General features: G+C 58.3%; 12 protein-coding genes across 15 annotated transcripts in view; 6 read left to right on the forward strand and 6 right to left on the reverse strand.

Moving 5' to 3' along the window:
• Positions 1-532: 532 nt before the first annotated feature.
• HINT2 (histidine triad nucleotide binding protein 2) lies at positions 533-1,911 on the reverse strand. Of its 2 annotated transcripts, none has more exons than XM_086479576.1 (5): positions 1,870-1,911; positions 1,103-1,291; positions 907-1,011; positions 739-811; positions 533-624 (listed from the first exon to the last, which is right to left on the reverse strand). In XM_086479576.1, the coding sequence occupies exons 1-5, from the start codon at positions 1,909-1,911 to the stop codon at positions 533-535; spliced, it is 501 nt and encodes a 166-aa protein (XP_086335702.1). The 2 variants fall into 2 exon arrangements, with proteins under 2 accessions (XP_086335702.1, XP_086335703.1); XM_086479577.1 differs by having other exon boundaries at positions 1,103-1,255; positions 1,843-1,911.
• Positions 1,912-2,018: 107 nt separating this feature from the next.
• TAF1C (TATA-box binding protein associated factor, RNA polymerase I subunit C) lies at positions 2,019-7,995 on the reverse strand. The gene is made up of 18 exons (XM_086480173.1): positions 7,941-7,995; positions 7,210-7,300; positions 6,778-6,950; positions 6,541-6,667; positions 6,437-6,500; positions 6,240-6,333; positions 5,863-5,969; positions 5,676-5,771; positions 5,515-5,585; positions 5,180-5,427; positions 4,990-5,100; positions 4,753-4,876; positions 4,566-4,637; positions 4,308-4,443; positions 4,084-4,212; positions 3,755-3,929; positions 3,483-3,620; positions 2,019-3,190 (listed from the first exon to the last, which is right to left on the reverse strand). Exons 1-18 carry the CDS (start codon positions 7,993-7,995, stop codon positions 2,019-2,021), a joined length of 3,183 nt encoding a protein of 1,060 aa, XP_086336299.1.
• Positions 7,996-8,524: 529 nt separating this feature from the next.
• On the forward strand, positions 8,525-17,260 carry TMEM8B (transmembrane protein 8B). 3 transcript variants are annotated; one of them, XM_086479788.1, is made up of 14 exons: positions 8,525-8,698; positions 11,143-11,145; positions 11,516-11,705; positions 12,192-12,399; positions 12,554-12,687; positions 12,819-13,078; positions 13,341-13,696; positions 14,018-14,114; positions 14,264-14,432; positions 15,790-15,932; positions 16,105-16,283; positions 16,373-16,519; positions 16,594-16,710; positions 16,925-17,260. In XM_086479788.1, exons 1-14 carry the CDS (start codon positions 8,527-8,529, stop codon positions 17,258-17,260), a joined length of 2,511 nt encoding a protein of 836 aa, XP_086335914.1. In that variant the 5' UTR covers positions 8,525-8,526. The 3 variants fall into 3 exon arrangements, with proteins under 3 accessions (XP_086335914.1, XP_086335912.1, XP_086335913.1); XM_086479787.1 differs by having other exon boundaries at positions 8,593-8,698; positions 14,309-14,432; XM_086479786.1 differs by lacking the exon at positions 11,143-11,145 and having other exon boundaries at positions 8,527-8,698; positions 14,309-14,432.
• Positions 17,261-32,806: 15,546 nt separating this feature from the next.
• On the forward strand, positions 32,807-35,829 carry LOC104346443 (killer cell lectin-like receptor subfamily G member 1). Its single transcript, XM_009951192.2, has 6 exons — positions 32,807-32,855; positions 33,305-33,415; positions 33,853-33,933; positions 34,601-34,749; positions 35,014-35,117; positions 35,634-35,829. Exons 1-6 carry the CDS (start codon positions 32,807-32,809, stop codon positions 35,827-35,829), a joined length of 690 nt encoding a protein of 229 aa, XP_009949494.2.
• A 1,018-nt stretch (positions 35,830-36,847) lies between these two features.
• Positions 36,848-39,099, forward strand: LOC147413352 (B-cell differentiation antigen CD72-like). The gene is made up of 6 exons (XM_086480174.1): positions 36,848-36,992; positions 37,103-37,204; positions 37,743-38,057; positions 38,188-38,336; positions 38,582-38,649; positions 38,973-39,099. Exons 1-6 carry the CDS (start codon positions 36,848-36,850, stop codon positions 39,097-39,099), a joined length of 906 nt encoding a protein of 301 aa, XP_086336300.1.
• A 658-nt stretch (positions 39,100-39,757) lies between these two features.
• On the reverse strand, positions 39,758-43,665 carry LOC147413353 (uncharacterized). The gene is made up of 8 exons (XM_086480175.1): positions 43,521-43,665; positions 43,309-43,410; positions 42,435-42,749; positions 42,156-42,304; positions 41,822-41,910; positions 41,350-41,490; positions 40,330-40,394; positions 39,758-39,990 (listed from the first exon to the last, which is right to left on the reverse strand). The coding sequence occupies exons 1-8, from the start codon at positions 43,663-43,665 to the stop codon at positions 39,758-39,760; spliced, it is 1,239 nt and encodes a 412-aa protein (XP_086336301.1).
• A 1,691-nt stretch (positions 43,666-45,356) lies between these two features.
• Positions 45,357-49,227, forward strand: CD72 (CD72 molecule). The gene is made up of 7 exons (XM_086480176.1): positions 45,357-45,441; positions 45,528-45,623; positions 45,846-45,935; positions 46,974-47,288; positions 47,536-47,684; positions 48,023-48,174; positions 49,086-49,227. The coding sequence occupies exons 1-7, from the start codon at positions 45,357-45,359 to the stop codon at positions 49,225-49,227; spliced, it is 1,029 nt and encodes a 342-aa protein (XP_086336302.1).
• A 2,615-nt stretch (positions 49,228-51,842) lies between these two features.
• On the reverse strand, positions 51,843-62,668 carry TESK1 (testis associated actin remodelling kinase 1). Its single transcript, XM_086479849.1, has 10 exons — positions 62,450-62,668; positions 55,532-55,653; positions 55,344-55,392; positions 54,972-55,118; positions 54,714-54,796; positions 54,292-54,382; positions 53,966-54,049; positions 53,405-53,494; positions 53,124-53,274; positions 51,843-52,885 (listed from the first exon to the last, which is right to left on the reverse strand). The coding sequence occupies exons 1-10, from the start codon at positions 62,666-62,668 to the stop codon at positions 51,843-51,845; spliced, it is 2,079 nt and encodes a 692-aa protein (XP_086335975.1).
• Positions 62,669-74,936: 12,268 nt separating this feature from the next.
• LOC104349468 (uncharacterized) lies at positions 74,937-83,175 on the forward strand. Its single transcript, XM_086480177.1, has 6 exons — positions 74,937-75,048; positions 79,456-79,704; positions 81,573-81,863; positions 82,119-82,216; positions 82,461-82,653; positions 83,123-83,175. The coding sequence occupies exons 1-6, from the start codon at positions 74,937-74,939 to the stop codon at positions 83,173-83,175; spliced, it is 996 nt and encodes a 331-aa protein (XP_086336303.1).
• A 4,427-nt stretch (positions 83,176-87,602) lies between these two features.
• On the forward strand, positions 87,603-94,754 carry LOC147413354 (uncharacterized). The gene is made up of 10 exons (XM_086479811.1): positions 87,603-87,744; positions 89,237-89,479; positions 90,883-91,173; positions 91,566-91,663; positions 93,016-93,208; positions 93,429-93,540; positions 93,654-93,900; positions 94,201-94,240; positions 94,525-94,630; positions 94,711-94,754. The coding sequence occupies exons 1-10, from the start codon at positions 87,633-87,635 to the stop codon at positions 94,751-94,753; spliced, it is 1,485 nt and encodes a 494-aa protein (XP_086335937.1). The 5' UTR covers positions 87,603-87,632; the 3' UTR covers position 94,754.
• A 1,963-nt stretch (positions 94,755-96,717) lies between these two features.
• Positions 96,718-120,518, reverse strand: LOC104341566 (receptor-type tyrosine-protein phosphatase T). Its single transcript, XM_086479498.1, has 30 exons — positions 120,387-120,518; positions 119,804-119,830; positions 113,370-113,513; positions 112,556-112,783; positions 111,880-112,122; positions 110,807-111,049; positions 109,959-110,249; positions 109,469-109,566; positions 108,734-108,926; positions 108,402-108,513; positions 108,042-108,288; positions 107,702-107,741; positions 107,052-107,157; positions 106,803-106,870; positions 106,392-106,531; positions 106,164-106,251; positions 105,477-105,547; positions 105,021-105,057; positions 104,156-104,253; positions 103,850-103,966; positions 102,113-102,270; positions 101,901-102,036; positions 101,007-101,156; positions 100,726-100,825; positions 100,101-100,180; positions 99,511-99,645; positions 98,933-99,058; positions 98,206-98,363; positions 97,802-97,937; positions 96,718-97,160 (listed from the first exon to the last, which is right to left on the reverse strand). The coding sequence occupies exons 1-30, from the start codon at positions 120,487-120,489 to the stop codon at positions 97,086-97,088; spliced, it is 3,948 nt and encodes a 1,315-aa protein (XP_086335624.1). The 5' UTR covers positions 120,490-120,518; the 3' UTR covers positions 96,718-97,085.
• Positions 120,519-129,630: 9,112 nt separating this feature from the next.
• RUSC2 (RUN and SH3 domain containing 2) overlaps positions 129,631-133,363 on the reverse strand; it is a 17,083-nt gene continuing 13,350 nt past the window's right edge. The window contains exons 9-11 of the mRNA XM_009954940.2: positions 130,981-131,956; positions 130,135-130,308; positions 129,631-129,811 (exon numbers count right to left, since the gene is read on the reverse strand). Coding sequence (XP_009953242.2) covers positions 129,631-129,811; positions 130,135-130,308; positions 130,981-131,956 — 1,331 coding nt within the window. The remainder of the gene's footprint in view (positions 129,812-130,134; positions 130,309-130,980; positions 131,957-133,363) is intronic.

Below are 133,363 nucleotides of genomic sequence, written 5' to 3' on the forward strand. Positions count from 1 at the left end.
CTCAGAGATGGGAAACAACCACATCCAGCATTTTTAAGGTTCATTTGCACCCCGAAAACATTCCCCGTGTTATACTAGGTGCGTCAGGTGGGCGGTGGGCGGGTGTGGGGAAGCAACAGGGCTCTGCCACGGCCCCCACGCTGCTCCCGGGGGGCCTCCGCCACCAGCGCCACCAAGCCGGAGGCTGAACAGAGCGGCCATTCTCCCCGGCGGGCTGCGGTCCCCTGCGCGGCTGGCGGGGGCCCAGGCAGTCCCACCGGTGGTGCCAGGTGGGCCGCATGTCGTGCCAGCACCAGCTTCCCCCTCCCCCGCAGTCCCCCACCCCTCGCCACTAAATATAGCCACGGGGACCAGCTGAGGCCCGGCAGGAGCAGGAGGTGCGGGGCAGGGAGCGAGGGGCTGTGTGCGCGTAAGCCCCCCGCATGCATGCACCCCTTGCAAGGTGGACACGGCCACCCTCATACAGAGCCACCGAAGCCACCGCCAAGGAGATGCTTTATTGGGGGGTGGTGGGTATGGGAGGGGGGTGTGCTCAGCCGGGGGGCCAGCCCAGCTGCCTTCCCCCCAGCACGTGGAGGTGCAGGTGGTAGACGGACTGGGCGCCATGCTTCCCATCATTGATCACTGCCGGGAGAGGGACGAGGGGTCAGGCCACCCCCCACCACAACACCCCCCTGCTCCCCGGGACCACCAGCGAGGGTCTTGCCCCATGGTATGGGGAGGGGGACATCAACTCACCGAGGCGGTAGCCATCAGCCAGCCCTTCCGCCTGCGCCGTGCGTGCTGCCACCACCAGCAAGTGCCCCAGGAGCTGTGGGTGGGGATAGACAGGGGACAGGAGGGTCTGCATGGTGTGGGGGTGTGCCTGTCCCCGCCATGTCCCAGGGACCCCACCCCAGGACTCACCTCAGTGTCCTGGGGACCCACACGGCTGATCCGGGGGATGGGGCGCTTGGGGATCACCAGGAAATGTATGGGGGCTTGGGGGGCCACATCACGGAAGACCAGGCACTGCGGGGAGAGACAGAGAGAGTGAGCCCCGCACCCATGGGTGCTGCCCACCCCACCGCCATGGGGACACACGTCCCACCATCTCCGCTACCTTGTCGTCTTCGTAGAGGATGGTGGCCGGCACGCTGCGGGCGATGATCTTGCTGAAGATGGTGGGCTGCCCCCCCGCCTCCTCGCCGGCGGCCGCCGCCCGCCGCGCCTCGCCCACCTCCCCGTCCGGCCCGCCGGGCGCCGAGACGCACCGCTGGGGTCGGGGCACACACACACCGCGCCTCAGGGCCTGCCCCCGCCGGGACGGGGATGCCCGCGGCCAGGGGTGGGCGCGGGGGGACACACGCATGCAAGGGTGATTGGGGGTGCACAGGGAGGTGATTGTGAGTGCATATGGGGGTGAGCAGGGGGGGCGCATATGGGGGAGATTTGGGGTGCACAGGGGAGTGTCTGTATGGAAGTGACGGGGGGTGCACATGGGAGTGAGCGGGGGTGGCGTGCACATGGAGGTGGCAGTGGGGGTGACACGGGGTACATATGGAGGTGACGGGTGAGGTGTACATGGGGGGGACCGGGACGGGTGCGCGTAGGGGTGATGGTGGGGCTCCATGTCGGGGTGATTGTGAGGGTGCACGCGGGGGTGCGGGTGACGGCCCACGGGTGCTCCGAGGCCCCGCGCCGCGGATCTGGGCAATGCGGGGCTCACGCCCGCCGTGGACCTTGCCCAGGGTGGGGGTGGAGCAGCGACGAGCGCTGCGCAGGGCAAACGCCCGTCGTTCCCCCCCGACCCCCCTTCTCCGGTGTCCTCCCTCCCCCCCCCCCCGTTACCCCCGCTCCCACCTGCCCCGCGCACAGCGCGCCCCGCACCGCCCAGCCGCGGGCCAGTCCCCGCGCCAACACCGCCGCCATCGCCGTCGCGCCGGCCCCGCCCCATTGGCTCCCGCCCCTGCCAGTCCCACTCCCCCACGGCGCTCTCAAGCCAATCACGAAGCGGCAGGGCGGGGTTTATTGGGCGGTCAGAAGCCCATGCGGGGGCGCTTGCGGCGCGGCTGGGAGGCGGCGGAGAGCTGGCTCTGGGAGGAGGGGATGCACAGCTGGCTGGCCTGGCTGCCGGGGGGCTCCGGAGGCTCGGCGGGACCCTCGGCCCACACCGCCAGGTAGTCCCGCAGCGTCTTCCGCCGCTCCTTGGGGATGCCGCGGCAGCGCAGGCTTTGAGAGGAAAGCAGGACTTCGTCCGGTGCCATCGATGCCGGGGGGTTGCCGCCTGGTGGGGAGCCCTCCCCCGGGAGCACGGAGGGGCGGCCGGGGGAGAGGGGCGGCAGAGGTGGTGCTGGTCCTGGGGCTGTATCGCTCAGCTCCGACAGCTCGGACTGGTAGGTGAGGGAGGAGGTGAAGCTGGCCGAAAGGCTGCGCCGGCCCCGGGCTCGCTTCTGCCGCTGCCGCCGCTCCCGCAGTGCCCGCTGCCTCTGCGCCATGTTGAAGCTCGACCTCTCTTCCCACCACTGACCCCAGTCCCCGGACCACGCTGCTGTCAGACGGGTGCTAAGGGGGTCTGGAAACCCTGCTGGCTCCAGCAACTGCGGTGGGGGTTGAAGGGCTGGGGGGTCCCAGTGCTGGATGCAACCCCCTTGCTGCATGGCCTGGCGCAGTTGCTGGCGTGCCTGCCGGTGCAGGGCACTGGGGCCCACCGGTGCTTCCAGGTCTTTGCGGGTGAAGAGGCGTTTCTGGCTGAAGGTGGGAGGCCAGGTGTGCCGGGGGGGCTCCCCCCAGCCCTTGAAAAGAGCCTTCAGCCAGCGACGGTACCGCAGGGCAGAAGCTGGGCTGGGCCCTACTGGGGAGGGCTGGGGGCTGGCGCAGGGCTCCTGGGGGAGTTCGGCTTCCTCCAGGGCTGCTGATGTGCCCACGTCTTCCTCCTCCTCCTCATTAATAATCACCTCCAGGTTGGACAAGTAGAAGGTTTGCTCTTCCTCCTCCTCTTCTTCACTACCCAAGCTTGGCAGGATGCTGGCTGGAGTGTCAAAGAGAGGGGAAGAGCCAGGGGCTGCCGCGGTCTCATCACCCGAGGTGGGCACAGGGTCTTGCACTGCCTCATGGGTCAGCCTCTGGCAGAAGACATCCCCGGCCTCGGAGAGCTGGAAAACTAGCAGGGACTCCTGTGGCCTGTCCTCCTGCAGCGTGGCGGCCAGCCCTGCAGGGACAGGGGACACATTGCCACTGGGGTCCCAGCCCTGGGGCCCCTCCTGGGGCCTGACCAGCAGTGGGGGCTGACTCCACCCCCCCCACAGCCAGCACTGCTGGCTCCTGCCCACCACGTCCTTTTCTAGGTCACTAATCTCTTGCACAGGGTTGTTCAGAGTTTTGATTTTGCTTTTTCAACCACCACCCCCCGGCCAGGGCGCAGCAAAGGTTATACCCCCCTTTCCTCCAGACCACATTCTCCACCCAAGGACCTGCACCCCAGGGCAACGCAGGACACCCACCGGCAGCTGGGGCGCTGAGGCGCTGCTGGAGCAGGCAGTGGAGGTGCGGCAGCTGGGTGGGCAGGTGTTGCAGGCAGCCAGCGATGCTGTGCAGCTTCTGTGGAGGCCCCGCCAGCTGGCAGGCTGACCGGCTGCCCCCTGCGAAAGGACACACCAAAAATTGGCCAGTGAACACTGATGCCTGGCCAGCAGCTGGTCCCACTGTCCAAGAGGCCGGGATGTGGGCACAGAGGAGACCTGGCCTCACAGCACCTCCAAGCCCCATCTCTCACCCTGATATTGCAGCAGCAACAGCTCCTGGGTGCGGGATGTGCCAAGCAGCACCTTATGGCTCCTCCCAGGGCCCCCCGGCATCAGGTGAGCAAAGAGAGGGGGGGCCTTCATCATGTGTGCCCACTTCAGCACAGGCACCAGCGGCAACCGTTCGTCCAGCATATACATGGAGAACTGGGAAGGGAAGCATGGCTCAGGGGGGCTCACCCCAACACGCTGTGGCAGCCCCCCCTCAGCTGGGCGATCCTCCTGCACCACAGCCGCTGGGAGTCAGGGCTGTGCTGGGTTGTCCCCCTTGGCTGTCACTCCCAGCTGTGGTGGGACTCACCTGGGTGGTGACGAGGTGTTGGGAGGGATGAGCCCTGCCCAGGTACATGGGCAGCACCACACGCTCGCCCTGCTGGCAGCCGGCTTCCTCACCCACCTTGAACAAGTCGAAGTGGCATCTCTCGGGGGCCTGCAACAGCAGAGCAGGGTGCTGTCAGCACCCCAGGCTGGGGAACCCTCTCCCCCACCCGCCACCAGCCCCATGCCCACCCCTCCTGGGCTCACCCGGGCATCCAGGCACTGCAGGCCAGTGCGGTCGGCACAGCTCAGCACCCGCGGGTGGGCGGTGAAGTCGCTCCAGCGCCAGGGTGAATGGTCCCGAAAAAACATGGTCTGGGGGTCGTGGCGGAGGCGCTGCAGCCTGCGGAGAAAAGGCAGTGCCGGCACAGGGCAGAGCTGTCCCTCTCACTTCGGCCTGCTCCACGCCCCTGAGACTCAGGGGTCTGCATGAGCCCCCTCCCAGCCCCGAGTGCCTCATCTCACCCCATCTCGATGCTCCAGAGGTAGACGGCTCCGCTCTGGGTGCAGACGGCCAACTCCCCGGGGAGATGAGGGCTGTGGGATGGGTATATGGCATCACTGCAGTTGGGGAGAGCATCTGCCACAGCGGGGAGTGCTGCAGAGGCAGCAGAACTCTCTCCTCACAAAGCTCTGTTCCCCCAGTGCCTACCTGACAGTGAGGCATGAGGCAGGCACGTCAGTGCGGATGACCTGCAAGGGGGTGGGGGCCACCCCCATCCTGCCCGGCACTCTCCAAACGCCGCAGTGATAGTCCGAGCGGACGCCAATGAAATCTGACAGGGAACAAGAGGTGGTCACATGAGATTGCAGCATCCTGGGGGTTCTCTGCTGCCCCTCCACCCCAGACCCTGCCCAGGCTGAGCTACAGACCCCAGGGCTGGCTCACCTTCTGCATCCACCCGGGCGGCAGCCACTTGCCGGATGCGCCCGTTGAGCTCAAACTGTGCTGGGGAGCCCCGGGCACGGGGCAGCTCCTCCAGCACCACATCCTGGAAATCTGGGGTGCCGGCTAAGGGCAGTGCAACACAGTCCCTCCTTCCCTCCCCTCCCCAGGAACACCCCGTGTGGAAGGATACAGAGGTGGTTCATGGCCTGCCCTCCAGGGTACACCAGGCGGCCCATGCGTGCCCCCCTGTCTTCAGGAGGCAGCCAGGCCAGCGCCCCTCCCGTAGGGCTGTCATCGAAGAGCAGGCTGGTCCACTGCAGGAGCAGCTCTTCATGCACGCAGTCCGCCAGCAGCCCCAGCGGCACCTCAAAGAGCCAGTCACGACAGAGGTGGGAGAACCAGCGCAGGCGGGGGACGAGGTGCTGCCGGGGGCAGCCGCTGCAGGGGTACAGGTGGTGTCAGGCTAGGGGAGAGAACGGGAGCCCCCCCAGCCCTCTTCAGGGCACGGGACACAGGGACACTTACCGCCTGGCCTCCAGACGGTCAATCTCCTCCATCAGGGCCGTCATCCGGATGGTGCTGTCCCGGGCCTGTCTCTGTGCAAAGGAGAGGGGGCAGAGGCTGATGCTGGCAGCTGCAAGGGGAGGGGTGGGGGATGGTGTTGTCATTGCTGGACAAACCCTGACCCTCAGCTTGGAGTTGCCCAGGTAGAAGTTCTGGTGGAGCAGCTGTCCCAGGGAGCCAAATGCCTCTTCTGGGTGATCCACAAAGAAGTGGCCCAGCTGTGTGGTAAAGGCAGGGAGGAGCTGGGATGCGCAGGGATCCCATGCCACCTGCCAAGTCCTCAGCAGAACACAGCACCCCAGGCCCTACCTGCCTGGTGAAATCCAGGGTGGCTCCGGGCTTGCCTGCCCGGAGCTTCCTGCGCAAGACGCCACGGTAGAGGATGTCCTGAGGGACGAGCGAGGGGAACCAGCAGCCTGTGGGGAGAGGGCAGCGGCTGGCTGGTACTGCACAAGTACCAGAACACCTCTGCAGCACCGTGTGGCAACGGCTCGCCTGTCTGCGCTCCCTCCTGTGCGTGCACCCCTAAGGAGAGCTGCTAAAGCTCCCTGTCCCAGCGCAGCAGAGCCAACAGGGAACCCGAGCTGCAGGGCAGCTCGGCAGACAGGTGCGGAGGTGGAACGGGATGTCGTGCCCCGCCCTCTCTCCGTGCAGCGTGCCCCTCTCCCGGCCCCTGCGGCCCTCACTCGCGTTGGGAGGCAGGAAGGGCACGGCAGCGGCGTCGGCGGGTTCCCAGCTCTCGCCCGTCCCGCCGCGGCGGGGCACGAACGCCGTCTCGGCCTGCAGGGAGAGGAGGCGAGAGATGAGAGCGGCCCCTGCCGGGCTCCCCCGGCCTGGCCCGAACCCTCGGGCCCGGGCAGGGCCGGCTGTGACGCGGCCTCACCTGGCGGCAGTCGGGGCCGGCCTCCAGCACCTGCCCGTGCTCGCCCCAGCCGGCGGCCGGAGCGGGCCCCCCCTCCTCCCGGGGCGGGCCGGCGGCGAAGTAGGAGGGGAAGAGAGCGGCCGGGAACTCCATGGCCCCGGGCGGAGCGGGCCTGGGCTGGGCTGGGCTGGGCTGGGCCGGGGGGTCCCGGAGCGGTCGCCGCTCGGCGCCCCCGTGGTGCCGGCGCCGCCACTGGAAGTGGCGTCACACTGCGCCGCGGCGCTGGCGCTGAACACCAATCAGCGCTCGGGAACCGAGCGGGACCAGAGAGGCGCCGGCGGCAGAGCGACGCGGAGCACTACCGCCCCCCCTGGCGGCAGGAGGGAGCAAGCGCGCCTCCTCCTCCTCTGGGACCAGGGGGAGCCGCAGGAACCGGGACGGGAGCGGTGCGGACGAGGACGGACCAGGACCGGCACCGGGGGGCGGGTCTGCCCCACGGAGCTCTGGTGGGACCCTGGAGACTTTGGGGAGTACCCTGGGGGGGACACGACACAAAGGCTGCCCTGTCCCCTTCCCAAGGAGAGCGGGACCAGGTTGCTCTTGGAGGGACCACGGCCCTCGTCCGCCCCTGTGCCAGGGGCCACCAGCCGTGACCCGGGTGGCCCGCGTTGGGGAGCGGGGGAATCCCAGCCATGCCTGGGACAGAGGGGACTGCTTCCGCTCCCCCCCCCCCCCCCCCCCCCCCTTCTCTGCGGCCCCCTGGGGTGTTTGGGGTGGGAGCGGGGCTGGCACACGGCAGAGCAACCCCGGGAGCGGAGCCGTGCCCATGGATGGTGACCCGCCCGCCTCCGCGGTGGCCAAGGAGGACGGTGATGTCAGGGGAGCCTGGGGGTGATGTCAGGGGAGCCTGGAGGTGATGTCACGGGGAGTTTGGGGAAGTGTGGTGAGATCGTTTCCAGTCGGGATGCCCTCATCCCCGCAGGCAGTGCCCAGGCTGCCTCTCCCAGACACCTTCTCTGTAAGACAAATATTATAATTTATTATAATAAGACCGTAGCCACCGTTAGAAAACCCCCCACCCCCGTTTTGCAGCCCCCACAGGGAGCCCCCCAGCTCCAACAGGTGCCTCCACAGGTGCCCCCCCAGCCCCCCAGAGGCACCCTAGCTGCCTCCCATCCCCTCTCCACAAGAGGCCCTGTTTATCCCCGTCGTTTCACCCGCCGTGGCCACCAGCATCCCAGCTCCATGTCCCCTGTGTCCCAGCCCTGTGTCCCTGACCCCCAGCCCCATGCCCCTGTCCCCAGCCTGCATCCCTGTCCCCAGTCATAGTCCCTGTCCCCAGCCTATATCCCTGTCCCCAGCTCCAGGCCCTTGTCTCCCAGCCTCTTATCTCTGTCCCCAGCCTGTATCCTTGTCCCCAGACCCATGTCCCTGTCCCCAGCCTGTGTCCCTGTCCCACATCATTGTCCCTGCCCCCAGCCCATGCCCCTGTCCCCAGTCATTGTCCCTGTCGCCAGCATCATACCTCTGTCCCCAGCCTGTATCCTCGTCCCTAAACCCATGTCCTTGTCCCCAGTCATTATCCCTGTCCCCAGCCCTGTGTCCCTGTCCCCAGCCCTGTGTCCCTGTCGCCAGCCCCTGTCCCTGTCCCCAGCCCTTTGTCCCTGTCCCCAGTCATTGTCCCTGTCCCCAGCCTCCTGTCCCTGTCCCCAGCCCTGTGTCCCTGCCCCCAGTCATTATCCCTGTCCCCAGTCATTATCCCAGTCCCTAGCCTATGTCCCTGTCCCCAGCCCTGTCTCCCTGTCCCCAGTCATTGTCCCAGTCCCTAGCCCCCTGTCCCTGTCCCCCACCACCGTGTCCCTGTCCCCAGCCCTGTGTCCCTGTCCCCAGCCCCCTGTCCGTGTCCCCAGTCATTGTCCCTGTCCCCAGCCCCCTGTCCCCCGCCATTGTCACTGCCTCCCGGTGCCGCGAGCAGCGGCAGGGCCACCACGGGGGGAATCTGGTCGCTCGCGGAGGGGGGCGGGGGCGTTGCCACTGTGGCGAATGACGCGCGTGGGGGCCAATGGTCGAGCGGGGGCGGCCGCCCCGGCGGGGGCGGGGCAGGTGACGTCATGGACACCGGTGCGCGGCGGGGCAGCTGGCGGCGCGCGCCCCACGGCAGCCGGCGCGGCGGCGGCATGGGCCGGCGGGGCGGTGGGGGCGGCGGGCAGCGGCGGCCGCTCGCCCCCCGCCTCCGCCTCCCGCTGCTGCTCCTGCCTCTGCTCCTGCTGCCGCCGCCTGCCGGTGAGTGCCGCGGGGCCGGGGGGCTGCGTGCGGGGGGGGGGGCGGGGGGGGCAACGGGGGAGTGCGGGATGGGGCGCACGTGGACGGGGTGCGCGTGCCGTGGGGCACGGGGGTGCACGCTAAGGGGTGCCTGTGCCGCGGGAGCGAGGCGTGCGTGCGGTGGGGCGAGGGGTGCGTGTGCCGCGGGGTGGGTGTGCGCGGCGGGAGGGAGGTCTGCGTGCTGTGAGGCGCCGGGGGGGCGGGGGGCTGGGGGCGGTGCGTGCGGTGGGGCGCGGGGTGGTGGGGCAGGGCGCTGAGCTGGCGGTGGGTGCAATGGGATGTGGGTTGTGCGGGCGACGGGGCGGGGGGTGGGTGAGAGTGGGGCGCGGGATGCACGTGCAGCGGGGCACGGTGAGCCTGTGCGGCGAGGGACGGGGTACGCATGCAGCGGGGTTTGGGGCAGCCGTGCAACAGGGCACGGAGGTGTGCCCAGTCGGGTGCGGGGGGTGTGCGCCTCGGGGGCAGGAGGGGCACGTGCAGTAGGGCGATGGGGCGCGGAGATGAGTGTGCAACGGGGTGTTTGATGGACGGGACATGGGGGTGCCTGTGCAGAGGGTACCAGCTGCCTGCGCAATGGGGCGCAAGGATGTGCCTGCAGTGGGGCACGGCGATAAGCACGCTGCCGGGCATGGGGTGCCCATGCAGCGGGGCAGTAGAACAAACGTGCGGTGGGGCATGGACGTGTACGTGCCGGGAGGACGCAGGCGGTGCACATGCGGTGGAACACCCTGGGGAGCAGGGGGGTGGGCATGTGCATGGTCACCGAGCCCGCGGGGCTGCAGAAGCAGGGCAGGGGTCTGTGTGCATCCAGTGGGGCGGACAGACAGCCTTCAGAGAGGGGCATGTGCGTGCAGCGAAGCGTCGGGAGGTGCGAGGCGGGGGGAACGGACACCGAAGGGTCTGTGTGAGGCGATGAACGTGCTATGGGGCACGGGGACCTGGCTTGGTGACAGGCTTGCGGAAGGGTACGCAGGGGGAAACGCGTGGGGAGGGGGGCAGCTGGCCGGTGGGGCGGGGTCCGCCGTAGGGCAGCGGTGGGGCGGCCCTGGGAGCTGTCCGCGGTGCTGACCCCAGGTCCCGGGAGCTGTCCTCGGTGCTGACCGCCGGTTGGACGGGAGTTGTGGTCCCGGGATTGGGGGTCCCGCGGCTTTGGCCGTTGGCCTGGGGTAGAGGGGCACTTGATTTCCTCCTTTCCCCCCACTTTCCATGGAGAGGAAATCCCGCTCCGTCCTCCAGCAACTCTCTCGTGCTCTGGCCGCACCACCACGGGGTTTCAGAGCGGCCCTCTGCCTGCAGCCAGCTTCCCCCGCCTTGCTCCGGGCAAGTGGGCATGGGGGGAACCGTACTGGGACCGGGAAGCTCGAAGTACTTCCCCCCCATGTAACCTCCTAGAGTTGTGTTCAACATCTCCTCCCTGGGTCCTCTGTCAGGTTACTGTCCCCATGTGGGAAGGGAACCTGTGGAGTGACTTGGTAGTTCATGGTGGGGAAATTTGGATCGGGTGCTCTTGCATTGAGACAGGTATTTCCTGCCTGACTTGTGTTGGCTGGAAGTGAAGGGGAGGGGGAGCTGCCTTTGTTCCAGGCAAGGGAGCAGATGCATGTCACTGTACAGCCGGCTGGGGCTGCACACACGCAGCAAAAACACACGTGCATACCAGCACATGCGCGCACTCCCACCCAGGCACATGCTGTGCAAAGCAGCCCTTCTTCTCAGCTGTTCCACTCCCCACTGGACGAGTCCTCCTGGGCCCAGCCCTGCTCCCAGCCCATCCTCTGCGGGCATCCCCCTTGCTGGCAGTTTGTGCAGAGGTGCATCTCATCCTTGGTGTGTCTCTGGGGAATAATGGATGGGTCTTCCAGGTTCGCACTGGGGAAGTGTGGCAATGGTAGGGTGAAGTTACAGCTACTGTCTGGAGACCAGGTGTCCCTTGTCTCTACCATGCCAAGGAAGTGGCTGCCCCTCTGCTGCCAGGGCTCCTGGAAATCCCTGGAAATTGAACTGTCAGACAGTTGGGCAGAAGGACGTGGCCCCAGTGTGTGCCATGGGCTTGCAGGAATTGTCTCACAAACGTGAGGCTGTGCACAGCCACGCACACTCATGCATGTGGGCGTGCATGCCTCCACTTTACCATGCACGCAGACAACACCCACGTGTGCATATGTGCACACATATGTGCACCATTGCTCCTCCGCAAACCGTGGAAGAGGTGGGAGGCTGTGCAGGAAGTACACTGCTCGCTTGTTCTTCTCATAGCTCTAGGTTGGGACTCTGTGGTTTGTGATGTGCTTTGTGCTGAGCCTCCTTGGCAGGCAGAGAAGGGGGGAATCTATGTCCCTGTGGGAGCTGACCTGTTGGGACAGGGCTGGAGCCATGAAGAATTACTACAGGCAAAATGCAGGGAGCAGGTCCTCCTTGAAGTGGATGATGAGTTGAAAGAGGTGGGCTGCACCTGGGCAGAGACTGAGCAGCCAGGGCTGAGGGCTCCTCAGGCTCCAGAGGATGAGTGCCCACAGCTCAGGGAACTGGGCTTGAGGCAATGCTGACCCAGGCACGATGGAGACTGTGCCAGGGCTGAGAGACGCAGCTGGGCACAGCAGACATCAGCCCTGGAGACTCACTGAAATGGGAGAGTCCCACCCACTCCTGCCTCCAGGCTTCTGGTTTTGGGGCATGTTCAGAGCCTGTGTGGGTAGGCCTGGTCTGAGATAGGTGCTACATACCCCACCCGCCCCCCAGCCTCCATCCTGCTGAGAGCCGCTTGGGTCTCCACTGCAGATGGCCTCTTTGTGACCGACTACTTCACCCGCACACCACGCAAGCTCAGCCCCTTCCGCTCCTTTGCCAGCATCGAGCTGTTCCACTTCCACATCCCCGAGGACACAGTCATCGCCGTCTGGAACCTCATCACCTTCAAGGAGCAGGGTGGCACCTTTGGGGATCAATGCCCAGACCGTAGCATCACCGTGTGAGTAAGCAGACTGCCCTGTCTGTTTCCTTCCTGCCTGCCTCTGCCTGCCCCTGCTGCCCCAGGCCTGGCCTGGCCCTGGAGCCTGCCTGCTCTTGCCTGCTTCTTTGTTGCGTGTGCACAGATGCATGCACAGTGTACATGCATGCAGACATACAGAGGAGCTCTCCTACATGTGCATGCATATGTGGGTACACATGTGCACAGACGCATGCACGCACATGCACACATATACACACGCATGCTCATTCCCCATGATTCATATTCCCAGGACTGTTGCAGGCTCCACTCTTTCATGCATCTCATACATGAACAGTTTTGCTTGAACATCCACACAGGGAAGCTCACAGTCTCCAGCGATGTCCCAGCTTCCTGTGATATCTTTGAGCTTCCTAATAGCATGGAGGACAGAACCCCACGTGTAGAGCGTGCTGGCCCTGCCATGATGCCCAGCCTGCACCCTTCTAACTGCTGTATCTCCTGCAGGTATTTCCGCTCAGGGGCTCCCTCCGTCATTAACCCGCTGCACACGCACTTCCCCAGGGACACGGCTGTCCCTGGCTCCTTCGCACTGACCCTCACCTGGACCCTGCCCAACCGCACCACAGGGGTGTTCAATGTCACCAGCCCACTGCCTGGGGACTGGTTCCTGGCTGCCCACCTGCCCAAAGACGAGGGCAAGATCTCCGTCAAGGTGAAGGGTTTGGGGGGACCGTGGGATGTCAGGGCTTACTGCAGGGCTCTGCTGGGGTCTGCCTGTTCTGCATCAGCGGTGCCCTGGGCAGTTGTCCCAAGTGGGGACAGCGCCCCGTGCCCCCTGCCCCGTGCTGATTATCCTGCTGGTGCAGGGGCTCTACGAGGAGTGCCAGTATCTCTTCCAGCCACAGCTCATCGTGCAGCGCCTGGTGAACATTGCCGTGCTGTACCCTGGTTATGTCACCGAACAGAGCATGGCCCCCCACAACCGCTCCTACCTCTACAAGTGAGTGTGAGAGGGTATCCTAAGGAGTGGGCATCCCCAGGGAATGCTGAGGGTGCCCTATCCCTCTGGCTTGCCTCCCCAGCCCTGTTGGTCCATGCTGAGGGGAGGGACCTGACACCATTGTCCTGCAGGGTGTTTGTGCCCAGCTACACATCTCGAGTGCTGGTGGAGGTGCTGCGGTGCCACGGAGTCGAGGGCTGCCCGCTCTGGCTGCGTGTGCGGGCCAAGGCTCCCCCCCTGCACAACTCCACGGCCCTGGACTGCCGGGAGCATGCTCCCTGCCAGCTGGCACTGGACCTGCCCTTCTGGCAGCACTGGTACTATGTGCTGGTGGAGAAACATCCTGGGGTGCCAGGCACCGTCTCCTTCCAGGTCACCGTGCAGCTCACAGGTGAGGGTGCATGGGGAGATATGGGTGGGGGGCATGGTCTTGACTTCTGCTTGGGTGACTGGTGGGGGTGAGTAAAGGTTGCCCGCAAGATCTGGCCCCAGCTGGGCATGGGGTTATACCCAGCTCTGCTGGGATGGGGACACTGGGAGGTGTTGGGGCTGGGTTGCAGATGGAAGTGTGTGGCGGGCAAGAAGGGGAGATGGTAACTAAGAGGGGGCTGGAGGAGCTGTGTGGTGCCTAGGCTGATGGCTCTGCCCCTCAGACTGCTCCCGACCCAGCCTGGCCCGGCCACCTTTCCTGCCCTCCAGCGCCTCCATGAACATGCCCCACTCCTTTGGCTCTGCGGGTGGGCTGGCGCTGGGGGACAGCCCTCCGCCCACCAGCCCCAACGGCACGAAGAAGCCGGTCGCCATCCCCGTCGCCTCACCTGCTGGTGAGCAGTGCTGGCCAGTCCGTCCCACGCTGCGCAATGAGCTGGACACCTTCTCTGTCCACTTCTACATCTTCTTTGGGCCCAACGTGTCGGTGCCGCCCGACCGCCCTGCTGTCTTTGTCATCAACCTGCTACCAGTGCTGGACAGTGGTGGGGTGCTCAACCTGGAGCTGCGGCTCAATGTGGTGAGGTGGCTACGCTGCACCCCAGATGGGGCAGGACAGCCTGGGGGGATGGGCTGGGAGATGGGTGTTGTCAAGGCTGCAGCAGGGCAAGGAACGGGATTTGGGGTGCTGTTGGGTCATGGGCCACAGTTTGTAAGATCTTGGGTGATAGAGCACACATTAGGGTGCTTCGAGGGCAGGATGATGACCTGGATTTGGGGTGTTCTTGGGTAATGGGCAGTGGGTTAGGGCACTGCTAGGTGGCATACTGTGACCTGGGTGCTGTCAGAGCAGGGGACATACCCGGCACTGGTTTAGGGCCATCTCCTCCTCTGCCGTCAGAGCTCCCTGTGCGGCGAGAATGTGACAGTGTTTGGGTGTCTGAACCATGAAGTCCCGCTGACGTCTGGTGACAACGCCTCGGTCACCTGTGAGACGGGTAGGCTGGGCTGTGCATGTCCATCCTGCCATGGCTGTGGGTCTGTGTGGTGAGAGGCTGGGTGGGAAACGGCAGAGACTGTGGGGGCATCTGGCCCTGGAGCCTGGCACAGGATGCTCTGTCCCTGCCCCAGCTCTGCCCGGGGGAAGGGACTGCCCCCTGCCCTGCTCACCTGGAGATCTCCTGGCCCACAGAGTCACTGGCAGGCTTCCTGCTCTCCGTCAACGCCACAGCCAGCCTCAGCCGCCTACGGATCCCCTACCCCCAGACGGGCAGCTGGTACCTGAGCCTGCGCTCACTCTGTGCCACAGAGCACGGGTAAGAGCCCCAGCATGCCTCCTCCCTGCATGCCCAGAGGGGATATCCCCACCATGGCCCGCATCCACGTGCACTGTGGGTCTGTGGGTGTTCCTGGCCCCTGTGCTCCGTGTCACCGCTCATGTGTGCACATGTGCATTTGCGGGCTCTGTGTCACCCTGTGAGTGCGTGCGTGGGCATGGATGGCTCTGTCTTGCGCCTGCCTGACCATCTGTGGGTCCCCGTGGCTCTTCCCTCTGTCTTGCGATTAGGAAGCGCCTGTCAGCTTGCGAACGCTGTGCATCTGTTGGTGCCTGCCCATCTCCACGGCAGTGCCCATCTGTACCTGTGCCCAGAAGGGAACTGGGCTGTCACTGTGAGAACAGGGCTTGGCTGTGTGTATGAGGGGGCAGCTCTGGTCAGGCTGCTGTGCCCCTGATCTGCTCAGCATCTCCAGGGACCAGTCCTGTGTCTGCAGCTCTGCTCTTGGCCCGTGTGTCTGCCTGAAAGCCCTGTGGAGGAGTGGTGCCTGCGTCTGTACATGCAAGAGTCGATGTGGGTATCTGTGCCGTGCAGATGGTGCTGTGCGCATATTCAGTGCACGCATGCAGATAGGACTGGGTGTCCAGAGCACGCATGCGGATAGTGCTGCATGCACATTTGGTGCACACATGCGGACAGCTCTGTGTGCGTGTTTGGGTTTGTGCAAGCAGACAGGGCTGTGCGTGTTCTGTGTACGTGTGTGTGCAGATTTGACTGTGTGAGCACATGCAGGGACAGCAGACACAGATGCAGACGCATCCTGCGCATGTGTGCAGACGGCGTGTCGGGGTGCCTGCGTGTGCACAGGCAGCAGCTGGCATGTGCTGTCAGGATGTGGGCCTGTCTGTGCCCCTGTGTGCTGGAGCTGCCGAGGTGCCATGTGTGCCCAGAGCCCTGTGCATGGGTGGTGTGGGGCAGCGGGGGTGCTGTGCCTGTTCTGACTCTGCTGCGTTTCTAGATCATGCTGAGTTGCCAGTTGCATTCGGTCCTTCCCCAACACGGTCACACGCAGACATTGCAGGGCATGGTGTTTGCATAGCAAAATCTAAACAAAATAGGAGCCAGCTGAGTGAGTTGCTAAAGGCAAAGTGGGTCTAAGTGCAGCCACATTCCTCCTGCTCACCCAGCCTGGCACAGGCAATCACAGCATACAAGGTCCTTGGGGGACCAGCTCTCAGCTGCCATACATAGCACCAAAGCAGCTCATTTCTGTGCTCACCTATTCCCTGGATCTCTCATCACCTGCCAAGTCTAGGTGTGCTGGGTGCCTTCTGTGGTGGCAGGAGCTGCTCAAGGGGTGCAGGGTGAGGGCTGACCCCTTTCTCCTGCACCGCAGGTTTGAACCCTGCACCAACGTGACAGCCGAGGTGTACCTGCGCGCCTACCTCTCGCCCTGCATCAATGACTGTGGCATCTATGGCCAGTGCAAGCTGCTGCGCACCAACAACTACCTGTATGCCGCCTGCGAGTGCAAAGCTGGTAAGAGCTGCCCCAGGCACCCATGGTACCCACTGCACCCCCTCCACGGAGGTTGTGCACCCCGTTTGTCCCCCATGCCACCTCTCTGCAGGGTGCTGGAAAGGGGCTTCCCCGCTCCCTCCCCAGCCCCTGCGAGTGCTGCAGGGGTTACAGCGGCTCTCCCTGGCCACAGGCTGGAATGGCTGGGGCTGCACAGACAATGCCGAGGCTTTCTCCTACGGCTTCCAGCTCCTCTCCACACTGCTGCTGTGCCTCAGCAATGTCATGTTCGTACCTCCCGTGGCCATTGCTGTCCGCAGCCACTACCTCCTGGAAGCTGCTGTCTACATCTTCACCATGTTCTTCTCCACTGTGAGTGTGGGGTGGGGGCATCTGGTGGGGCAGGTGAAGGGCCAGGGCTGTGTGGGGCATCTCTCACATGGTTTCCCCCCCTACACCAGTTTTACCACGCCTGTGACCAGCCAGGCATCGTGGTGTTCTGCATCATGGAGTACGACGTGCTGCAGTTCTGTGACTTCCTGGGCTCCCTCATGTCCGTCTGGGTCACCGTCATTGCCATGGCCCGGCTCCAGCCCGTGGTCAAGCAGGCAAGTGCAGGGAGAAGGTGTGCGTGGTGGGCACAGAGGGGACCTATCCTGATGGGTGCCCTGCTCCCACACAGGTGCTGTACCTGCTGGGGGCCATGCTGCTCTCCATGGCTCTGCAGATGGACCGCCACGGGCTCTGGAACCTGCTGGGGCCCAGCCTCTTTGCCTTAGGGATCATGGCCATTGCCTGGGTAAGGAGATGCTGACCCTGTCCTCTTATGTCCCCATCCCAGCTGTGCTCAGCTGTCTGGCCCCACTCCCCCACCAGCATCTCCCCTCTGCTGCCTTCACCCTTCCCCATGAAACCCCACTCCCCGGCTCCTGGGGGATGAGGCACTGCGGCACAGGGGCCATGCCTGTCCCTGCCGGCGATGCCTCTTCCAGCTCCCCCTTTCCCCACTGCAGACAGCACGCACCATCCGTCGCCGGCACTGCTACCCACCGACCTGGAAGCGCTGGGCTTTCTACCTGTGCCCGGGAGCGCTGATTGCAGCGGCTGCGGTGCTGCTCTACGCCTTCGTGGAGACGGAGGAGAACTACTTCTACATCCACAGCATCTGGCACCTGCTCATCGCCGGCAGCGTCGGCTTCTTGCTGCCACCCCGTGCCAAGCCCAGCGGGCGCCTGGGGCCACTGCCCCGGCGTAAGGGCTGTGGGTACCAGCTCTGCATCAATGAACAGGAGGAGCTGGGGCTCGTTGACCCAGCTGTGGCCTCCATCAACAGCATTTGTACCAGCTGATGCTGACAGCAGCCTGGACTACTCCGGCATGGACAGCAGCCCCACGGGGCCCAGCACACTCTCTCTTTGCTGGCCACCCGTCCCTGGGAGCACCAGGACTCCTCTGAGTGGGCTCAAAGCTGCCTGTGCCACCCTGTTCTTGCAATTACAGCCTGATTGAACTTGTCTCCAAGATTTGCTGCAGCTCAGTCTGGTGCAGAGCTGGGTGGGCTGGGGCCACGTTCCTCTCTTTGCAGGGACATAGAGGTGCCCAGGGGATGTGGCCGGATGTGGAGCAGGGGAACGGGAACAGTCTCTGGCTCTCACTCAGGGCTCTGTAGCAAGAGCTGCTACTCTGTGGTGGGCTGCTCCGGGGCTGATGTAGCTCTGGCATAAAGCAAGGTGGCCAGCAAGAGGTGAGGGGCCAGGGGCTGCAGTCTTTGGCTTAATGCAGGGCAGGCTACAGAGCTCGGATGACTTTGCTGTGGCACTGTGCTCTCACAGGACGACTGTAATGCCTGACCCACAGGCAGCTGTTCTGTGCCAGGGCAGCTGGGGTCCCCCCTAAGCTGGCAGGACTGCGGGGAGCCCTTAGCCCTGGAGGTAACCACCACTGGGGAGTGGTGCCGGTGCTGCCTGCCGCAGCAATGCACGCGTCTGAGAGCACGCTGCCTGCAAGGAGCCCACAGCCCATTGGTGTCACCCCACTGCCCAGAGCAGCCCCTCTTAGTGCCCCACACATGGATGAACCCACCCAGGAGCAGTAGAGCAGTGACCTGGTGTCCCTGCAGTTGCCGCCAGCCGTGAGTAGCTGCACTGTCTCTGAGGGCACTGAGCATCAGTGGGAGGGGGCATTGCATGGACTGTACCCTCCCATCTGATTGGGACAATGCTGTCTCAGCCCTTGTTCCTCATCCTGCCCGGTGGTCAGACCTATGGGCTCAGCACCCACTGGAGCCAATGATGACCATGGTGTGGTAGCAAACACCTGGGCTCTGTGTGTGGCTCAAGAACAGGGTGTTTTCGCCCTGCTCCTGCAGCTCAGAGAGGGCAATATGGACCCGAAAGAAAAGGGGAAACTCCACTGCCCCTTGTCATCCCTCTGGGGACTGCTCCAACCCCCTGGGCTCTTCCCAAACCCACATGGGTCTTCAGGGGTGAGTCCCCAGGCAAAGCTCTGCACCCTGGTGGGTACACGCTGCCTCAGTAGAGCTCATCTGCCAGCAGCCCCCCTCCCATACCCCAAGGACAGAGGCCGACACAGGGAGATTTACTGAATGCCTAACAGGATTACCAACTGCAGGCGGGCAGGCAGAGATGTAATAGGATTGCAATCTAATTAAACCTGCTGCTTGGGAGCTGGGGCCCAGCTGGCTAGAGCAGGGTGGGCTCAGGGGGCTGTGGGGGCAGCTGGAGGGAATGGCGGGGGTGGGGAGGTGATAAGGGCCACAGTGGCTGTGGTGGGTTCAGGGCTTTGGTGCCTGAATCTCTGGGCCTTGCCGGGGGGATGGCTGTGGGGAGCCAGCCTGGGATGCACGTGTGCTGGGCAGCCTGGGGTGGCTGGACAGGAGCCCCGGTTACTGTGCAAGCGGGCTAGGGGACCCTGCACCTGCTCCCCTCCTTCCCCGAGAGCTCATCCTCCAGTCCTTTCTCTGCCACGCAAAATGCCCTGTCTGGTCCAGCCAGGCGACTGATTAAGGATTAATTTTTTAATTAAAAACATTACTCACTTCACCAAGTCCAATCGCATCCCCCTGGCAGTAGCAGCCCCCAGAGAATGAGTAGCTCAGCTTTAGCTTTCACATCAGCAGCTCACTGGAGTGTGGTGCACACAGAACACAGGGCTTGTGCCACCCTAGCATGTGTGCCAGCGCAGTGGGTAGTCCTGCACAAATGCACCCCGATTTCTTGGAGATGTCAGTGCTCCATGCAGCATCCTTACCCCTCCTTCCTCCCCTAGCTTACTGCTGTGGTGTTGAAGTGCAAACCCGCTGCTTGCCAAGTTTGTGCAGACCCTACAATAACAGAGCCTAGGGAGCGTGTGGTGGGATGCACATTCCCCTTGCAAGCAGCTGCACAGTCCCTGGCCTGCTCCATGGCAGACACCACGGGGTGGCATATGCAGGTCCAGACCTCCGAGGGGTTCTGGAAGAGGCAAGCAGTGGTTTTAGGTGGCAGAGCTGCCCAGGGAAGCCCAGAGGAGCCATGCACTGGCTCTGCTGGACTCCGCTTCTCAGTGGTGCTGGGGCAGCTCAGCGCTTCCTCTCATTTTAATTAAACGTGCAACTGCATTTTTCATCTCAAGGACAGGCCAAGCATCTGACTGCGCTGCTGGGGAAGGAGTTCAGCCAAGAAGCACTGGAGGGGATCCAGGCACTCTCTGCCAGCCCAGCTCATCCCCCAGGGCCCGTAGGCTGCCTGCTGAGAGCTGGGAAACCCCCTCCCCACTTCACCCCCCAGCAGAGCAGAAACCCATCCCCATGCCCAGGCTGTGATGTGGTATAAGTCCAGGACATGCAGTCTTGCAGGACTGGAAGGTTTTTGCTCAGTGCTCCTGGCACCAGGCGTGGTGAAGCTGCTTTCTCCTGTGGGACATGCAGCACGGGTATTCAGCACCGTGTCTCCCACCAAGCCTGACTGGGAGCATGCTGGGACACCCCAACGGAGACTCTGCATCCCCTTAGTCACCTCCGCTTCACTGCGGAGTCAGGATCACCAGCCTGTCCATCCCTATGGGGCTGGGTTAGCTTTGCCAGTGTGTTCTCCGTGGTCTCCAGCCTCGGCCCCATGGGTGTGCGCTTGAGGCGAAGGCTGGACTCTGCCTTCTCCCTCTGCTCAGAGAGTTGGGGTCTCTGTGACTCCGGCCCCCCCAAGTGCAAACAGCCTTCCTGGTGCTCCATCCCTGCCTCTGCCAGGCACAGCAACTGTATAACCATAGCAACAGTGTCCCTATAACAACCAGGTGCATCTGACATCCCCACGGCAACTGACTCCCCACACAGCCGGTGAGGACCTTCACTTCCTTGGTGCTGGGGAGGGATGGAGGAGGGCTCAAGCCCCAACAGGGCAGGTGGCTGCAGGGATGTGGGGACAGACACAGCTAGGAAAGGCTTTGGCCGGGTGCCTTGGGGCACCACAACCCTTCATGGCCTCTGTCCTGCCTGGGAGGCTGCAGGGGACACAGTTGATGCAGGAGAATGTGGTGGTCCTGAGGACAGCATCGCCCTGCTCAGCCTGCTGTGTCCCAGCCCCATCCTGCCTGCTGGGCTGTCAGTGCCATTGGGCAGGCTTTTCCTGCTCTGACACATGGGAAAGGGCACCCCAAGGGCTGGGACCATACCTGCTCCCACAACCTCCTCCCACTGAAGGGATGCTCTGTGTGCTGTCCACAGCCTGCCCTCCCTGGGGGGGGCTACCAGGCCCTCCTGCTTCTGCCTGCCCATGTCTGCCAGGCCAGACTCACCAGACAGCAGCCCTGACATAGTCTGTCATTGCAGACAGCAATTGCACGCCATGTGACTTTAATGTGTCAGGCCTGAATTATTGAGCCCTGCAGCGAGCTGTGTGTGTGTGGGCAGGACCCACCATCCCTCCTCCTCTCTCTGCCCGTGCACGCCTGAGTGGGCAGCAGCGGGTGGGGGCTGGTGAGTGGTCCCAGCCTTTGGGGTATCTCTGAGTGCAGGAGGGTGCCATGCCCCCTGCTAGCCCTGGAGGCTGCGAGATGCAGGTGGCAGACTGGCTGTTGGTGCCATCAGCTTAGTTCCGTGGGGGTTGGTGGTCTTTGTGCAATGAGATCCCAAGGACAGCATTAGCTCTGCAGGGTGCAGGGACAGCTGCGTAGGGAGGGGTGTGCAGCCCTGCTCTGTCCCTACCTCAGCATTTGCTCCCTTCATGAAACCCCATGGCTGGAGGCAGCAGATCCCCCACTACTGCTCTGGGAGGTCCTCGTTCCCCTCCTCTGCTGCCAGGTCCCAGCGAGATGAAGATTTTCCACCACAGTCAACATAAATCCTGCCGTGGGTGCAGCTCAGAGCTTGATCCTTGGCCAGACATGGCTGTCACCGTGCCACTCCGGGGATGATGAAAGGCTGGGAGAGTGACCTGGCTGCTCTCTTCTTTTGCAATTTGCCTGTCGCACCCTGCAGCCACTCGATGATTTTCTCATCGAAGTAGCAAGCCTTGACCGCCCTCCCTGCACAGACCCATCCATTACCCATGGTTAGCACCACTGCACAGATCACAGGCACTGGAGCCTGCCCTACCCTGTCCCTGACAGTCCCTCAGCCCTGCAGACAGCGGTCCCGCCACGGCCAGCGTGGAGTGAGCAGCTCTGAGCATGTAGAGGGACCCTGTTTCCCCTGGAGCAACCTGTGCAGAGCCTGCTTGCTCACCCCTCCTTCTTCTCTATCCCCTAGCCCTATGTCTCACCCTCCTGCTGCCATCCCCAGCCCTCATCTCACGTTAGGGACCCCTCAAAGCTTCAGCCCCAGTCTGCAGGGTGATAGGTGGTAGCCAGGCACCCACAAGTGGGAGATACAGCTACAGACAGAGCATGTTCCTGCACTGCTCCCGCCATCGGGCATCTCTCCAGGCCCCTCTGCTGGGGCAGCATCATGCCATGGGTACCTGTCCCATGCAACTGGGACAGAGCTGAGCATGACGAAGTCAGCCCAGAGCAAAGACAAGGGGCTCAGAGATGGACTCAGGGCATCAGGAACCAGTGTTGCCTCAGCAGTACCCTGTACCACAACACCTGGAGGTGTGAGAACACAGCAGGATGGCAGGACATGCCGGGTTTTGCATGGGGGTATGGGTGCAGGGGCCATGAAGATGAGGTACTTGGCTTAGCTTACCTGCAGGGACTGGAGCATCTCAGAGCGACTGTGTCCAGGGATAAACAGAAGCTGCCATGGTCACATGGCCAGAGGGGAGCAGTGGACAGGGAAGTGGGACATTGTGAGACAGGAGACCAGGCAAATGTGGTGGTGATGCAAAGCATCACGATTTTTAGCCGCTGGTAACTGAGTTTCATGGCGAGGCTGATGGGGGAAGCCACGGGGGGCCAGACTCAGGACTTTATCTCTGGCAATTTAGAAGAGAGCTGTTGAAGAGCTGCTCTGCCGAGTGGAAAAGCCACTTGAGTTGTGCTTAACTTCATCAAGGGAACTGCATAGAAATCAGGGAGCTTGCTAAGAGAAATTAATAGAGCAGCCAGGAGGGCAGAGCGCCTGCAGACAGCATGAGAATTGCTCAGAGCAGCATGCTGGAGACTTCCAGTAAATGAATGTGTCCTTTAATGAGATTTGTGGGGCCGGCGTGCCTAAGGAGCAGAGCGGAGTGGGCGAACGGGTGGGAAAGGTCATTCCTCAAGGAGGGGAGCTGTTTCAGAGTGAAGAGCACAGGAAAGGGGATGAAGTTACATGGAAAATTAGAGTAAAGCAAGGCCCAAAAAGGCTTTGAGGAGGATCTTGACAGTATAAAATTGCAAATAATTTTGCAATGCCAACTTTGAGGCGATGCTATAGCAATATTTGGGGGTGCCCAGGAGTGCACCAGAGTGTTGCGACATGGACCTATCTTCTTCGGAAGAAACTTGGGGTAGGACCTGAGTGTCCTGCAAGCCTTTGCCTTTTGTGTTAGGACAAGCAAGTCAAGTGTTTCTAGCCCTGGAGCAAACATCCAGGGCCCATATACTGACACAGAGGGATGCTGCTGAAGGACTAGCCTCAGGGTGTTGTGGCGGTGAGCAGGGGAAGGATCTCCCATGGGTTGCAATTGCAAAAACAAAATCTACAAGTATGAGGTGCAGCTGTGCTTGTTGTCAAGTGGTAGAAAATTAAGGCGGTTACTCTCGTGAGAAATCAGCCTTGTACCAACAGAAATCAAACTCTTACACCAAATGCAATCCTGGACAAATTTATCTTAAGAAGGAAGCCTGCAGAGGAAGATAAAACCATGTTAGCAGAGTCTGAGACAATTTTCCAGAGGGTGCAAAGCCATTGTTCCCTTTATGGCTTGCAGATTGAAGTTTTCTCATAAAAAACATTCCCCCCCCCCCCCTCAAATACCACCACTAAAATTTCCTTTGAGAGAACCAAGTGCTAAGTGATACGTTGTTATGCATGAGCAGTGCTCTCAGTGGAAGCTGTGTTGAAGAAACCACATTGAATCTTCTTGTTGGAGTGTGAGTGATGCCTACACAGAGGGGAATATTGCATTTTATTCTTACTTTATATAAAGATGCTTCACCACCTCCAGGGCTAAAACCCAGGGCTAAAACCCAGGGCTCTACATTTCAAGGAGGAGTATCCTGACTAAAATTAAATGGAACAAGTGCAATCCAGAGGCTCCCAGCTCAGCAGAAGGCGTGTGTGTGTGTGTGTGTGTGTGTGTGTGTGTGTAAGTCCCGGTGGGCTCCAGGCCCTGTGTCCTCCCGAGGAGCTTTGCCCCAGGGCTCTCGTGCAGTCAGCAAATCTCCTGCCAGCACAGCTTCAAATCCCAGATGAACCCATGAGGACTGTTGTTCTAATTAACTAATGAAGGCGTCTCCTGCGGGGAAGATGGATAATCTGAGCTGGAGGCTTCCTCCCTGTTTAAGGCGGGGACCTCGAGGAACACTCAAATCCTCTTGAGGAACCCCATAAGCATTAGTTCCTGGCACGGGGAAGTGCCTAGTGATCCCAGACACTGAGCATCTCCTTGCACCCTGCTTTCAACTGGAATTCAATCTCAGACTCCAAGTGTGCTCTGGTTCCAGACTGCCTTCAAAAACCCACCCGACCTTGTCCTCTGAAGTAGCTTGGCTGCTCTCATCCCTGAGTCTTCACTTCTGTCTTGTCCTGTCTGCTGCAAAATGGAGGGTTTTTTTCAGGCCAATCACATGAGAAAAATTAACATCTGATGAGGGTGAAGTCTGTGCAGTATGTCCCTGCGCCACAGCCAGGCACAGCACAAGGAGAATCCACCTCAAAGAGGGGAGCCACTTTATTCAAAAATAGTGAACTATTTTTTGACATCAAGATAAACATCCTCATACACTTCAAAGCAGCTTCCTCTCCTTGTCCTTAGACATCCTCTCCCACTTCACTTCTGGATTTTGGAATTATACTTCTGCCTAATCTATCTTATGCCATATCCCAGCTGGGTGGTTGTTTGTGGGGGGAGATGTTGGGTGCTGCTTTGCAGTGTGTGAGACCTTCAGGGCATGACCACGAACCAAACACTCCATCATTGCCTTCTGGCCCACCCATGAAGAGTTAAGAGTTGTTGGTGAAAGTATCTTAATTTCCACCAAAAATAAAAGTGCAAAAGAGAAGTGCCCGAGGGCTGACTGGGGTGCCTCTGTGCCTGGAGGTGTCCATCCCCCTGGGCATCTCACCAGCAGAAGCTGCAGACACATCTCTGGCAGCAGGTCAGGCATTCAGCTGCCTGGCAGAGAGCACTGAGGTGCAAATGCCCCCCCGCTCGCACAAGGAGGGGTGTGAGGAGGAGGTAGGAGCAGTGTGTGCACGGGGTGCTGGCAGGAGTCATGCTGCACACCGATTTACTCCACGGTAAACCTCTCCTTCAGCATTTGGAGTTGACGAGAAGGATTTTGCAAGGCTTGAGAGCCAGCAGGCTGTTCCTAATGCCAACACCCAGCGCTTTTGCTGTGGCTGGGGTCTTCAGCGGGGTGGCCATCAGAGCTGGGCTGCAGGGTGACCCATGGCTGGGGGGGGTCTGTGTGCCCCTCACCAGGTCACCCCAGGGCTTGGGGCACTCTTTGGGGCAGGAAAGAGGAGAGGCTGATGCAGAGGAGAAGCTGCAAGGCTGAGCTGCAGGAGCAGGCAACCACAGGACATCTGTGAGGCTGCACCTCGAGTACTGCGTGCAGTTGTGGGCACCCCAATACAAGAAAAGACATTGAGGTGCTGGAGCGTGTCCAGAGAAGGGCAACGAAGCTGGTGAAAGGCCTAGAGAATAAGCCTTGTGAGGAGCGGCTGAGGGACCTGGGGCTGTTTAGTCTTAAGAAAAGGAGGCTGAGGGAGACCTTATTGCTCTCTACAACTGCCTGAGAGGACATTGTAGAGAGGCAGGTGCTGGTCACTTCTCACAGGTAATTAATGATAGAACAAGAGGGAACAGTCTCAAGCTGCACCAGGGTAGGTTTAGGCTTGACTTGAGGAAAAATTTTTTCACTGAAAAGGTTGTCAGACATTGGAATGAGCTCTCCCTGAGCTTGCCCTGTGTTCTCCTGGCTGTCACACCAGCTCTGCAAGCGCAGGCATGTTGCCTGTGTCTGGAGCGGGTCGGATCTCACCAGCACAGGGGTTGTTTCAGATGGAGATTCCCAGGAACAGCTGATGGCTTTGCCTATCTCAGACCCTCCCCCACCTGCATCCCCTGGGTGCCAGCCCTGGCTCCCCTTGCTGAAACCACCCAGTGCCTGCGTCCCAAGGCTGGGGGCTTGCTGGAAAGTGGATGGGGTCCAGTCCTGCCCCTCTGGCATCCCCCTGTCCCAAGCTGGAGAAAAGGTTGGGGGGGGACGACAAGGAGCACCCCAAGCCGCGCTGCACAGGGTGCTTCTGGGGTGGGGCAGGGAGTAGAGGGTGTAGTGCGAGTGTCACAGCGTGCCCCTGGCAGGACACCCCCACGCCTGCCCAGCAGCCCACTCCACCCACCCCTGCACCGGGGGGTCGGGATGGTGAAGCAGACCCCAGGGTGGGGCTCACGCCCTTTGCACGAGGGGCGACCCCCGGTTCTGGGAGGGCGACCCCGGGGGCTCGGCAATGCCCCAACCCTGGGGCAGGCTGGACCTGGCCGGGTGCGAAGCCCCGCCCTCCCCCCCCCCGGCGGGAGCCCTGGGGGCTGCCCCGGGCCGCCCCGCCCCGCCCCTCCCCGCTGGGGGATACCCCTCCGGTGACGTCACGGGGGAGCACGCACACGCGCGCAAGCCCCGGCCGGTGCGCCTTCGCCCCGCCCCTCCCCGCTGCGTGATTGGCCGCGGTGACTTTGCTCCGCCGCAGCCTCTGCGATTGGGTAGAATGCCCCTCGGCCACGCCCCTGACGGTCAGGCGGGCCTCGAGCTGACCCCGCCCCTGACTCTCCTCCCTGATCTCCCGTTGGCTGCCGAGCTGTCACTCCAGCCCGGCCCTGCGCGCATGGTCGGTGCACCGCGCTGCACCCCGTGGCTTGAGCTTCCAGTGCACCCGCTGCGCCCCCCTGCCGCCCCCTGTACCCCCCCCTGCAGCCCCTCTGTACCCCCCTCTGCTGCCCCCTGTACCCCCCTGCCGCCCCCGTACGCTCCCTGCCTCCCCTGTACCCCTGCTGCTGCCCCTGTACCCCTCTGCCACTCCCTGTACCCCCCTGCAGCCCCTCTACCCCTTCTGCTGCCCTCTGTACTGCCCTGCCGCCCCCCTGTACCCCCTCTTCCGCCCTCTGTACCCCCCTGATGCCATCCTGTGCCCCCCCTGCAGACCTACTGCCACCCCGCTGCACCCCAGCGTGCTCAGACTGCAACCCCACTGCACCCCCTTGCATGCTCAGTCTAATCCTCCCAGTTCCCGGTACTGCACCATCACTGTCTCCCACTGCACCCTCAATGCCACCCCATGCACCCCCGATCTGCAACCCCCAGAGCACCCCACTGCAGGCCCTGCTGCACACACACCCTCCCCTGCAGCCAGCCCACTACTGCACCCCATCCCAGGGCACCCCTCACTGCACTTCACCTCCTGCCAGGGACCTGCCCCCTCTCTGTGCAGGGGAACAGCCTGCTCTGGCTGCTCCAGCACCCCTAGGGCTCAAGGAATGGGTGCCATTATGTCCCAGGGCTGGAGGGAGGAGGAGGATGCAGCCTCTGGTGGGGAGCATGGCAGGATGGCAGGGAGTGAGGCACAGTGGTGAGGAGCTCAGTGGGACAATGGGGAGCACAGCAGGGTAGCAGGGAGCACAGCCCAAAGGTGTCCTCCCATTGCAATCTCACCAGTTGTAAGTGGCGGGGCTCAGGAAAGGATATCCCAACTTTCTCCTACCTTTGCCCAAACTGATCGGCCCCTGAGGGGGAAAGCCAGGGCACAGCTGTTTTCAGGCAGTGGCTCCACTATTGTGAGGCTTGGGGACAGAGCTGCTGGCCAGCAGCCGGCTGCTTTCTGCACTCTGCTCAGTAGCACAGAGGATGGTTTATGTCTGGCCATGGGTGCACCATCCCCACAGTGGCTGGACCTACTCCCAGCAGCCCCCGTGAGCCCTGGCTCCCCACCCGCTGCATCACGAGGCCAGCACGCCCCCACAGCATGTCCCTTCTCTGCGACCCAGGGTGCACAGCTGGCATGGGACAAGGGACGATGCTGTCAGAGGTAACGGGCTTTCCCAGCACCGCTCACCCACGCTTCTCCCCTGCCAGATGCCGGCCGGGCTGTGACATTGCTGCTCACTAGTGCTATAGCACCTGCTCTCCCCAGCCACCTCACTGGTGGCCCCTGTTGGCCATGCCCTTGGCCCCTCACCATGGCTTGTGGTGCTCCAGCCAGCTGGAGGACATGGGATGCCCTGGCAAGCCTCCTGGCAGATGATGTTTCTGGTGGGGCAGCCATCCAAGGCAGCAGTGGGCCGGGGTGTGCAGTGGGAAGGGCAGAAGTTTGGGGACATCCTGCTGGGGAGCTACAGGGTAAGCTGCAACCTTACCCTGAAGGTCATGCACGGCATCTGAGCAGTGCTGGCCCTGCTACATCCACAAGATGGATGACTGCTTCAGCACGGACTGCTTCCCCACCTTCCTGGCTGGGGTTGACCTGGCACGGACTGGCCTCTATGTGAGTTTCCTCTTCTGTGAGAAGCGTCAGGTCATCCGCCAGCCCTCCAGCAAGCAGCATGTGGCATGGCAGGACTACTGGCCTGACGTCTATCTGCCCTGCACCAGCGGCATCTGCATCCTCTCCCTGGACATGGCCAAGAGATTCTGGAGGCAGCTGGCACATCTGCCCATTCCCATGGAGGATATGGGCATCCTGGTGGAGGTGGTGGGTGTCCAGGCAAGAGCCAGTGACTGCTTTGCCAAGCACAAAGTGCCATGGCATGTCTGTAACGACTGCTACCTGATGGTGATCCATGTCCTGAGCCCCAGGAGCAGGAGGGGCCTCACTGCAGCATACTGCAAGGCCACAGCCCCGCTAGAAGTGACCCACCAAGGACCTGGTGACCAAGGGACCATGGCTGCAGCACATGCTGCCTCCCCAGCCCCTGTGCTGCCTAGCATCGCCCACTCTGGCCCCTGCCCTTGCAGAAGGATGAAACCCCAGCAGCAGCCCTGCTCTCCTCCACAGCCTGGCAGCATGTTTCCAGGCTGGGGTCCCGCTGGCCCCAGGCCCAGTTGGAAGCCATCAGGGAGTGGGCAGAGGTTGAGAAAGTATGTCTGCCCCACAATGTGTGGCCTGGGAGTTTCTCGGAGGCTGTAAATAGCCGAGTTCCCCTTCTGCTCATCTCGAAAGTGAGAAGGGGAACATCCCCTGAGAGGGGGAAAGATTGGTCGATTGCTGTCGCTGGTACAAAAGCTATTTTTAATTTTATTATAATGTCTCTTTTCTATAAACTTCCAAAATATTTGGGGCCTCTGCTATAAAGATTTGTGTCGTGGCTGCGTAGTGAAGCTATTGTCCCTGGAACCAGGGACAGTGACACTCACGGGGGGGTGCAGCTGGCAGCAGGGGACACCTGAAGCTCCTCTTTGTGATCCAGGGAGGTGCGGGGAGTGCCGTCGGAGCAAGGCACCCCTGGGCCACCGTCAAAAAGGGGCATGTGGGGGACACAGTGGCTGAGGGGGCCAGGGTGGGCCTGCGGCCGGAGCAGGAGCTGGTGCAGGGTCTCGCCCACCTGCACCAGGCTGTGGGAGAGGAGGTGGAGGTGGGAGACAGTGTCGCTGGCCAGGCTCTCCAGCAGTGCCTGCTGCTGCCGTGATGTCTGCAGGATCTGCACCAGCAGTTGCTGGATGCTCTGGAGCAAGCCTGCCACGCTGGAGCCTGCAGTAAGAGGGGGTGGTCAGTGGCAGCAAACCCTCAGCATAGCTCCAAGAGCCCCTTGTGAGGCTGTCAGGATGCTGCAGGGAGGACCCACCGTGCAGGCTTGCGTCCGACGCCTCTTCAGCTGCTGTTGGCTGCTCACTCATGGCAGCCGTCCCAGGGGAGCCTGGGGCTGTGGTGGCCACTGGCAGCACTTGGTTTCCTTTTCCCATCCCCGGGGAGGTCTCACCAGCAAAACCTGCCACAATGGTTTGGCATGGAGGGAGCAACCAGAGTGTTGGAGCCACCATGCTCAACCTGACCTTGCCGCAGAGCCGCGGGAGAGTGCTGCCTGTGGGAGGCCCTGCCCTCTGTCCCACATGGGCAGGACAGGACAGAGTTGGCCCCTGGAGCAGGTGGACTTGCTCGAAGCTGCAGACACTTACCAGCCTTTTGCTCAGCTCTTTCCTGCTTCACGGTAGTGTGACAGTCTGTAAGGAGAGCAGACACAGCCTGTGAGCTGTGGCTACCTCCTGCCCCAGTGCTTACAAGCACGGTGGCCTGGGCATGGTACTCACCCAGGAGGGGAAGGGGAGGGAAGCAGCAACCGGTGTCTGCAATGAGAACCATATTAGACCCTGCTCGCAGGGTTGAGGGGGTTTACTAGGCAGAGTGGGGCAAGGAAAGCCTTACGTGGCATGGCAAGGGGAGCAGGTGGCACTCCAGCGATGTGGTCCCCACCAGCTGCTGGGAGAGAGCAGAGAGGAGAGATGCACTGTCTGATGGGACCTGCTGGGGGATCACCACCAGCCCAGGGTCTGCCCGGCTTGCCCCGGCCAGCCCTGCAGCCCGACATGCCCTAGCCACAGCTCCACAGCACCCTGCAGGGCCCCAAAGCATTTCACAAGCTAGATACAAAAGCAGGAGTCACTCACCCACCACTGCAATGCAGCCACCTCTGGGCTGGAAGGCAGCAGCGGCGTAGCAGCGCGCAGCAACGCTACACAACAGATTAGGACTGGAAGTGAAGGAGAATCCCACATCCACTTGAAACTGCAGGGGGAATTTAGGGAGACAGAAGGCAATTACCCAGTGTGGGATGCTGGCTGGGGCACCCATGCAAATCAGACCCAGGGACGTATCCTGCATCACCTTAGCGCCAAACCCCTGGCAGTGCACACAGTAAGGGAGGCGCAGGATCCGCCCCTGGGTGGGCTGCAGGGCAGGGGAGCTGCAGGCACCTCTGGCCCTCACACCCAGTCCTAACTCATCTGAAGCTTTATGGTGTTACTGGGGAAGGGGGCAGCCAGGACCTGCTGAAGGAATGGGAGTCACATGCCTTGCAGTGCTGCACAGCGCTGGATTGGGGCCACTGTCCCTTAGAAACCTTGAGCCCTACAACCTGCCATGTGGCAGCCAGCAGCCTTGCCAGGCCCTCAGGCTGGGTCAGAGCTGGGGAGCCCTCCGGCCCCATCTCAGTCATCCTCATCCCCTCACACTCTGGGGCTGCTTTGGAGCCAAAGCCTCTGGAGAGAGAAGTCCCAACACCCCCATCAGTGAGCATCCCTCCGAAGGCACTGGTGATGGCCCCCCCCAATTCTCTAAGCCCCCCATTTCCATCATGCTGGCATGGGCTTGGGCTGGAGCTGTGGCCATGCAGCCCGGTGCAGCGGGGCAGACCGGTACTTACGGCTCTCTGGCTCGTCCTTCGCACACTGCGGCAGCGGGGACAGCAGCATGCCTGAGGTGCCCCCAGCAACATCGTGCTCTGCAGAAGGAGGATGAGGGGGTGCAGAAAAGAGCTTCAATAACTGGGAGATGAAGGGTGCCTGCCACCCCACAGCCGGAACGAGCCCCACTCCGGCTGCCTGAGCCTACAGGTACCTGGTGGCTTTGGTGAGTACGGAGAGTGGGCGACCAGGGCTGACCTGCGCTTCCTGGGGGCCAGCTTCACCATGTCTAAAGGAAGAGAAAGAGATCATCAACAGACCCTGGGTGGCTGTGCACCACCAGCGCTCGCCCAGCATCCCACGTCCAGCCACCCTGCGAACACCACTTGCCCGCCCCCAGCACCCACCTGGCATCCTCCGCTCGCCGAAGACGGGCCGCCCGGCTGCCTTCCAGATGCTCTTCATGGCTCGGTAGTGCGGGGGCAGGCGGGGGGAGTGATGTCCTGCCCTCCGCCGTGTCTCTCGCTCCGAGTGGAAAGCCTGCTTGAGCGCCTTCCACTTGGAGCGGCACTGGGCCACGCTGCGCTCGTAGCCGGCCGCCGCCAGCCGACGGGAGATCTCCTGCCACAGAGCCTCGTTGGGTCGCGACGTGGAGGCCATGAGCAAGGCGGCCTCCCCCGAGCCCCCCACCAGCGTCAGGAGGGTGCTGACCTCCGCCTGCGTCCAGGCTCGCCCGCGGGGCATGCTGCCGGGGGGGCGAGGATGGCTGCCGGGGGGAAAAGCTCGGCCCCGGGCCGGTGGTGAAGCCGGGATGGGCAGGGCTCAGCCCCGGGGCTCAGCCGTGCGCTCCCGAGGGCGCACCGGGAGCGCCACGCCGGGAGCCGCTGGGAGCCGCACCGGGAGCCGCACCGGGATCTGCAGCGGTAGCCGCCGGGAGCTTCACCGTGGCCCGCACCAGGACCCGCGCCGGGGCCCGCCGGGAGCCGCACCGGCGGTCGCACCGGGAGCCGCACCGAGCGCCCCTGCCCTGCACAGGGTGTCGCGCCGGGAGCTGCCGGGAGTCGCCGGGAGCCGCACCGAGCATGTGCGGCCCCGGGAGGAGCCTCTGGGAAACGTAGTCCTGGCCACGCCATGTCTCCCCGTCACCCGGCAGAGCGGCGGAGGGGATAGTTGTCTGCCCCCAGGCATCCCCTCCCTTGCCCGCCCTGCCCGGCTGTAGGGGCGAGAGGGAGCCCAGGGCAGCATCACCCAGGGGGGAGCGGGGGGGGGGGGGGGGGGCAGGGGGACTGTGCTACACCCCCCCCCCCCCACCACCACGGAGAGCACGGCAGGGATGGCTATCACAGTAGCCCTCAAGGCTCGGGGAGGGGAAGGAGCACCCCAGCCCCCTGCTTTCCAGGACTGAGATGCAGCTGCAGCCCCATGCAAAATAAAGGCAGCAGAAACCACGACCGAGCAAACACCCCGCGGCCTTGCTGCTTTGAGAGTGTGCAGCCTGGGGATGCAGACAGGGCCGCCCTCCCTCCCCATATCCAGCTCCCCAGGGATGCCCAGATCCCCTACACAGTCCCTAGGATAGATCTGCTGAGGCCAGAGGAGGGAAAGCAGCCTTGACATCGCTGCCTAGCCCAGCCCTGGCCTGATGTTTGAGCTAGCAGCCATCCCCACCACTTGCTGCCCCAAAGCCAGGGGTGCGGGGTTCCCTCATGCTGGAACGCCCAGGTGCCAGCCTCGCTGGGGCTCCCCCTTGCCCCAGTTGCTGGCAGCACTGAGACCCCCCAAGGTTGTGGCCCAGGTGGTGCCTCAGGGGACCCTGTCAGGAAATGACACTTTCCATTTTGCATCAGACCCAGCTGCCAAAGGGGGCTGGGAGGGGGTTGCGGCTTCCCCCGTGGGTCGCAGAGTGAGAGACCGAGGGAGACATGGAAGAGAGGGTCACGTATGCCGATCTGCGCTTGCCCCCCACACCAGGTAATGCCACTCTGCTCCCTGCCCCTGGCACCCCAGCTCTCCTGGTGGGTCCCCTGCTCTCCTGAAGCCCTTGACCTCTGCAGGGTCGTTTTCTCAGCCCTGCTCTGTCCTCTCAGGTATACTTTCCCAAACAGCTCCTTTCCAGCCCTACTGCAGACTGCCTGCTCTCAGGGTGGAGGGCAGGAGGGGCTGAAGGGCAGGGGATGTCCACTGCACTCCAGTGCCACAGCGCACACAGGCACCCCCTGCTCTGCTCTCCCCATCCCATGCCAAGCGCTGTCTGCAGGGAGACAACTTCTAGGAGGGTCAAGGAGCTGCAAACAGGCTCTCCATTAGTTTTCCTGGGCTCCCCCCCTGCCTCCTGAGACCCTGTCCAGACTTTTCTTGGCTCAGGAGATCCCCACCACTCCCAACAAGCCCCCAGGGCCTGGGTTAACTCCCTTTCTCAGCTCCTCAGCAGCCGGTGCGGCTGCCCTGGTGCTGGGCAGCCCTCAGCCTGGCTCTCCTCTCACTGCTGCTGCTGCTGGCACAAATCATCCTCGCTGGCTTGAGCTTCTACTGTGAGTACCTGCTTGCACCCAGACCTCTCCTGCTGGGGTCTTGGGGTTGGGGTTGGCACTGGGCCCTCCTGCTTGGGCCCACGGGTGTTGTGTGTTCTGGGGCAAGCAGGAAAATTGGTGAGGCAAGACCTTGCAAGCCTGGCTAGGAGAGGAAGGTGGGGGCACAGCATGGGCTCAGGGAGGGTGCTGGGGCATCCCGCTCCGTCACATGGCAACAAAATGAAGACAGGAGGGAGAGAGGCGACACTGAAACCAAAAGACAGAATCACTTTCCCCAAAAGCCTGTTGTGTAGTGGGTTCCCAAGAGCAGCAAAAGCCACAAGGACCTTGGCTGGCAGGCCATCAGCTGTTGGCTGTCCCATGGGAGGGGGCACTGGCTGCTGCTGGGAACAGGAGCCCAGGGTTGGCGGGGACACGCCTGTGCTTTTCTTCTGTAGATTTAGGACAACAGGCAAGATGCATTGATGGTTCCTTCAGCATGGAGGAGAGCCCCAGCTACGGGCGACAGACAGTGCGAGGTAGGAGAGCCCGGCGGGCTCCTGTGACGTTTGGAGAGGGCCTGCCTTGTCCTTTCAAGAGGCAGGACCTGTCTCTACTCCAGACTGTGCTCCCCCTTCCAAGTCTTCCTTCATTCTTGCTGCCTGTTCCCTGGCTCACAGCATGCAGAGCTGCCCCAGTGCTGCTGAAGAGGCTGCACTGCTGGGACCCCTTCAGAAGAGATGACCCCAGCTCAGCATTGCCTGGGCACACCACCACCAGCACTAGGCTCATGGCTGCCATGAGCAACCATGTGCTGGATGACACCAGACTCTCTCTTTCGACCAGTCTTTGCTGAAGCTGAAATCTCGTCTGCATTCCCAGTGCTTTGCAAATGATGTTTGTATCACAACCCCAAACCAGAAGCTCCCTCCCTGACCCACCTGCCCGATGCCAGAACTTTTGTGTAACCAGCTCATCTCTCCAGGGGCTCCCGCTAGGGAGCTGGGGCTGGGGTGTGGGAGCTGGGCTCCAGAGTAAGGGCAAGGAGAGGGTCCTTTTTGCGGGGCAGCCATAGGAGTATGGTGGATTGCTTGGTACCCTGGTTGCCTCTTGTCACCTTCCTGTCCCTTGGGCTGGGTGCTGGTGGCAGCCACTGCTGGCTGCCCTGTCCCGGCTGCTCCCACAGGCTGAGTTTCTGGTGTGCAGGGCGATGCCAGTTCTGCCCGGTTGGCTGGCTCTGGCATGCAGGGCAATGCTACTACTTCTCCTCTGCCAAAAAGAGCTGGGAGCAGAGCAGAGAGGCCTGCTGCTCCAGAGGGGCTCAACTGGTCACCATCCGAGACAACACCACCCTGGTGAGTGCACCCAGCTTGGCCTGTCCAACTCCTCATGGGCATTGGGCTGTGTTGGTGACCACCTCAAGGTCCCTCAGCAGTCACCCAGCAATCATCAGCATCTTCTCAGCTCCCTGGCTCTGGCCCATGTGCACAAAGCCTAGCCAAGCCTCCAGGCAGTGAACTGGTGATGCTGTGCCCGTCCTGCACTGCCCCCATTACTAATTTCATGGCTGGGGCTGGGCGTCCCCCCAGGGAGCTCATGCTGGTCCTCTCCTGCGCTAGGCTTTCCTGATGCACACATCCAACATGGAGGTCTTCCACGTGGGGCTGAAGCGGGATGGCTCCAGGTCTGACTGGAAGTGGCTGGATGGCACCACACTGAAGGGGTGAGGCTGTCAGCTTGTCCCCAGCCAGGGCTGATGAGAGTCCAGCATCAGGGTTCAGGGAGAGGATGAGTGGGCAGGCAGCCCACCGACATGCAGGAATGTGCTCAACATTTTTTCCACCTCTTGTCTTCCCAGAGCTGCACTGGGGCATTTTAGGGAAGGGAAGATTTCAGGGGCCTGACCCTGGTGCCCACACCCTGACTGGATGAGCGGTTGGGAGGTCCCCCAAAAGCAGTTTTCCATGCTTTGCTTGGTGCAGCTGGTGCTGAGCCCTGCCAGGAGGGACCTGTGGGTGCTGTGTGCATGATGGGGCTGGGGGCTGTAGGTCACACAGGCATGATCAGAGCATGTGTCCTGATGGGAAGGAGGGTGGCAGGGGACAGTGCTCCATGGGGAGGGTGAGTTTTGGCCCCACAGCATCCCTCTGCAGCCTCTGGTCCCTGGCTGGAGGAGTTGCTGATGGAAGGACCCCAGCCCTTCCTGCCCGTCCCATCTCAGCCTGCTGTCTCCCTGCAGGGTCTTCCCAATCCAGCGCTCCACCAGCTCTTTCCTGGCCTGTGGCAGGGTGTCAGGCTTGGGGCTGTCAGGCGGTCTGTGTGGGGAAGCCCTTGGCTGGGTCTGCCAACAGAGCGCAGCCACCCTGCAGTGGCTCCGGTCCTCGCCTCCCGCCTTCCTCTGGAGAAACACCACCTACACCTGTGTGGGGCCCTGATGACCTCCAGCCTGTCCCACCACCCTGTTCCCTGCCTGATCCCATTGCATGAGCACTCCTGGGTGCTACTGCATCGTCGCTCAGACCTCTTTACCTACCTGGATCTCTGCACTTTGCCAATAAAATCTGGCACTTGGATGTTGTGGCTGGCTTTGGGGGATGAGGGTGGTGGGATAGAGGTGCATCCTCTGGTTCACTGACTCGATGTGAAATGGCAGCTGCTGTGGCACTGAAGAAAGTGGCCAGGAGCCAGCATCGACCCAAGCATCTCCATGGCCTAGTGGCAGCATGGAGCAGCTCCTGTGCAGGCTGGAGCAGATCCCCCCCCTCCAAGCTCTGGGCTTTCTGATTGTGGTGGCTGCCTCGGGTTTATGTTTCTTGGGAAAGGCAGCTAAGAGGTGACCCTTTGCCTCCCCGATTCCATGGAGGGTTTGGGCTGGGCAGCAGCTTGTCTCTTAGTGCCTGCCCAGTCTGAGGAGGTCATAGGAAATGTCCTCACTTTGCTTTGAGGCTGAGTGATGTGTGAGAGCCTAAAAGGCCTACTGAGGCTTGGCTTGGTGGAGTTTAGACCTGGTGGCTCTTATGGTTTCAATATAGACCACCTGGGATGTGCCAGCAGCATGCAGCTCTGGACATCCCTGGGAGTCCCTCCTGGCACATGCAGAGGACCAAGCCACCACAGTCACTGCATCCAGTCTCCCGAGCAGGCAATGGGATGGGGAAGGTGATGCACGAGACAGCATGGCCCTACTGTGGCCAGGGGCTCCTTGCAGCCTGGGGAGAAGATTTAGAGTGTGCTGCCTGGGATGGAGCTCGTTCATGCTCCCACCCCCCTAAGCAAGATCAGCCTCGGAAATAAAACCACTTTTAGCAAATAAAGCAACTACTTCTGCTTTTCTGCACATAAAGAAGTGCCTCCACCCCACGCAGTCTTGGCCACAGCCTGCCACCTGACCGTGGCGGAGCAGGGCAGGACCAAGTCCCCAGACTGCTACTGCTCAGGACAGCACCCATCCACATGGCCCAGAGCGTGGTCTATGCTGACCTGAAGTTTGCTGTGGCTCCCCAGCCCAATGCCCCTGCTGGCCCTGAGGAAACCGATGAGGCTGACAGCCCCTACGAGAACGTGCCACTGGGGCCAGTGCCTGCAGACCCCAGCTCAGGTGAGAGCCTGGCCATGGCCACCGCCCTGGGGATGCCCCAGCACAGGGCGGGCATCGGATAGTGGCAGTGGGGCCATGGAGTGACGCCCATGTGTGCTCATCTTTTGCAGGGCGCTGGCCCTGGCGTTGTCACGTCCCCAAGGGGCTGCTGGCAGCCAGCCTGCTGCTGCTGCTGCTGCTGCTGGTGGCCACTGTGGCCCTGGGGGCTTGCTGTGAGTCGGGGTGAGGGCTGTGAGGTGGGGGGCAGTGGCGAGGCGGGCACTGGGAGTGTGTTTGGGGCTGGGTGAGGCCGGGCTGCTGAGGGGGTTGTCAGGGCTGGGGAGGGACCTGGGGCTGGTGGCTTGGGGCTGATTTCTGCCGCTTGCACGGCCCCCCTGGGCTGCCCTCCATCTGCCTGCATTGCCTTCCCACTGCCTTCCCACTGCCTTCACTTTCCCTCCCCTTTGCTTTCCCTCCACTTGCCTCCCATTGCCTCCCACTATCTCCTATTACCTGCCTTTTTCCTTCCCATTGCCTCCTATTGCCTTTCTCTTGCCTTCCCTTCACCTTCCTATTGCCGTCCTTTGCCCTCCCTTTCCTACCCATACCCTTTCCACTGCCTTCCATTGCCTCCCCTTGACATCCTTGCGGCTGCCTTGTCCTTGTCCTGACCATCCTATGCCCCCCCCACCGCCCGAGCAGGGTCAGTCCCACGTCCCCCTGCCCAGGCGGTCCCAACCCCGTGCCCCAGCTCACCACCCCTGTCCCCAGACTGGCAGGTCACCCGCAGGCTGCAGGACACCTCCCGTGAGCATGCGGCCGAGCAGGGCCGCCTCTCACAGGAGGTGACTCTACGGGACCAGAGCCTGGAGCAGACACGGCTGGAGCTGGCGTGGGCCAGAGTGGAGCTGCAGCGAGCGTGGCGGGAGGGCAACGGCAGCCGGCTGGAGCTGGAGAGCCTGAACGCTGAGCTGGGGCGCACCAGGCAGGAGCTGGCTGTGCTGGAGAAGGAAATGCAGGAGGTGCGGGGGGAGCTCAGGGCCAGCGAGAGCACCGTGAGCAGCCTGCGTGCCTGTGTGAACACAGGTAGGGTTGTGGGGGGGTGGGGGGACGGGCAGCGATGCTGCCAGCAAGAGATGGGGGGCTGATCATGGCCAGGTCGCCCCCCCAGGCATCCGTGGGCGGGTGAGCACCTGAGCCATGTTCCTCCCCCCAGATTGCTGCCCCTCGGGCTGGGTGCTCTACAGGAGCAAGTGCCTCTTCGTCTCGGTGGATAAGATGACCTGGTGGGGCAGCCATGATGACTGCAGAAGAAAATCCGCTCAGCTGCTGGTCCAAGGCGACTGGCCATCATGGACGGTGCCGGTACAGAGGAGGGGGACTGCGGCACTCCAGGAGGGTGGGGGCAATGGTGGGGTTGGGCAGAGCCCCGTGGGGCCAGCGGCAGAAACATCAGCGGAGGTGCTGGGTTGGCACCATGAGCCCTGGGTTTCCATCCTGGCAGGCTGCAGGGAGAAGCGGGGATGGCCTTGGGGCTCTGGGGCACCAGGCAGGTGCTGGGCGTGGGGCTAGGCAGTTGACGGCTTCTCTCCCCCCAGCATTTTTTGCAGGTATCTGATGCCACATACTGGATCAGAGAGAGATCTCAAAATCGTCTGGATGAGAAGCTGTATAAAAAGTAGGTTGTTCTATTGTGGCCACCTGCTCCTCTCCCACCTTCACTAGCCATGGGCAGAGGTGCTGGGCTCTGCCTGGGCATCTGTCCCAGCATGGGCAGTGCTCTGGTCTTCCTGCCCAGTCTAAGGACCGCAGGGCTGGCAGCATGCTTGGAGCATGGGGTGGCATCTCTCATGTGCTTCTTCTAGGGACAGTTGGTTGTCCCACTGTACAGGAATGTCCAATGGGAAGATAGGCAGCTTCTACTGCTCTTACAATTTTCCATGGATCTGTGAGAAGCCCCCAAATCTGAGCAGCCCATCTGAGACCTCTTTCCTCTCCCAGCCAAGGGGTGAACTCTGAGAGTCCCTCTCCAGGGAAGGAGCTGGGGCTGCACAGCAAAGACACCATTCCCCTCCTGCGCAGCCACATCCCTGCACACTGTTGCCTCCACTGCATTGCAGAGCTCTGAGGATACAGGCTGGGAAACAAGATATCTGCATTTTAAAACAAGTCTTACAGAAAAGAGACTGTATTTCTGTGTTCCACACTCATGCCCATGCTTGCATTCCCAGCCCCTGCCCTCCAGCCCCGGCTCCTGTGACCCAGGCAGCTGACACCAGTACTGAGCCCTGCTCACCCCTCCTGCCTTCAGCTGAGGCTGGTTTGGGAGATGCCTCTTGCACCTTGTGAAACTGGATATGATGGTGCCGTTGGTGTCTTCAAACTGTCCCCCTCGGGGAGTCCTTTGGTTTTACTGGCTGCCCCTCGCCTCTGTCACTGCTGGATCCTGTCCTGCCCTTTCTCCTCCCTCCATCACCTGCCCTTGGTCACAGCCTGTCTCAGAGCCTATCTTTGTTCTCCCAGTCAGAGAAGAGCCTTGATTCCAGGAAGAAGGTGGAGCTCCTGGGCATGTGATGGTCCAGGCCCAGGGAAGACTTGCTAGTAGATGGGCAAAGCTGTGGCTGTGGATGGGGGGAGAGAAATGGGGGCCATTTATCGTGAACCTTTGAGATCTGGAACATGGTTTTCCATGGTCTCCTTGCTGGCAGAGTGGGGAGATGTGGCCAGGAGAAGGTGGATTGAAACCTGTATGATGGGAGGGCTGCAGTCGTGTGTCAGCAATACCCTCATTCAGCTGGCGACATCCCTGTGGGGTTGATCCTGGGGCTGATTCTTCTTGAAGCCTTCACTGGTGCCCTGGAGGATGGGATAGGGATAGCCTCAGCCAGCTGGGTGGCCAGACCAAACCGGGTCCAGTAATGGGTATACTGGAGGGCAGGAATAGTGTTCAGAGGGGCCTGAAGAAAGTGGGTGATGGGGGCCTGCTGATGTTGGGTGGGGGAAAGGGCGAGTCCTGCAACTGGGAAGGAAAGAGAAACACCATTTATCAAGATGGGCAGGCAAGCAGCCATGCCTATCAGGCCCAGGGAACACACAAACCAGAGGCAGGACAGGAGTCAGCAGTGTGTCCTTGTGGTGGCGGAGCCCAATGACACTGTGGGCAGCAGTGGCTGGAGCTCAGGACTCCAGGAACAGGGAGCCTGCTCCTCTGTGGATATCAGGAAGACCACATCTGGGCTCCCCAGGGCAAGTCCAAATTTCACGTGACAGCTGCAATTCCAGGGGACCTCCTGCAATCCTGTCCCAGCCTTCCAGCCTTGCCATGCTGCGAGCTGGCTCCACTAGCCTCCTTCCACACCTCCTTTCCCAGAAGCTGCCCACATCCAGTTTAGCAAAGTGGTCCCCACTTCAATCCCCTCTCTGCTGAAACATTGAGTGAGACAGAGAGGGTCAGCACTCTCTGGACTCCCCCACCCACCCCAGCTGGGTCAGGGACAGGGGTCCCTCATTGGCCCCCTGGAAGCTCAGGTCCCACCATGGTCTTAGGGACCTTTCTCCTGCAGTGGCAGGCATCTCCACTCTCTCCCATGTTCCCAAGCCTCCCCAGAGCTCCCTCCTTTTCTCCCACTGTCTTAAGTCTCCTCACTGCACCCCTGTTTCTCCCATGGCCTTGGGGCTCCCTTATTCACCTCCCATGGTCTCAGGGCTCTTCACTGCACCCCTTTTTCCCCCATGGTCCCCTGATTCCCTCATTCACCCCCCATGGTTTCAGGGGTTCCCCAGTGCTCCCCCATCTCCCACATGGTCTCAGGGGTACCCAGCAGTTTCTCATGCTGATGGCACCACTACCTGCACCCTTCCCAGGCAAGGCCCAGCCCAAGGCCCTGGGCAGGTGATGGAGGCAGGAGAAAGGGCAGGATGGGATCTGTCGATGCTGAGGGAAGGGACAGGCAGTAAGTAAATCCACACGACTCCCTGAAGAGCGCAGGTTGGGGACACCAATGGCACAGTCATGCCCCAGGTCCGAAAAGATGCAAATGGCACATCCTGTATCAGCGCACCACTGGCAGCCTTCGGGGAGCACAGCAGGCAGGAGCTGGGCACCGCACTGGAGTCCTAGGTCACCGCAAGCTGCACTGGCTAGGGCATATGAGGACATGCAGAGGGCCGGCGCAAGGTGGTGTAAGTGTATGCATGAGTGTGAGAGAGGGGAATAGGGTCTGTTTTCCATGAGCCTTGCTTTAAAATACAGACATCCTTTCCCAGCGCTTTGCAACGTGGTTGAAACAATGCGTGCACAGAGAGAGGGTCTTGGGGTGCACACCCAGCTCCTGTCCGTGAGTCCTGTGATGAAGTGGGGTGGCAGCACAGTCAGTACTTGACTGGGAGAGGAAGGAGGGTCCCGGATGCACTGCTCAGCTTTGGGGACTGCTCGCAGATCCACTGGTACTTTTTCCAGCATTTTGAACTCTCTATATTACTGTAAGCTGATAGCCCACAGTCTGCAGAATGGTCGTACCTAGGAAAGAGGGCATGTCTCAGAGTAGCAGTGACAGGAACCTCACTGTGGACACGCCTTCCCACAGGTTCTAGTGTCACTGGGGCAGGCAGGGCGCCTGGCACTAGGACCAGTCTGAAGAAGGGCCACATTCCTCTCCCCAACCTCCTGCTCCACGACTTGGAGATCTGGCAGTGTACCCCACAGCTGGGCTCTGACCAGGACCCCCTGCCTTGAGGATCTGCTCATTGGAGTATCACCCCCTTTGCCAGGGAGGTCTCACAGGAGTGACACAGCATGTCGTCGACATGGCTAAAGAGCATGTGCTTCTGCCAAGGACCACTATACTTACGAGTTGTACTGCTTGCTGTCCTGCCATATGACAGTGCTCTTTGCGTCAGAAGAAATTTGTGCTCCAATCCAGTACTTGGCACCATATGCCTGCAAAAAATGCTGGGGGGAGAGAAGCCGTCAACTGCCTAGCCCCATGCCCAGCACCTGCCTGGTGCCCCAGAGCCCCAAGGCCATCTCCGCTTCTCCCTGCAGCCTGCCAGGATGGAAACCCAGGGCTCATGGTGCCAACCCAGCACCTCCGCTGATGTTTCTGCCGCTGGCCCCACGGGGCTCTGCCCAACCCCACCATTGCCCCCACCCTCCTGGAGTGCTGCAGTCCCCCTCCTCTGTACCGGCACCGTCCATGATGGCCAGTCGCCTTGGACCAGCAGCTGAGCGGATTTTCTTCTGCAGTCATCATGGCTGCCCCACCAGGTCATCTTATCCACCGAGACGAAGAGGCACTTGCTCCTGTAGAGCACCCAGCCCGAGGGGCAGCAATCTGGGGGGAGGAACATGGCTCAGGTGCTCACCCGCCCACGGATGCCTGGGGGGGCGACCTGGCCATGATCAGCCCCCCATCTCTTGCTGGCAGCATCGCTGCCCGTCCCCCCACCCCCCCACAACCCTACCTGTGTTCACACAGGCACGCAGGCTGCTCACGGTGCTCTCGCTGGCCCTGAGCTCCCCCCGCACCTCCTGCATTTCCTTCTCCAGCACAGCCAGCTCCTGCCTGGTGCGCCCCAGCTCAGCGTTCAGGCTCTCCAGCTCCAGCCGGCTGCCGTTGCCCTCCCGCCACGCTCGCTGCAGCTCCATTCTGGCCCACGCCAGCTCCAGCCGTGTCTGCTCCAGGCTCTGGTCCCGTAGAGTCACCTCCTGTGAGAGGCGGCCCTGCTCGGCCGCATGCTCACGGGAGGTGTCCTGCAGCCTGCGGGTGACCTGCCAGTCTGGGGACAGGGGTGATGAGCTGGGGCACGGGGTTGGGACCGCCTGGGCAGGGGGACGTGGGACTGACCCTGCTCGGGCGGTGGGGGGGGCATAGGATGGTCAGGACAAGGACAAGGCAGCCGCAAGGATGTCAAGGGGAGGCAATGGAAGGCAGTGGAAAGGGTATGGGTAGGAAAGGGAGGGCAAAGGACGGCAATAGGAAGGTGAAGGGAAGGCAAGAGAAAGGCAATAGGAGGCAATGGGAAGGAAAAAGGCAGGTAATAGGAGATAGTGGGAGGCAATGGGAGGCAAGTGGAGGGAAAGCAAAGGGGAGGGAAAGTGAAGGCAGTGGGAGGCAGTGGGAAGGCAGTGGGAAGGCAGTGGGAAGGCAATGCAGGCAGATGGAGGGCAGCCCAGGGGGGCCGTGCAAGCAGCAGAAATCAGCCCCAAGCCACCAGCCCCAGGTCCCTCCCCAGCCCTGACAACCCCCTCAGCAGCCCGGCCTCACTCAGCCCCAAACACACTCCCGGTGCCCGCCTCGCCACTGCCCCCCACCTCACAGCCCTCACCCCGACTCACAGCAAGCCCCCAGGGCCACAGTGGCCACCAGCAGCAGCAGCAGCAGCAGCAGGCTGGCTGCCAGCAGCCCCTTGGGGACGTGACAACGCCAGGGCCAGCGCCCTGCAAAAGATGAGCACACATGGGCGTCACTCCATGGCCCCACTGCCACTATCCGATGCCCGCCCTGTGCTGGGGCATCCCCAGGGCGGTGGCCATGGCCAGGCTCTCACCTGAGCTGGGGTCTGCAGGCACTGGCCCCAGTGGCACGTTCTCGTAGGGGCTGTCAGCCTCATCGGTTTCCTCAGGGCCAGCAGGGGCATTGGGCTGGGGAGCCACAGCAAACTTCAGGTCAGCATAGACCACGCTCTGGGCCATGCCCTGGGCTGCCCCGATGGCCCTGACAGCTTGTGCTCCACTGCAGTCACCCCTTGTCTCAGGCTGCAAAGGAGAAGTGAGACTGATTTCTGCAGAAGCAGAAGTTTGCTGTCAGGTGCAGTAGGGAGAAAAGCACAGCCACAGGGACTGGCACCTACCATTGGCCCCAGACACCACCCCCAGTGTCCCCTTCCACGCCCTGAAATTGCTCAGTGTCCCCTGGGATGGCAGTGGGGCAATGCATCTCGGGATTTGGGCTCTGGGCAAATCTGCAGGGTCCAGCCTACCCAGAATTAACCCAAATCCTTGGGGCAGGGCAGAGCGAGGCTGGTTTCCATGTGGGAACAAGTGGCTTTTGGGCTGGCTCCATCCAGGATGGGGTTTCCCCTCTCTGTGCTCTGCTTCAGGGTTTGAGCATCGCTGCTGTGCAGAAATGTTTTCCCTAATGCCTGAAAGGGATTTCCACACTGCAGCGTGAGCTCTTGCTCTTCTACCCTTCTCCTGGCCACAGATCCCCACTCTGACAGCAAGGAGACCATGGAAAACCATGTCCCAGACTTTGAAAGGTCATAATAAATGGCCACCATTGCTCTCCCCCTGTCCACAGCCCAGTATTCCCACAGCAACAGACAGTTCAGACAGGCATCACTTGCCCTTGGTAAATCCTGCCTGGCTTTGCCCATCCACTAGCATGTCCTCCCTGGGCCTGAACCATAACATGTCCAGGAAGATGTGCTCCCTCTTCTTCCTGGGGATTGGGTGGAAGCTGCTCAACTTTAGCTTTCCAAACCTCCTTCCTGTCCTCTTTGAAGTTGGCCATGATTTTGGCCTTTCTCCAGCAGTGAAGGACTTTCCCTGCTCTTGCAGAGATGGCGAGTAGTCTTGCAATGCTGTGCTCTGCCAGCACCCCTGCATGCCTCCAGTCCTGTCCCAGGGATTGGCTGTGTCCAGATATGCCCAGCTGATCCCAAACTCAGCACCACTTCTGAAAACTGCCTTTCTCTGGATGCAGTTCAGTAGAGACCTCTGAGATGCTGGGGGGCTGGAGGTTGGGACTGAGGAGGAGATGCTGCAAGTTCTGGGGTTGTGGTCTGGGGGAGGGAAGCAGGTGTCATTGCTCTATGCAACTCTCTGGGAAGGATATTCAGTGATGTTGAAACCAGGATCTTCTAGGAGGGGACCAGGGAGAGGACAAGAGGCTGCAGCGCAAGCTACATCATGGGGAAATTCCCATTCCCAGAGGCCGGGAGGGGAAATCTGCATCCGTGAAGACCTCCAGTTTTCCACAGGGCTGTCCCTTGGACAATGTGCTCCTGGTTCTGCCCTCCCCGAGCTCTCCCCTGGCCCAGGGATTGGGGTCCATCCTTCCTCTCTCACTGGCCTGACCTCAGGCTATGCTGCCCTTGCCCTGTCATGTGCTCGGGCAGACCATGAGCACTTTCGGGGCATGGGAGGGGATGGGCCAGTGGTGCTGGGACCAATGAGAGGGTGCTGGTCCCTGCAGCCTTGCCTCACTGGTCCCATCTGCTACAGCTCAGAGCAAACTTCTGCTTCTGCAGACACTGGCTGCACTTCTCCTCTGCACCCCCGAGAGACGGTGGAATCGCTGGGGAGCAGGACCATCCCAGAAAGGCATCCCAAGGGCAGGGTGGGAGCCAGTAGGGCTCAGGGCTTGCCCAGCGCTTGCCCACATGGCCCAGAGCTTGGTTTATGCTGACCTGAGGTTTGCCAAGGTGATGGGAGGCCGGAGCATGGCCAGCCAGGCGCTGGAGGCAGGTGAGAGCCCATGGGACCCCCCCAGGCTGCCTGCGCCATGCCCAGCCCTGTGGACTCAGCCGTTCTCCCCTGCCTTCCTCCAACAGCCCTTGGCATGGATGAGGCGGAGAGCCCCTACGAGAACATGCAGGCAGCTCCGGCAGGGCAGGATGGGGACGGGGCCCAGGCCCAGCCCAGCCCAGGTGAGTGCCCAGCTGGAGCCCAGGGGACCTGGGGAAATTCTGGCGTGGGTAGTGGGTGGTGTTTTGGGGTGCTCCAGCTCCCATCCTTGAAAAGAGGAAGCGCCCACACCATGCCACCTGTGCCATTATGCTACCACTCCACTGCCTGCAGGCAGGAGGTCTGGGGGCTGCCGGGGATTCCTGGCTCGCCAGGTGATGCCTGTGGTCGGTTGTGTCTTGCAGGGCGCTGGTCCCGGCGGTCGTGCATCTCTGTGGGGCTGCTGGCAACCTGCCTGCTCCTGCTGGTGGCCACAGTGGCCCTGGGGGCCTGCTGTGAGTTGAGGGGTTGGGCACCTCTGGGGCTGGGGGCGGCTGGGCCTCACAGGGAGAGGGAGGTAGCTGGGCTGGGGCGGGTGCCCTGGATGAACAGGGGGTGGTGGTGAATAGAGGCATGCCCATGCACACTGTTTGTGGCTGGGTCCCTCTGCCCGGTCTGCCACAAGCTGGCCTGTATCCTGCACACATCATGGTTGCCTCCCTTACCTCCCATCACCCACCTTCCCCATCTCATTTTCCTTTTCTGCCCCCTTCCCTTCCCTTCCCTTCCCTTCCCTTCCCTTCCCTTCCCTTCCCTTCCCTTCCCTTCCCTTCCCTTCCCTTCCCTTCCCTTCCCTTCCCTTCCCTTCCCTTCCCTTCCCTTCCCTTCCCTTCCCTTCCCTTCCCTTCCCTTCCCTTCCCTTCCCTTCCCTTCCCTTCCCTTCCCTTCCCTTCCCTTCCCTTCCCTTCCCTTCCCTTCCCTTCCCTTCCCTTCCCTTCCCTTCCCTTCCCTTCCCTTCCCTTCCCTTCCCTTCCCTTCCCTTCCCTTCCCTTCCCTTCCCTTCCCTTCCCTTCCCTTCCCTTCCCTTCCCTTCCCTTCCCTTCCCTTCCCTTCCCTTCCCTTCCCTTCCCTTCCCTTCCCTTCCCTTCCCTTCCCTTCCCTTCCCTTCCCTTCCCTTCCCTTCCCTTCCCTTCCCTTCCCTTCCCTTCCCTTCCCTTCCCTTCCCTTCCCTTCCCTTCCCTTCCCTTCCCTTCCCTTCCCTTCCCTTCCCTTCCCTTCCCTTCCCTGCATTGCCCAGCCTTGTATTACTGCCCCCTCCCTGCCCCTGTGCCCTGATCTGTCTGCTCCTACACCCTGTCCTGCCTTCCCGTGCTCTCCCCTGCCATGTCCTGCTCAGCCCTTGACCCTACCCTGCTGTGTCTTTCCCATCCAGCACGGACACCTTCCTGCCTTGCCCTGCCCACCCTACCCCCCACCCCGAGCAGGGTCAGTCCCACGTCCCCCTGCCCAGGCGGTCTCAACCCCGTGCCCCAGCTCACCACCCCTGTCCCCAGACTGGCAGGTCACTCGCAGGCTGCAGGACACCTCCCGTGAGCATGCGGCCGAGCAGGGCCGCCTCTCACAGGAGGTGACCCTACGGGACCAGAGCCTGGAGCAGACACGGCTGGAGCTGGCGTGGGCCAGAGCGGAGCTGCAGCGAGCGTGGCGGGAGGGCAACGGCAGCCGGCTGGAGCTGGAGAGCCTGAGTGCTGAGCTGGGGAGTGTCACGGGGCTCCTGAGGAAGACGGAGAAGGACATGCAGGAGGTGCAGGGGAAGCTCAACAACAGCGAGAGCACCGTGGCCATCCTGCGCTCCTGCACGGCTATAGGTAGGGTGATGGAGGAGCAGGAACGGGGCACCCCAGGAGACTGGCACCCCTCTGCAGGTGCAGTGCCAAGGCATGAGCACTGGCGGTTTTGGCCATATCGTGCGGACAGGTTGGCCCAAAGGCTTAAGCTATGCCTGGAGCAGAGGCTGATCCTGTGATGTATGCTGGGAAGATGTGACCAGTTCCCGGTCACTCCCCAAGGGCATCTGTGGCTGAACAAACACCTGAGCTGTGCCCCTGCCCCCAGATTGCTGTCCTTCAGGCTGGCTGCTGTACAGGGGCAAGTGCCTCTTCATCTCGTCAGAGAAGAAGACGTGGGAGGACAGCAGAGAGGAGTGCGAAAAGAAATATTCTCAGCTCCTGGTCACCAAATCCTGGAATCGCTGGACTGTGCCGGTAGGGTGCTGGTGGAGCTGAGGCAGGAGCTAGTGCCTCCAGCCCTGGGCTCCCCAGTGGGCCAGTGCTGCTCTGGGGGCTCCTGGCCTGCCGAAACATCGGAGGGTTGCAAGGCTGATCTCTGGAGCACATGGCTGGTGGTGGACATGGGGCAGAGAGTCTCTGGCACCCCTGGATGCTGCCAAGCTGGAGCAGGGTACCAGGGCTGCTCAACTGTCCTGCCCCAAGCAGCTCCAGCTGCAGGGGCTCCTTGGGGAGATGGCCATCCCCTGCAAATGTCACTGCATATAGGTACCACGGAAAAGCCACTAAAAGGTCTCCTTTTTCTCCTTCCACAGACCTTCCTGAAGAATGCAGACATCCCATACTGGATTGGGCTGCAGAAAAGCAGCTTCCCCTGGTACGAATACGGCTGGCTGGAGGAAGAGGACTCGGCTGCTGAGGGGGGCTCGGATGCCTGGTTCTGGGTGGACGGCTCCCTTTATGAAAGGTACCCAGCAGCACAGCCTCTTGCTGAAAGCCCCTCTCCTCCAGAACAGCTTTAGGAAGCATTTTAAATCCCACTGGTACCCAGCTCCAGGCACAAGCACTGGGCAATGCCCCTGAGGCCGAGGGGAGGTGAGCGCAGTGGTGTGACGAGATGGTTAGAGGCTGGGCAAATGGAAAGCCAAGACTTGTGGTGGCGGGCAGGTGCAGTGCATGTGCAAGCAGGAGGCAGCGAGAAGGGACAAAAAAACCTGCAAATTTTATGTGGGGTCTAGACAAAGCATTTGAGCAGCACCTCTGTCCCCCACGTGCCTCCCTGGTTCTTCCTCGAGGGGAAATCAAGCCTTCCTGACTGCAGAGGGTCCCGGGCTCCTCCCCACCACGTGCACCCCCTCCCCAGCTCGCCACCGCTTCCTCTTGCAGTGTCTGAGAGCAGTGGGGAGGAACAGAGCCATCTGTCTGGGTGCTGGGTACCCCGCCCCTGCCCGCTGCCTGCCCCTCCATCCTCAGCCCTGCCGCAGGGGCCTGCACCCCACTGTAGCCCCACAGACCAGGGCAGCTCCTCTGGCCATCCACGTGCCCTTGGGGAAGACAGGGGTTCTCCTGGTGGCGAGAAATATCCCCCAGCAGCACAGCTAAGATTCAAGGAAGGGGGAAGCTAAGTGGAGTCACAAGCAATGCAAACCTTTTGCAGAGGAGTTTCTCAGCCTGCCAAAGGAAGGGCAGGGATGCGTTGGCTGAAGCTTCAGCCTGTGACAGCCATAGGGGAGGACTGGGGGTTCCACCCTTTGGCTGCAGCATTCAACACCTCCCATGAGAATGTACAAGAGGCAGCCGTCAGCAGCCGCGGATGCTTCGGCAGGGGGTGGTGGATAGGGCAGTGTCAGCCCCCTGATGTGTCGTTTCCTCACCCAGGCCATGGCAGTGGAAGTCGAATGGGTCCTGTGCCATCATAAGCCGTGGGAACATCAAACCTACGCAGTGTGCTGGTCCTGAAGACCTGCACCTTTGGATCTGTGAGAAGGCGGTGGGACCGAGCGACCCTTTCGGGGCATGATGGTCACTGGCCCCAGCACCTCTGTGGTGAGTGTGCCCATGCCAGGCTCTGCTGAGCCCTGGGGTGCATGGGGCCTGTGGGGTGTGCATGGAGGAAAGCGGGGAGCCTGGGCCCCTGCTTGGGGCATGTGGACCCCCTCCCTTGGAAAGGGAGAGAGATGCAGGCACCTCCTTGCACTGGATAGAGCCTGCCCCCATCCCTTCACTGCCATGGGAGCCCCTGGTCTGTGGTAGCTCAAGAGACCACCCAAGCTGCGGTGCAGCAAAGGGGCAAGATGGGGGAAACCCCTTTGCAAGCTGCCTTCCCAGCCCCGCTGCACGTGGTGGAGGCTGGTCGGCACCTCACCCTCACCCTCATCCTAACCCTCACCCTCTGCCTTCCCTTGCAGCACCTGCACCCTGCGCTGTCTCTGCTTCAGGCTTGCTGCACCCCTGCCCAGGATGTCCCATCCATACGAGTGACCCCCCTCCCTCTCACAGACCCTGCCCTTGTGCTGCCCAGGTCCTTCCCAGTGATGCCCAGTGATGCTCTGGAATCACACAGGCTGGGGGAGGTGGCGGCAGTGGCCGTTTCCCCCCAGCTGATGTGCTTCAGCAGAGCAGCACAGGCCCCACATCTCGGCCCCACACCTGCACGGGGTACGCTGGGTCTTCCTGAGCATGGGGCCTGGTGTGCGACGGGCAGCCCAGACCCAGCCCTGATGCTCAGCATGGCAGCCATGCAACAGCCCCACCGTGGAGCGAGATGCAGGGCTGGCACGCAAGGATGTGGGATGGCACAGCCCCAAACCCAGCCAGGTCCCTTCCCCACAGCAGGGACTTAGCGCCTGGCCCCATCCCAGGAGGAGCTTTCAGGCAACCCAGCAAGTAATAGCCTCAGCAAAGCCTCAATGCCCAAGGAGAGAAGCTGCACCTGAACCGGCTGGTGCCTGCGCTGGCAGTTGGGTTTTTTTTTGCTAATTAGAAAGTAGAGCAATGACCTTTAGGACTGCACAGTGTGATGGTGCCTTTCGAAAGCAAAAGGAACTCTGGCACTTGCAGTGGACTGATGCCTTGCGAGACAAGTCATCAGGACTTTAAATAGTTACTACATGCGTGCACATGTGAAGATTAAGCAAAATAGCTCTGATGTAACATTGCAACCAGGCAAGAGCAGAGGAAGTCATGTTCAACCAGGCGAAAATGCTCTCAGTTTATTATGGTGTCATGTGTGCCATATATAGTTGATCAATTGCTACGTGAATTAGCTTGCTTGAAGAGGAAAAGGTGTTAAAAGCAAGCTTTTTGGAGGTGGCACGTGTCACTCCTCTGTTTTGTCTGCTGGCTGAACCCACTTGGTAGCAATAAAGAGGCACAGCTTGTCTGCTCTTTGCTTTCTTGTGTACCACCACAGACATGGACTCAAGGGCACAAACCCAACAAACCTAAATAATACATGGCAATTTGACCAACACCATTTCAACTGAGATGGCCAGTCTGGGGGCACTGAGATCTTGGGCTGAGCCAGACTGACCTGTGGTCCCTGAGAGGCTCTGCAGAAGCCCCAGGCAAAACCATGCAACCTTTTGGGGCTAGGCTCCCCTCCACATCTGATGTGCCTCCAAGAGACAGAAGCAGCAGCCTGAGTTGCTGGGACATTCAGCTTTTATTGAACACTTTAAATAAGCTGGGTATATATTACTAGCAATTATTATTAATAGTAATAAAAAACACAAGAGTTCTGCATTCACCAGTGCATTGTGCGGGAGGGAGGAAAGCCGGCTCCCACCCTTGCTAGGGGCCGGGCAGCCTGGCTCTGCTGCCCACCGGCCCCTTATCCCCGATGACGTGATAGCATCCCGGTCCCTCTGCCAACACCTTGCTCCCAACGCTGGGTGCCGGGGGGACACAGGGTGCCGTGCCAACTCAGCACCCAGCCCTTGGCATTGTGTGGGCAACCCCAGCACTAGCAATGCTCCCCATGCAATGCCCCACGGGCATCGTTGCTCTTCTGGCCCCTGCACACCTCTCCCCATGTCAGGAAATGGCTGTGCTCCCTATACTTGTCGGGAAGCATGGGAACACCCACCAGCCCCACAGGGTCTCCCAACACACATATACGCACACTGAGTCCTCTGCCCTCAGCCCAGCCCTGCTTACCCCTCGGCCTGGGGGGCCATAGGGGGCTCCTGTTCTCCCAGGGGAGCAGGCCCATTAGCACATCCCTCTGCGAGACCCCACAGAGGGGTGAGCTCTTGGGCAAGAGGGGGTCCTGCATCCAGGATTTGAGCCCCAGAGGCCCCGCGGGGGACCAGCCCTGCCGCCTGGGGCAGCGCTGGAGTGTGCTTGGGGCAGGGGTGTTATTGCACTTCAGTCTGCGGCAGGGACCCAGCCCACCCCCACGGATCCCCACAGACCCCCAGGTCCAACCCTGGTGGTGGGATGGGTGCCCGAGCACCTGCTCAGTGCTGTGGTGGCCACGGCATGGGGCACTGCAGCCACTGGTGCCCACCAAGTGTGGAGCGAGTGAGACTGACCGCAGGGACACGCCGGGCTCCTGCACCTGCCCGGTGCTGCAGCCACAGAGGGGTCCAAGGGGCGGTCAGACACAGCTCCACACCCCAGTGGTGCCCGGCACTAGGTCTGTGCCTCGGGCAGCTTCAGGCTGGGCTCTGCCAGCACCGGCCCTGGAGCTTTCTGCTGATGGCCCCGATCATGGCAGAGCAGGCCCTTGGCCTCGCAGTTGAGGTTCTGGTAGCGAGGTGGGCTGGGTGCCGGCCGGTGGCAGACAGAGGCCAAACTGAAGCTGAAGGGACCTAGGCAGCAGCCAGGGCAGGGCAGCACCTCTTCCTGCTCCAACCCAGCAGCAGAGCCGTGCCCGGGCAGCATGGCCGCATGCTCCGTCCGCTCCAACGCCGCCACGCAGGGGATGCTCAGCTCAGAGAAGCTGTGCTCCAGCCCACTCCCCCAAGCCAGGGGTTTGCTGACCACCACGTGGTTGTTGTTGAAGAGGAGCCCATTGGGGGCTTGTGGCTCTGGCTGCCAGGGTTGGGCGCCCGAGGATGCCGTGCGGATGAAGTTGCTGTTGGGGGGTGGTGGGGGTGACTGCAGCGGCTCGGGGCTGTCAGGGCCACAGTCCATCCGCTCCTCTGCCCTGGGGCTGGAGGGGGAGGCTTGTCCCCAAGCTGGGGGAGGAAGGAGGGTGAGGGGCTGGGGGTTGTTGGTGGGATGAGGGGACTCCACGCCCAGTGCCAGGCCCCCCCGGCGGGGCAGCTCAGGGGAGGAGGGCAGTGAGCAGCACTTTCGGGGGGCAGCAGTGGGGGATGAGAAGTCACACTGCACCTCCACGGCAGGCTCGGGTGTTACAGGGGTGCTGAGCTGGAGCAGGGCAGGGGGTGGCAGCTCGAAGGTGAGCGAGATGACCGACTTGCTCGGGGTGTCGAAGAGCTTGATCTTTCCCCCCTTCAGGTCCTCACGCTGGGAGAAAGGGTTGACACGGGGGGGTGTCTCCTTGGTCCTGGCCCCACTGTAAGGCTCTGGTGGCCGCAGCAGCGTGGATGATTTGGGGGAGAACATGTCAGACTGGCTGCGGGACAGGCGCTGGTCTGGCTGCAGGTGCTGTGTCCCCAGCTCACGCAGGGGTGACTGCTCGGTGTGGCCATCTGCGCTCCCCGCTGCCCCTGGGCACAGGCACAGGAGTGTGTCACCAGCTGCTGGCAGCTGCTGGTGTGGGGTGCCACTGGGTGCCAGGCACCCAACAACCCAGGGTTGCACCCCAAGGGGGGAACAGCGACCAACTCCATCCTGCAGACATGCAACCCCTGCCTCCTTCCCCTCCAGCTGCCAGAGTAGGATGGGGCACCTCACATCCCCCCTCCTTGCACCCCTGTATGGCCTGTCCCCAGGGTGCCCACGTACCGTTGTGCGTGGCCGCTGTCCCAGGCGCAGGCAGGCTCTCCCCAAGGCCAAAAAGGGTGGCCCCGGTGCCCTCAGCACCCGGCTGGAGCTGCAGGATGCCCTCCAGGCACTGCGTGATTTCCAGGAATGAGGGGCGGGAGGTGGGATCCATCTGCGGGCAGGAGGGGTTCCCCATCAGGTCTGTGGCCCCCCAAACACCCCACAGAGCCCTGCCCAGCAAAGGCAGATCCCTGCCTCTCCCCCTGTGCAGGCAAGGCTGCCTGCAGAGATGGGATGCTCACACTGCAGCAGTGGAAAGCGAGCTGGAGGAAGGCTGCCGGGCAGTCAATTCCCACCATGGTGCGGAAAGTGGTGATGTCCAGACCAAAATCCTGTGCCAGGAAAAGGAGGAAGAGTGAGGTTGGGTCCCCTGGGGATTCATACGGTTCAGAGGACCTGGGATGGCCTGGCTGCCCCTCCCCACACTGACTCTGTGCCACCAAGGCTGTGGACCTCGCAGCACCCTGGCTGGGGCACAGAAAGGGAGGACCCTGGGGCCATCCCAAGTTGGGGCGAGGCTGGGGGATGCTGGGACACAGATCCTCTTGCTCTCTGCCTGAATCCAGCTGTCCCCTTCTCCCACCCAGGCTGACTGTGGGCTCCAAGGACAGGTTATTGGCAGAGAGCATCCCTCGCCGGGCAGCACTTGGGATATAGCACCCCTGCCCTGAGATACAGGGCAGCTCCTGCACACAGGGCTCTGCCCAGCACAGGAGGATGCTCCCCCTCATTTGGTGAAGTGGTCCCAGCCCCGGTGCTTCTGCCTGCCACCCTCCCTCCCCATCCCCGTTCCAAGGAGTCACCTCGGTGCGGGGCAGGTAGTCAGGGTCAGCAGGGACACGAGCGATGGTCTCACACAGGATGATGCCATACGCGAACACATCGGCCTGCGGATAACAGGGAGTCATGGGGGCCCCTACAGCCCCAAAGCGATGTGTCCACCATTTTGTGAACCCACAGCCCCCCTCCTCCCTGTGGAGCCACACCAGGGGCCCTGCCACCTCACCACCCAAGGGATGCCCTGTTCCTTCCCGCTGTGTGCCCAAACGCCCCCAGGGCTGCAAATCCTGCAAACCACCGGTGGTGCAAGCCTGGATAAAGCCCCGTGCACTCAGCCACAAAGCCTCACCTTCTCATTGTAGATCTCCCCTCGCAGCACCTCAGGCGCCATCCAGTACGGGGAGCCCACCACGGCCAGCGGCTCCTTCTCGCTGCCCTCACTGAGGAACATGGTGGGACATCAGGGGCTGCCCACAGTCCCCTGTCCCTGTCCGACCTCTCATCCTCCCCCTGGGGCAGCCCAAATCACCATCTCCATCTTCCTTCCTGGGCTCCTCCATGCACCCCACAAACTCATCTCTCCCCTCACCATTTCCTTCTCCATCCCATCCTAGCCCGCCCCAAATGTGTCCATCTGCCCCATCAGTCTCCACCGCTGGGGACCACCCCCACCATCGCCCATCCCTGCCCTTCCAGCTGCACCCCAAATGTCCACCCCTCCCCAGCTCCTGCCCCTCACTCCAAGGATGGGGATGGAGGCTGCCCACACACCTGTAGGTGGGGATCTTCTCCGCCAAGCCGAAGTCACCCACTACTGCCGTGTAGCCGTTGGCCTCGCAGCGCACCAGGCAGTTCTAGGGGCACAGGAGGACCCCTGTCACACCGACCGCACCAGCCCTGCCTCACCGACCACTGCTCCTGGGATGCCCTGGCACAGTGCAGTCTCCTGCTCCCCAGCTGGCCATGCCTGGGGCAGCAACATGGGAATGGGACAATGAGGGCAATGGGATGCCTTGGAGCATCCTGTACCTTGGAGGTGAGGTCGCGGTGGAAGATGCCCTTGGAGTGTAGGTAGCGCAGGCCACGGGCAATGTCGAGGGCCAGCTTGACACGCATGGACCAGGACAGGGGCACAGGGCTGTCCAGCAGCTGCTCCAGGTTCCCACCGTTGATGTACTGATGGGAAGAGCCGGGCCGTTGCATCACTGCGCTCCCCCTCCCACAATGCTGGATGCCCATCTCTCATCCCAACGCCTCCCCCAGCCACCCCACAGCACAGCTCCCCAGTAGACCTTGTCCTGCACATGTGCCACGGGCAGAGAAAGCGTACCCATAGCCATCACAGTCCCCTCCCCAGGCCTGCAGGAACCCTGAGACTCACAGCCATTACCCCACTCTCACCTCTGTCAGCGCGTGCAGCTGTCCCTGGTGCACACACACCCCCATGAACCTGTGAGATAAAGGGGACCTGAGGGTGGCCGCAGCGAAGACCAGCCCCAGGAGCTCATCCAGTGGCAGTGGCAGCTCCAAACCCACCATGCTAGGGAAAAGTGGGGCAAGGGAGACAGCAGCGGGGGAGCAGGTCCTACCTGAGGATGTTGGGGTGCGAGAGGCGGTTCATCAGCTGCACCTCCCGCAGCATGTTGCCCCGGTTGCTGGTCAGCTTGTTCATCTTCAGCACCATGATCTGCCCTGACTGGCGGTGCCGCACCTGGAGGGGGATGCAAGGGAGGCTGATGCCTGTGGAGTGCACCCAACACCCACCCCAGCCCTAGAGGTAGGAGCTGAGCACCCCATGCAACCGAGGCAGAGGACACCCAAGTGACCAGTAGAGCAAGGGGGGGCTCTTCCAGAACAACAGCACCCCAAGGATACCCAGTGCTGATGACGCACACCCTCATCTTCCCCAGGGCACCCTGCTTGTTGTGCTCCCCCCCCCATGCTACACTGCCCAGCCCTCGCAGAGAGGCAACAGCCACTTCTGCAAGCTGTGACCCCAACTCTGCTGCAAGGTCAGGCAGGTGCAGGATTGGCATGTGCCAGGGAGGAGAAACCAGGGAGGTCTTTTTTGGGTCAGCACCACCCAGCCAGACCCTACCAGCATGGAGTGGAGGACAGAGGGGGCACATTGCCCCCTGAACCAGCCCTGGGGGCGGCCAATGCTGCTCTGGTGCGTGACCCCAGCCTGGAGAGGCATGATGCTCAGATGAGGCTGTATATTTAGCTGGCCCCAGCCTGACGCTGTCATGCGAGCTGGGGGTCTGACTCCCTGCCAGGAACAGCAGCTGCGAGCACGGCCAAGCCCCCATTCTTCTGCAGCCCCCCAGCGTGTGTGGGGTGAGAGATGAGCATGGGATCCCCTGCCCCTGCTATCGTGTTGCGGGGGCTGAACTGGTGCTGAGGGTTCCCTCCTGAGCAGGCGCTAGAGGTGGGACAGGACCCGCCCTGGAGCAGCAGCTGGTCGGGGGGGGGGGGGGGGCAACTCAGCTCAGCAGATCCCAGCTGCCCCCCAGCACACACTGAGCTCTGTGCATGGAGGCACAGGCATTCCTCGGCGCTGCCGTCAGCTCCCTGTTCTTCTCCTTTTTAGTCGATGCTGGTTGAGGCTGCTGTGCTGGTGCCAGCCCCTGGCCTGCCCCACACCCCCCTCTCCCCTCAGGGATCACCTTCCTGAGCAAAACACGGGGGCCTAGCTGAAGGCAGGGTCCCCAGTGCCCCCCATCCTGCTTGCAGCTTGGCTGCTGTTCCCACCACAACAGGGGGAGGCTGGTGTGCTGGGCCTTCCAGGGCACTCTTCCCACCCCATAGCTGGCATCACTCTAGGGACCAGCTGTCTTGGGGTGCACGCTGAGATGGGGACCCAGGGGATGGACAGCAGCTCCCCTCCACCAAAGGTCCTGGGGGGAAATTAGTACTTTAAAAATGTCTTTATAAAGATGCATCACATGTCTGTGTGCACCAAGGCCCAACCAGCCCCAGGCAGAGTGGAAGTGAGAGGCAATAGCTTAGCCCAGCCCAACCCAGCCGTGCCACCACGAGCTCATTGAGTTCATGGAGAAGCTCTGAATAATTCAGCAGCTGCCTGCCCATGGGCACCCCTCCAGCCAGCTCCAGCCAGCCAGCCGGCACCCCTGGTCCACAGGCAGGGGCCACATGGCAGCAGAGATCAGGATGGACCCTGGACGAGTGATGAGGGGACACTCCAGACACCTGCCACCATGGGTCCTCATCCCAGCCCCCCACCACACTGCAGGGAGAAGGAAGGACATGTTTCCCCATGTCTCCTCCTCGCTGAGAACTGGACAAAGCTCCTGGGCTTGGGGACAGCCTGTTCCAGGGTGATGGTGCAGTCCCTGCTGTGGGGAGCACGGCTCCTCCAGCTCTGTGCACACTCAGGGCATCCCATCTAATGGCACCCCAGGTCTTCCCTGTGCCCACCACCCTGCTCACCCCACCGCATCACCGCTCTGCAGCACCTGCCACCACTGCCAGCCCCATTCGAGTGTCCTAGTACTGCCTGCCCACACCTGCTCCAGCAGGCAGGGCAAGGGGCACCCCCACCCCATCCCCACCATTGCTGCTTTCCCTCCACCCCATCCCCATGCGTGGGGCCACTGGAGGCAGCCCCAGACACAGAAACGGGGCTCCCAGCCTGGCTTTGCTGGCTGTGTGGGCTTTAAGGGGAAGACCTCCTTAGCCAAAGCAGGGTGGGCAGGGTCTCCCTTTGGCTTGCAAAGAGCTGGAGGGGCCAGAACCCAGGCGAGGCCAGTGAGACCCTCCAGCCCCACCAAGCTCCCGGCATGGGGTGCTGCCCAGTAAAGCCCAGTGCTCCCAACCCAGCTCACCCAGCAGCAGTGCTGCCTTCCCTTCCCTTCCCACGCTGCGTGGGGCTGGCAGGTCTGGCTTGGTTGGTTTGGCTGGCACAAGCAACTGCCAGGCGCCAGGACCCGGCTCGACGGCACAAGCAGGCTCAGCCCCGCCAGGATGGCTGCAGGCAGCAAGGCTCCAACACCACACACCCACGATGGGAAAGCCGGGCGACACACACTGTGCTGACACACTTGGTGGCCATGCACCGTGGCACTGGCCAGGTCCCCGTCAGCAGTGGCATCCCTGCACCATGAAGCATCCCCCGGTGGGCAATGGCTCAGCCCCACATAGCTAGGACATGCCCACGGCTTAATTCCTCATTAATAAGCCTCCTGCCATTGCAACAGGCTGGGTCATATCCGAGTGCAGCCGCACAGTGTCTAATGCCTTAATCCTGGAGGAGAGACAACCCCAGGGAGAGAAGGTCTGGTGAAAGCCCCTTCCCTGGGATTTCTGCCAGGGAACCCAGGAGCCCTGGTGTTCTGCTCCAGGACTCGGTCCCCAGGGGCAGGGAGGGCACCCAGAACAGCCCCAGCCTCATGCACACGAGGCATGACCTCCTCCAGGGTGCCCAGTATGTTGAGCTCACTTGTGAGGAGGGAGCAAGCCACGACCCCATGCAGGATACAGAGCCTTGCTAAGGGGGTTTCCTTCCCCAGTGCTGTCTGGGGAAGGCAGTGGGCAGCAGAGCCTCCCCGGGCAGGACTTTGTCCCCCCCTCGCCTCTCAGTGCTCTGGCATGGCGCCTAGGAATCCCAGTGCATTCCCCGGAGCTGAGCTCAGCCAGGCAGTCCTGCTGGGGTGCGGGGGGGAGGCCAAGCTGCTGGCCTTCACCCAGGAGCCAGGCAACCCCTTGCCGATGCCCCCCAGCACCCGACAAGGCCCCTCTGTTGGGTGCTTCATGGGGGTACCGCAGCTGAGACAGCGTGTCATGGCGTTTCAGTCCCCATCCCATCTGTTGCCAGCACGCAGGGCTGGGGGATGGGACGGGGCTGGCTGCGGCCCCAGCCTGGGCACAAGGGATCTGAGCTCTTTTAACAGCGGAAATTAGAGTCTTATTTAAAGAGCATGCTAATCAGAGCGAGCAGACGGCCTGCGCCCTCCCCACAGCCGGCACTCCCGTCTAGACACGGGGCAAAGCACCTCTGCCACCTCCCCACCCAAGAGTCTCAGCAGCCAGTTCCCCTGCACCCCAGGCTGGGGACAGGCTCACACATAGCCCCACTTAGTACACATCCCCTTGCCCCAGCCCAGCGCAGGCAAGGCATGGTCACACAGGGACATCATCCTGCACCCCTCGCCCTGGGGGAGCTCAGTGGGGAAAGACGGGAGGGCAGGTAAGGGAGCTAGCAACGCCGCCAGTAATCCCACAGCCACCCGCAATGGCTGCGCCTGAACTTGCGGGAATCCCAGTAGCGCAACAGGTCTTTTACTGGGTGGAACTGGAAAACCTGATTGTCACATGGAAAAGGCATTGGGTCAAGACAGACTTTCTCCAGGGAAGCGAAAGGAGCAGTGCATGCAGCACCCACTCCTGATGAATGCTTGAGCATCAGCAGCCCTCACCTCCTGCGCTCCCAGGAGCAGCACCGCAGGCACACCGAGAGCTGGGCAGAGCCGGCGTTGCACCTCGGTGGCAGACCATCGCCAGACCTCACCGTCAAGCCCGGAGCACGCCCCGTGACAGTGCAGGAGAGGTGTTGGCAGGTCCCTGGCTAGTCGGCACAACGTGTTTCCAGCGCCCAGGGCTCCTGAGTGGCGACAGTGGGGCCGCCAGGGCTGCTCCCGGCCTCGGACTTGCTGTGGCTGGCTGACCTCTGCAAATTCCCTTCCTCCCCACCTGCCTTAGTTTCCCCATCTGTGTCACACCACTCCACCCTGCTTTGAAAAACAAGGCAAGGTCCACTGATGAAGGTCAGCAGATAAGAGGGAGGGAGTTGTGTCATTAGTTGCACTGGTAATTGGGAGTAAACAGAAAATCTCAAAGGTTGGTGGGGAAGTGAGCAGAGACGGCAGGTGGCAGTGGCGCTGAAGCCATCTTCCAAGCTCTGTCTGTGCTGGGCTCCACTAACCCCACCTGGCATCGTGGAAAAGGGGTGCTGGGCTGAGCACACCAAAGGGCTCCGCCCTGGGAAGCAGCATCTCCAAGAGATGTCTCTAAGAGGATGTGTGACAGCAGGGTATAAGGTGCAGAGTTGGGTGAGCGAAGACCTCTGGATACAGCCCCCAGGAGAGCAAAGCCAGGGTTCTGCCTGCAGCCTCCGTGTCTGCTGCAGGCTGCACATGGGAAAGTAAGAGCGGGATTTGGGGAAGAGATGCAACAGTGGTTTAAGGGATGGAGAAAATGTCTGGCACAATCACACCTGGCTCAATCTGCTCAGTCTATTTGAGATGGAGAGGTGGCTTGCTGCAATGTCTGTGTACCCGAGAAAATGAGTGGGCCTCATGCCTCTGAAATCCCACAGGGAAAGGCAATGAGAACCAGCTGCTCCAGAGGGAAATGGCCCAGCTCTGCAGCACCGTGGGGGATCAGCTGGGAACAACCCCCGGGAAAAAGTGCAGCTTTTCATCACTGGTATCTCCTGTTTGCTCCAGACAGCATTTCTGAGAGAAGTACTTGGCTGGAACAAGATAAGGCTCAACCCAAGGGCTAGCTTGGGACACCAGGGCTCAGACACGCTGACCCCTTTGGCTTTAATGCTGGGAAGACAGTCAGATGCCTGTGCCAGTACCCCAGCACCCCGCCTAGCCCTGGCTCAGCTGCACACCAGGGCTGAGCTACCTGTGTAGGGACAGAAATGTCCAGGTCCCCTCCTTGCCCCCCACGCCCATCAAGGCTGGCATGAGGCCCAGCAGCCACACAGAGGAGGGCGCCGTGAGTGCCCACGGCCATGGAAAAGAACAGCAGGAACAAGGGAAGTGGGAGGAAAATGGGTCCTGTGCTGCCCTGCCAAGCTCCATCCTCCTTGCAAGCTCAGGCAGCCAAACCCCAGCTCAGAACCCGGGCCTGCCCCACCATCCTGCTGAGCTCTTGGACTCAACCCACCGCATGAGCACAAAGCCCCATCTGGCCCCCTCCTGCCCCTGCCTCCTCTCCGGCATGCACATATGTCTGCTCCTGCCGCCTGATCCCCCTCCCACCGCCCAACCTCTGCTGGTCCCCCAAATCCTACATGCAAGTGGCCCCAAAAGAAGATGAGCAATGGGTGGGAGAAGGAGCATTTTGTGGCTCATGCAGACCCAGGAAAACAGAAACAGCAAGGCAAGGAGAGACCGTGGCCTGGCTGAGACATGGGAGCATCCATTATTAAAGAGCTGTATCCACGCCTGACATTATTAAATGCCTCCCTCTGCTCCAGGGTGCTGCCGTGCGCTCCAAGCCAGAGATCAATAGCAGGAACCTGGCCAGCAGAGAGGCCACGGCTCCGCAGGGGCAGAAGGGAGTGGAGGAGAGGGACCCCTCTGCACGCCCGTCACAGCCCCTCATAGGACACCTGTCTTGTGGTTGCAGAGGAGCTGGGTCTTGGGGTCTCCCTGCTGAGTGGGGAATGGTGGCAGGGCTGGAAAGGGACCCCAGGGTCCTGCTAGGATGTGGATACCCAGTTGTGCTGTGCGACCATAGCAGGAGGTGGTAGGGGACCTGCCCAGCCCAAAGCTGCTCTTTGAGGGCAGTGAAGCCACTAGAAGCACAGCTTAAGGACAGCCCTTGCCCAACAGCTTGTGGCACCTTAAGGGACGCAAAGGACAAAACCAATGCGTGCACACACCTCCCCTCGGATGGGGAGAGGTGGCTGCGGCAGCAGGACAGGGCACAGCCCCTCTGCCCTGGAAGCAGCATGTGGGCCGGCAGGGTACTGTCAGCACGCACCTCTGCCACGCTGTTGGGACCCTGAGCTCCCCACCAGCACCCACGCACCCCTACCCAGGGTACGGGCCACGCACAGGCATCCTCACTCTGTCAGTACCAGAGAGGATGGAGGACAAAGGCAGCTCTGGGGTCCCGGCCAGGGCCCAGCCCCCATGCTGCTCTACAGCATCACACCCCTCTTCTGGACCCGGCCACCTTCGTGAGGCTCCCGTGGGGCACCCTGCACATCTACCTGCCCAGCGCAGGCTGGAGCAGGCCCAGCAACGCTGGAAATCACCTCGGAACGTCTGCGAACACTACCTGAAGCCCCTGCCACAGGCACACCCTGGGCCTGGCGGGGTCGGGGCTCCAAGCTTCTGACGGAGGGTCCCCGGGGCTGGACTACCCGCCGCCCCACCGGTGCCCTGACCCTCTATGTTCTCGACCCACGCCGCAGCGCTTCGGATCGCTCAGCCTTCCCGGGCTGTAAACAGAGAGCCGGCGCTCCCCTCCCCCTGCACAGAGGGATGGAGGCAAAACACCCCCGGGGTGGGGGACGACATGGCTCCCCGGCATCCCGGGTCCCCGCCGCACCGCTCTCCTCGCACCACCCCGCCCCGACCTCGCCCAGCTGCTGGGGCTGGGGGGCCAAACACCCCCCCACCCCCCGTCCCTCCCCAGCACCCCACCGAGGGCCCGGCCAGGGCTGCGTGGGAGCCGCCGATCCCAAAGGATGCCCAAACCCGTCGGGATGCCTCGGGGACCGCCATCCCCGCTCCCTCCCCGCACACCTTGAAGACCTCGGAGAAGAAGCCGGCCCCGATCTTCTCGCAGTAGAAGTCGTCGATGCGCGCCAGGGTGGAGACGGCGCTGCGCAGCGCCCGGTACGAGGAGGGCCGCAGCCGCCCGCAGCCCGGCCACGGCCCCGCCGCCTCCCCTTCGCCCTCCCCGGGACGCCGCGGCAGCTTCTCCCACTCCATGTCGGTCCCGCCGAACCACCCCAGCGCCATTCACATCCCCGGCCGGCCGGGCGGCCCCGCGGAAGGGGGCTCCGCCGCCTTCTCCCCACCCCCGCCCCCCCACCCCCGGTGTCCGGGGCGATGCTAGCGGCGGGGCAGGGAGGGCGGTGCGGCGGCGGGGCGCACGGCGCTCATGGCCCGGTAGCGCCCCGACCCCCGCCGCGGCCCGACGCTGCGCCTTCGCCGCCCCGAGCGCTGGCACCGGCTGGGCGGAGCCGGGGCGGGGACAGCCCTTAACTCCTTGGGACCCGCCGCCGCCGCCGGCGGGCCCTGCTGGAGAGCACCCCCGCCCCCACGCCGGCCGCACCCCGCACCGGCCTCGGCCCCTGCAGGGTCCGTAAGTGCCGAGCTGGCATCTCTGTACGTGCCTGAATGGGCTATGGGGACATGAGCTCCTGGCGCAGGCTTGGACAGACCCCATGGACGCAGTGCTCTGATCCTCCCCTACCCTGGGACCTGCCTGGAGGCTCCTTGTAGGCTTGGGACTCTTTCTCCTCTGGGTCTCACCTGGGTGCACATTGTAAATGGAAGACTCTCTCTCTGTGGCCCTGCCTGGATGCTCCCTGTAGCTGCGGGACTCTCTTTTTCCTCATAGAACCCAGTTCCTGAACAAATGGACCAAGGGCATGGGGATTTGATCTCTCCATATATCCAGTCCCACCCCATACAGTGTCTTGCGTCCAATTTCCCCGTACAAGCACCCGCTGCCAGGATGGGCCGCATTGGTACAGGCTCATATCTCTCCTCATGGACATCACCAGGCTAGATGGATGCTGTGGGTGTGGGGCTCTGATTCTCCCCATGCACCCATCCCTGCCCGGATGGTGTCCTGAGGTCTGTGGGATCTGTCCTCTGGAGAAGAAGGGAAGTGTAGCCTCTCAATGACAGTATGCCCATTGCCTGTTGCACCCCTTCATGTTTCTCCCTTTCCTGAGCTCTTCCACTTCTCCCCGTTTTCCTCCTGCTTCCTGTTCCCTACCAGGCCTTTTCCCTGCTCTGAGGCTGATGTGTCCCATCCTTGCTGCCCAGGGACTTGCTGCAGATGGATATGCCCTTGCTCTGTTCCACACATTTTGCTGCTGCTCTCCTTGGCATCTGGCTGCTTGTGCTGGCCCAGCCCTGCCCCAGCTGCCTCCTCGGGCACTGACAAAACCCTCCTGTGCTGCCCTGCCACTGCAGCTGCCCTGCAACTGCTTTGCTCCAGCTGTTTGCCTGTGTGGTACGTCTGGCTCCACATGCCCTGCACCGCTCTAGCTGCCTTTCCTTCTGGGAAAAGCAGACCCATGGAGTGTCTCGTGGTGTAGCATTTTTTGGCCAGTGCTTGGCTCCAGGTGCTACCAAACACAGCGTAAACACCACAGACTATGAGCCCTGGGTTTTCTTCCTTGTCTGAGGAAGGAGAATAACCCCATGGGCTGGAGCAGGTGAACTGAGCTCTTGACTTCTTTATAATGGGAGCAGCCTCCTGGCCCCGACCCCTTGAAATGCCTGGTGTTTCTTCTCTTCAAGGCCCACAAAAGGGAGTGAGTCTGTGCAGTGCAAGTTTCCTATGTGTAGCGGGCCAGAGTTTGGGGACAGGGCTCTGACAGTCCCTATCTTGTGGGGTCTGAGCCATCCCTTCCCTCACCAGCACTGCTCCAGACTAGTGCCTCCACCTTCCAGGATGGTTGATGGCCAGGGAAGCTGGCTGCAGCCATGGGGAACTGCACTGTGCAACAGGCCACATTCTCAGGCTTCCCAGGCCTCGTGTGTGTGTCCTGTTGATGACAGCCGGACAGAATGACAGGAGCAGCTTCACGGAACTCCTGTGATGGGCACGGAAAGGAGGGACCAGCATCTCCACGTGGGGATGGGAGGCTGAAGGCTCTCCCCTTCCACCACGATGGCCAGCTTCAGCAGCTTGGATGGCAGTGGGTGCCTCTCTTGCCTGCCCGGGCTCAGCCCTGGTACTCAAAGTCTGGGGCTATGCCCACAGCCCGGTGACCAGCTCCTCAGTGGTGTAGGGAGCCACTCAGAGCAGCAAAGCCAGCTCAGCTCTGGCTGGAAGGAGAGAGGACATTGCTGCTCCCTTTCCCTTGAGTGCATGTGAGCAGCAGCCCCCTTGGGGGTCAAGGCACTGCAGCAGACATGGGAAAGCCATCTTGCAGAGAGAAGCTCAGAACCACCGCCTGTTCAGGGCTCCTGCTGGTTACAACTGACTGGGTTTACATCCAATTAAGTTGTTACGGATAAATTAAAGCCCTGGAGACAGCCCTGACTGTGGAAATTGCTGTTGCAGGATTTACAGTCCCTTCTCTCATCAGCTCTGATAGCTCTACTGTACTATTTCCACCACACTTTGTTCCTGCCTGGCAGAGCAGTGTTGAGCTGAGATATGGCTAAAGGTCCCCAGTGCCCCAAAATCCCTCCTGTGGTGCAGACAGGTACCTCTGGGCAGCTGGGTGGAAAGCCAGGCAAGGCTGAGCCTGCAGCAAACCCTGAGTTAAGCTCCTCAAGCCCTGGTGAGAAAGAGCGGGAAGGAGGTCTCCCTGGGTGCACTCTGCTCATGTGGAGCTGCATGGAGATGAGGGGGGCTTTGTCCTCTTTGCAATTCTCTGTTTGGGCTTGGCACCCCCCACCTCATGGGGAGAAGGCTCAGGGATTAACAAACGTCTCCCTGCCTGCTGGGGATGGTGCATCACCCAGGCAGAGAAGGGCATGAGCCTTCAAACAGTCCAGGGGGGCTGGTGCTGGAGAGGTGCAAGGGCTGGGGGTGTCCTGTAAGGGTCAGGGCACACCTTGGCTGTGGGATGGCCAAGCTGCATGCAGGGCAGTGAGGGGTGCAGGGGGGCTTCCACACAGAAAGCCTGGTGCTCGCTACATCCGCACCTCTATTCTACACCAGCACCTGCTTCTCCTGGTTCTTGCAGCACAGCTCTGTTTGGGACTGGCCAACAGTAAACCACCCTGACTGAAGGCTTGCCCTGCTTAGAGCCCTGGAGCCAGAACTGGAGCTGTCCCCTCCTCTGCACCCATGTGTGAGAGCCCATCCATCCCTGAGGCTTCTTCTTTGCAAACACTTGGGAAAATCAGTGGCTGCTGCTGCCAGGGAGCCCAGGGACAGCTGCAGGGAGTAAGCATGTGAAGCTGTGCCAGAACAGGCACAAGGCTCCATTGCAGGAAGGTTTTCTAGCCTGGAGGGGCTGTGTAGACCCAAAGATGAGCAGGATGAGCAGCACTGACTGACTCAAATGACTCCCTTTGGTGCTTTCTCCTAGAATGTAGGTGCAGCCTCTTGGTCCCAGGTGTCCACTCTCCTCCTGTCCCCTGACGGCCTCTGCTCTTCTCCTGCATTACCGCCCATCACCCAGCAGGTCTCTGCACCTGCCCGTGTCCTGCATGTTGCCTAGCTCCCTGCTTATGAGAAGGCTGGACCCTGACAAGCATCCCTCTCTTCTGCCCCGTAGGAAACAGGAACAGGGGGCACAGCAGGGTCTGTTGCAACCTGCTGGGGGGGCCTGGTCAGTGCAAGGAGCCTACAATATATAGGAGAAGGTCCTAGCCCCTGTGGTTCTTGTGCAGCCTGATGATACCCAACAGCACACAGTACAGGCGACACAACAGGACTACATTTCCCAGTGCACTCTGTGTTGCTGAGCTGGGCGAGCACAGGGCTGTGCATGCTCCGCACCCAGCACCATGGCGGCGAGATGCCACAGCCCACGTCCAGCTGCAAGCAGGGACTGGTAAGGTCCCTGCTGCGCAGGCATGTTGCTGCCCCCCTGTTCCCTCCTTCGCGCTCCAGCTGCAAGGCCAATGTGGGGCTGTCTCAGTGGGAGGGCTGAGAATATTTGTTGTGCCATTAATTTTTCCGCAAGCAGATCAGCACAGCACCTGGCAGCGTTTGCTCACTGCATCCTGTTATCTCCTGTTGATGCTTCTCGTGCCTGGGTGCTGGTATTGTGATGTCTATGGAGCCAGCATCTGTATCCCACCCTTATCTCTTAGTGGTGTGCTCCCATCCCTATCTCTTATTGATTTGAGCTCTCTGCTCTGCTTCTCCTCAAACAAGCCCCGGTGCCCCTGCTAGGGTGAACAACAGGGTGGCAGGGGACTGAGCAGCTGAGAACCCTTCTGAGCGTGTGCCTGTGGGCTGTGAATTTGAAAACATAGAGAACACTGGTAAACCAAAACCAGCCACCACCTCTGAAAAGGAGGTACAGCCAGCTCTGGCTATGCCTGCACCACTTGTGACCCACGGTGATGTGACATGCAGCTATGTGAGCACAACTATATCCTTGCAGTGAATCAGCATTGCAGAGAACTTCTCTGGCCAGGAGCTGGTCACCTCATGTCAAACAGGTAGGGGCAATGCTATCACCTCCAGCATCCCCCACTCTGCTTCTGAACCAGCCTGAACAGCTTATGTCCAAGGCTGCCCAGCAAGCTGCTCCTTGTCCTCATGACCTGTCCCTGGGAAACTGGGGTCTCAGCTGGGCCACACTCATCCCAGGAGGCTGTACAGGTCTTGCTCCATCTCCTGTCTCTTGCCAGGCTGTTAGTAATACTCCCCAGCCACAGCGTAGTGTCCCTGAAGTGCTTGTGGCTGCCGGATGTAACACAGGAGCAGAGATGCCAAGAACCCAGTCAGGCTGTGGTGGTGGGCTGAGTAGGATAACATGAGAGCAGGTCCAGGACTAGCCTTGGCTAAGCTGGTGGGAGCAGCCCTGTGACCCACGGCACCAGTTTCAGGAGAGCAGGGCAGGCAGCAGGGCTGAAAATGCTCAGTGAGTCTTGGTCTATGGCTTTAGTGAAGAGCCTTCATTTGTGGTTCATCACTGCCCTTTGATCTGCACGGCTTGACCTTGCTGCAGGGAGGAACTCAGAAGCAGCACAATTATGTGGAGGGAAAGGCTGGTAAGGGTACACATAGCTCAGCACAGTGCCTGACAGAGACCCTACAGAACAAACCCACGCTCGCAGTCTACCCCGGAGATCTTACGTTAACAAACCAACATCCTCAGCCTTGCCCTGGCTTCCTGACCCATCTGAGAGCTGACAAAGAAAAACCTTCTGGAGGAAAGCAATGCATCAGGCTGGAGAATCATTTCTCTGTGAGCTCCGAGCTTCTGTTCAAGAAGGGCCTAACCCACCCCGGCCACAGCAGTATGGGTGAGAGAGAGTCTCCCAGTCCCTTCTGCTCTCCTACCCCCAAGCAGACACTGAGAATCTCTGCATATTGTCCCAAATGCCTGAGAAAGAGGTAGGTGCTGCAAGGGGCTCCCCACCCTTGAGCCAGAGGTCACTCTGAGTAACAACTCGGCCTGAGCATTGTCCTGTAATTGTCCACACTGCTCAGCTGGTTCCCTGACACAGTTTGGTCCTGTGCTAAATGGGACAGGTTCAAGGGAGGCCATGGCCTGGGGCCGTTCCCAGGAGGAAACATGGACATGGGCACCTCCAGGCAGAGAGGAGAGTTGTGCCTGTCCTCCTGCGACTGCTGCCTTCCCCTTTGGCTTCCCCTCTCTGTGTTGGGGCACAAAGGAGCAGGTTGGTGGTGCTGGACTCTGGGTGTCCATGGGAGCCTTTCACCTGGAGTTCACCGATGCCACAGATACGTGTGGACAGTGATTCTCTGTCCAGGTGTCGGAGGGGCTGGAACATGGAGCATCAGTTCTCCATGCACCAGCAAGATCCCTGTGACTGAGAGAACTTCCCTGCCCTTCCCCTTTTCCTGTGCCCTGTCCAGATCCTGTCCAGGCAGGGCAGGCTGAGGCAGCAGGCAGGAAGGCAGCTGCACTGTGTTCAGTGTGGAAGTTGCTGTCGTGCTGCTGCTTGCAGCCGATTCAATCACAGCTCTTTACTGCTTCTCCCAGCTGTTGAAAAATCTCACTAGGTTTAGCGAATTCTACGAGCAGCGCTGCCAGCCTTTTTCATCTCCTGCCCTGTCTCATGAGTCAAGGCACCCTGATCTCCAAGGAAGCACATCAGCACACTCTGAGGGGCCTGGGCCAAAAAACCTTCCCGCACCCTGGTATACGTGGACATGTCTGGCACAGACAAGGTGTGCCAGGGTCTGCCATGAAGACAAGGGCAAGGAAAGGAGGTGTGGTGGTGTTCTACGTGGGGGCATTTCTATAACACAACAGAGGGAGGGAGCAGAGCTGTCCACACACAGCAGCCTTGTACCCCAAGGTGGGTATATACTATCAGGAAGGAGAGTGGGTCCTACTCAGCTATGTCGGTGGCAAAGGTGTGAGGCTGATGGTCCCAGGCCAGTAGCAGTAGAAGCAAATGATAGTGACCCAGGACAAGTGGTGGTAGTGCTGCCTTGATCTGGGATCTCTGCCCGCTCCAGCAACAGGTAGAGCTGAGATGAATGGGGCAGAACTTTGGTCCTGCTGTGCCCTGCATGCTGGAGCCCTGTTCCCAGGCAGCACCTGCATGCCACCACAACACATTAATACCTTTGATTACTGTGGCCTAATTTCTGTCCACCTGTGTCATGGGTGGCTGGTCACCCCACCCTGCTGAGCCCTTGTTCTACAGTGACTGATTGCGCCAGCACTGGACAAACTGGTCTCTTGGGGTAATTACAGCCAGTAGCGACCCAGTGCTGCAAGCTGTGGGTGAGCCAAGTGTGTTACCACCAGTCCAGCCCCTGGGATGTAAGTCACACTGTGATGCGTGGCAAGTCCTTTCTCATGGGACATTCAGGAACATCCGTGTGGATGCCCTGTAGTCTGGACTCTCATAAAGAAGGACCATCACAAGTATCATCTCACCAAGCTTCCTGGAGGGAGGCTGATATCCTCCTCTCAGCACCAGCCAGAGACTTGACTTCCCCTGTGGCAGGGGTGAAGAAACATCCACCCTCCCTCCCCACTGCCTCCCACCTGGAAACCTGTCTCCCCAGCCTGCTTGTCTCATGGCCCTAGGCTCTGTGAGATTTCTGCTGGCCAAGGGGGAATAGGCCAGGCTAAGTGGGGGTTCCCCACAGGAGCCTGTTGCATGAAATGGGAGCTTCCCTTTGCTCCCAGGTCAGTGCTGCTGTAGATCTGCTCAGGATCTTCCTCTTGGCTCGATCCTGGGCTGGAAACGCACATGACTTTGTGCACGTATTTATACAACAAAGGGCAGCTGCTCTCTGGGCTCTGGGCACTGTGCCATCCCCACCACTCTCACTGACTTACCAGGACACAGTGCCCTCCTTCCTCCTTCTCCTCCACCTGGGGAGCAGCATCACACCATGATAAGCCTTGGTCAGAGGCTGAAGGCTGGGGGAAGCCAGCAGGATCCCAGAGGGTTCTGCAGGGCCACACACTGAGGAAAGGGCTGAACAGAGGCCCAAACGAGACCTTGGCTTTCTGGTGCTCCATGTGTGAGGGAAGCTTCTTTGGGGAGGCACAGCTGATGGCAACTGCGTGGCCAGGAAACGGACAGGCATCCTGGGACAGATCAGGCTGGAGCTGCATCAGCTCAGGGTCCCCCTGGCAGCAGTGATGACTCCTCCAAAGCATCATTGGTGCAGCACTAGGCAGGATGATGGGGCTGCACAGCTCCCAGAAGACCAGCTAACACCATTGACTGTGCCATCTTCCCTCCTCCACCAGGCCACTGGCTCCATTTCACTGGGGAAACGGCTGCTTGGCTTTTTCTTTCCTATTCATCTGGTTCCTTCTGGGCTCAGAGTATTTTGGGCACCTCTCTGTTCCCAGCTACCCTGGGTGACATAGGCAGTTCCTCAGGATTGGATTTCCTCTGGAAGGTGTACAGGCTGAGAACCGAAAAGCGGAAATGCCAAGCCCTTTATTTAAGACCTGTGTACAGAAGGAGAGACTCATGACTGCACCAAACACATGCACTTCACCAACTGCCTCTGAAAAAGAGCTGTGACTTGTGGGGCCAGCACACAGGGTTGGGTGGAGCATTCGAACAAGACTGATGTAGATAGACTGGTGCAGTGAAGGAAGCACAGGTTTAAGGTTTATCTAGGAGACAGAGATGATCCACTCAGGCAGCCAGAGAGACCACAGGCACAATATGCCACCCCTGCCAGAGGACAGATAGGGGGTTGTGGGTATGAAACATGAGGGGCAAAAAGAACAGGTCAGAAGTGTTGATCTTGGTGCAGGGAGCCTGCCCTGAAAGCGGCACTTTCAGGCAGCACGGTTTGGGGACAAGTTAGTCTGGTCTGAGATGCTGCTCCAAATTTTACGGTTCTCACCTCCTGGGCTTAGCCAGGTTCCCTGTCCAAGAACCAGGGTGAGACGTGCTGAAGATGGCCCTGGGGATGTGAGCAGGAACAGCTGGAGCAGATGTGGAACTGCTTGGAGGTCAGAGTTGGAAACACCATTTCTGAGCACATCTTCCTCAAACCGAAATGCGGCATCCCACACCCTTCCAACCTTACTCCACCCTGCTCCCAGCTGTGAACTGCTTATGTCCAATTTTGTGTGCTAAAAATACTTTTCTGGGTGGTCAGCAAGTGCACAGCCAGATGGAAGAGGGTTGCAGTCTGCGAGTGAAGGGGAGTGGGGCTGTATCGGGGGTAGGTGTGGGCTGCAGTAGGGGCAGGGCAGGCTCAGTGGGGGTCCATGGGCTGCCTGTCACTGCAGGGGGACATGCATCAAGGCAGCAGTGCCAGGGCAGAGAGTCTTGCTTGGCTTGGGTCCATGCTTCCAGGGAGAGGGGCATGGCAGGGAGGCAGAAAGGTAGGGAGATATGCACTGTGGAGAGCAGGCAGCAGGTCCTGATCTCTCCCCTGGAAAGAGGTTGCTGTAGCTGTCAGAGCAGAGGGGAAGGAGGGATGGTTATCCAGCCCCCAGGGCCTGCCGCAGCTCTGCCCAGCACCCAAGAGTGCTCTCCTGGGACCTCTGCACACTGCCGGGCCATCCCCTGTCACAGCTCTGCTCTCAGCCCACCTGTCCCGGGGAAGGCCAGGCCATGGGCAGAACTTGGTAGACGCCTTGGGAGCAGAGATAGCAGCCCTGGGTGGCCAGTGCCACAAGAGGGAGTCCCTACCCCGACTGCTCCTGCCAGCTGGGTGACAGCAAAGATGCCCCAAGGCCACCCCTCTTCCAGGCCAGTACAGCTCCGTGCAGACCTCCTAAATGTTTTGCTGGGCCCAAAGCAGACTGTGATAACCCATCATGACCAGGATGTCACCCTGCAGGGATCCTTCTGCACGCTGGTATGCTTTGGGCTTGCCTTATCTTCCTTCTGCCCATAGGGCTGGGGTTCTCCCCTCAGCTCTGGGGGAGATGTGCTGTAGGGGACTGGGATGTCTTGGTTTTATCATCACCTTGGGGAAGGGTTGGAGAGTTCCTAAGTTCAGGATGTCACAGTGCCCTGGCCTTGTAGCCCTGAAGGCACCGCAAGATCCCTGTGTGGAAGAAGGTTCAGAGCTGGTGGGGTTGGGAAGGTTGCTGGAGGGGTGAGGAAGACACGACAGCAAGGCTTGGGGCTGGGCTTTAGCCAGGATCCTAAGGGCATTTTCCAGCTCTCCCTGCCAGAAGAGCCTCTGGGCTCTGGCAGCACAGGCTGCAGCCCTGACTGAGGCAGATGCTGCATCCTGGAGAGGAAGAAGCAACATGTGGGGACCCAGCACCCCAGATCACACAGGGTCATGTGCTGGTGCTGTGCAGGGACCAGACCCCTGCTTGGCCATCCCAGGGCTGGATCTGACTAGATTAACCTCCCCAGGCCTGATCCTGACCCACCACCTGTGGGATGATATCCCATCCTGGCCTCAGCCCACCCACACCACCATGGCTGCGTCTGATGATCTGTAGGTGCGCCCCACACTGGAATCCCTCAAGGACAGATAGGGGTTGGAATGGGAATAAGCCCCAAATATATTTCTATTATATGTGAGGTCTGACACAGGACTAGGCTTTACTGTAGGGGGATGTGGTGGATAGGTTAGCAGTGCTCTCCTCAAAGCCTGATCCTCAAAAACCGCAGTTACTTCTCCTTTCCTTGTGGTTTTGTGGATGGTTGTGAGCCCTCAGTGTTCTTCCCTGTCAGAAGTAAGACTGATTGTAAATTGCAGGCAGTTTGGGTTTTTCTTTCTTCAGTCAGAATGTCTGAGTCCTGTTAGTTCATTGACCATTGAACCAGACCTTCAGGAAACAGCCCATCAATCATATTTACAGTGACCAAATCAACTGTCTTGGGAACTCAGCCCCATTGAGAAGAAGGTGGCTGGCTTTATTATGTGCAAAAATGTACACATCTGCTGCATGCTATAGCAGGAAATCTGTATTAGAAAGTGTCTAAGATGTGTTGAGATGTCTCTGTGAGACTTAGTTCTGCTGCAAGGGCAGAATGTGTGGAGTGCACACGTGATGTGCTCTTGGAAGCACAGTGAGTGGTCTCACGGCGCTGGAGCTCATCACCTCCCGTTGACTATGCCGTGCTGAGTTTGGATTCACAAGTTGCTTTGTGACTTGACAGTCCCTTGGAAACCATCTTTCATTTGAGCTCTGCTTTGTAGTACTCAGTGAGGTAAGGCATCATCGATTGAACTAGCAGCTCTGATGTCAGACTGTGTAAGAGGTAGGCATATGATTGAGTGCGCTGGCTTTCTGTATTTCTTCAGTATTTTCCTAGTCCATCCTATATACCAAGACAACAAATCTCAAAAATTTCCAAGAAGGAAGAGGCCAAACACAGGTTGCTAGGCCCCAGTGTGTTTCAGGATAGGGAAAAAGGAAAGAAGTACGTGAGATGCAATAGGAAGCTTCTTGCACCACATCTGCTTGGCAGTTTTCTTTCACTGTTTTTGCTTCTTTCATACGGCAAATAGTGGCAATGGCCTACATCTAATGCTGGTATTTTGTGAGGACATTACCCAGTAAGTGCTGGCTTTGGCCGTTCTCCTAGGTGCTTTCACCTTTGCTGGCTGCACAGGGTTAAAAAAAGCCTGGTTCGTAAAGCTCAGGGAACTGCCAAGGAAACAGGGAGGACATGACCTAGTGCTGCAGCTCCTTTTGCTGCAAGCTTGCTGGAAGACTTTACCCCATTAATCTCACAACAGCTGTATGTGAGACAGCTAGACCTGATGTACTGATGTTCCTGAATGGATCTCAGGAGAGACCTAGCTTCCAGAAACCCCTCAGTGTGGTTGCTCTACCGAGGTAATGCAGATAGATACAACAAGCACTGTCCTGCGCTGCTGAGGATGGTGGTTCCTGGGAAGGGATTTGCCATGGAGCTCTGGACCAACCAGTCCAGCCAGGTGGTGACAAGCACCTCAGGTGATAACACCCATTCCCAGCTCACTGATTGTGTTGGATCGTAGAGCAATTGTGCTCCTCTGTCCAGAGAAACAGAGAAAGAGAGGCCATATAAACCACAGAGTTGAAGAAGAGCTTCCCAGGAGAGCTGCAGCGTCACGGGGAGCTTGAGGCCATGCGACAGTGTGTGAGCTGGAAAGGGGCTCAGAGAAGAGCTTGGTGGTGGCGTCTTCAGGGGCTGGAGACTGGGGGAGTGTGAGTGAGCCAGCCTTGGGGTTATATCCCAAACTGAGGAGCACCCAGGGAATTCCTTCCCATACCCAAAGACTCTGTCTGACCTAGCCAGGGACAGAAATAAGTATTCTCCATCCAGCTCCAGGAAGACACTCTTACCTCCAGTACTGTGTGCACTGTCTATGTTGAGGCACTTTGCATCCTAGAAGGCACTGAGAAAGTGTGGCTCAGAGCAGGGTATCAGGAAGGGTTTGGAGGAGAAGGGAAATAAGCCACATCAGGCTAGTTCAGGAACTTATCAGATCTGAAAGGTATGTTGGTGGGTTTCAACAGCAAGATTGTTGCAGCTGGGTCAGTTCAAACTAGTAAGTAGAGAGATTTCAAGGCACAAGTGAAGCACGATGACACCACCCTGGGGTGGGCTTGGGCAGGTGAACCAGGGGTGTTTTCCTCAACATCCACCAGTGGATCTGGAGGGAGGGAGAGATGAGTGAAGCAGACATGAGAAGGTTTTGGGAGTATTTGTGGGAGCAGGGCTACGGAGGCCTGAGGTAGCTAGCAAAAAGACTGGACTGAGGCACTCAGGAGACCCCATCAAGCCTGAACCTTCTGTCTGTGGGCAGATGGGTGATGAGCAGCCCTGCGGCTGGTGGGACGCTGTTTTTCCAAAGAGGAAGCTTCTTCCACCGCATTATATTTCCCTGCGTGGCTGTTTCATTTCTGTGTCTGCACCTCTCCTGTGCTGGGTTACACAGACCTTTCCTGAGCAGCTCAGACTGAGTCCTGCTCAGGGACTTTGTGTAAGCATGGCGCAGAGAGGGCTGGCTGTGGCCTTCCTCCTGATCCTTACCCATCTGCTCCTTGCAAGGGAACAGCAGGACCCTGCTCCCAGGAACCAGGGGGAAGCCGAGGAAGCAGGTAAGAGCGAGTCGTGCCTCTCACAGAAAAGTTTTTGCTGCTCCTTACCTGCATATTTACTGTATGGCTTTATCCCATTCAGCCTACAGCAGCTATGTTGGGGAGGCTGAAGCTGGTGTCTGCATCAGTCCTGAGACACTCAGGTGTCTGTCAGGCTGTGGTGGGGTGAAGTTCTGTTTGGACGGAGGGCAGCTGCCTTGGTGTTCTAGTAAAGCTTCCATGAGTGCAGAAGCAGCAGTGTCCCTCCAGGGAGTGGGTAGTGTCCCTGGCTGGTTCTTATTGCATGGTGGAGAGACAAAGTCAGGGCAATCACAGTAGTGGTGGCCTTCCTGGGGCAACCTGGGCCACACCACTATTGGAGGGATAAGCAGCAGTGGTGTTCAGCAAAGACATAGGGAGCTGTGAGATGAATCCCTGTGTTAGCTGGGATACCTGCTCTCTCCTGTAGTCCCTGGGGTCAGAGAAGCTCTAGTTTGGTGGGATTGTCCTTAAATAGCATTGATCTGTTCTTTCTCCATGGCAGGAGGGCTAGGGATACCTCCTGAGTCTCTGCTGGGTTTTTCCTACAGAGAAAGTGGTCTTTCTATGGAGACTATGTGCTGTGCCCTGGGGTTGCTGGTACCTGTTGAGGTCCTCATGGAGCACAGCAGGAGCGGCTACTCTTTGCACCAGGGGCTAGGGAGACGGAGGTGTGAGTCATTCTCTCTGCAGGGAAATGGGAGCAGAAGTGGCTTGCCAAGTCGTCGGATGAGTTACGAGTCATGTTACCCATCACTGGTGGCTGGAGGGATGTGCCCTTCTAGCAATGGGCAGCCATCAGGTATCCAGGGCAGGATATCCCCTCAACACAGCAGCAGCTCCTGCCCCTTTCTCCCGTTCCCCACAGCACATCCCTGACAAGCCCTGTGGACAGTCACGGCTCTCCCCTCCTTGGCCTGAGGAGTGCCAGCTGGAGGAGGTTGTGATGGGCTCGGTAGAGGCATTGGCTCCAAGTGGCTGGGGGAGATTTCCTGGATCTATGTTTGCAGAAGAGGTGTGAGGCACAAAATTGAGGTTCTGGCCGTTATCCACTACTGTACCACTGGCGTCTGCAGCACTGAAGGAGGTCATTGGAATCTGAATTATGGGTAGCCCAGCAGAGCTGAAGGCAGGGGCAGAGCTTGCCTCCACCTGCACCAAGAGGGAAGCCCTGGTGCCAAGCCGAGCCACTGCAAGGGCTTTAGCTGCAGTCAGTGCTCTTCAAGTGTCATCAAGGAATCACATGTGCCATAGATGTGTACTTTTTTCACTTTCTTTTTGTGTCCTATGTCGTTGCTGTTCAGGGATAGTCATCAATGTCTGAACTACCCACATGCATTTTCTAGACCAGACCTAGACAACAAAGGCTCACGTTATTTGCTGACAGTGCCTATGGCCCAGTTTTGCTCACCTTCCTCTTCCCACTGAGGTCTGCACGAGACAGTCTCATGCTCCCGTTGCTCCTGCTTGCTACATCCCCTCTTGTGCCTTGGCCTTGCCAGCTGTTTCTTCACTGGCTCTTGTTGGTTCCTATTCCCTTGGGAGTGTAACCTGCTTGTCATCGTGTCCTCTTGCATTGCAGATCATTGTCAGCCTCCTGACTAAGCTAGGCTGTGCTCTTACTGCATCCCCCATCGTCCTTCTGTGTAAGAGTGTTTCTTGCTAGCCTTTCAGATTGTAGAGTATCTTGTTTTCTGACAAGTACCAATAGGAAAAAATCTGTTCCAGCCCACAGGTTGAAATCTGCTCTTTGAAGCATGGTTCATTTTCCTGCAGTAGAGGGATTTCCTTCCCACTCTCCAGTGTCCCTGGTCAAATTCTTGATGCTGGGCAGGTAGCCCAGACTATGCTGGGGTGGGAAGGATCCTGGATATCATCACCCTGGGACAGGAATGTGAGGGCAAGTGTGCTGCTTCAGGGTGGTTTAATGATAGGAGGGGGGAAGGTGTATGCTGGGGATGCCTAACTAGGCTTGGACTCAGAGTCAAGGGTTTCAGGTCTGTCTGAAAGGCTTTTAGCTGTCTTGGTGAAGTATGTCACCTGAGGGTGCTGGGAGGGGTCCAGCTGCAGAGGAAGAAGTTTGCTATGTAGACAACACATGTGGTCTCAAAGGATACTGGTGGTGGCCACTGTCATTTTTTGTGGAGGGCCAGAGTGCAGGGTTGAGATGATGGCATGACAACCTGCTACCAGTTAAGGGAAGTGTGGTGATGTCCCTGTTCCAGTGTAAGGAAGTGCAGCCCTGATGAGTGCTGGCTGGCAGGAAGTGTGCAATTGTAGAGGTGTGTGTAGCTGAAGAGAGGTGTTTCACCCTCCTACCCCGATGCCTTATCATGGACTCGGTTTGCACTGGGTGAGCCAGTCTGCGCGACACGTCCACCAGGACAGGACAAGACAGGCTCATTTTGGGTGAAGCGCACAGAAAAGTCTGGGTGCATGGAATGGGGTGTGAGCTTTGTGGCCGGTGCTGTCAATGTAGATGTGGAGGGCTGAGGGCAGGCCGTTCGTTGGTGGTGACAGCTGGCTCGTGGGGCCAAGTCAGGAGGGTGCACAATGGCAGCAGAGGCTCACTGGGACAGGTGTAATCCCACAGACCCTGTCTTTGGGGGAAAGAGTGTAGGAGACAGCAGCATCCAAAGGGGTGCTGGATTCCACCAGCTAAGATCCCTTCGCAGCATCTAGGTGGGCAGGAGGGCTTGTGGGTAACACTCCTTGTACCCTCATAACCCTCTTGCACTGCACCTGAGGGTGCAAGGAGGGTTAATGCACCTAGGATCTGGGGCTTCATCCTGGGAGGTGCTCATCTCTGCCAGCCCTCTGAAGTGAGTGGGACCAGCACCCCTCTGGATGGGGCCTCCTCACCCCCAAGGATGCTGCTGGAGCCCAGTGATCCTCGGGGCTCTCCCTCATGGCCTTTGCACACAGGAGGGTGTACAACTCCCTCCGACAGGGACCCCAAGGTGTGGTTTACCCCAAACGAGAACAGCTATGCCTTGAACAATTTGGGGCAGCTGAGCTGTGCTGGCGAGTATGTGCCGTCAGTCCCCCAGATCAGGTGCATTTCCAGCGGGACCCAGACCTTGTGGAACAGGACTGCCACCTGCAAGGGTAAGCACAACCCCACATCACCCTGACCTTGGGGTCCTGAGCTGGCATCAGACAGGGTGACTGTCCAGGAATGGGAGGCCATGATGCCTTGGCTTTCCCCCCTGCCCTGGCAGTGCTGGGGCACCTTTTGTCTCAGCATCTTGCCGTGGGCAGTGGCTGTGTGCTCCTGTGAAAGTATAAAGGCAGGAGCCCTTCCTGGCCAGCATCCACATGGAAAGCTGCAGCTGTGAAGCTGGGAGGAGGAGGAATGGCTGGAAGGGTTCATCTTGAGGCTTTGGCACCTTGTTCTGCTTGTTTCCCTGGGAAGCTTCTCTGGGGTTTGGGTGAGCTCTGGCAGGGGAGGCTGTCACTGCTGCACTGCTCACCTGGGCCTGAGGGACGCCAAGAGAAGGGGTTCTCAAGCACCCCACGGGTGGGTGGAACCCAGGGCAGGCTTGGGAGTCCTAGAGATACTCTGTGATGATAAGCCGCCCAACAGTGCCTGGGCACATGGTGGGAGTAGAGGGACTCGTGTGTGTCAGGGTGAGTGATCAGAGTCATGGGGAGGAGAGAGCTGTCCCAAGCCTCCTCTTGATACCTCCCAAAAATATTCCTCACCCAATTTTAGCTCTGACAGAAACATGCCAAAGGCCTGTTTGGTGGGACCCGAGACTCCAGATGTCACCAGCGCGTGGGAATTACAAAAAGAATGAAGAAGTGACGCTGAGCTGCAACAATGGTTTCCAGCCATCCTTCACCCATGTCAAATGTGCAGCGGGAGCACAGCCATTGAATTACTCTGGATCTCTAAACAGAGATGTGTGGCTAGGGAGGAAAAGCAGTGATGACTGGATCTACATTGAGGGGAACATAGTGTGCCTCGGTAAGCAGCGTGTCAGGAGGTGCCTCTTATGGAGCTCTGTGGTCAAATCCTGCCCCATCCATCCATCTCTGAGCTTCTACCATCACCACTGCGGCCAGGGATGCACTTTTGATTCATGATTGGGGCCACTCAGGTCTCCCTCTTTTTGATACCTGAGATCATTCTGCCACTGAAGTTTGGCATATCCTTGTCCATCACCTGTCTGGGCAGGCCCCAGCCCTGGCTGACATTCACCCACAAGGACAGCCCCATCCCAAAAAGTGTTGCTGAGGGGTCATGTTCTGGCAGATGGATGTGACACCTTCCCTCTCCCTTCAGGGACTGGGGGGATTTCTGGGGAGTGCTCATATCCCACCACCCACCCCTGACCCAGCTTGTCACCTCCCATCCCAACTAACAACCACTTTCAACTCTGCCAGAAATGTGCCAAAGGCCCGACTGGGGCCAAGGACTCTGGCTGGTACCAGACAAGGAGAAATACAAGAAGAATGAAGAAGTGATGCTGAGCTGTCCTGAGGGTTTCCAGCCATCCTTCACCCATGTGAAATGTTCAGGAAAAGTCCTGTCCATCAGCAACGAGAGATCTGAATACAGAGAAGTTTGGAATGGAAGGGACAGCAGAGGCATATGGATCGACATTCAGCCCATGTTCAGCGTGGAGTGCATTGGTAAGGGAGGCACCAGGAGCTCTCCTGGCTGCCCTGCTCTACCCTTCCCAAGCAGGGAAAAGCAGACTGTGTGTGCACAGGAGGTTTCAGGCTCTCTGCCTGCCTGGGGAAATGGTAGGTGCTGCTGAAAGCTGTGTTGAGGCAGCCCCTGAACCTGTCCCGTGCTTGCCTCGAGGCTCCAGGGGAGCCTTGGTAGGGTCCGAGCCTCAGTCCTGAGGGTCCTAGCAGGAGGTGGCTGTGGGACCAGAGTGGAGAGCAGTGGCTAGAGCTGCCCATGCCAGGCTGGGGCAAGGAGCCCAGCTTGCAGGGCTCCACACTGCGGTTCACAGGTGGGTGGGAGGCTCCTGGTGGAGGTGCGTGGGTGACATGGGTCTCTGAGAGCTTCTGGCAAGAGCATGTGCAGAGAAGATGGGGGCTACAGTGCTGTAGTGTGACAGGTATTTGTGGCACAGGTGGCTGAAAACATTGCATCAGGGTCTGGGGGATCACAGGACTCTGCTCCCTGTGTCCTCTCAGTCTGTGAAGGCAGGGAAAAGGCCTGGCCTCCTGCGCATGTACTGGTCTCCACTCCCAGTCTCTGCTACATACCATCACTGCAGTGGCCAGCTTTTGGGTTCAGGCTTTATTACCTTCTCAGGAGGACTCAGGGTGTTGTCATCCTCTCTGAGGGACGAACAGGGCACCAGGGGCAAACGCTGGTCCATCAGTTTCTATGCAGGCTTTGTGCATAGTATGAGCCCCTTGTGGGTGCCTCCAATCCCTGGAGCTCCTGCTCCTCCTGGCCTTTCCCCTGGAGGCCTTGGGGAAGCAGTGCAGGGCCCTTCTTGCCCTCATCCCCTTGCAGAGGACATGGAGTGGGAGGGCTGATCTATATGGTGTCCTGGAGCTCTATCTCTCGCCCTGCGGTGCCAGGGAAGGGCATCCTGTGCTCCATCCCCTGGCATGCCCTGTGTGGCCACCCTCTGCCCTGCTAATGCCTTCCCCATCTTGTCTAAGCAGAGAAATGCCAGAAGCCCCAGTGGGACCCCAGGTTTATCTTTGACCAAGACCAGGGGTCTTTCAACCCAAATGAAGTGGTGGAGATGAGATGCCCTGAGGGGTACTGGCCTCCCCCCATGGAGATCAAATGTGCGAAGCTGAACCCAAGGGAAGGCTCCACAATTCCCCGCAGTGGCTGGTTTGTGAGGAATGGCACAGGCCTCTGGCACCGTGTGGAGGAGAACATAACCTGTGTGGGTAAGTGTGGGAACCAACCACCCTCCCAGAGCGCTCAGTCTGTTCTCTCCAAGCAGGGAGAGCAGCATTGCGTGTGTTCTACAGGGTTAGTGTCCTGTGCTTGAGGTGGTCAGGGCATGGCGTGGGCATTCACTCCAGAGAATACTGCTGCTGATGCATCCCAGGTTTGTGTCCATGCTGTTGGCAACTGGGGCACCCTATGCAGTGCTGAGAGGGACAAGTCCTTGCTGCTGTGTGTAGGGTACCAGGCAGCACGCCCAGACTAGACAGATGGGTCTCTCTGGACAAGAGCATGATAGCCCAGGAGCAGGAGGGCAGGGCACTGTTCTGGCTGCTGGACTTGTTGGCTAAGTCATTGTCGGTATGAAAGGGACCAGTCACCAGGGCTGGCAGCTGCAGAGAGGCCACAAGTACTTGGTCTTACCCTCCCACAGTCACTGCAGCACACAGAGTACCCGTGGTCAGAGGAAGGTGTAGTCAGTGCCCAAGTGCAGTGTCAGAGAAGGTGGGATGGCTTTGTCTCACTGTGCTGGGGACAGGCTAGTGAGGAGACCGTGGGGATGATGGAGGTTGGCTGCAAGACCGGGAGGGGAAGGGAAAGGAGTGACCCTTCTTCAATATTTCCTTCACAGATGTCCTCCAGGTTGTCTCCGAGACCTTGGAGATTTCCAGCACCGGCATCAAACTGAACTGGACCTGCAGGCTCCCTGGCGCCTGCCAGGAAGTTTGGGCCAGGTGCCGGCTGGAAAAGCATTCCTCCCCTGCCTGTGAGACTCAGGAGGTGAAGGGAGAGGAGATGCTACATGGCTGGGAGGGAACATTTGCCTGTCCCCCTCTGCAGCCCTTCACTGTCTACAGTGTTACCATCTCTCTGCCCCCCAGCACGATTCTGTACACACGGCTCCTCAGGACAAAGGAAACAGGTATGTTTACATGAAACGTAAATATGCCCTTCTCCTGGCAGCTCAGCCCTGGCATTCGCTCCCTGCACTGTTTGTCCTGGGATCAGGGCTGTTTGGAGCCTGTGGGGCTCTGAGGAAGGGGCTGTGCAGAGTCCTGGAGAAGAACATGTCCCTTCCACACAACACTGTTGCTGCTGCTGTTGCAGCACATGTAGCTTTTGTGTGGGACAAATCCTCTCTGTCCTCTTGCGTGATCCCATCCTCCTGTGCTTCCAGTGCCGGACAAACCAGAGAATCTGTGGCTGGATCCTAACACGGGGTCCCTCAAGTGGCAGGCGCTGCCCTCCTGTAAAGGGGAGATCATTGGATACCAGGTACCAGGGCACACAGAATCCCCACAGTCCCCCTCACCCTGCCTGGAGGTCTGTGCAGGCAGCCTGCGGAAAGGTGTGAGCCTTCCTTGACCAGAGCCCACCAGCTCTACACTGCTGGTGTTTCTGGTGGGGTCAGGTCCCCTCCTGTCCCCAGCCAGAAGTAGCAGCCCCTCTCTGCAGAGCTGCACAGTGCTGGAGCAGGAGGTCTGTGCTGCTCCCCACCAGCTCCCTGTCCTTCCTCTAGCTGAACATCACGGCCAGGAGAGCGCAAGATGGCAGGTTCCTTGAATTCAAGCAGGTGTTGGTGAACCAGTCTGTCACTGAGTATACTCCACCTCATCAGACACCTGGAAGCAAATATACGGTGACAGTGCAGGGTCTCACAGTGGCTGGTGCTGGGGATGCGTCACTCCTGGAATTTCAAACCTACGTCTCAGGTAATGGTTGTTTTGCCCTTGGTATGGCAGCGGTGGTCTCCCTTGGAGCAAGCGCTGAGCCTGGAGCAGCTTCCAGAGCTGTGTGTGCACTCACCCCCATCCCACCAAGACAGAGGCAGGGAGTTGTGGGCACCCTGAGAGCCTGAATCAGTGGTAGGCTGAGGGGCTTAGTGAGTCCTGCTTTGAAGGATTCCATTGCCTGATCCCTAGAGCAGCTGTATTTCTTCAGCCCGTGCATGTGAGAGCAGAGCTGGCCCCTCTACTCTTCCCCTAAAGAAGATGATACCCATCCCTGCATATAGGTGCACTTGGGGCTCAAGGTCGGGCAGCATCACGGCTGCTGAGCCTGGGTCTGTGTGTGCTCCAGGCCAGCTGAGTGGGCTTCCAGACCCTTCAGTTGTGTATGGAGGTGAAGCTGGGAAAACTCAGTAACAACTCAGTGTTATTAAGCAGGTATTCTTTATTGCAGCGCCGGGCAGCACGGAGGATAGCTCCTTCCACATGTACACGCCCAAGCGTTAGGACTCCTGCCTTATACTTACAGCTTTTATGTTTATTCATTACATTTCTAAGAAAAGGTTGGGTTATTCTAATTATTTCCAGGAATTCATTAACATAAGTTCCTCCCATAGGCCCGCCTCAGTCCACCCAAGGTACGCCCCCCGTCGGGGTCCTTGGTGGTCATTGGGGATGAAGGTCCGAGTCTTCCTCATGGCTGAACTTTTGAACATGCCCTGTGGTGCATGCCCTGTACCATCCTGGATCTTTTCCAAACTGCAGGACCAGCCCTTGCTAGCTGCCCTCCCTATCTCTCCTGCTCAGTCCTTTGTGTTCCTTGAGCCCCACAGTCTGATTGGAGGATTCCACCTGGTGTCCTTCGTTTGGCGGATTCTGCTTCATTCTTATCATTAAAGTGTTTGTTAGTTAGTCTGCAATGGATATATGCATAACGGTTAGTACAAATCAACCTCCCTCGTTATCTCTAAAGGCTGGTCAGCAGCACTTTTCTAAAAGCCAGTTTTCTAAAAGCCAGTTTTCTAAAAGCTAGTTAGTAATTCTTTATTATAGAGGATGGGGCAAGTCTCTGTGCTCCAGAGCCTCCCTCTGCCCTGGCCTGCCCAGCAAACATGAAGGCAGGGGAAGACTGTGCTTCACTGGCTGTTCCTGCAGCAGCCAGGACAACAGAGCCTGGACACACATGTCCGCACACATGCATATGCCCAACGCCAAGGTTAGGGCCATTGCTGGCGCATGGTCCAGGCTGTGGCACCCACTCCTGGCTGTGTGTTAGTTGCAGGGCAGCCTCTGGGCATGTGGTCGGGGTTGACGGTCACGGTAGTGGTGGTGGTGCTGGTGCTGGTCCTCCTGTCTGCAGGCATCCTGTGGTTTGTGCTGTCCAGGTGAGTAGGCAGGAGACTTGGAGTCACTGCTCTGCCTCACCCATGCTGTGCTGTGGGGTGGCTGGGGATGGAGAGGGGGTTCTCCCAGCTGCTCCCACCCATCTCTAGGTGCGAATGATGCAGCTGGCTGGTCCTACCATAGCTTGGCTGTAGGCTTCCTGGCTGGGGCAGGGACTGTGTGTGCTAAGGGACCCCCTCCCTTGTTGCTGTTGCTGCCACTGCTGCTGTCCCCTGGGGTGTTGATGGGCAATTCCTGCCAGCCTGTGAGAGGCCCAGAGGGAGGGTGTGCAGAGCCCTCCATGCCTCTGCTTCTGGCTTCAGGAATGCCCTGGGCCACGTCAACCTCTCCCCCAACTCAGGACTGCCCTTTGCCTTCCCAGGAAAAGGAAGGCTTTGCCCAGCAAAGCTGAGGAGGATCGTTACACAGGTAGGGTTTCCATCACAGGGAAATCAGCAGGGCTGGGCTTGGAGCTGGGAGGGGAGCAGGTCTATTGCAGGAGAGCCTGTTGTCATCCTGTGGTGGCTGCAGGCAGCCCAGCTGGCTCTGTCTGACATGCCAGAGCAGTGTGTCCCATACCTGCTATCCCCAGCCAAAAGCCTCCACTAGCTCCCTCTTCCAGCAGCTTCTCCTGAGGTCCCCCCATGGTGCCAGTAAGGTTTGGGAGCTGCCCCTTGTGCTTGCCCTGGCCAGGGGAGGCAGCGCTTCTGCCCAGCCCTGCTGCCTGGCTGGTACATGTCCCAGGGCGCCCTGCAGCCCCCAGGGCTGCTGCTGCCTAGGTCTGCCCTACTCCTTCTTCCGTGGCCGCTGGGTCTCTCAGGCTGTTTCTGTCATCCCAGAACTGCGGCCCTATGAGAACTTGGATGATTACTGTGTGATCAAGGAGACTCTTCAGGCAGAGGAAGATGCAGGTAGGATATTGAGTGCCCTGCCTGTGTTCACTGACATGGCAGAGAGGGGGGTGGAGAGTGGCAGGTGTGGTGGCGTGAGGTCCCACACTGCTGAGGGCACACAGCAGCCTCTGCCATGGGTGTCCTTTGTCTCCACAGGTAAAGGTGGCCGGGCTGCAAAGCTGTTGCCCCAGCCCTTGCCTGTCCTGGAGTCCTCAGGAGACAGTCGGAGCAGCGAGAAAGAGAAGATGGGGCGGACGTTCAAGGCTCAGCGCTGATGGCACTTCTCCATAATCCCTTCTCAAGTCTTGATTTTCCTTGGCTGGAAACAGGAATTCATAGAACTTGTGCTGGATTATTACTCCTCCTCAAATTCCCTCCCTTATCAAGCTCCAGCATCTTCTGTCACAGAGCAGAAGCAGTCCAAGGCCTGGGACAATCTGCTTGTGCCAGCAAGGACATGTTCTTGTACTCCTCCTGTGCTCTGGCAAACTTGTCTCACCCTCATCCTGGGTGTCCTCTGAGACCAAATCAGATTGCTAGGTCCCAACCCCTCTTGCCCTGCTCGATATTCCCATATCCATCTAGACCCCAGCCTCTGCTTGAGTTTGGCCCAACTGTGCTGCCCTCACAGCTGTGCTGCTGTGTCTGAACAACCAATAAATTGTTTTGATTTGCAGGGGCTGCCTGCCCCATGACAGCTCCCACCTTGTCATGGTTCCTCCCTGGTTTGTGTGTGAATCTTCGTGGAGAAGCTTCGACTATGGTTTTCTGGTCCCTGGCAGCCCTGAGGAAGCACATCTGAGAAACTGCATGCTCCCAGAACAATGCTTCAGTTTCCCACTTTCCTTCCTCCCCATCCTACAAGTAGCACAGCCTCAACTGGGCCTAGCTGGACCTGTATGTTTGTGACCCACTCTATGGGTGTTGGTACTTGTCTACCATTCTGTGAGGTGCAGTTGACCCTGATCCTCTTGGGAAATCCCCATTCTGCAGCCTTAGGGATCTGCTCAGTCTCGGCTGCTGTTTCTGCCCCGATGCAGCCTCCATCAGTCAGTGCCTCTCCTGCGCTGTGGGATGCTGGTGCCCAGTGCAGCCTGGAGATTGATGGACATCCTGAAGGCTCTCCTTGGTGAGGAGCCCACTGCTAGAAGATAGGGCAATTGACCACTCTCTTCTCCAGCCTTTTTTTTTTAGCCTGGGACAACCTGCATGTGCCAGTAAAGACATGTTTTGACAGACCTTCATATGAGCTGTCTGATCGTCAACGTGGTATCTGCAACTGGCCCCTGGGACCAAAGAGTCTCCTTCACATGGACTTTCATTGGTGTGACCTGCATGCCTGATGGAGCTCGTCTGGATGGGTATTGGGCAGAAAGGGGAAGAGGGAGCTTAGCCCTGTGTGGCTGCTGCTGGCTGAGAAAGGGGAATGGGGAAACAGAGTGTTGGTTTGTGTTCCTGCCACCTCTTGGTTTGCCATGCTTCCTGCTCCATGTCCTCATATACAGTCAGACCCTGGGCTGTCAGCCTCATGACTCTGCCTGCTCTGTCTGGACAACCAATAAAGGCTCGTAGTTCGGAGGGGGCTGCCTGCACCTCCCCAGCTCCTGCCTGATCTCCTCATTGCCTTTGTGGGGTTATGTTCCCTGTGGCGTGCTGAGCTAACTGCACCTTATTGAGGGGAGGCCATGAGCAGGGTTGCTGTGCCCTGGAGCTGTGTCTGACAGCTTCCCCAGGCCTTGAGGGCTGTGCTGGGCAGCTCTGACCTGCATTTGGATGGGAAATGTGTTGGGAACCAGTGAGTGGTGGTGCTCCTACAAATTTGTCCTGGGCAGGTGTGTGTCCTGCACACGTGCCGTGGGCAAAGCTGAGGGATAAGGATGGTCTTTGCTCCTCTGCAGCCCCCATGTCTGATCATGCAGCCCTCTGAGACCTGAGACATCCCAGCTGGGCCCATGGGAGTTTCTGGAGAAAGAGAAAAGCAGGAGCTGCTGAGGAACAAGGGAGATAGTTTCCTCAGACATGCAGCTGGCACTGAAGGGCAGGGCGATCTGCACACTTGGGAACAGAGCAAAGTATTGCCAGGCTGAGGGGGAGGAGGAGGAAGAGGCAGCTGGGGAAGGAGGAGCAGGGAAGGATAAGAAAGGGTGTGTGTTCAGTGTGTCTTTCAAAAGGGCCGAGAACTGTTTCAAGTCTTGAGTTACTCCTTCTAGTTTCTGCCCCTCTTCCTATTCCTGCTTCTTGCCAGCTCTTTATGTGCTTTTTCAGAGGTCCTCCATCTCTTGTTATCATTGAGGGGAAGTGCAGTGACTCATCACAACTCTAAAACCCGTGCAGTAGCATTGAGAAACATATGGGTATTGCCCCAGAAATAGGAGCAGTGTTTCTCAAATGCACACTGGTAACTAGGAGGGTTTTGGGTGAAAGCCCTGGGATCTCGGTGACAAGGTTTCTTCTGTTGAGTACAGAGCCTGGATGCCCCTGGGGAAAAAAGTCAGCAAAAGGCAGCAGCACTGACACTGATGGGAGGTTCCCTCCTGAAAGAGGAAGCCTCCTGTATCTCACGAGATTTCCCCATGCGTTTGTTTGCTTCCTGTGGTTGCAAGTCTTGCAGTCAGTTTACAGATGTCTGGGCTCAGAGGCAGCGAGTGGGGCTGAGATTTCAGTTCTGCCTGGGGACTTCATGCTAGCATGGCACTGCAGTTGCTGGCTCCGAGGTTTCTCCTGCTCCTTGTATCTTTGCTGGCAGCACAGGGCCAGAAAGATCCTGATCTCAAGGTCCAAGGAGTGCCCTGGGAAACAGGTAAGAAGCAGTTCCTCCTTTTCTCTGGAGAGATGTTGCTGCTTCTCCTACTGCAAGTTTGATATGCATCTTTACTGCCTACAGCCCTGGGCTGAAGCCCAGGTAGACCCCTGAGGGCTGTGTTATCTGGGGCATCTGCTGTCTCTAGGAGACCCCGGGAGTGGGAGCAGGGAAGAAGGTGGAGTGAGGGTGCACTGGAGGTACTGTGGGAAGGACAGGATTGGGCTGGACAGTTGGGGATGGGTCATGTTCTGCACCGAGCCAGTTTGCCAATCATTCCCTGGAGGTTGCAGGCAGCAATCAGGCACGAACTCATTCATCATGATTTGGGGGAAGGCTCTAGGCTACCACTTTCTGTACACATCTTATCCCCAGGTGTGTCTGAGGGACACTATGCCTGCTGAGAGCAAAGCAAAAGGGAACTCGCCACCATTTTGCCAGCTGGATGGGCCTGGGTGTGGGGAGCAGCTGGGTGCCTGTGCGTGGGATACTTTGCGGCTGTTTGTCAGTGGGACACAGCTACCTGTTGTGGTGCTCAGCTGGGCATCTCTTCCCTTCTGCAATCAGGGTTGTTGGAGAGCAAATCCTGGCCGTAAGTGGCTCGTTCACCAGCATGTCTGTACTTCTTCATGGGTGTTCAGAAGATGGTCTGAACCTTGTAAGTTTAGTTCTCTGACCCTTTGGGAGAAGGAAGATTGTATTTTAAGCACTTTGAGGGCTCCCAGAGCCCCTTGCAGAGGCTGGAACAGGGGAGAGCTCCTTCCCAGGTGCCACCATCCCTGCAGGTAGGAATCATTGCCACAAAGCCTCCCTCTGCAGCGCCCAGCAAACTGCTGGGACAGGCTGTGACTTCTCAGCCCAGAGGGTGGTGAATGTGGTGAGGAGGGGACGTGGAGGAGGGAGCAGGGTTTTTGGCAGGGAAAAGGGGGTAGGGGCTGTGGTAAAGCAGGGCATGTCAATGGAGAAGGCATTGCTCATCCCCATGTCCCACTGCACCATCAGGTGGGGCAGGAGGAGAGTACCTGAGGGACTGACTGAGCCAGCACAGGAACCCCAGAAGTGTAACAGGGGCACTTCTGTGTCAGGGATGAGCCATGGCTGGAGGGACATTCATCCCCGCAAGGCTGGTAATGCCATGGCCCATCAAGGGCAGCTTGAGCTGAATGAGTGGCTGGAGGAGGTCTCCTGCTGCAGGGATCATTGTCCTGAGAAGTTCTGTGCTGTGGGATGTGGAGGAGGGAATATGGTGTCCCTGGACACAGGGGTGGATGAGGGAGGCTCACGTATGAGTGATCATTCACGCTTCAGGTGCACAAGGAGAGTCCCCTCCCAACAAGCCTTGCCTATGGGTAATGTCCTGGCAGATGGACATGTCACCTTCCCTCTCCCTTCAGTGGCTGGATGGATTGCTGTGGATTTCTCTCCTACCACGCACCCATACCCCACCTCCTCACCTCCCAGCCCAACTAACACCCATTTTCACCTCTGCCAGAAACATGCCAAAGGCCCCGGTGGGACTCAAGACTCCAGCTGGCACCAGACCAAGACGATTATGAGAAGGATAAAGAAGTGATGCTGAGTTGCAGCGATGGTTTCCAACCATCCTTCACCCACGTCAAATGTGCGAGGGAAGTCCAGTCCATCAGTCATGGGAAACCTGTATACAGAGAAGTTTGGCTTGGAAAGGAGAGCAGAGGTCACTGGATTCGCATTCGATCCAGTGTGGAGTGCATCGGTAAGGGAGGCACCAGGAGCTCTCCTGGCTGCCCTGCTTTGCCCTTCCTAAGCAAGGGAAGGCAGACTGTGTATGCACAGGAAATTTCAGGATCTCTGCTTGTCTGGGGGAATGGTAGGTGCTGCTGAAGGCTGTGTCAAGGCAGCTGCTGAGCCTGCTCTGTGTCCAGCATGCAGTTCACCAGTGGGTGGGAGATTCTTGCTGAAGGTGTGGGCGAACAGGGTTTCCTTGAAGGCTTCTGGCAAGACTATGTGCACAAAGGAGAGAAGCGGGGGAGAGGTATGTGTGGTGGAGTTCGTGGTCTCCAGGGCGTCATGGTTGGGGCAGGTGAATCAGAGGGCTCTGCTGCCTGTGTCCTCCCAGACCCTGCAGCTGTGAGTACCACAGCTTGCTCCCCGTAGGCTAGTCCCCTCCAGGCACTGTGTCATGGTGGGCACAGGCTTGTCACCATCTTGTCACAGCTTGGGGCACAAAGGTTCCCTCCAAGGGAGAACAGGGCAATAGTGGGTGGATTTGGGAACCTGGTGAGAGGTTTCAGAAGTTTTGAAAACAGTAGTCCTCTGCTGCTCCCCAGCTCACTGAGTACCCTGAGACCTGGGCCACAGCAAGAGGGCTCTGGGCTGGTTCCCTGCAGGCAGCTGTGAGCGTGGGTAGTGTGGGGAGGTCTGTGGGAGAAGAAGTGAACGCTTCTCCTTTGACCCACCCCCAGGGACAGTTCCCTGCATGGCCCACAGTTTCAGGGTGCCCTGCTGGCTTGTCTTGGGTGCTTTGCTGACTTCATGTGGCAGGTTCCTATGGCATGAACAGTCCTCGCTTCTTAGAAGATACCACAAGACACCAGGATCAAATGCTGGTCCATCAGTCACCATGCAGGCTTTGTGCATAGCATGAGCCACTCGTGGATGCCCAAACCTTCAAGGTCCCGCTCCTCCTGGTCTTTCCTGGGAGGCCTGGGGGAAGCAGCGCAGGGCCCTTTTTCCCCTCATCCTGTTCCCGGGGATGTGGTGTAGGAGGGCTACTTCGTATGGTATCCTAGAGCTCCATCTCTCACTGTACTGTCAGAGAAAATGAAGCTTTCTTCTGGGGTCTATGCAGAGCATGAAATGGGTAGGTCTTTCTAAGAGCTGCATCTGTTGGACTGTAGAGATGCTGAGACCCACAGACACCTCAGTTGTGACTCAGTGGGGAAGACTGCCTTGAACTATAGCAGGCCACACATTCACCCACATTCATTCCTGTCCAGACTCCTGCTCCCCTACCAAAGAGCTGAAGTGACCTGTTTCAGCGTCTCTCTTTCCCTCCCACCTGGCTGGGTGGGGAGCAGGGCTGTATGACAGCAGCACATTTGACAGGCTGGCAGGAGAAGGGAAGGAAGGGACCCTCTCACAATGTCCACTTCACAGATGTCCTCCAGGTTGTCCCTGGGACCTTGGAGATTTCCAGCACCAGCATCAAACTGAACTGGACCTGCAGGCTCCCTGACACTTGCCAGCGCATGCGGGCCAGATGCCGTCTGGCAGAGCCTTCCTCCACTCCCTGTGAGGCTGAGGAGGTGATGAGAGAGGAGATGCTACATGGCCAGGAGGGAACATTCACCTGCCACCCTCTGCAGCCCTTCACTGTCTACAGTGTCACCATCTCACTGCCCCCCAGCACGATCATTTTCACATGGTTGGTCAGGACAGAGGAAACAGGTGTGTGCACATGAGAATGGGAGAAGGGTGTCCTGAGCTGTGTCACAGGTAGCAGAGATGAACAGATGTCCCCTTCACCTGGCAGTTCAGCCTGATCATCCACTCCCTGTGGTGATGGTCCTGGGATAGGGGCTGCTTGGAGCCTGTGGGACTCCGGGGAGGGGGCTGTGCAGGACACTGGGGAAGGGCACGTCCCCTCCTCACACTCCCCCTCCTCAAAACACGGCTGCTGCTCCTGCTACTGTGGCACATGCAGCCCTTGTTAGGGACAAACCCTGCTTGGGGGGTCCCTTTGCAGCCTGTCCCAAAGGCCAGGAGCTGCCTGCACCCTGCTCCGGGCTCAGCCCCTCCTCACCAGCCCCATGTGTGACCCCATCCTCCTGTGCTTCCAGTGCCGGACAAACCGGAGAAGCTGTGGCTGGATCCCAGCACGGGGTCCCTCAAGTGGAAGGCACTGCCCTCCTGCAAAGGGGAAATCATTGGATACCAGGTACCAGGGGACCACAGACTCCCCACGGTCCCCCTCACCTTGGCAGGCACCTTCCTGCCTGGAGGTCTGTGCAGGCAGCCTGGGGAGAGTGGGGAAGGGAAAGATGTGATGACCTGCAGTTCCTAGCCAGTCCAGGTGAATATCTGGCTGAGATGAGCATGAGCATTTTCTGCCTCACCTTCGACAGTGCCTGTGCTGTGGAGTTGCCCAGAGAGGTGGTGAGTGCTCCCTGCCCTTGGCTTCCTCCCCAGGTCTGCTCAGCCTGAGGTTTGGCAGACTTTGTGGCTCAATGTGTTGCCCTTGGTGACATGTCTGCTGGGGTGGCCTCCCAGGGTTTCCTGTGCCTCTTGTGTGCTTGCTTCTGGTTCCTGCCACGAGGTTTGAGTCATCCTCTGAAAACCACTTTTCTTCTCGGAGAGTTGCACCATTCCTTTGAGTTTTCCTCAGTGCTTGACTAGAAGTGCCCCCCCTGTCCGTGAATTGGGGGCTCTTCCCAAGGTGCAGTTCCACTTTCTAATGTTGAGGGGAGGCGAGGCACTTACCAGTGTGCCCTATGTCCCCTCTGAGGACAGACCTCTGTGTGGGGTGACAAGGACCCAGACATGCTGGTTCTTCAGGCCCATCACAGCTCTTTCCTGAGAAACCGGCAAACAGGGGCCCTGATGGCATTGCTTGTGGGTCTGTTCCAGCTGGTTCCATGCTCCCAGGCACCTTTGTTTGTGAAAAGAATCTCCTTTCAGTTAGGAGATATCCTAACTGAAATATCCTTAGCATATTCCCAAGATTTCCAGTTGACGCTGACAGCAGCGAGGACGGCCATGAGAAATTCAGATTATGCGTTGGCAAACGGGGATCCCCCAACTGTATCCCTTGTGGGAAGCCTGTCTTCCTCTTTTCATGCAGACAAAGCCTTCAGAGTCCAGACTTGCATGGGAGGAAAGAGAAGTTCTGGGCCCCTCTTGTGGGGGATGTCACCACAGTGCCTGTGGTGTTGCAACACCATACCAGTGACCTGGCCTCAGGCTCATTACACATATATACACCCCTTCAAACCAACAGCCTCCCTCTTGCCCTCAGCTCTTCATAGGGACTCAGTCCTTTGCTCACAGAGGCAGTTGCTCTGATGTCTCGAGTGCTGCCTCCAAATTCCTCCTCTCCTCCTCTTCTCTGCTTTGGTCCACGCATGCGGCCAAGGCTTCTGCTGGTTCCTCTCCAGGAGCCTTCCACGTCTGCGGCACGTGCAGAGAAGGGGAGGCTTGCAGGGGTGCTCTGCTCTGTCTTGGCATGCTGTGGGCACGTTCCCAGAGGGGAGGCTGGAGCCGCTGCCCTCCAGCTCTGTCCCCTGTCTCCAGCTGAACATCACAGCCAGGCCTGCGCAGGACAGCAGCCTCCTGGAGATGGAGCGGCTGCGGCTGAGCAGCTCCGTCACTGAGCACCCGCTGCCTGAGCACAGCCCCGGCAGCAGCTACGTGGTGACGGTGCAGGGACTCACGGCCACCGGCGCTGGGGCTGCGTTGCTGTGGGAGTTTCAGACTAACAGCTCAGGTAAGGCTTGCTGTGTCCTGGTCCCTCCAGGGCGGCCACAGCATGCACCGTGGCTGAGGCAGCTCTCTGTCCCCAGCCTGTGGCCTCCTGGCCAGCGTTGAGGAGCCTGGGCAGAGAGGAGCTGCGCCCTGCAGCCTGCACTGCCCATGGCTGCCTCTGCTGCCCACACAGCCCTGCTGTGCTGCCTGATGATGCTCATCCCTTGGGTCTTCCCCTCCAGACACCCCGCACCCTCTCGACATCAGCTGCCGCAGCGTCCGTGATGTCTCCCCATCCCAAGGGACAGCCGTGCTTCCCCTCCACCCCATTGTCCATTCCCCCAAGGTGGCAAGGTGAGTGCAGCCCCGGTATGGGTTTCCCCACCGGCAGCACTTGCCCACAGCCGCCTCCATCCCGCTCTCCCCAGCCCCATCTCCCCCGGCTCTCTCACCACCTTGCCTTGCAGCGAGTACCAGCTCATCGTGGCCGCGATGCACAACGGCACGGTGGTGGAAGGCACCTGCTTGGGCGAGCCGCAGCCCTTCAATGCAAGCCAGCAGCCCGACACCTACGTGGCTGCCGTGCTCAACCTCACTGCCCCCATGGACTTTGTGTTGGGTGATGGGACCCACGGGCAGGGTTACCACAACGCTGTCCTCCAGCCAGGCTGGAACTACGTGGCCCTTCTCCGCCTCGTCCACCGCTCTTGGCAGGTACCCATCGCAGGGGACTACTTCTCTCCGGGAATGATGGCAGCTGGGGCCAGACCCCTTGGCAGCATCTGGGGCAGCTGCTGATGGCGAGTGGCAGTGCTGCTGATGGCGAGTGGCAGTGCTGCATGGGCTCCGCTGCTGGCCCTTGCACTGAGAGCCCAGGTGCCTTGCCAGGGCAAGGCCCACGGGGTCCTCGACCACAGCTGGCGTGTTTGGTGGCCACGGGCAGGAGGCCTTTGCCTCCAGGGTGGGCAGTGGGGCACGAGTGATCTGAGCTCTCCCTCCCATCTCCCTCAACAGGCAGAGAGGTTCACCTGTGTCTGCTACAGCTTCTCTGTCGGTAAGTGGGCTCGTTGCTCCATGAGCCCGAGCCTTTCTCCTGCATGTTCCCTTTTCCCAGCCTCGCCGCTTCCCATGGAGAGGAACTGGCTGAGCACAGGAGCGGTGGGGTCTCACTGGGGAGAGAGGAAAACTCTCATTTCCCATACATGGGGTGACACTCCACCCCAGAATAAACCTAAGCCAAGACACACTTCTACACACTTGCATATACCCTTTGCCATCGTTGGGGCCACTGCCAGAACATGGCCCAGGCTGTGGCACCTACTCCTGGCTGTGTGTTAGTTGCAGGGCAGCCTCCCGGCCTGTGGCATGGGACTGTGACTGGGGTGGTTGTGCTGTTGGTACTCCTCCTCATCTCTGCAGGGATCCTGTGGTTCGTGCTTTCCCGGTGAGTAGGAAGGGGTCAGGTTCAGCAGGGCCATGGGCAAATGCCAGTCTCTTACTCAAGGCTCCCCTTTGCCTTTCCAGGAGAGGGAAGTCTTTGCCTGGAAAAGCTAAGGAGGATAATTAAAAAGGTAGGAAAATGTGATTCCCTGGACCACCACCACAGAAAGGGCTGTAGGGCAGCGTGGCAGCTGGCAAAGAGCAGATGTCTCCCAGGAAAGCCTGACCCTCAGGAGAAACATCTGCTCATGCTCTTCACTGGCATATCTCCCTATTTGTCCCAGACCTGTAGTGCCAGGGTGGCTCTGCCTGCCAAGCCCCATGCAGCAGCAGAGCATGGCTCCAAACAGTGCTTCCAGCCTGGAGCAGAGGCAGGGGCACTCATCAAAGACGGGCATCCCAAAGGGTGGCTCATGGCTCAGCACTTTGAGGGACCTGTAGCCGTGTCATACCCCCCCCAGGGGAGAGATCTGCTGGGAGGGTCAATCTGAGGGACTGCTGCTCTCACCTGGGCACAGGCAGGCACCTCCAGGATCCCGTGGCTGGGCATAGTGGGGATGAGGGAGTTGGGCAGTGGCAGGCACTGCCCTGTGCTCCAGCCTGTCTCAGACAGCTGTGTGCAGGCAGATGTGGTGGCATGGGCTCCCTATGCAGCCAAGGGCATGCAGCAGCCTCTGCCCTGGGTGTCCTTGGTCTCCACAGGTAAAGGTGGCCAGGATGGAAATCAGTCACTCCAGTCCCTGCCCAGGACCACAGGAGACATTCAGAGCAGTGAGGGAATGGATAAGACTGAGAGGGTGACCCCAGCTCCGTGCTGATGGCTGCCAGGCCCCCTGGCTCTTCTGTGACTGTGACCAGCACTGGGGATCCTGTCGAATTCAGCAGAGCAAGAGGAAAACAGGAGGCCAAGAAAGGCCTTTTCTTTCCTTACTCCCTTCACCTCCCAGCTTTCACTTACTGCTCTTTTAAGGCCTTTGAATGTGACTTCCTGTAGTTCCTTTTTTTAGGCTTTGCTTTCATTTTTTCCTTCCTGGAAGCAGGAACTGTAAGCCAGATTTTCCAGTCCCTGATTCACATGGGCTCAGGCTGAGGGATGGTCCATGCTCCTGCCATGTCCTGGGTTCCCAGCCCCTCTCCCCCACCATCTGCTGATATTCAGCCAAACCCAGGGCTCTGCTGGAGCTTGGCCTGTCTGGGCTGCCTTTGTGACTCTGCCTGCACTGTCTGGATAACCAATAAAGGCTTGTGGTTTGGAGGGAGCTACCTGCTCCACTACAGCTCCTGTCTTGTCCCCTTATTGCCCTTGTGGGGTCACATCCCCCTACAGTGAGCTGACTGCACCTTGTCGAGGGGACACCACGAGCAGGGCTGCTGTGACCCCGTGTCCCTGAGTGGTGCCTGACAGCCTTTCAGACCCCCAGGGCTGTGCTGGGCAGCTCTCACAGTGAGTTTGGATGGGGTGCATGGTGGGAATCAGTGAAGGGTGATGTTCTTCAATGAATATCTTGGGCATCAGTGTGTTCTGTGCCCATGCTGTGGCCAAAGCTGAAGAACCTGTGTGCTTTCAGCTCCTTTGCAGCCCCTGTGCCAGGTCAAACCTGGAAGAAAAGTGAAGATCAGAGATCACCACCATCATGGCCAGCACAGAGTCTTTATTGGTGAGACAAACAACAAAGCCACAGGGTCTTGGCTCTGAGGCCCCTTGCCCTTAAGCAGCAAAGGCAGAACCCGTCTCTGTGTTGCAGCAGCCCTTGCCGGAACCACATCCAGGATATCTAAGTTGAGCTGCTACAACCTGGAATTAACATGGTGGAGCTAGATGGCTGGTAAGGGAGCACCTCTGGAGCTGACAGGGCTGTTGCACCTGGATCAGCATCAGGAAGATGGAGCTTCAGGACTGTGTGGGATGGGAAAGACCAGGCTAGCACTACAGGATGGTGGCTTATCCGTCCCTTGGCCCTTGTTTGCGTTGGGCTTCATGCTTCTCCTAAAGTAGGACAGGTGGCTTGTGCTCCTGAACCCTGTGGATCTTACAGCAGCTTGATGGTCCCCTGACAAAATACAGTCTGGGTGCTAGTGGAGCTACCCCATTTTCCCTGGGGCTGCCTGAAGGAACAAGGGAGCCTGGATGGGACGGCTGGTTCTCTTCATCCCTGGCACAGACGGATCAAGTCCTGGTGCTTCTGCTCTGGTCTATGTACTCAGGTTGTGATTCCAGGTAAGTTCCTGAGCAAACTCTTGTCTAAGGGCCAGGTTCCCTCTTCAAAACCTGACCACAATTTGGAGGCAGTCCAGACTGTGCTCTCCAGTCACATAGGGCCCTTGAGGTGGCTTTTCAGGGGAGTAAAGCATTTTGGGGCTGTGAACACCCTTCTTGTCACCTCTGGTTTCCACTGTTACTGATAGCGGGCTGTCAAAAGAGTCGAAGTCCTGGCCAGGGATGGGCTGTGACCATGCTTCTACTTGAAATTCCCATAGGTTTCGAATGAATTCAAGTAGCTGATGGCTAGTTCATAGCAGAGCCCATACTGCTCCTGTAGATAGAATAATGCATATGAGAACCTGGTACACCAACACCTGCAGCAGAAGGTCAGCCTTGGATGCCAACAGCTTGCTGAGCAGGCCAGGCACAGGTACAGCCCCACTCTCCTCCTCCCAGATGGAGACCACCTTCCCACTCTGAGGAATCACAGGCAACTGTTCCAGTAGCTGAGGGCTGGGCTACCCCAATGCTGGAGCCAGCTGGTCTTGGGAGGAAAGGCAGCATCCATGGCACAAAGCAGCTGCTGCTCATTCCCACCCAGAGTGCTCACCCCCATCTGGGGTGCTCACCCTATGATGGCCTTTAGCACCCAGACTGGGTGGTGAGGTGGGTTCAGCACCCACACCCAAGCACCCACCAGCTGCTGCCCCCCTGCTCAGCAGACCAGATGGATCAGAAAGGGGCAACTCAGCCCACAGGATGCTTCAGTGCCCATCTAGTTCTGCAGAACATGCCCTTGAGTCAGTGGGTGTGTCCCAGAGGCAGAAAACAGGGTTTTCAGAGGTCTCATCTGCCTGTGCTGGCCCCAGGATGATCTGAGCACAGAGCTGCTAGGGCAGCTGCTGGGACAGTCCAGGCTACGGCTCTCGCTCTGGTATTGTCATCCCATCTGGGTTTGAAGTCAGAACATACCACATCTTTAATCAGCTGTCTCCGACGCCTTTTCAGCATCCTCACAGCCTGGGATACATCCACCAGCCCCTCACTTTGGATCTGCTCACACAGGAAACTAGCAGCACAGAAGATCCCGCTCCGGCTGGCACCATCCCTACAAAGGAAAGCAAGGGGAGAGTCACTTGCTCTGGGATCACCTGTCAGGGCTGAGCCTCAGAGGTGTCCCTCTAGACACGCAAGCTTTCAAGGATTATCTTGTCCACAGATCCTGCACCCAGCCAGACTCAAGTCTTCCTCCCTGAATACAGCTGAATTTGTGTCCATATGTCCACCCAAGATGGAGCTGTGACCCAAGTTCACTGGCCCTGCCTGGGCTGAGCCAGCTCTGGGCTGCAGCTACTCCTCCAATAGACATTACTCACCAGCAGGTGACAAGGATATGTCCGTCTTGGCTCTGCCGATGGTGTGTCTCCACCTTCCCTAGCAGGCTGATGATGGTGGCAGGGTGTGGGGGAAGACGCTGCTGCATGGGCCAGTCCTTCAGTTGCCAGAACTGGACTTTCAGTGCAGACTTCTTGGGCTAGCAGGGAAGAAATACAGTGGGTTGGGCAGAGAAGAAACCCACTGGCTTCATGGAGGGAAGGGAGGGACCACGTGTGTCAGTCCTGGCTTAGCTATGCACACTGGATCAGCTCCACAGTGGAATGGCCCAGTCCCAGACTTTGCCCTTCTCCATTGAGTGCTCTAAGACTAGCAGATGGACAGAGCACAAGATAAGAGCTGAGCACTAAGTGCAGCTTAGACTGACACCAGTCCAATGCCCAGCTACCTGTAAGACCTGTCCCCATCCATGAACCACCACCAAGACGCACAACCTCTATCCACGGCTTCTGTCCTCCAAGTTAGAAAGGTACAAGGTGCCTTGTACCTCTTCCTCCAGCCTCACCTATTGGGACTAACCTTTGTCCCAAGGTGAAAGGCCCTGGTCTGGCCAGTGCCCTTACAGGACCCCGTCAAATCCCTCTGCCACCCCTAGCTGTGACTTTGGCCACAAAACAAAGCCTGCTGACCCTGGAGCCTGGCTGGTCCTCCCAGTTCTTGCAAAGGCTGTTCTCAAAGGACTTTGCCATCTCTGTGCAAAGACCCCACCTGCTGCCTATTTGTGACACTGAGTGTCCAGGCTGCGAAGTCAACTCCGAGCTCCTCTGAGATCAGGTGGACATGAAAACGGCCGTAGGCAGCTTCACCCTGGGTGGGCCAGAACTCCACGTATGTCTGCGGGGAGAGACACATGCGTGATCACACACAGCCCTGACCTACATGCATGGCAGAGCTCAGCACCTCGCATGAGTGTGCTCACACCAGCCCCTCGCCCATAAGCCACAGCGAACACGTGGGTCCTCTGCCTGCCATTCACTGAGGACCAACCCACAGTGCTGCAGCCAGAAAAATAACGCGCCTGCAGAGAGGACACCTGGGCAGGGGTAAGGAAAACCTGAGGGATGTTTTCTTGCTGTGAGACTGGGGACACTCCACTGCTGTAGTGTCATCGTGCTGGGACTGTCCTTAGGACGCTCCTGGGTGGAGCCCACAAGCTTGCGGTGGGCTTCTGCAGCAAGCAGGGCTCTTGTAAGAAGAGCTGTGTGAGGGCAAAGGCAGAAAGCGCACTGCTTATCCCTGTGGGGAGCTGGGAGAGGGAAGGGCTGCCCGGTGCATGGGCTGCTGACCTTGTCCAGCTGCTGAAGCTGGTTCAGCACAACCACTGACGTGCAGGTGTAATCCCAGACCAGAGCCCAGAAATCCACCAGCGTGGTAGGGAAAGGCAGCTGGGTGATGATGAGTCTGTCCTCCTCAGTGTATGTCTGCAAAACACACCGGGGTTTTGGGGAAGAAAAGGTCACACAATCCACACCCTGAGAGTCCTTCCAACAGCGGGCATGGCTCCCTGCCCCCCTGCAGCAAGGGCTCTGCAGGCCCATGGTAGAACCTGATAAGATGCAGGGCAACCCAGCCCAGCTCAGAGCAGGCTTGCACCCCACAGCCCCTTCAGCTCATCACACCCAGGCTCTGCTCCCAGTAGGGAAAAGCCAGCAGCTGTGTGGCAGCCTGCTGAGCTGCCTGTGCAGGCAGGGTTTAGGCTGATCATGGGTGTCACCTCCTGGCAGCAGGGTCCCAGCCTCTGGGAAGAAGCCCCAGGACTGGGACACCTAAAAACAGGGTGGCATGGTCTACCCCTGCCTGCAGCATTGGTGCCCAGGGGGGTTTTCTGCTGCTCTCAGTAGGTCCCACTACCCCCACACTGTGGCTGGAGCCTTACATTGGCAAACACAGCATTGATGTAACCTGGTGAGCCATCTGCATTCAGCGAGGACATCAGGATGGGCCGGCAGGAATCCGCTGTGGTGGCAAGGGGCAGAGAGAGAAATGATGAGCCAACCTCTCCCCACACAGAGGCAGGAGGCTTTTTCTGCAAGTGGTAGGGTCAGTGTGGCTCCCTGTAGCACGGGCTGGAGATGCTTGGATGAATCAAGACACCACCAGCCCCATGGCCATGACAGCTCAGGGCTGCCTGGCATGGGATGTCCAAAACCCCATGGGTGCAGGCACAGAGGCACAGCAGGTCCACCCTCCTCATTGCTCCCTGTTGCCTCATATGGATTCCTCCACTGGAACTGGATTAGACATGTTTATGCTAGGTGTACCCCATGAACACGAGCATCCAGCAAGCCCAGAAGGAGGCAGGGATGGGGTCTTGCTCCCATGGAGGGACCAGCCTAATCTGTATCACCAGTCAGAAAATGAAGATTGGACCTTTGGCAGAACCTGCCAGTGGCATGGTGCTGGGGACGGAAGCAGCAGGGCAGCACCGTTCTCCCCCCCCCCGACTGCTCTCAGGCACTGGGTCAAAAAAGCAAATGGCTGCCCAGCCCTGCCAGCAGTACCTGGCAAGATCCCCGGCTTGCGATTCTTGGGCTGGTTGCTGGGTTTCTCTGCCTCTCTGCATGGCAGGAGCTGGAACAACTCGGAAAACTTCTGCAGGGCCTGTAGGGGTAATTCAACCAAGAAAGTCCTGCCTGTCAGCTCCTCCCCTTCTTCAGCCACCCACCCCAGAGAAAGGCTCCCCCGTCTCCATCTCACAGCTGGGGAGGGGAGCAGTAGCGGGTGAGGCACCACAGAACAGCCCCTGCAGCACGAGACCCAGTGCACCAGCTGCTGATGGTACCTTGAACTCCTTCTCAAGAACATTGTCATGCCTTGAGGTCTCAGCTTCTCGAAGGCGGCGGACGTGGCTGGAGATACTCTCCACTGGGATCGCGGTGCTGCCGCAGAGCAAGCCTTCAAGCAGCGCCTCATACAGGAAGGTGTATTGCTCCTGCATGAGGACACAGCTCAGCTGCACAGTCTGGAGCAGCTCCATGAGGAGCCCTGGGATTCCAGACCATCAGCTAACTGGCATCAACCTGTGCCAGGAATAAGCCAAGTCTATCCTTCACCTTCCTGCTGAGGCACCCTGAGGACAGACATCTCTCAGTGCAGGCAACCCTGCTCAGAGAAACAGCCAGCAATTGCAACAACCCAGACAAGACCATTCTCCTGTGGTTTAATGCTCCCCTCTCAGACCAGACCCCTGCTCTGGGGAAGGAAACCCAGAAAACCAGTGGACTAGTTAGTCCTCCTACAAGCACCTGGATGGTCCTGCCCAACCCATTTTCCTCCAAAGGGTCCTGACACTGAGCAGACTGTGATGTTGTAGTCCCTAGGTCAGGACACTACTGCTCAGAAAGTGCCACAACGGCAGACATCCCGAAAGCCTGAAGGACATGTGGACTCTCGTTCATGCTCCTTGCCTACAAGATGACTGTCCTACATGAGGATGACTGGTGCATATGAATGTTGTTGGCACCTCAGAGGGTCTCAGGGGAACATGGATACCGACTAGGTTTGGACACCACATTGAAAATAAGATCCTGCAATCTTCATCACCTGGCAGCTTCACTCCCTGTGGCTAGACCATGAACGGCATGGCCAGCGTGGCTTTGCAAGGCATGTCCCTGGTAGGGGTGGGAAGCAGATCTCCAGCCTGACCAGTGTGCAGGGAGCCAGTAACCATCCTCACCTTGGTCTGCACCATGCTAACCCGCTGCTCCCGCAGCCTCTGCACGCAGTGAAACACATCCACCTTCCCCTCGGCCTTCGCCATCTTCAAGAGGAAGTCCAGGGCGATGAAGGTACCTGTGCGCCCGATCCCTGCACTGTGGACAGGGAATTAAGGGTCAGTGCTGCCCTGGCCAGAATTGCCCCGGCACCCAAGTGCTCCCAGCCCAGTACCTGCAGTGTACCAGCACCGGTCCAGCAGGTGCTTCCAACCCCCTCTTGTTCACCACCTCCACTAAGCACAGGAGCTGGGCAGGGTTTCTGGGGACTCCATGGTCTGGCCACAGCAGGTAGTGGAACTGCTCCACCACTCTTGGGAGAGCACAGCCTGCCTGCAAAGAGGGAGACATGGCTGGGAGCAGGAACCAGCCTGGAAACTTGCATGAAGTAATTGCATACCAACAAGTAGGGAGCAGTGGAGAAAACCACTTCAGGGGGGCACCGGCACACAGTGCTCCCCCCAGCACAATGACTGCTCCACTATAGCTCATTAGACAGCAAAGGGAAAATTCACCCAGCACACAGCCAAACAATTCACTTTATTCTCTGCTTCCCAAGGTTGTGGACAGCGAACTCAGCGTAGTAAATGCAGTTTGTGTCCCAAAGTAAAAAAACAATTAAAATCACAATTTAAAGTGTTTCCATAGTCATCAAAAAGCCTTGACTTACCCGAATGAAGTATTTACTAAGGCTGGTACCGCACTGATGTGAACGTAGTCACTTTTGTTACCAGCCCATCATGTGTTTTCCCTAAACATCACATTCACTTAGCTATAACTAATGTACTGCTATGTCCCACCATCAGATGCTTTTGAAGCTTTACCTTTCAGCTAGACTTTCCTCTGGGCAGGACAAGAAAAGACATGAGTATGCATAACTGCCATTTCTTTGTATTGTACCCGTGTTTCCCTCCTTGTAGCTCCTCCAGTTTCTGCTTATTATCTGAGGTATAACTTCAGCAGAAGTTCCCGTCTTGAGAAATGCCATTACGTAAGTTATCTTAAACCGCAAAATATTGCGGGAAAATAACGGAAGATTGGTGAGGGGGATTGTAAACACGCTCAAGTATCTTGCAGCTGGGGTGTCGAAAAACACATATATCATTCTAATTGTTGTCTATCCTTGCATGTTGGACAAGTAGAACATCTGTGTTCAGATAACATAGGTCTGTGATAGACTCAGAGGCAACTTATTGAACATGCTTGAGATTCCTGTCCTGCTGTGGGAAAGATCAAAGCACAGTGGAAAATTATTCCTGCAAAAATCCATGACATGCAGGTGAAAGCTGCACGTTTGAAAGCTTTTCACTCTCTAGCAAGGACCAAGGTCCTTGGTGCCTGTGTTTCCACTTGCGTGCCTCTGCTGGGGTGCTGCTTCAGAGATCCTCTGGTTTGCGAGATAACGAGAATAAATTTGCTCTTTGCATTTCATTCGTGGTTTTGTGGTTGATCCTGTGTCCTGCCTGTGTCAGCTCACACAACTATCTGTTAAGGTTTAGGAGCTGTAAGTGACCACGGAGCTTCAATGTGGACCCTCTGCAGATTGGTCCAGGTGATAGGCAGGCACCTGTCTCAGCATCCTGGATATACAGAGATGCAATTTTATACCCTTTAACTGCTTTTATACCCTTTGTGATCGCCTCATCCAAGCCCTCAAGGATGCACAATCTGCCCATGTGCATCACCAGTCCAGACTCAGCTGGGGTGACCACTGCAGCTAAGCAATTGCCTTTTCCTGGCACAGAAACCTGGGGCCAATGCTCTGGCATGGCATCCAGTGACAGCAACACTGACCTGCTAGTGCTGGAGATCAGCCAGGGCTCCCCACAGCATCTCTTGGCCAATGACTCCCACCAGCTGCTGAAACCCAAAAGTGTCTTGCATCCCCATCTCAGCTACATGCCAGGCTTACCTTCTTCAGGCAGAAGATGCGTGTCACAAGGCCCGTGGTGGTCCTGGTGTGGTTGAGTGTCACAGTGAAGTTCCCGTAGACCTGTTCCTGCTCTGGCCAATACTGCTCACACTTGGTCTATCAACAGCAACAAGACCACTAAGCACTAGCAAACTCATGAGGGGAGCATTGCAAGCCAGCAGTGGTGTGGATCTGCTCTCTGCCCTCATTGACAGCTGCACTGGGAGCAAACCAAAGCAAAGCAGGGAAGGAAACCTGGGCTCTGGGGAGGCCGAAGCTGAGCACAGGCTGAGATGGTTTCTCTACCTTGTTCTGCTCCACTAAGCCCGTCAGCATCACAATGACCGAGGTCTTCTCCTGCCAGACCATCTGCCAGAAATCCATCATGGTCTCAGACAAGGGGCCTTGGGGAGGAAGAGGAGACCCCTGTGCTGGTGTTGAAACCATGGGGGTGTATCTGTTCACAGGCACAACTCAGACGTTCCCAGGCTATGGGCAGCCCTGGACTTCCCTCTGCCTGAGGACTAACATTGGACAGCCCAGGCACAGCAGCACCTGGCGGGGGGTGCTGGGCACCTTGAATTCATCACCCATGTTAGAAATTGGGACAAGGAAGAGAGGGAGCAGGTGAGCCCAGGATACATCAGGGATACACTGCTGCTTCAGGAGCTTCCCCATCCAGACCCTCAAGATGACCATGAGCTGCTCCCACATTTAGGGTCCTGTTTCCTGAAGAGCATTTCTGCAGCTTTGGAAGGAGCCTGAGACTTCCTCACCACATGCTGCACGGAGCAGACTAACCCGTCCTGACTTTGCACTGTTGGAAGGAGCCTGTCTCCGAGTGCACTGAGTGCAGACCTGTCAAGCATTTGCGGGTTTGTCCCTGTTACACCAGCTGCCAAAGGCAACAAGCCAGGTTTCTGGGTGTAAGAACCACGCTCTCAGCCTGGGGAGTGCAGGGACCAGCTCCAGCTGGCCACTGCCAAACTGCCACTGAGGCCTTCCATGCCCTGCAGCAGACATAACCACTGTCCGAGACAGAGGCCCAGGAGATACAGGGCCTTGGACTGAGCCATTAACAGTTCCTAGGCTGCTGTCCCAGTTCCCCACTCCCCAAAGTGCTCAGGGCAGCAACTGGCATCTCCTGAGCATGAGGGCTGGGAGCACTCACCTTGAGCTGCAATGAAGAAGCGTGGACTCCGGTAGCTCTGTGGGGGAGAGGTTCAAACAGCTCCAATCATATGTGTTAAATATTTAATAGGGAATGAAATAAAGGACCCATCCCCACAGGCACCAAAGCCCGGAGCTCTGGTCCCACAGCACCATGGGTGTGTGCAAAGCACCAACAGTGAGTACCCAGGGGCTGCATCTCGGCTCCCGTCCCCTCACACAGGTCTCTTTTTGTTAGAGATGAGAACTGCACACAAACCCAGAGCACTCTGGGCAGCTCAGAGAGGAATCAAGGAAAGTGACATTCCAAGATCTGCCAGCACTTGAGGGCAACAAATGCCAGACCTTGGGGCCACCCATGTGAGTAGGACTGTCCTTACCCAGTTCAGCCAGGCACCTCTCCTGCCCTGCCCAGGCACCTCTACCCTTCCCAGAGCAGTAATTCCTTGCTACTTACATCCACGTAGCTGGCATTGATGTAGCCATTCCCCGTGTCAGAGGGCTGCAGCACCACACGGCAGTGATCATCTGAAAGAGAAGGGAGGTGAGAGTTGGTGGACTGTGTCTTTGGGGCAGCAATGGACTGTTTAAGGAGGGATGAATTTAGGAAAGTCCATGACTGTCCACTCCTTCCTCAGCAGCATTCCAGGCCTCAGGACGTGTTCAGAGGCAAACAACAGCTAATGAAACTAAAGGTGACATGGCATAGCAGGAAATGTAACATGTTTTTTGGGAAGACTGTTAGTGCAATGGCCAAATGTCCACACCATGCGGGGTCCAGAGGAACTGTAAGTTTTGATAGCGATAGGGTCACTCCCTCCACCTTCCTACTAATGGCCACCTCTGGATGGGACATGGCAGTGTCCAGCAACGACTAACAGCTGGAATAGGAATACAGTAATGAATGATAAAACTTGCAGGGAGATTTGAGGAGCAGAAGAATGAGAATTCTCCAATTGGATACAAAACAGTGGGGCCAGCATGACAATTTTGGAAAATCCCTCTGGGTTTCAGTGGCCACAGAGGATGAGATGAGGAGCTCAGCATTGTTGAAGAGCTGGAAGGGCACCTACACCAGCCCAGCACCCTGTACTGCCCAACCACCTCCAAGTGCCTGTGCCAGCCCCTGGAGAACTCTGCTTACATGGGATGATGCTCTTGTATCGGTTCTTGCCCTGGTTACACAGCTCCTTCCCGGCATCACAGGGGTACAACAGAGCAGAGGACAGTTGCTGCACAGGAAAAAGACAAGCCCATTCTGTATTGGCACATGTTCTGGGGCTGGCCAAGGCCAACTGCACTGCACACCCAAGGAAGGGGTGAGGGCTGGGTGGACAGAGTAGCCAGGTGGGAAAGCAAAGCCAAACCAGACCTGATACTCTCTCAAACGCCCAGCACCATGACTGTTGACCGATTCATCCTCTGTCTGCTCTGCCTCTATTTCTGCCCTCTTAAACCTCTTCAGAGTCTCCAGCAGTTCCTCCACTGGGATCTGTGTGTTCAACTTGCAGCCTACAAACACCACAAGGCCAGGAGTTTAGCGTGCCCTGGAGCTCTGCTGTTGGGACTGAGCTGGCATTGCAGTGGTCAGGACCCCACCAAACCCAAGATTGTCCCTCTCCACACAGGTCCCTTTCTCCTGGGAGATGTCCCTTTCCCCATGCCAGCCAGCTCTCATCCTCTTGTTCCTGTAAGGACCTCACAGAGCCTGTAAGCACTCTGCCTATGCTTTAACAGACAGCCTGTCCAGACAAGGCATGCAGGGCCTCTGCTTATACTGCACCTCGCTGACATCTTTGCAGAGGGATAGCACTGCTGTTCTCCGAGGTTTTTGAACTGTGGTACTTTCGCCTGTAAAACAGCAAGTCATACCCATAAACCAACAGAAGAGAGAGACAGAGGAGAGGCTGTTGCCCATGTAACACACCTGCCTCCCACCTTGCTTTATCTCAGGGTCCACTTGGATACTCCCTGGCAGTGCAAGGTGTTGGAATGCCTCACAGAGAGCAGGAGAGGTGAGGAACATACTCACCTGAAGAGCACGAAGAGCAGTAAAATCCCCAGTGCCAGGAGCGCAATGACCAGCACTACTGCCAGAACCACAGGTGTTCTGCCCAACAGGAGCTCTGACTCCTGCCCTGCAAACACCACAGCCCAGACTTAGGCTCCTGCACAGCCTGAACCAGGTGTCAGGAGATCCCATAGGGGCATAGAGTGAAGAGCATCTTCCCTCATCTCCCACCACAGGCTTTGCATTGGAGAACAGTTAAGCTGGTGCAGAAAGAGTAGGTGCTTGCTTGGTGTGGTATGCTCAATCAAGGGACCTGTCTCTCTGCCTACACCAGGCACAGCCAGAGCCTCATGAGGTGTTTGCATTTCTGGGGTTGCACATGCACCAGGGGAGCACTAGGACTAAGATGCAACATGCAATGATGGCAGGGATGATGCAGAGTGTCCAGCTGCCATTGCTGCCACACCTGTCCAAGTGGCCCGAGGTTGTCCAAAGCTCATCTACCATAGATAGCCTCAAGACCCAGAGAACTTCCACGAATATGGAAGCAGGACAATGAGACCCCACCGCTTCTGTGCTCAGCCAGTTCCTCTCCACGGGAAGTGGCGAGGCTGGGAAAAGGGAACATGCAGGAGAAAGGCTCGGGCTCATGGAGCAACGAGCCCACTTACCGACAGAGAAGCTGTAGCAGACACAGGTGAACCTCTCTGCCTGTTGAGGGAGATGGGAGGGAGAGCTCAGATCACTCGTGCCCCACTGCCCACCCTGGAGGCAAAGGCCTCCTGCCCGTGGCCACCAAACACGCCAGCTGTGGTCGAGGACCCCGTGGGCCTTGCCCTGGCAAGGCACCTGGGCTCTCAGTGCAAGGGCCAGCAGCGGAGCCCATGCAGCACTGCCACTCGCCATCAGCAGCACTGCCACTCGCCATCAGCAGCTGCCCCAGATGCTGCCAAGGGGTCTGGCCCCAGCTGCCATCATCCCCGGAGAGAAGTAGTCCCCTGCGATGGGTACCTGCCAAGAGCGGTGGACAAGGCGGAGAAGGGCCACGTAGTTCCAGCCTGGCTGGAGGACAGCGTTGTGGTAACCCTGCCCGTGGGTCCCATCGCCCAACACAAAGTCCATGGGGGCAGTGAGGTTGAGCACGGCAGCCACGTAGGTGTCGGGCTGCTGGCTTGCATTGAAGGGCTGCGGCTCGCCCAAGCAGGTGCCTTCCACCACCGTGCCGTTGTGCATCGCGGCCACGATGAGCTGGTACTCGCTGCAAGGCAAGGTGGTGAGAGAGCCGGGGGAGACGGGGCTGGGGAGAGCGGGATGGAGGCGGCTGTGGGCAAGTGCTGCCGGTGGGGAAACCCATACCGGGGCTGCACTCACCTTGCCACCTTGGGGGAATGGACAATGGGGTGGAGGGGAAGCACGGCTGTCCCTTGGGATGGGGAGACATCACGGACGCTGCGGCAGCTGATGTCGAGAGGGTGCGGGGTGTCTGGAGGGGAAGACCCAAGGGATGAGCATCATCAGGCAGCACAGCAGGGCTGTGTGGGCAGCAGAGGCAGCCATGGGCAGTGCAGGCTGCAGGGCGCAGCTCCTCTCTGCCCAGGCTCCTCAACGCTGGCCAGGAGGCCACAGGCTGGGGACAGAGAGCTGCCTCAGCCACGGTGCATGCTGTGGCCGCCCTGGAGGGACCAGGACACAGCAAGCCTTACCTGAGCTGTTAGTCTGAAACTCCCACAGCAACGCAGCCCCAGCGCCGGTGGCCGTGAGTCCCTGCACCGTCACCACGTAGCTGCTGCCGGGGCTGTGCTCAGGCAGCGGGTGCTCAGTGACGGAGCTGCTCAGCCGCAGCCGCTCCATCTCCAGGAGGCTGCTGTCCTGCGCAGGCCTGGCTGTGATGTTCAGCTGGGGACAGGGGACAGAGCTGGAGGGCAGCGGCTCCAGCCTCCCCTCTGGGAACGTGCCCACAGCATGCCAAGACAGAGCAGAGCACCCACCCCTGCAAGCATCCCCTTCTCTGCACGTGCCGCAGACGTGGAAGGCTCCTGGAGAGGAACCAGCAGAAGCCTTGGCCGCATGCGTGGACCAAAGCAGAGAAGAGGAGGAGAGGAGGAATTTGGAGGCAGCACTCGAGACATCAGAGCAGCTGCCTCTGTGAGCAAAGGACTGAGTCCCTATGAAGAGCTGAGGGCAAGAGGGAGGCTGTTGGTTTGAAGGGGTATATATATGTGTAATGAGCCTGAGGCCAGGTCACTGGTATGGTGTTGCAACACCACAGGCACTGTGGTGACATCCCCCACAAGAGGGGCCCTGAACTGCTCTCTCCTACCAAAGGTCATCACATCTTTCCCTTCCCCACTCTCCCCAGGCTGCCTGCACAGACCTCCAGGCAGGAAGGTGCCTGCCAAGGTGAGGGGGACCGTGGGGAGTCTGTGGTCCCCTGGTACCTGGTATCCAATGATCTCCCCTTTGCAGGAGGGCAGTGCCTTCCACTTGAGGGATCTCGTGCTGGGATCCAGCCACAGCTTCTCCGGTTTGTCCGGCACTGGAAGCACAGGAGGATGGGGTCACACATGGGGCTGGTGAGGAGGGGCTGAGCCCGGAGCAGGGTGCAGGCAGCTCCTGGCCTTTGGGACAGGCTGCAAAGGGACCCCCCAAGCAGGGTTTGTCCCTAACAAGGGCTGCATGTGCCACAGTAGCAGGAGCAGCAGCCGTGTTTTGAGGAGGGGGAGTGTGAGGAGGGGACGTGCCCTTCCCCAGTGTCCTGCACAGCCCCCTCCCCGGAGTCCCACAGGCTCCAAGCAGCCCCTATCCCAGGACCATCACCACAGGGAGTGGATGATCAGGCTGAACTGCCAGGTGAAGGGGACATCTGTTCATCTCTGCTACCTGTGACACAGCTCAGGACACCCTTCTCCCATTCTCATGTGCACACACCTGTTTCCTCTGTCCTGACCAACCATGTGAAAATGATCGTGCTGGGGGGCAGTGAGATGGTGACACTGTAGACAGTGAAGGGCTGCAGAGGGTGGCAGGTGAATGTTCCCTCCTGGCCATGTAGCATCTCCTCTCTCATCACCTCCTCAGCCTCACAGGGAGTGGAGGAAGGCTCTGCCAGACGGCATCTGGCCCGCATGCGCTGGCAAGTGTCAGGGAGCCTGCAGGTCCAGTTCAGTTTGATGCTGGTGCTGGAAATCTCCAAGGTCCCGGGGACAACCTGGAGGACACCTGTGAAGTGGATATTGCAAGAGGGTCCCTTCCTTCCCTTCCCCTTCCAGCCTGGCAAGTGTGCTGCGGTCAGACAGTCCTGCTCCCCACCCAGCCAGGTGGGAGGGAAAGAGAGACGTGGAAACAGGTCACTTCAGCTCTTTGGTAGGGGAGCAGGAGGAGTTTGGGGTCAGAATCTGGACGTGACCTTTTGGGAGAATTCCCTCAGTGAGACAACTGCCCCCATTCCTTCAAACATCAAGACATGGTGTGGGCAACAGAGGGAAGTGCAGGAGAGTGTGTCCCCCGCTGGGCTACACCACAGCTCACAGGGAACAATAAAGGGCTTCTTCTGCCCTCACACCCTCTGAGGTGCGTGGTTGCAGTCATCCTTTTGTGCCATGGGCGAACACAACGGAACAGAATTCATCCTGGCCTTTCAGGAGCTGCTTGCACAGTCAACAAACCTTGCACTGACCAAGGGAAAACCATGACCTTCCCATATTGACTTTCACCCAGATGCATTCCCAGCATCTTGCCCTTGGAAAGGACCATCCTGCTTCTGATGCCTCTCTTACCAATGCACTCCACGTTGGACCGAATGTGGATCCAGTCACCTCTGCTGTCCTTTCTGAACCATGAACCTCTGTAGCCAGGTTTCCCATGACTGATGGGCTGGACTTTGCTCAAACATTTGACATGGGTGAAGGGTGGCTGGAAACCCTCAGGGCAGCTCAGCATCACTTCCTCATTCTTCCTGTAATTATCCTGGTCTGGTGCCAGCTGGAGTTTTGGGTCCCACCGGGGCCTTTGGCATGTTTCTGGCAGAGGTGAAAATGGGTGTTAGTTGGGCTGGGAGGTGATGAGGTAGGGTATGGATGCGTGGTAGGAGAGAAATCCACAGCAATCCATCCAGACACTGAAGGAAGGTGACACGTCTATCTGCCAGGACGTTGCCCATAGGCAAGGCTTGTTGGGAGGGGACTCTCCTTGTGCACCTGAAGCGTGAATGATCACCCACTTCCGTCCATGGACACTCTTAGCTATCTCCCACAGCCTCAAGCAGTGATGTCGCACATTGCCTCTCCCTGCCCAACTCCCCTGAGTACTGGGCTGTCTGCACACAGCCATCCTCACACTCAACACAGCTCTGGACCCTCCCTAGGGCAGTGCTGCATCCCCCAGGTGCATTCCCCACAGTCTCCAGCCCTGATGCCAAGGGCTAGCCCAGGCCCAGGCACTCACGGCTCCCTTCAGTCCCTTCCACTCCAGCTCCTGGGGCTGCAGGACATGTCCTCGGGGTCTCCCACTTGCATGGGCAGGCAGGGGGACAAGCAGACCTGTGCATTCCAGGGTGGCACCTGGAGGTGCAGCAAGGTGCACATTGGTGCTGCTCAGGTCCTGGCACCCATCTGCGGGGCCCCATGGTTGGCTTGCTCAGGAAACACTGCAGGAGCTGCCAGCTTTCCCAGCTGGCACTATTTTGTCTTTTATCTCCTGGCAGGACTATCCTCTTCAACAGTTTGCACAAGCAACACAGCATGAAGGAGGGACTGTGGCATGCCTGCAGCTCAGCTGGGCAACATCATGACTGGCTATCGAGGGTGAAAGCAGAGAGGGAACATGGGAGAGCTGCTGCTGTCTTACTTACCAATACACACTACAGACCCCTCAATGCGCATCCAGGCACCTGTGCTGTTCCTGCCCCACCAGGCATGTACATAGTCCGGTTTTCCATCACTCATGCGCAGAAATTCCTTTGCACATTTCACCTGGGGGAAGGATGGCTTGAGACCTCCATGGCAGGTCAGTGTCAGTCCTTCTTTCAGTTGGTAATTTTTTCTCTTTGATGGAGACCGAAGTCTTTCATCCCACTGGAGTTCCGGACATTTTTCTGTCAGAGAGAAAGTGTGAGAGTCCTTCCTGGGGACAGGGGATGCTCAGGCAGTAGGGGGACTGAGGCTTTGACACGACTGTCCATGGAGTCAGTATTCAACACCATGAGGAAACTCAAGGGCCCCCAAGTGCAGGAAAGGAGCATGTGCCTGGGTAAGGTGGAAGAGAGGTGAACTGAGGGGCAAGATCTGGCCTCCTCCAACTTCCCCATGGCCTGCAACTCAGGAATAGGCTGGGAGGAGGTGCAGAGGCAGTGAGAAAACCTGTACCACACTGAAGACTTCTGTTCCTCACCATCTTGGAGACTGCTCCCAAGTGGGACCCATCTCTGAGCTGTGGCCGAGGCATCTCACAGATGTGGCCAGATGTCCAGCATCCCTCTGTGGGGAGAGGTGTGTGTAGCAGGGGAGATCTACTGCTCCCCCACTTACCTATGGTGCAGCTCAGGTTCTGTTCCACTGCAAGCCATTTTCCAAGAGTGTCCTTCACCTCCCAAGCATCCTTCCAACCTGGAGATGTCCCTTTTGCACATCTGATCACAGCAAGGGGAGGAGTGTCCTCCATAAAGCAGCTCAGTGTCACCTCTTCATTGAGCCTGTAAAACTTCTGCTTTGGGGTAAAGAGTAGCCCTGAGTCCCACTGGGGCTGCTGACATCTCTCTGCACAGAAAAGAAGGAATGGGTTAAGCAGGATGGGAAGGGGCCTGCTGTGGGGTCTATTGCCCTGATTTTGACACTGTCGAGCCCCTTTGGTTACCACATTCAACTCCAAATCCCTCTCTTGCAGCCTAGAGCAGAGTTAAAGGTGACAGCAGGGCACCCCAAGAGCAGTTCCATCCATCCCTACAGATGTGTAGGCATCCTCACTCAGGCTCCATTTGGGTAAAGGCTGATCAGGGACTGGGATCCTCCCTAGCCTTCACACAGACGTCCTTCCGCTCCCATAACCTCATTCATATACCCAGGCACTGTTTGAAGACATGGGGCTTACAGTAGCCCCCAGTGCTGGGATCCTTGTTCCTGCCTTTGAACCCCTCCCTGGGAGCAGAGACCCCAGCAACTGCTCACAACAAGGTGCTGAGACAAAAGATGCTCTGGCACTGCCAGGACAGGTGGAGAAAGCCAAGGCATCCAGGTCTCCCATTCCTCGACTGTCACCCAGGTGGGGCTCAAGCACGACCATGTCATGGAGGGTCTGCCACCAGCTCAGGACCCCAGGGTCAGGGTGATGCGGGGTTGTGCTTACCCTTGCAGGTGGCAGTCCTGTTCCACAAGGTCTGGGTCCCGCTGGAAATGCACCTGATCTGGGGGACTGATGGCACATGCTCCCCAGCACAGCTCAGCTGCCCCAAACTGTTCAAGGTACAGCTGCTCTGCTGGCACCACTCAACTGCATTCCCATCTTCCTGATGGGTACTACCTGCTCATACCCATGTGCACAAGTATTTGCAGCAAAAAGCCCACTCAAGTTGCCAATTCACTTCTGCTTTCTGGGTTACACTTATTTTCTTGTCTCTGTCCATTCCCCAAAATACCTGTTGGCTCCTAGGACTGAGTACCTCCTGTCCTATATCCCTCCTATCCTCACCCAGGATGGGCAACACCCCCATATCTGGGTTGGCAGAAAGTGCTTGGCAGGGACTGCAGCTGCATGTTTAGTTGACTTTTGCAACATGTAGATTGGGCAATTTACAGAAGTAAATCTTTATATTTGCTTTCCATTAGTTTCTAGACAGGAGCACTGCTGTCTCTCTGCAGAGCACTAATTTGAATCTCTGCCTGCTGCCCAGACAGCAATTTTCATATAATAAGAAACATACCTCTCTATGAGCGCTCTTCATCCAAAAAATTGAGCTGTAAATACCCAAATGTACAAAGTTACTGCAGTGCAACTAGGAGGCACTGTGAATTTGCACTGATTCCCAGCACACCCAAATGTCATTAGGACTCATGGTGAAACCATGATTGCTCTGTACTCCTCATGCGGCAGGCCAACAGACCAAAACAGCTGCATTACCTCAGCCAGAATAAAGCCCTTGCCAAATTAATGGAATAAAATACCACCAGACTGGCAATTATTTCAGGCAGGTGAGAGCTACTCGTGAGGGCATTTCCAGTGTTCCATTTTGCATTTTGGGGCCCAAAACCACTCCTGTACAAAGTTTGTTCATCAATGGGGATCCTTCCAGCGCAGAGTCACAGCAGAAACCTGAACAATTGGTGCTTGAAAAGAGGCTTGCAGGGCCTGACCTCAAGCAAAAAGCAGTTTGAGGGAATGAAACCACTCCAGTGGAGACAGCCCTAGGAGCTGTGGGGGGTGAGAGTGCTCAAGGGCACAGCTGGCCTCTCCCAGACTGCCCCAGCCTTGACTTTCAGTGCAAAGGGGGCTCATTTCTTTTCCTTTTGTGAGTGCTTTCATAGCTCCTAGTAGCTGTTACAGTCCCAGCAGTGACACAAAACCCACCAGCAGCACAGGACGTGGCAACCTGCTGGGCAGGAAATGAGGAGGAAAAGAGAAATTCTCCTTCTTGTGCAACCTGCTGACACAGGCACAGATTTCAAGAGATATCTGGGACAGTATCTTCCTATGAACACCGATGCTCTGCTGGCAAGGGTCGTTGCAGCTGTATGCCAGAAGTCTGCCTTGCTCCCAGCCCTCCTTGACCCTCGGACTAAAACTTTTAGTGTCCTCCATGTAGCAAAGTATTTGCTGCTGATGTAACTGTGAATTAACCTCTCTAGGGTTTTTTGGCCTTGTATGGTTCTTCCTTACAGAAGCATGGGGTAATGCCATGTTTAAAAAGGTCACATCTCATGGTTGCTGCTTTAGAGGTGTACTACAGCACAGAGTTACTGTAGTACAAAGGAAAAATAGTCTTCGTTTAAAGTTTATGATTTTTTTTTTACTAAAAGTGAAGCTTCTGCATGCTGAAATTAGGCGTAGTCAGCATTATACTAATTATTGTTGACAGGCACTTAGGATTGATTCAGCCTTTCCCTTAGTTATGGGTGGGTCACTACAGTACAACTAAACAGGTGATGTGTAAAGCTCCCAAACAGGAAGTGGGTACAAAGGGATACCTTGGACTGAGCTGGCACAACAGCCACACGTTCCTTACTAGGCTGGCCACTTTCATCAGGACTCCAACGAATCACTGCTCTTAAACCTGGGCATTCATCAGACCTAATACTTTGCCAGAGACGTCAGCATCTTTCCCCTTTTCTTTTCCTTTGTGTGAAAAGGGTCTGGCAGAGGAGCACTTTTGCTCCAGGGCTTCCTCAGTCCTCCTGTCCATGTCTGCAAGAAGGCGGTCAGTAGGATGCTGCTGTGACCTGATGTGGTTTCCAGTAAGGCGTCAGGCAAGAGCAGCAAAGACTGTGTGTGTGCCAGTGGTGTATCAGTGGCCACATCTGCCTTTTGAGCACAAGGGCTACACTGGTGAGCAGTCCTGTGGGTAAACCCTCTTGCAGGCAAACCCTCGTGCTCCCAGCTGTGCATGCAGAGCTCCTTGCAAACACCAGCGGGATGCGTGTCCTCTGCAACTCACCCTTTCCTTTCTGAAACCTCTGAGCTGTGGAGGTGGTCATTTGACCCCCTTTTTTCTTCCCTGCAGGCTCCCCTGCGCACTTTGGCCTGCCAGGTGCTGACACGTGGGGCAGGCTGGAGCCGATACAGTACCCAGACCCGGGCTGGGCATGGATGATGCTGAGCAGAGCCTGACAACTGGGTGGGAGAAATCAGAAAAGGCAGGCAGAGCCCACAGTTCATCCTCAGAGGAGCCAGAGCCTGGAGAACATTGCTGTAGGGGAGTGCACCTACCTCAGAAATTAGCCTAGGAATTAATGGTGTCTGACAGAGTGATGGGTATGACAAAACAAGCTTGCTTCCCTTGCAAAGGGGTAGGGTACAGCCTGGGAGACTGCCAAAGCCTATCTACCTCCTGTATGCAGAGCATCCTGCTAGCAGCACCTGTGCTGTCACGGGCCCTCCAGGGCTTGCCTCCTACTTTCACCCCTGCTGCTGCAGAGGAGCTGGAGACGTGCAGGGTGGCACAGCACCAACACCATCTGCATTCAGGCATCTGCAGCTGCTCAGAGCCCTTGCTGGTGGCATTTCTGATGGCTGTTCAAAGGTAGAGCTTAGAAGTCTCCACTTCCCCACAGAAGGGGGAAGAGAGGAAACTTTCCGTCCGCGTCTGTTTTTGTCTCGAGATCATCACTGAATTCAACCTCCCTTCTCCAATAAGCCCAAACATAGCAGGCATGTGATTACTACTTGAAATTCACTGGGAGAAACTAATGTATGACTGCTGGGTGTGGACGAGATGCACAGCATGGGGGACACACCTCAGCCCTTGCCCTCTTTCTTGCACTCCTTCCTCAGTCACTCCGTAACTTTTGCCATGTGAAAAGAGCTCCTTGGCACAAAGGAGGGTGTCTGTTTGTGTGCTATGGTGGCACACAAGTTGTGTGGCACACATGATTTGGAGGGTATCGGACCTCCACCAGGCTGGAGCTCACCACTCATGCAAAGGAAACGGATGCACATGCCTGTGAGCAGGGGGAACAGGGCACTGACGGAGAAGGGAGGGTGCTCAGAGAGAAAGGGGAAAGAAATGCACAGCTTCTAGCCTTGTAGGGGCTAACAGCATTCATGAGAGTAAAGAAACAGTCATCAGACACTGTTTTTCACCCTGCACCGTGGTATGCAGAGAGCCACCCACAGGCCTTCCGCCCCCAACTGTAGGAAAGAGGCTGAGACAAGTGAAATTTCAGCATGGAAAATACGGTGTAGTTGTGACCAAACAGGCACCTCATTTAATGTACAATGTGTGCTCACTGCAAAACAGAGAATGCTAAATGCCTAACAAAAGGTTAGTCTATTATTTGCCTCATACAGCCAGAGACTGTTACATTTTTTTTCAGTTGATGCTACTGAATGAATACCCTCCTTGTTGATATTGTTCAATACCCATGAATATAGAAAGAATTTTACAGAAATATCTGGACTGCCTGTCCGTGCTGCAAAGGAGTTATGAGTCTGGGAGGCAAAACAAAGCCCCAGCATGCCCCAGGGCAGATGTTGGGGAGGATCAGGGGAAAGGAGAAATAGCTATACTGGTAATTCAGGTCAGGCTCCCAGGTTCAGCCCTGAGCAAAAGAGATATTTTCTTACAGTATGTTATCCCATACACAAAGAATAAAAGACAAGGTGAAATCTAAGGAGCAGCAGGCAAAGTTCAGCCCTTTTCCCATGGCAGCTCAGCAGCTAAGGCAGGTGACAGGAAAGCGTGCTGAGGTCTTGCTGCATTTGATGCCATGTGCTTGCTGAGAGGAGCTAAGAAAAGTAACCGCTATTTCCACCAGTGGAGAGTGGTATTGCAAGACACCAAGAAGACACGCAAGGGTCTTAAAGCATCTCTTTACTCATTGCTAGCAACCAAAGCTTCTGAGTGGGTCTTTAAGAGCAATGGTCCGTGTGAGGGTGAGGAAGGGTCTGCTCTGCTTGGGAGCGATGCCAGGGAAAGGAGGTGGTGAAGCAGGTCACTGAACAAGGCACTGCAGGAAGAGCAGGGAAATGGTGGCACTTTAACCTGTACTGCTCTGCCATGCAAAAGGACATCTGACAGAGTTATAAGAAGAGGAGGTGAAATACTTGTTTCCTGAATCTCTCTCTGGTAATGGGAAGTGGAAGTGTGGTGGAGCACACAGTTCTCAGCCCCAAGGGTGTCAAGCCCTAAGGCACTCCTTTGCAGCAACTCTTAGCATTTGTGTTCCCATAGGATTTACTCTAGGCACTGTATGGAATTTGAGTCCTGCCAACACAAAACCTTTCAGATTGAGCGTGGCTTTATTTTACCTAGTACCCTCCCACCCACCGGGCATTGCAGTTAGGGCTTCTTGTCAGCTGTTACTAAATCACTGCATCATGTCAAGTTAAGGCTGATGAGAAAGGGGCCAGCCTGGATCATAGACCCTGCCTCTGCAGGGAAAACATCCCCTAGAACCTTCTGCACCTGCCTCCCAGGCGCACTGGGATGAGTAGTTTCGGCACTGGGATGAGGCTTTTGGCATTTGTACAGGTGCGGTATCTCTGGAGGGGAGAAAAACACTGCAAGAAAGCACAGCAAGACAATAAGTTGACAATAGGACAATGAGACAATGCCACCTGCTCAGTGCATGGTGCCCTGGTGACGTGAGCAGAGCAGCAGTGCTGTGCTCACACTTGTACCACACACACCGACCACATCCTCTGCCTGCAGCTGCTCTGCTTTTTGCTCAGTCTCCCAGTGGCACTGTGTGTGCCTGCATCTCCTGCCCAGCGCTCAGATGTGCTCTCCAATTGGACTAATTTCCTCAGGTACTGCTGGGCTCTGTGGCCCACAGCTCTTCCCCAAAATTACTGCCATGCTTGTGACTTTTCAGGAACTGGTGCTGCCAGTGCTCGTGCTGGCGGGGAGACGGGGCAAGGGGAGGAATCTGGTCCAGTGATTCGGGCACACGAGAACCCTGCTGAACAGGAACAGCCCCTCACTGCCTGTCACTCTGGTTCCCCCAGCAAGGGGGGGTGGGTACTTTACGGGTGCCTAGAAGGGGACAACAATGTGCATTGGTAGCAGCTTGTCCACTGTCCCATCTGGGCTGTTGCCCCTCCCCAGTTGTACCCTACATCTGTCAGGGTCATGGAAGATGCTCAGGTACCACTGGAAAGGGGGACCCTTGTGTCATGTCCTGTCCCCATGTCCCCCATCTCTGCCCAGCAGCTTTACCCTGCCCCACTGCCACTGTCTGCTCCGCAGATGCCTATTCCAGCCTAATGAGGATGGAAGGGACCCTCCAGGCCCATCCTGGCCACCCTCCTTGCCTTGTCCCTCACGGAAAGAAGGCCCTCGATCTATCAGGTGGGGACCTCGGCACAGGTCCCAGGATGGGATGAGCCCACGTGCTGAGGATGCAGGCAGGGCTGCCCGCACTGCTGGGTGCGGCAGCCAGATGTTTTTGTCTTGGTTCCTTTTTTCACAAACACCAAGGTGCAAACTCAGCAATACCATCGCTGCTGCAGGCAGCCCCAGACTCCTCCAGGGGTGGCTGGGTGACTGCGATGAGCAGAGTGCACCGCGAGTCTGCTGGCCACCATGTCCCCACTGCGTCTCACTGCACATGGTAGGGCCAGGTCCTGGCTTTACTGTGCACCATGCATACAAGCTGGAGAGACACACAATGCCTGGGCATGGTTGCACATGCTGGCCTTGGAGGACAGCTTCAGCAGGGAATCTGGGCAAGTGGAAGCTACTCTGGGCAGGAGGGTATCCTCTGTTGCAGGTTTAGTCCTTGGTTTTGAAGTGCAAGTGTGCTGTGCTCATGCTCCCTGCAACCACAGGAACACGTTTCCCCTGGGAAGGGCTCCTATGGCCCCCCTAAGTACAGACCCTGCTGTCACTTCGCATCAGCAGCTAAAAATCCTGGTGCCATTCCTTGGCCTCTGCCATAGCCAGGATACTTAATGAGCAGGCTTCTCTAGCCTGTGTCAGCCCAGACATGTCCCCTCAGCAGATTGGGACAACATGATTAGATGTTAGTGTGGTGATTTTTATCACCTAGCTCCAACAAGATTGATTTAGAGAAATACTCCAATTCAGACAGATGCAGAGCAACCCAAAGTCAGAGCCCCTGGACCACAGTGCAAATCCCAGGCAGTGCAGCCTCCTTGGAGGTCAGATAACATGTGAGCCTGCAGACACCCACTAATTGACTCTGCTGGGATGAAAGTGTGCAGCCTGTGTAGGAAGAGCCCAGCAGAGCCCTAAGGGTGTCCTGGCCTTCCAGCAGCAAGGAAGCCTTTTAAAGAGCAATCCCAGCACATCATGACTCCTGCCCCCCAGAGTCTCCTGGACAGGCTGGGGCTCAGCTTGCAGTTCCCCAGGTCTTTGCTGGGACCCAGCATCCATCTCCACTACAGTGAGGACACGGCATCTGCACACTGCAAAGTGAGACAGCCACCTTGTGCTCCCAGGGACACTGCCCACTCTATGAAGGAACATTACAGCCCCTGCAGAAGTTTCCCAACACACCAAGGCTTGCTTCCCTCCATCCCCAAAAACAGCTGCACCCCACCACAACCCGACTAATGCCTGATGTCTTGGACCCTGGTATGGACATCAACTCCAGTCATCTCTGATACAGCTACTGCATCCTGCAAGCAGTAAAGTACAGGAGGGCAGTGAAACCTTCTCTTGCAGGGAGAGGAGGGAGCACTTCTTACCTGTTTCCTGGGGTTCTCCAGAGATGTTGAGGTCTGGCTCTTCCTGCTTCTGTCCTGCCAGCAGAGGTGTGAGGAGCAGGAGAAATGTCCATCTCAGGGCCATGTTTCCTTATGCTCCTGGGGCAGGACTGAGGTCTCAGCTCCAATAGCTGCCTCACAGCACACCCGTCTTATTGCAAGAGGTGCAAGCACAGAAAGGAAACAGCCACACAGAGAAATCACATATGCTGCAACAGGCTTCCTCATTGGAGAGGGAACCTCCACCAGTGTCAGCACCACTTTCGTTCTTCTCTTCTGTGCACCGGGGCAGCTTCACACCCCTTGCTGCTCTCTGATCTTCTGTCTGAGAACAACAGTTTTCAGGCTTCCTGGCAGGAGCAACTACTCGCCCCAACAGCTGGGTTGCCTCCTCTTCCAGCACAGATCTCAGTGGTTCCAGAAGGACTTGTGAGTTGTGTTGGTTCATGACCAGGGTTTTGCAGGAAGATGTAGCTTCCGCACTCTCACAGTAAGTCAGAGACTACATCAGGACAACCGTCACCTTGTTACTGACTGATAAAGATTGTGATAAAAAGGACTTCTGAAGTGCACTGGTAATCTTAATTACCTGGCAGTGCATGCTGTGGGCAGGAAAGCCAAGGTTTTGGCAGAAGTGGCTGCGTGATCAAGACGGCTGAGAGCAGATGCTCGGGAACAAGCTGATGGGAGCCCTGGCGACCTGGAGTCCAAGTGTGGTGGCAGGTTTTGTTGCCAACACGTGCAGGGAGCGGGACTGACCATGAAAAGGTGAGAAGCGGTACAGACATGGCAGTGGGCAGGGAAGGGGCTGCTAGTGAGTCTCTCTGTGCGGCTGGAGGCTGGTGACACTGGCCATGGCAGCAGACTTGACCATCAGAAGTGATCCAGGGCAAGAGTCAATGAATTTGTGCTCCAGCATCCTCAGCCACCCAGCAGCCCTTGCTGGATGTGCTTGGCCCGTGTCCCAGCTGAAACACACAGCTGGGAGAAAAACAAGCCCAGCAATCTTTTCTGAGGCTTTGCAGCAGGGCTGCAACACCTTGTGATAGCCTTCCTTTTTACTGTGCTCTTCAGCAAGGCCTGGTGCTCCCAAACCTGGGGTCAGTCTCTGCTTTCTGCTGATGCACATCCTTCACTTGATTTGCACATCCTGCAACACCTTTATTCAGCAGCATTGAGCGGGCCAGTGTGGGGTGGCCCTCTCCAAATACACTCTCCCCAGCCATCCCAAAAATCTGACCCTGAGCAAAACGTGGTAGAAGTCTTGTTTTATTTTTTCCCTGCAGTTATTATGCTTAAGGGCAGATATTCCAGCAGACTTTTACCTCTCAGGGACAGAGCTGGAGTCTGCCTAGCCACCTTCCTTGTGTCCTCCTATGCTCAGAAAGGCAGTCTCAGCCTCTTCTCCCTTGTCTGTGTCTCATGTCTTCTGGAAACAGAGCTAGCGGGGCCAGTGGTCCCCCCAGGAACCCGCCTTTTAATTTCCTTCACTCAGATATGAAGTTCACCCGTAGAGAGTTTACCACACTCAAACATGCTTGCCCTGGCAGAAGTGCTCTCGGGCTGCAAGTGCACAGTCAGGACCCTGGCATCACAGCAGGGCACAGCCTGGGAGGTAGCTGGGAGGTAGCTGTGCTCTACCTTGTGTGGGAGGTTTGTGGGGTGGGGGAAGCAACTGCTCCTCTGCCTCCAGCAACAGCAGCAACCCAGACATCACCTCTCCCTGCCCCTTGGTGCTTCTGGGTCTTTCAAGAAATAATCAGAGGGCTGCAGAAGCACACTATCAGTAGAAATAAGTTCCTCATTCAGAGAATTTTTGGAAAATGAATATGGAAATTCCATAAATTAAAACAAGTCTAAAAAAATTAAATCCCCGGTCACTCTGTGCACCACTCCCGGCAGAATCGTTGTCAGCTCCTGTGTTAACAGTATGTGGCATCTCCAAAAGCCCTTCATTACCCCATCTGAAACCTCAAAAGCTGTGGAGGAACTGTAGTCCAAGCAGTTGCCAGGAAGCCCTCCTGATCTCTCACTTTTCACACTTCCCCTTGCTCCACAGTGGAAAAATCAAGCCTTGAGTGTAACCCGGGCTCTTGCACAGAGGGCGCGGGGGTGTTGCAAGCTAGTGCCCACCTTCTGTCCGGCAGCTATGTGCTCTGGTCACACAAGGCAAACCCAAAGCCACAAAGACAGCTTCAGCTTGTTTGCAACAAGACAGGACGCAGGTGTCCCTGGGCTTCTTGGTTTGGCATGTTCCACTGCCTCCTCATGCCACCCCATCGCAAAGCGCACTTGGCAGAGCTGGCACAGCTGGGAGGATGGGCAGGGTGTATTTCAGCGGGGTGTAGGCAGGGAGCTGTTTCCTGCTGTGAAGCCAGGGTCCAGGCACGCTGCCATGCACGTGTCCCGTTTTACCACAAACCTCGCAGTGTGCTGACAGCAATCTTGCCACCCCAGGGGATGCCACTCCTCCACTGAGAGGACATGCTCTCCTATTGACCTTATAGACTTTGTGGCAGATTTGAAGCTCTTGAAGTGTTTGCAGAAAAGGTCTGCTGGATGCTTCTACAGGCCTTTCTTTGCTCTCTTTTTTGGTTGCCTTATTGAGCTTTTACATCTTAGCCTGATACTATTTTTTGTCATCTAGACATGACTTCAGCTCTTTGAAGGGACCTCTCTGTTTCAAATAACCTTTGGCCTTGGTGGCTAGCCCTGCTGTTTTCTCTCTGCCTTTTGCTACTAGGAGCCCTGAAAGGCTGCCTTAAATCTTTGCAAGCTTGCTGGACACTGTGTGACCATACTGCTTCTTTTAGCTTCATTTTGTCCAAGTTTCCTCATTTCATGCATTTCCCCTTTCAGAAGCTGAACAAGATGCCATTGGACTTTTCAGCCTTCGGTGATTATGCAGGGACATGAAGATTTGTCACCAGGGGATAGCCTTTTCCTGAGAATGTGCTCAGCCCAGTCCTGCACAGACCTCAGTTCCCCATCTTCCTCCCTGGCCTTGTGGCGCACGTGGAGGAGCCACACATCAATGCCTTGTTTGCCTCTGCCTGGTATTGCAAACCAGCCATTGGGATGCTTGAAGACCAACAGCAGTAGTATTATACCTTGCCTCTTCCTTTTCGTTGGGATCCCTGTACCGAAGATGTATCTGTGGTGCAAAGTGGTCTGCATCCCTCTTCTAAAGCGGGGACCGCATCTCTGGGGCCACACCTTGGAGAAGGGCTCGTGCCTGTAGCTTGAAGTCAGTGCTTGCACCCCCACACACTATTCCCCTGCATAACGCTCTCCAGGAGCAGCACCTGGCTTACCAGTCCTCACCTAAACCTCCCACAACTGTCACCTATGGACCATGTGCAGGGACTGGCTCTCGCCCCATGTGCATTGGAGGAAGGGGAAACTGGGGCTCTGGGCCGTGAAAGACGCTGGTGGGCAATGCTGCCACTAAAGTTTGTTCAGAGGAAGCCTCTTGTGTTTCATCGTACAGATGGGGACACTGAGGCAGAGAAGGAGTCAGCAGAGGGGCTGAGGAAGGAAATCCACACAGCAGACACAGATTTCAGTGCAGACTCCCAGGACCATGCTGCAACCACAGTTGTCCTTCCTCCAGCTGAAAGGGAACCAGGCTGTACTCCAGCATTTGGTTCTGCCTCAGCACTCCTGGGCTACTGCCACAAGCGGGGTCATGCTGACCAGGGACCTGGGAAACAGCTCCTGTGACCTCAGGCTGGGACAGCCACCATGCAGGCTATGCTGCAGCTGGGCTAGCCTGAAAGCTGGATGTTTGGATTTTGAACATGTACAAAGCTCTCAGGGGGTTAATATGAGCTCATACATGGTTCGATGTCCTCAAAACAGCGGTCACAGAGGTGTCAGAGTCACCTGCATGCCTGTCCCCAGCCTGGCAGACCCTGCCGTGGCTGCTGCATGGAGCCTTGCAGGATTTGGGGATGTGTCACTGCCTGCTGGATGTTGGCAGGATGAGCACCGAGTCTGGCTGCCAGGAGGGACATGGGAAGTAAAGGCATTCCCTCCTCTAATATGTGGGCCTTTCCTTCAAACATGTACATTTCCGCTTGCTCTCCATCCTTCCTTGTGCAGACATCTGTCGCTCTGCTGCCCTCAAGCTCCGTGCTGCCTGCAGCCCTTGCAAGAGTAAGGTCCATCCCAGCAAAACATGAGCCCATTTTCCACCACACTGACATTTCCCCACTTGCTCAGCTTTTAGGGCCTTGAAAAGCTGCTATGTTAATGTGTTACCTTCTTTGTTCTCTGACAAATGTCACGCAATCGTGGTGATGTGACAGTTGCACTCCTCTGCCAGCCCTGATACCGGATGCTACTGAGTCTCTTTGATGAGATACCCTCTGCTTTCCTCTGAGTCCTGCTAGCTGGCATGGCTTGCAGGTCTGTCCTTAGAAACTGTTCGAGAATCCTGGCTCAGCTACAGGGTTCCCCCTCTGAAGACAACTCTCTTGCTGTGGCTGCAGACCCCCAGGGCCTTGTGCTCACCCTGGGGCTGCCTGTTCTGACTCCATGTGCATCCCTGTCCCACTTCTCCCTGCCTGTCCTGCCCAAATGTGCATTCCCATCTCAGCTTTCCCAGTTTGTCCCTAAGGCAACTTGGCAGTTTGCTGGTGCTCAGGTGCCTCCTCCCTTCCCAGTCTCCCACAGAAGCCTCCACAGAGCTGACAGTGTTTCTTCAGCCCTGGCAGGCATCCAGGGGCCATGGTCACAGCCTTTGCCCTGAAGACGAGCCAGGTTCTGCTGACCTGGGCAGAGAGGGTCCAAGGGGACCTTCCAGGACCCCCTCACACTTGGCACCAGCAGGTGTCCACCTCTCAGCTGGAGCATGTCCCTCAGGTTGTCGGGTGCATCTGAACTCCCACTGCACCTTTAATCCACCCCCAGCCACACTCTCTCCCCATGCCTTTACCTATCCCACCGCTGGGTCCCAGCGTCCCCTGCCACTACTCCAAAGCAGACCCCTGTACCATGAATCTGGGCTCCTTTTTGCTTCCTGCATGCCAGATAATTTGTTCCCAGGGTTTGTATCCCCAGAGTCCAGCACTTCTTTTTAAGACCTACTCTGAGATCTGCAAGGAGGCCAGAAGCAACTTCGCTGAGCAGAGGCTGAGACCTGCCTGCAAGGAGCAGGAGCGGACACTGCCGCTGGTCCAGGACCCCACACAGGTGACAGAAGATGGGCTGGACTGACTGTGCATCTTGCTGCTGGTCCAGAGCTGACCCTGGCCTCACTTTGCACCTCAGGACGTGTGAGGTGGGCATCAGTGCTGGGGTGGGCCACTGGTGCTGTGGTGGGCACTGGTGCTGGAGCTGGCAACTGCTCTGCCCCGTGCCCATGGAGGTCAGGGAGATGGGCTGAGCCTGGCAGGCAGCCTGCCACCAGGAGGTTGGGAAGGGACTTCAGTTGGTGCAGTAACGAGGCCAGGGGCCTGCGCTGCTTGCTAGTGAAGGGTCCCTGCATTTAGGTTCAGAGAAGTGCCCAGGAGGGGTCATAAAGCATGACCATCTTACCTGCTCCCATCTCCTCTGGAGGTGCTCACAAGGCTGAGGGCCAGCATCCATCCCTCTTTCCATCACCACTCGCACCCCACAGCACCCACCTTTCTTCTGCCATGTCCCAGTTGAAGGGGTGCCAAGGGATGTTGAGCTCCCTGTGTAGCCTGAATGACCAGGCCTGTGGCCATTGCTTAACTGTTTCTCAGGCTTGTAGCAAAGGCCTAATTTGCTTTCTAACCTTTTATCTAGTGTTTAACATTTGTCAGGAAGATAACTAAACCTTGAAACTACTTCATAAATAATGGTAGAAAGGATACAGACTGGTAACTAATCACTTCAAGGCTGTAAGTAATTCAAAGCATGGACTTAGATGTAGAAAGGAGCTGCCTCCAGGAGCATTCCTATGTTCTTCAGGAATTTGGCAAGCAGATAATCAGTGGATTGGTGTCCAGAGATGACTCAATACCTTAAAAGGATAATGTGAGGAAGGGTATTGTGCTGCCCACGACCACCAGAGACCACCAAGGATCCCTGAAAACTCCTGGGCAGGTGCAGAAGGGACTACTGACCTTGTGAAATAGAGCACTTGTGACCAGCTGAGAATAGTTGGTCATAGTAATTAATATGTTAATTAGATGGGTGGAAACCTGTACATTTTGTGTGTATACATGACTGACAGAGGTGTCTGAGGGTGTGCTGGCTTTGTGGTGAAATATCCCTAGCACCCAGGCCCAAATAAAGCAACATCTCCTCTCTAAACTCAGGCAGTTTCCAGAGTCTTTATTCCAAGTGACACCTGTGTCAGGGGCTGGCTGGGCTGCCCTCCCCAGACCAGAATCAGCTCCAGGACACACCAGCACCTGATAGCTCTTTGCCCTGCTCAGCCTGCCCCCAGCAGCTCTCAGGGCTCTATGTCCCCATCAGGATCCTGGAGCTGATCCTCTGGGACCAGGCCACCAGCAGGGCCACCCAGCCACAGCAGCAGCGCTGGCAGCCACTGCCCCATGCGCATGCTGAGTGCCTTCCAACCTCACAGGCTTCCTGGGCTTCATGCCCCTTGGCTAATTCATGATTGGGACAGGCTATCTGATAGCCACTAACCAGGACCTGCTTGAGTTTAGCCAGATGACCCTGAAGACTTCAGCAGCTGCAGACCCCGTAGCAGCAACCCCAAATCCAGCCTCTGGCATGCTAACCACCCTGCTATGCCTCCCCTGCATCTGAGGCTGCCCCAGCAGCAAGCATCCAGAGAACCGCTTTGTGTCAGTGCCGGCAGCGCAGGCAGCTGGAAGTCCCCTCTCCTGCCCCAGGGCTGACTCAGCACCCTGCAGGGCTGTTGGTCAGCACTTGGTCCCCTTCTCCATTTGGGCCAACCCATGCATGTGGGGAGAACAGCCTGGCTCTGTGTAATTTGTAAACACTGCCCCCTCTGAGAGGTTAAGTAAAGCAGCCCATATGCAAGCCCTGGCTGCTCTGTACTTCTTCAAGCCATGACAGTGGCTTATGATGCATCATTTCTGGATTTTTTCAACTGTTTTGACTCACTCCGCTACTGCAGGCCGTTTGTCCACATGGTTACAACAAACTCCAGCATGGTGTTCTTGCAACAAAGGCTTTAGCCTCAAGCAGAGCTGTTGTCTTCTCCTGGGAGCTACTGAGGTGTAAAGGGAAGGGATGGGCTCTTGGGGCTCATTCCTGCTGGACTTGGAGGTCCATTGCTTGTGCAAGTCTTAAATTTAAAAGCCCTGGAGCCCTTCCTTGTGAGTGATCTGCAGTCACTGAGCCTCATGGCCAAATTGTCACAGGCTCTGGATCCCAGCCCCACAACCCATCCTTGACTGCCTCCTTCTCGCGCTGCTCAGGGTTTCCTCTCACTGTCCACGGGTTACAAGGTCCAGTTTGGCTGCACCTATGAACACCTTACCGACAACACCTGGAGCACCCTGGGGAAGCAGATGTCAGACTGAAATGGTGTGAACTCCTATCTGAAACCTGTCTGGTCTCCTGCCAGCATCCACAAGAATAAAGACAAGGAACCTTGAACAACACTGCCTCCCCAAGACATACCATCATCTGATGATGTGATGTTGCCCCGCTGCCAGCCTGAACTGACAGGTCTGATTGCTGGGGGCAACCTGTCTCCTTCTGAAGGTCTGGTGTTGGTTGTGGTGGAGGCAGGACAAAGCCTGCAGTGCAGTGTCCCAGCACAGGTAACTCTCAGGCTTTTCCCAGGGACAGGTTGAAATCACAAGGCTACGTAGCAGGGAGCTCAATCAGCACCTTTTTTATTAATATGCATCATAAATAAAGAAATAAATAAAGGCGAGACACCTTGTTCTAACAGGGAAATACAAATTAAATACGGTGCAATGTCTGCTAAGCGATGTACAAGCAGGAGGTAACCTTGCAAGACCAGGGCCCCTTGCCATGTGGAAGCCAGCCCAGGCACGATGCTGTGAGCAGCGTCAGCCCGGCCAAGCCACCAAATACTGGCATGGCCTTTCGTTAACGCTGCTCCCCACCCGAAGGGCAGGTAAAGATCCCCACTTCAGCAGGCGGCATGAACATGGCAAGGAGGGGGTTGACTGGCATTGCTTTTACGGAGGACCCCCAGCATCCCCTTGTGCTTGTGCACAACACTTATATCCCCACCCCATGGCACTGCTCAGCAAAAAAAGAAACCTATGCCAAGGGGAGCACCACCCCTCCCTCCCCAGCTCCCTGGCTCCCTCTGGGAGCACCCCCCCTCCCCCATCTACCTGCTGGGAGCACTGCCCCCAACTCCAAAGAGTTGTCCTAGCCCAGTCAGGGACCCCGCCCTCACCCCCTCCCCTCAACCCCCCCTCCACTGAGCATCCCAGGGCTTCCCAGGTACTGGCTCCCTGCTCAAAATGGAGGGCATGGGGCCACCCCCAAAAGCACCCATCTCCGCACAGGGTGACACTACCCGTCCCCGACCTACGTAACACTGAACATCCACACACCTTCCTCATGACCCCACACACCCCTTTGCTTCGCATGCACACACGTACCCCGTCCCCCTCCCCTGGCCGTGGCGCTGCAGTGTGTCAGGGCCAGGCCATTCAGCCCAGTGCAACCCACTAGGCACCACTACAGTGTGTGAGGACTGAACCGCTCCAGCGTGGGGGAGCCTACCTTGCAGCCCCCCATCAAGCCACAATGCAACCCATCAGCCCAGCCTTGCAGAGACTTTGCTAATGTGTGGTGCTCCCAACCCCTGCGGCTGATGATGCCAGGGATGCTGAAGGCTGCAGACTGCACTGCCACCCCCAGGGAGGGGATGGCCAGCAACCTGCACCCTCCAGCATGAAACTGAGCTGGGCAGTGGGGCAGTGCTGCCCTGCCAGGGTCTGCTTCGGTTCCTGCTGTGTACGAGTCCATGGTCTAAGGGTGCTGGAGATGGTGTGGGGTGGAGGGGGCTCAGGCGGTCCCCAGTGTGGCTGCATGCACGGCGATGCCTGGCAATACGAGGTGCAGCTCGCAGAAAACGCCGGGGGCCGAGCTGGCCTTTGGCAGCTGCACAAGGAGGAGCAAGAAGGAACCACCTACGGTTACTGTATTCTGTAATGGCAAGAAAGGTAAGAAACTAGCAAGAAGCTGTGTCTGTTCTTCTGGCAGGGTGGGCTTCCCCAGAGCAGCCTCAGCAGCCCACGGTACTGTGCTTGGCCTCCCAGCCATGTCAATAGTCCTCATCCTCCGGGTGGGTGACGTACATGATGGGCACCAGTCCCTTATCGGAGCCAAGGCTGCACTGCAGCCAGTCACCATCCACCTTGGTGATGACCTGCAGGATATCCCCCTTGTTGAAACTCAGCTGTCCTGCCTCGGTGGCAATGTGATGGCAAAGAGCTTTCACCTCACTGCAGACAGAGCAAGGGGAGGAAGGGTTAGCTCACCACAGGACACTCACCCTGCTGAAGCCCTGGAATCCCCACAAGCACAAAGGAGTGAGGAAAACACCCCCTGCCTCCCTCCCCAGCCAGGATCCCAGCTGCCCCCAGCTCCCCCTCACCTGCAGATGGCAGAGTTGAGGTGGATGGATGCACAAGTTGCATCAATGCTTCAAACCATCCCCTGGTCCACAAGTCCAAAGGGGGCCAGGCAAAGTGCAACAGGCAGAGCCATGCCAACCCCAACCCACCACATCCCAGCACCTGCAGGATGGACACATGGTGCCACTCACCAGGGAGGGTGGGGAGACAGCCCCCGGGCTGGCTGCACTGCGGGGGTCACTTCAGGTGGCTCTGGCTGGGGGGGGTCTGGCTCCGGGGCTGCTTCTCGCCACATGCTTGCCCCGACCGTCTGGGCCACCAGCTGGAACACAGACTTGTCCAAGCTCAGCCAGCCGGAGGGCAACCTGCAAGAAGGAAGCAGAAGCAGGTAGTGGCAGGGAAGCATACCTGTGGGCAAGGAGCAGCTGCTCGCACGGCAAGGTCATGCCTTAGACATCTGTTTCCACGCACAACGGGCACTGTGGTCCCCAGGCTGTCTCCTGGTGTGGAGGGCTCAGCATCCTCCAGACACAACACAGCCTAGACTGGGAAGGGTATTTCCAGTGGCCATAGAATCAAGAAAGGTGCAGATGGAGAGGCAATATGGAGAAGTCTCAGCTACATTGGGCAACTAACTTTATGCTTCCTCCTCACTCATGTGCAACAGCAATGGCTGTATGTTCTGTTCTCACTTACTATGCACTTCTATGAGGGATGAGTTGGTGACTGGGGTGGCAGCAGGAGCGCTTCCCCCAGCGAGGAGGCTTAGGAGCCAAGACAGTGGTACAGCTCAGGCAGGAGAGGAAAGCCAGTGAGGTGGACTGAGCAAGGGTACAAGCCAAAGAGGGGAATGGTGGTGTGGCAAGAGTTAAGGCAGGCAGGCAGGCTGGCAGGGCTGCGCAGGGGGGACAGACCTCCCTGTTCACACACTGCCTCTGGTAGTAGCCCAGCGGTCAGCCATTGGCCTGACTTCCACCTGCACTGCTGCAGCCCCGAGTTAACCACCCCTCTTCAGCCCAAACCATCCCTGTCCCTACCTGTTAGGCTGCCTGGGCTCTTTTTGCACCTTCCTGGACCCAAATAAGTATCCCCACTTGATGGGCTGGCTGCCCTCTGATGCACTGGTGCTGCTATCCTCTTGGGGGGCTGCTGCTGCTGCTCCCACTTTTTGCTGAGTCCCCATCTCCTTCTCCTTGCTGCGCTTCAGCTCTGTAAGCACCGAGTCTGGGGGGCTGCCCATCCAGAAGGGCCAGCTCCGTTCCTTCACCTCTTCGCTGACCAGTACCTGCTGGGGCTTTTCCAAGGGCTCTTCCACAGCTACAGGACTTGGCTTGCTGGCATCCTTGGGCCTCTCCTCCAAGGTGCCCTCAGCAATGGGGCAAGCCTCTGCACCCTCCACCACCCCTTCGCGGGGGGGTGGTGGCTTGCGTGTCTCCACCGACCTGGACACAGCATTCAAAGCCTTCTTTTTCTCATAGCGGATGAACTTTGAGCCTTCAGCAGAGCCCTCAATGTAAATCTGAGAGCTCTGCATGAGCTGGTACCACCATCCCGCCTGCTTGTCCTTCTTCCCCTCCCATGTGCTCTCTCGTATCTTCCTCCGCTCTTCCTCCCTGTCGCCATCTCCGCAGGAGGCCCCCACCCCCTTGACCCTCTCACTTGCAGCTTGCTGGGGGCTGTGGCCTGGTGAGATGTCATCATCTCTGGCACCCACTTTGCATGCTTCAGGGGCGGTGCTGCAGCCGTCGGGATCCTCACTGCTGCCCCGTGTCCGCATCAGCTGCAGGGTGGAGTGTGCGGAAAGCAGCAGGTCCTGCTTCACACGCAGCAGCTCCTTTTGCTGCTGCTGCTCTTTGCCCATCTGCATCAGGTGGTGCTCGAAAAGGAGGTCTAGGTTGAAGGGCAGGAGCGAGAGAGGCTGCAGCAGGAGCAGGAGCTCCTCGAAAAGAGGCTGGCACACACTGTGAGACAGGCACAAGAAGCCCACTGGCTGGTAGTGTGCCAGGATGATATCTGTAGGTCAAGAGACATTAATTAGAGGAGAGGCCCTTGCCATCTTTGCCAAGCCACCAAGAAGCTACTGAAGCTGTGGGGAAAGGAGTTGGACACTAGTTTTGGTCACAGCCGGTGTGAGGTGTCAGTGTGAGGCTCAGCACTGGGTGAGGAAGCACCAGATGCTCTGTAAGCTCTGGGCAAACTTGCCCAGGTCCTGCTTCCAGTCACACCTGCAGCCAGGACCTGCCTGTCAGACTATCCACCAGGATGACCTCTGCCACAAAATGCCATGGGAGTAGGGTGCAAATAAAGAGCATAAAAGGGTTGATACACACTAAAATTCTCTTCCCCACTACCTGGAACTGACAAGGAGCTGCAGATCTGGCCAATAACAGTTCCTTGCAGAGAGAGGTACTCAGTGGCAGCTGAATACAGTCTTTCCAGGGGCCTGGCTGGGCTGAATTGTGGATCCTAACAGAAAATGCACTAGCGTTTCTACCTGCACCATTAATCCTTCACTTTACTTGACCACATCTGCACTCCCTCTTACCCCAGCTTCATGGTCAGGTCTCACTCCCAGGGAGAGAGTAAGGAACAGGATTTGTAGCCCTTTGGCCCCAGTGAGATAACAAAATTTACGCCACAGATAGGACTTGCACCTTATCTCCGAGGCTTTTGACTAGCCTTCAGCATCCTGACAGCCCCAGCTTTTGCCCACACTTCCAACTCTTAGTGATAGTTTGAAACAGATGGTCACCTTGCCACACTGGTCAGTACAAAGGCAAGTCTACTGCTCTCCTGTCTGCTCTGGAGAGAAGTGCTGACTGCACATGCAGAGCTGGAAAGTGTCTGCTGTCAGCCCTCAAACCTGACAGAAGATACTGGGCTGGACTTCTTGCAGTGCATGGAGCCCTAGTCTGAGCCCAGGCTGAGCCAGCAGCACTCTCAGGGGATCCAGCAGGTGTCTGTCTCACTGTGTACTTAGCTGCTTTAGGCATCAGGCAGCTTGGTCATGCTGCATGCTCTAGAAACATTCCTGGCTGAAAAAACAGATAGATCCGATAAGAGCTGTTTTTTTTTTGTCAGGATGTTTTCCTTTCCATTTCTTTACATTTCCCATGCCTGAAGGCTTTCAGCTAAATGTGCACATCTCCAGCCGCACAAAGCTCTCAAGCTTTGGGCAGGTAACACAAAAGTTTGGGGAGAGTCTACCCTATTCCTGTGGGTAGACTGAGAGATCTGCATTGGAGGTGATAGCCTTGGGTACTAGCTGAAGCTGGGAATGATGTGAATGGCCAGGCTCAGGTGGAGGGAGCTGCATGGAGCTCCGACTTCCACCTGGGACTTCCCTGGTACACTGGGACTGCATATAGTCTAGTCCTCCAGCTCAGAGCAGAGGGGAGCAGCCTAGGCTGGGAGACCAAC

This window comes from Leptosomus discolor, chromosome Z, assembly GCF_034619465.1.
Source record: "Leptosomus discolor isolate bLepDis1 chromosome Z, bLepDis1.hap2, whole genome shotgun sequence".
Classification (NCBI taxonomy): Eukaryota; Metazoa; Chordata; class Aves; order Leptosomiformes; family Leptosomidae; genus Leptosomus; species Leptosomus discolor.

Excerpts from the sequence above, each read along its gene's own strand:
- CD72 (XM_086480176.1), top strand. The coding sequence starts at position 45,357 with ATGGCCCAGAGCTTGGTTTATGCTGACCTGAGGTTTGCCAAGGTGATG. Across the intron at positions 47,289-47,535 it reads GCGCTCCTGCACGGCTATAG|ATTGCTGTCCTTCAGGCTGG; the intron begins GTAGGGTGATGG and ends CCCTGCCCCCAG. Across the intron at positions 47,685-48,022 it reads GGAATCGCTGGACTGTGCCG|ACCTTCCTGAAGAATGCAGA; the intron begins GTAGGGTGCTGG and ends CTCCTTCCACAG.
- LOC147413353 (XM_086480175.1), bottom strand. The coding sequence starts at position 43,665 with ATGGCCCAGAGCGTGGTCTATGCTGACCTGAAGTTTGCTGTGGCTCCC. Across the intron at positions 42,305-42,434 it reads GCGTGCCTGTGTGAACACAG|ATTGCTGCCCCTCGGGCTGG; the intron begins GTAGGGTTGTGG and ends TCCTCCCCCCAG. Across the intron at positions 41,911-42,155 it reads GGCCATCATGGACGGTGCCG|GCATATGGTGCCAAGTACTG; the intron begins GTACAGAGGAGG and ends CATTTTTTGCAG.
- LOC147413354 (XM_086479811.1), top strand. The coding sequence starts at position 87,633 with ATGGCACTGCAGTTGCTGGCTCCGAGGTTTCTCCTGCTCCTTGTATCT. Across the intron at positions 87,745-89,236 it reads AGGAGTGCCCTGGGAAACAG|AAACATGCCAAAGGCCCCGG; the intron begins GTAAGAAGCAGT and ends CACCTCTGCCAG. Across the intron at positions 93,901-94,200 it reads TCGTCCACCGCTCTTGGCAG|GCAGAGAGGTTCACCTGTGT; the intron begins GTACCCATCGCA and ends CTCCCTCAACAG.
- TESK1 (XM_086479849.1), bottom strand. The coding sequence starts at position 62,668 with ATGGCGCTGGGGTGGTTCGGCGGGACCGACATGGAGTGGGAGAAGCTG. Across the intron at positions 53,495-53,965 it reads ACTACCTGCCCCGCACCGAG|GATTTTGGTCTGGACATCAC; the intron begins GTGACTCCTTGG and ends TTCCTGGCACAG. Across the intron at positions 52,886-53,123 it reads GACAGCGGCCACGCACAACG|GGGCAGCGGGGAGCGCAGAT; the intron begins GTACGTGGGCAC and ends GCCTGTGCCCAG.
- TMEM8B (XM_086479788.1), top strand. The coding sequence starts at position 8,527 with ATGGACACCGGTGCGCGGCGGGGCAGCTGGCGGCGCGCGCCCCACGGC. Across the intron at positions 14,115-14,263 it reads CTCGGTCACCTGTGAGACGG|GGACTGCCCCCTGCCCTGCT; the intron begins GTAGGCTGGGCT and ends GCCCGGGGGAAG. Across the intron at positions 16,284-16,372 it reads TCACCATGTTCTTCTCCACT|TTTTACCACGCCTGTGACCA; the intron begins GTGAGTGTGGGG and ends CCCCTACACCAG.
- TAF1C (XM_086480173.1), bottom strand. The coding sequence starts at position 7,995 with ATGACTGGGGACAAGGACATGGGTTTAGGGACGAGGATACAGGCTGGG. Across the intron at positions 5,428-5,514 it reads GACCGTCTGGAGGCCAGGCG|CGGCTGCCCCCGGCAGCACC; the intron begins GTAAGTGTCCCT and ends GTACCCCTGCAG. Across the intron at positions 4,638-4,752 it reads GCCTCATGCCTCACTGTCAG|CCCTCATCTCCCCGGGGAGT; the intron begins GTAGGCACTGGG and ends CCCATCCCACAG.
- LOC147413352 (XM_086480174.1), top strand. The coding sequence starts at position 36,848 with ATGGCCCAGAGCGTGGTCTATGCTGACCTGAAGTTTGCTGTGGCTCCC. Across the intron at positions 36,993-37,102 it reads GCCTGCAGACCCCAGCTCAG|GGCGCTGGCCCTGGCGTTGT; the intron begins GTGAGAGCCTGG and ends CATCTTTTGCAG. Across the intron at positions 38,058-38,187 it reads GCGTGCCTGTGTGAACACAG|ATTGCTGCCCCTCGGGCTGG; the intron begins GTAGGGTTGTGG and ends TCCTCCCCCCAG.
- LOC104349468 (XM_086480177.1), top strand. The coding sequence starts at position 74,937 with ATGGCGCAGAGAGGGCTGGCTGTGGCCTTCCTCCTGATCCTTACCCAT. Across the intron at positions 75,049-79,455 it reads GGGGGAAGCCGAGGAAGCAG|AAATGTGCCAAAGGCCCGAC; the intron begins GTAAGAGCGAGT and ends CAACTCTGCCAG. Across the intron at positions 82,654-83,122 it reads ATTTCAAACCTACGTCTCAG|CGCCGGGCAGCACGGAGGAT; the intron begins GTAATGGTTGTT and ends TCTTTATTGCAG.
- LOC104346443 (XM_009951192.2), top strand. The coding sequence starts at position 32,807 with ATGGAAGAGAGGGTCACGTATGCCGATCTGCGCTTGCCCCCCACACCA. Across the intron at positions 32,856-33,304 it reads GCGCTTGCCCCCCACACCAG|CTCCTCAGCAGCCGGTGCGG; the intron begins GTAATGCCACTC and ends TCCCTTTCTCAG. Across the intron at positions 33,416-33,852 it reads CGCTGGCTTGAGCTTCTACT|ATTTAGGACAACAGGCAAGA; the intron begins GTGAGTACCTGC and ends TTTCTTCTGTAG.
- HINT2 (XM_086479576.1), bottom strand. The coding sequence starts at position 1,911 with ATGGCGGCGGTGTTGGCGCGGGGACTGGCCCGCGGCTGGGCG. Across the intron at positions 1,292-1,869 it reads GACTGGCCCGCGGCTGGGCG|GCCCTGAGGCGCGGTGTGTG; the intron begins GTGCGGGGCGCG and ends CGGCGGGGGCAG. Across the intron at positions 625-738 it reads GGCTGATGGCTACCGCCTCG|TGATCAATGATGGGAAGCAT; the intron begins GTGAGTTGATGT and ends CTCTCCCGGCAG.
- LOC104341566 (XM_086479498.1), bottom strand. The coding sequence starts at position 120,489 with ATGGCCCTGAGATGGACATTTCTCCTGCTCCTCACACCTCTGCTGGCA. Across the intron at positions 119,831-120,386 it reads TGGAGAACCCCAGGAAACAG|GAGGCTGCACTGCCTGGGAT; the intron begins GTAAGAAGTGCT and ends CTGACCTCCAAG. Across the intron at positions 103,967-104,155 it reads GCTTAGTGGAGCAGAACAAG|ACCAAGTGTGAGCAGTATTG; the intron begins GTAGAGAAACCA and ends TGCTGTTGATAG.